General features: G+C 49.1%; 4 protein-coding genes across 6 annotated transcripts in view; 1 reads left to right on the top strand and 3 right to left on the bottom strand.

Moving 5' to 3' along the window:
* FAM240A (family with sequence similarity 240 member A) overlaps positions 1-5,785 on the bottom strand; it is a 10,312-nt gene extending 4,527 nt beyond the window's left edge. The window contains exons 1-2 of the mRNA XM_012530910.4: positions 5,721-5,785; positions 1,446-1,703 (exon numbers count right to left, since the gene is read on the bottom strand). Of these exons, the coding sequence (XP_012386364.2) occupies positions 1,446-1,703; positions 5,721-5,785 (323 nt within the window). The remainder of the gene's footprint in view (positions 1-1,445; positions 1,704-5,720) is intronic.
* Positions 5,786-26,503: 20,718 nt separating this feature from the next.
* Positions 26,504-31,639, bottom strand: CRIPTO (cripto, EGF-CFC family member). The gene is made up of 6 exons (XM_058288931.1): positions 31,291-31,639; positions 29,379-29,431; positions 29,162-29,296; positions 28,830-28,944; positions 28,625-28,734; positions 26,504-27,518 (listed from the first exon to the last, which is right to left on the bottom strand). Exons 1-6 carry the CDS (start codon positions 31,458-31,460, stop codon positions 27,403-27,405), a joined length of 699 nt encoding a protein of 232 aa, XP_058144914.1. The 5' UTR covers positions 31,461-31,639; the 3' UTR covers positions 26,504-27,402.
* Positions 30,810-115,042, top strand: LRRC2 (leucine rich repeat containing 2). Of its 3 annotated transcripts, none has more exons than XM_071212022.1 (10): positions 30,810-30,869; positions 43,572-43,705; positions 74,060-74,203; positions 84,463-84,670; positions 88,040-88,196; positions 96,603-96,739; positions 102,120-102,265; positions 103,614-103,769; positions 109,912-110,048; positions 112,350-115,042. In XM_071212022.1, the coding sequence occupies exons 3-10, from the start codon at positions 74,079-74,081 to the stop codon at positions 112,397-112,399; spliced, it is 1,116 nt and encodes a 371-aa protein (XP_071068123.1). In that variant the 5' UTR covers positions 30,810-30,869; positions 43,572-43,705; positions 74,060-74,078; the 3' UTR covers positions 112,400-115,042. The 3 variants fall into 3 exon arrangements, with proteins under 3 accessions (XP_071068123.1, XP_071068124.1, XP_004449077.1); XM_071212023.1 differs by lacking the exon at positions 30,810-30,869 and adding an exon at positions 37,896-38,180; XM_004449020.2 differs by lacking the exons at positions 30,810-30,869; positions 43,572-43,705 and adding an exon at positions 54,225-54,325.
* A 17,792-nt stretch (positions 115,043-132,834) lies between these two features.
* RTP3 (receptor transporter protein 3) lies at positions 132,835-136,970 on the bottom strand. The gene is made up of 2 exons (XM_058288834.2): positions 136,816-136,970; positions 132,835-134,903 (listed from the first exon to the last, which is right to left on the bottom strand). The coding sequence occupies exons 1-2, from the start codon at positions 136,968-136,970 to the stop codon at positions 133,334-133,336; spliced, it is 1,725 nt and encodes a 574-aa protein (XP_058144817.1). The 3' UTR covers positions 132,835-133,333.
* Positions 136,971-141,513: the final 4,543 nt, after the last annotated feature.

Below are 141,513 nucleotides of genomic sequence, written 5' to 3'. Positions count from 1 at the left end.
GCAGACCCCCTTGCTCAGGCCACCTGGGTTCAAACTGGAAAGCGGGGAGAAGGATGGATGACGCGTTCCAGGTCTCCTGCCAACTCGCCAACCACAAAGTGTGTTTTTTGGTTGTGGGGCCTTCTCCAGGACCCTGTATGTGGGAAGCTGGCGCTCACCCAGTGAGCCACATCAGCTCCCCTGGGTTGATTTTTCTGCTTGTTTGTCTGCTCTCTGTGTCCATTCGCTGTGTGTTCTGCGTCTGCTTGCATTATCCGGCAGCACTGAGACTCTGTGTTTCTTTTTGTTGCGTCATCTTGCTGCATCAGCTCTCCGTGTGTGTGGCACCATTCCTGAGCAGGCTGCACTTTTTCCACACAGGCGGCTCTCCTTAGGGGGTGCACTCCTTGCGCATGGGGCTCCCCTACGCAGGAGCGCCCCTGCATGGCACGGCACTCCTTGTGCGCATCAGCACTGCGTGTGGGCCAGCTGCACACAGCCCTGGGGCTCAAACCCTGGACCCTCCATATGGTAGATGGACGCCCTATCAATTGAGTCACGTCCTCTTCCCTTGTTTGTTTGGTTTTTTGTTTTGTTTTATGGAGGCATCTGGGACCGAACCCGGAACCTCCCATGTGGGAAGCAGGTGCTCAACCACTTGAGCCACATCCGCTCCCCATTGGAAAGTGTATTTTCTTGCAGTCTTTTGTTCTGTGCCCATCTACATCTTAATGCTTTAACAGATGGTGCAGTTTGTTCCAGAGCCTGCTCTGCTCGCCCCCTGGCTTGCATGCTGGTGAGAGAATGTACGTTAGCCGCCGTCTGGCCCCTCACATGCCACCCCCTCGCCGCACACCAGCAGGGCCTTAGCCAACAGGGGGCTGGCTGAGCTGCTCCCGTGGAGGGGACGGAGAGCCCAGACACGCCGGCCTCACCTGGCCTGCAGCGGGCTCCTGCAGCGGTGGGGAGGTGGCGTGGGGGGCAGGCTGGAAGCTGGCCCTGTCCAGCAGTGGCATTGGCTCTCACCTGCCCGTGAGAGCCACTGCTCTCCTCTCTGCAGACTCAGTCGGCCATTGCAACAGGGGTCCTGACCGGAGCGGGGGAGACCCCCACGGCCCCCCACCTGTGTGAACCCCCGCGCTCACCCAGCGAGCACCGACACCCTGTCTCCTGCGCTCCGCTGCCTTTCACAGACACATCTGGTGACCTACGCCTGAATCCAGGGTGACGCTCGGGTGCTAGCAGCGGGGACGGAGAGGCGGGAGGGAGAGGTTTTTCAGTTTGTGACGACAGGCCTTAGCGTGCCCACCTGTTAAATGAAAAGGATTTTAAAACTTATCGCCCACAGCTGTATTTGGACTGTGTCCGTGGACTAGCAAAGGAGTTAGTGACCTCGAAGGCGCCCCCGGGCATTTTTCTGGGGACGTGAGTTTCGCTCCTGCGGCGCGCAGAGGCGGGCCACCTACTTCCTCAGGGCGCTCCTGCCCAGGCGGCGCTCCTCCCATTCCCGGTAGCAAGTCTGTTTGCCGATTTCCTGTTCCCAGAAGCGCCGGAGCTCCAGACACGTGTCCCGGCAGAGCACCTCGCGGCGGTCGTACTGCTTGTTCATGCCCTGGAAGAGGAAAGGACAGCGCCGTGGACTCGGCCCCCGCCCGAGGTCCAGGCCCCCCGCCCACCCGCCTGTGTCCTCGTCGGCCCCCGGGGGTGACGCGGCCCCTCCCCGCCTGCCCGGGCCCGTGACACGTGGACGCGGTCGCGCCCCTCGCGGAGCGTGTTCTCCAGACCCGCTCCCGCTGACTCGGCGGCCGCCCGGCTCCGCACGCAGCTCCTCCGGCCTTCAGTTTCCTTGTCTTTAGAATTTCTCTGAAGATCAGATTGGGCATGCGTGAATGGGGACATTTTCGGGACTTGGAGTTGTCCTAATGATATTGTGGGGACAGATGCAGGACATTGTATATCCTGCCATAACCCCCTGCATGGACTGGGGGAGAGTGTGAACTACAGGGTAAACTGTTATCCATGTGGTGCAGCAGGGCTCCAAGACATAGTCACCAAATGCAGTGAATGTGCCACGATGATGAAAGAGGGTGTGGATGTGGGAGGGGTGGGGAGGTGGGGGTATATGGGGACCTTTTATATTTTTTGAATGTAGCATTTAAAAAAATAAAGGAAGAAAAAATAAAAATAAAAATAAATCACATTAAAAAAAAGTCCTGGCAATTTACCAAGTTCTGCATACATGTAACTTTCGTGGTCCCTGACCCTAAATCGCACAGAGCGCAGGACTGTCGCCCACAGCGTCCGCGGTAACCTGCCCCAGCGCTCTCTCCTGTAGACATGGAAACACAGACCCCGCGTCCCTTCTCCTTCCGCCTGGACGGGAGGTGCTGACTGTGGCCGCCCCTGGGTCTCTTGGGCACGTTACACGGAACCGGTGCAGGGCCCGGCGCCAGGGATTCCAAGTCGGTGGCCTGGGCCGTGGCACCAGGGGGTCTTGACGCCCCCCCCCCCCCCCCCCGCCTCTCGCGGGCAGCCAAGGCTGGGGGCTGTAGTCCTGGGTCACATCCCTGGAGGCGCACCAGCTGCAGGGGGGCCGAGGGGACGAGGCCGCTCAGTGAATATTTGTTGAATTGAATTCAATGACTCTCCTCTCCCCAGGTCACCTTGATCCTTCCAGGCTGCCCAGAAGCCGCGAAGGCCCCTCTGGCAGTGCTCGGCGCACAGTGGGTGCGGTGCCCTCGAGTGACCCTCCTGCCTGGTGCCCAGGCTGGAGCTCCCCAGGGCCTCTCGGGGCTCTAGATCAGAGCACGAGGACCCCCTGGGCCCAGGGGCTCCCTGGGCTCTCCTTAAGAAGCCACTGCTCAGGCAGAAGGCTGGGGAGGCATGACGCTGCATTTCTAACCGGAGCGTGGGGATGCCCGGGACACTGAGCAGCGAGGACCCCCGACCCGGGCACCGGGCTGCGGCTCCTTCTCTTTCCAGCCGTGACGCGGGTCCCATGGGAAATGTCCTCAGCACCGTGCCGGAGGTAAGTTTTCCTTTGACCTTTCTGGGGGCATGTTCAGACCATTCCAACTTCATGGGAAGTTTCTGGTATTTAGCGAAGAGACATTTTAAGGAAGCGTGTGCTTATTAGAATTCTTGTTTGCACAAAATTTAGAGTTTGTTTTACTCTTGAAGTGCCTCTTTAAGAAGAATCTAGAAGCCTGAGTCTGAATGGAGACTCATTGTGTTTGGCTCTTGAGAACTGCTCCTCGGGATAGACCCCAGAGCTCCAGGCTTAAAGCAGAGGACAGCTGGAAACAAGGGAGGCCTCCACAGCGGAGGAGACCCCACAGGGCGCGCCCAGGAGATGGCAGGTGGGACGCCCTGGAAACCTCCCGTTCTGTGCCGGCATCAATCCCCTTTTCTGCTGAGCTTCTGGGGTTCCAGGCCAGGGGAGTCACCAAGCACAGGGGATGTCGAGACAGACGCACAGGCTAAACACTCTTTTTTTTTTTAAGATTTATTTTATTTATGTATGCACTCCCTTGTTGTTTGGCATTGCTGTCTGCTCTCTGTGTCCATTCGCTGTCTGCTCTCTGTGTCTGCTCGTCTTCTCTTCAGGAGGCACCGGGAACCGAATGTGGAACATACCATGTGGGAGAGAGGTACTCAATCGCTTGAGCCACCTCAGCTCCCTGCTTTGTTGTGTCTCTTATTGTTTTCCTCTTTGCATCTCCTTGTTGCGTCAGCCTGCCTCACCAGCCGTCACATCAGCTTGCCTTCTTGTTCATCTTCTCCAGGAGGCACCGGGAACCAAACCTGGGACCTCCCATGTGTAGGCGGGAGCTCAATTGCTTGAGCCACATCCGCTTCCCCAGACTGAACACTCTTGGGACCAGGTGAGCTTCAGATGGGAGTGAAGCAGCTGTGTCCAGCAGCAGGCAGTCGAGGGGCGTCAGCGCCCAGAGAGCCCATCATGTGTCTTCTGAGGGCTCCAGAAACTGTTCCTGAGACTCTGCTGGCAGAAGGAAAGACGGGTCGGGGCCAGACTCAGCCATCCATTTGCAGCTCCAAATTTAATAGTGTCACGTGCCCCCGTGGAGGAAGTGTCCCCAGGCCTGTCCCCAGCTTTGGAGATGCCAACCCCTGCCTCGGAGCCCCCCCGCGGTGCCTCTGCGCTCCCTGGCTCTCTGGTTACCGGAGAGACTCAGGGTCGCTTTTGTCTCCACCCTCCCCAAGCCACAGGCCCCGCCTGGACTGCAGAGGGTCACGCTGGTTTGCTGACCTTCCTGGCACCCAGCAGCACCTGGAATTGAACGTTCTTCAAGAACTCTCACCTTGCCTCTCACCTGTGCAGACGCATCTGCCCTGTCTGCCTATTGCCATCTGCTCCCTCCCTCCCTCCGGGGCCCAGAGTCGCGGTGTGACAGGCCAGGAGGCGAGCATCGCAGGGGAAGCATGCCCCGCGTTGTCACCTTAGAGCTTTGGGACTCTGGGCAAGTACATGTTTTATGTGTCCTGCACCTCAGTTTTGTCATCCATGAAATGGGGCTGCGAGGAAGATGCAATCAGGCCGCATTCACGAAAATGCTGAACGCACAATCTGTGAAGCATCGTCCTGCCTGCCTGGCCCCAGGGAGCTTGGCCCTGGCCTTCTGGGTTTTTCCTGGCACGAGTGAGGCTGTGAGCCAACGCTGGCGGAACGTCATCGACAACTCCAAAGTGCCAGTTTTCCTTATTTATACGTAACGTAAGTGTCTGGCTCTTTGGGTATCTTTATCTCCGTTGTTGGCCCGTGGGCCACCGTTCAGAGTGCTCGGATGACAGGAGAGAAGTCTGTTCTCAGGTGGCACAATGTCCCACGTGGGACTGTGCCCAGAGCATTTGGTGGCAGCTTCTGGTTGATTTTGTCCCTATGTCCTGTCGCCTCTGGTGGTAGCTCAGAGTCCAGCCTCGGCACGGCCGTTCACGGGAGGCGTCTGGCACGGGTGAGAAGGAAGGTCCCTGCTTTTCCAAGGGATGCCGGAGCACCCACTGGGTTATTCATGATATTAAACACAAGCTGAGCAATGTGAGAGTTATTCAGTGTTAATTTTTTTCTTTTTTTACAGTTTGGGCTCACACTGGCCGTTCTTCTGACTCTTGGCCAGAGCGGCTCATCACACACCAGCTGACCTGGCATAATGGCCAGCGTACTTCACACATGTCCAACCCTTCGAAGGCAGCTGTTTGGGGCAATTTTCGCCATATTTCAAAAAGTACTTTTTAATCGTTATCAACATGTTTTCTTTATAATCGTAGCTTGAGACAGAACAGACGGTTCCATTTCCAGACAAGATGAAGCAAGCACATGCCATTCTCCCAAAGAATGCTGCTCTCAGGCCTGCACGGCAGGCACGGCCCCCTGCGGGCTCAGGGGCACACAGCAGCCGGCGGGCGAGGGAGGCCGGAAGCCCAATTCCGGTGTGTGGCGGCAGGTTCTCCCTTTCACTCTGGCACCCTGAGACCCAGACGGGGGCAGAGAGCACTCCGGGGGCCTCACGTCTAACTGGGGAGTGGGAAAGGGGAGGCGGGGAATGGCTGGACTTTCCTTTCTCCTCTCCTGCCTCTGAGGTGACAGTTCCAGGACTGGCAGCAGGGCCTGCGGAGACAACACGCGGAGGGCAGGGGCATGGACTCGCTCTCTCCCCGGAGCTGCCGTGGCCCTGCCAGGGCACAGGACCTTGCTGCCGTCTTCCTCTCTCGAGCCCCCTGACGCTTGACTCCAGATGTGGGTGCAGCCGTGGCCGGGGCTCGGCAGAGCGGGACCGTCGTTACCCATTTCGGAAACGCAGCTAAACCTTGGTGAGACACCACCGTGCCCCTGTAACAGTGGCAAATAAAAACATCGACGATACCAGGTGCCAGAGATGACGGGAGTGGAGCACCTGGGGCTGCCACGCGTGGCTGGTGGCACGTAGACGTGGCCCAGCTGCTCTGGACGACAGCCTGCAGCTCCTCGTAAAAGTGAACAGGCACCTACCGTATGGCCCAGCAACTCGCTCCTAGGGGGAGGTAGCCTAGAGAAATGCAAACTCGTGCTACGCACACTCCTGCGCGCCTATCTATGGCTCTATGCATAGCTGCCCAAAACTGGAAACCATCTAGTGATCCTTCGATGGATGAATTCATAAACAAACTAAACATCCACCCAGTGGAATACTATCCAGCAATAAAAAGAAACAAACTGTTGAAACATGCAGCAACTCGGATGACTCTCAGTCTTCATGCTGAGTAGAAGCCAGTCTCTACAGGCTTGTTTCTGTGCGGCGTTCTTGAAGGACGAAACGACAGCGAACGCCCGGGGCTGGGAGCCGGGGAGGGTACGACCACCCGGCACAGCGTGAGGGGGTTTTGGGGGTGATGGAAAAAGTTCTGGGGTGCTGACCGTGGTGGTCACCGCACGAGGCCATGTGTGTGTGAAAATTCTACAGCCGAATATACACAGAAGGACCTTTTTTCCCTGCGTGTCGATTTTAAAGGGAAATTTAAAATAAGAGCAGAAAACGTTTTTAGCAAAATGTGACTTTTTTGCCACGCTTGTAAGATTCAAGTGACTGCAGCCCCAAAGATGATTTTCCATCCCTTAAAGACCTCTGCACCTGCTCCTCAATTGGTGCATGCGCCAGTGGCCCGGGACCCCCTGGGGGCTTGCTCCAGATGCAGAATTGAGCCAAGATCAAAATCGGAATCGAAATCTGCCTTTCAGTCAGACCCCAGGGCGGTTCACGGGCACATTAGCTTTTAAGACGCTCTGCTTCGGCGTGACAAAGCCCAGAGCTCAGGTTCTGCAGGGTCGTCTAGAGGGAGCCTCTCCGTGTGCGTGTTCCCAGGGGGCGCGCGTCCCCCGGGCTGTGGCGTCCCCGGGGCAGGGGGTCATGGTTTCCTTGACTACGTTTGGGGTTTCTAAGTCCTTACCGAGCAGACGCAAGGAGCGGGTTTGGAGCAGCAGGGAAGCCCGCGGCTGAAGAGAGGGGCTTACCAGGGGTACAGCACTCATCCCCAGAAGCCAGCAGGGACGCCCCGCGCGCGCTTTACCTTGGCGCAGAGTCTGCTGCCGTGGAGGGGGGCACCCCCGCCAGCGCCCGTGCCCTCAGCCGCGCCCGCCGCCTGGCCCCGGAGCCTCAGCACCTCGGCTTTTTATCCGCGGGGGCAGGTGTCACCGGAGGCCTCCGGCTTTCGGGGCGCAGCCTCGCGGCCGAGTCCGGGGCCTCAGCGGCCCCCTGCCCGGGGAGGGCGCGCTCCCTCCCCGCGCCCGGCGCCCTGGCAGCCCCGCGGGGCCGTGACTTGGCCGGAGCCGGGGGCCGGAGCTGGGCGCAGGCTGCGATTATCTGCGCAAAGCCGCCCTCCAGCCCCTGGAGGGCCAGGGGAGCCCGGCGAGGCGTGACAAGTCACACTCGGGGTCGCCTTACAGGATGACTTAGAGGCGCTGAGCCCCGGGGGGGCTGGGCAGTGGCCTTTCGCCGGCACCGAGCCCTCCCCGTGGGGCAGGAGCTGCCACCCAGACTTTTCCGGTGAGAGGCCTCAGGTGGAGAAGGGCCTCGGGGTTGGAAGGGCCCGTGGGCCACCCTGAGGGGCACGTCCGGCTCCTGGTTCCACCTGGGGACGGGCTCTTGTCTGTGACCAGGGGGTCTGTCGCCGACCCCCGCTGGGCCACCTGTGAGCAAACGTAACTCAGACCCCAAGGGGCAGAGGCCTCTGCGGGGAGCGCTGAGGCGGGGCGCAGCGGAGCGCGGGAGGGGGTCTTTGGTGCCAATCTGTGGGGGGACTTCGATAAGCCACGTGAGGAGAATTCCAGAAATCCCATTCTAGGACCCGGTGGTCTCCTTCTCGGAAGCGGGGTGCCCAGTGGAACCCCGGAAACCAGACCACACGGGAGAGAGGGAGCTGGTTCTGAAGCCTCTTCTCCAAGCACCCCCTGGTCAAAAGCTGCATGTTAAAGAGAAGACACGCCGTTAACCAATCCCAAGGCTGGAGCGGAGGTGGCTCGGCGGTTGAGCGCCTGCTGCCCACACGGGAGGTCCCTGGTTCAATCCCCCGTGCCTCCAAAAAAAAAAAAAAAACCCCAAAAACCAAACAAACACAAAAAAGCAAATCAGGGAGCAGATGTGGCTCGGTTGTTGAGCGCTGGCTTCCCGTGTATCCCCGGCCCCAGTAACTAAAAAAAAAAAGATACCAAGGGGAATGCTGATATCACTGACATACATTTACAGGTTGAAATGCCCAGGAAGGGACGTGGACGTGACTCGACTGATAGAGCTTCTGTCTGCCATATGGAGGGTCCAGGGTTCGATCCCCAGGGCCTCCTGACCTGTGTGGAGCTAGCCCAGGCGCAGTGCTGATGCGCGCAAGGAGTGCCATGCCACACAGGGGTGTCCCCTGCGTAGGGGAGCCCCATGCACAAGGAGTGTGCCCCGCAAGGAGAGCTGCACCGCAAAAAAAGCACAGCCTGCCTAGGAGTGGGGCCGCACACATGGAAAGCCGATGCAAGAAGATAACGCGACAAAAAAAAAAGGGGGTGCATTTTCCCAGTGCCACCGCATAATGTAAGCGGACGCAGGAGGACACACAGTGAATGGACACAGAGAGCAGAAAACGGAGGGGGAAGGGGAGAGAAATAAATAAAATAAATCTTAAAAAAAAAGAAATGCCCAGGGAATGGAGCTCGACCATTTGGGCGCCTACCTACCACACGGGAGGCCCCAGGTTCAGGTCTCAGTCCTCCTAAAAGATGATGAGCAGATGCTGCACCTGCCACAACGAGCTAGACTCTGCCCCAACCACAACAAGCAGAGGCCTCAAGCCAGCGGACACAGCCCAAGGGGGACAGACGAAGCTCAGGCCTCCGGGCACTCCTCGTTCATGCGGGAGGTCCTGGGTTCGGTTCCCGGTGCCTCCTGGAGAAGGCGAGCAAACAATGAGCAGACAGGCGAGTGAACCATCGGGGGGAGGGGGATAAGTAGAGAAAAAGTCATACAATAAATCTTTTTTAAAAAACACCAATTTTGCTTTTGGTGTTTTTCTGATAAGTGTTTTGCAAGTAGAGAGGAGAGGCTCTAAATAGTAGCAAAATCTTTTCTTTTTAAACACGCTTTTATTCCTTAAAAACATCCACAGTGGAAATGAATATTTACTAGATGAAAGGTTCTCTTAAGGGTTTTTTTCCCCTTCTTTTCACTGACATGCTGGAAAAGTCTTTTGGTTATATGTGATTTCTTAAACTGCTTTGAAGCCGTCCGCAAATCCTCCCCACAAACTTTATCAAATAAAGTTTCTTAGGCGTTGCTACTTCCTTTGGCCTGGCAGCTGATCTGAGACTGGCTTTTTTGTTGTTCAGCAAAATTTCCTTGACATCCATCTACCTTGTTTTGTGTATCAAAAGTCTGTTCCTTGCTTATGTGCATGAGGACTAGTTCCTGGTATGGACGTGCCAGTTTTTAACCATTCACTATGGCAGAATGCTTTGGTGGCCTCCAGTTTTTGGCTCTTGCATATAATGCTACTGTGAACATTAGTATTCAGGTTTTTGTGTGAACATAAGTTTTCATTTCTCTGGGATAAATGCCCAAGAAAGCAATTGCTAGAGTGTGTGGTAAATGCATGCTTAGTTTTTTTCAAAGAAACTGCTCAAGTATTTCCAGAGAGCCTGCACGATGTGGCATTCCCACCCTGCATATTTTTATTTAATATCTGCCTTTTCACTTGACATGTTTTGCTTTGTTTTAAATTTTTTCTTATTTTGAGATAATTTCACTCTTAGAAAAAGTGCAGTAGTACCAAGAATTCCCATATATCCTTCTCCAAGATTAACCAAATGTTAAATTTGCCGCATTTCCTTCAGCATTCCCTCTTTCTCTTCTCTGAACCATTTCAAAGTAAGTTGCAGACACCATACTCCTAAATACTTCAGTGTGCCTTCCTGAAGAACAAGGATATTCACTTCTCTCACCACCATATAGTGTTTAAATTTAGGAAATTTAACAATTTTTATCTAAAATGCAAGTGTTTTACAAATTTTACTAATGCAATTTACAGCAAAAATTTTTTTCTGGTCCATGGTCTAATCCCAGATCACACATTACATTTATTTACTCTGTCTCTTTACTCTCCTTAAATCTGGAACATTCCCTCGGCACTTTTCGTTTTGTTTTGTTCTTTAGTCTTTCATGACACTGCCATTTTTTTAAAAAAGATTTATTTATTTATTTATTTATTTATTTATTTATTTAATTTCTCTCCCTTCCCCCCAACCCCACCCCAGTTGTCTGTTCTCTGTGTCTATTTGCTGTGTCTTCTTTGTCCACTTCTGTTGTTGTCAGCAGCATGGAAATCTGTGTTTCTTTTTGTTGCATCATCTTGTGTCAGCTCTCCGTGTGTGCGGCGCCATTCCTGGGCAGACTGCGTTTTTTTCACGCTGGGCGGCTCTCCTTACAGGGCACACTCCTTGCGCGTGGGGCTCCCCTACGCGGGGGACGCCCCTGCGTGGCATGGCACTCCTTGCGCGCATCAGCACTGCGCATGGGCCAGCTCCACATGGGTCAGGGAGGCCCAGGGTTTGAATCGCGGACCTCCCATGTGGTAGACGGACGCCCTAACCACTGGGCCAAGTCCACTTCCCAACACTGCCATTTTTGAAGGTCCAGTATTTTGTGGGATGTCTCCCAATTTGGTTTTGTTTAATGTTTCTTCATGATTAGAATCAGATTATGGATTTTTGGCCTGAATACCACTAATGTGATGTTGTTTTCTCCTCAAGTCAGGAGGCTCGGGATGTCCGTTTGGTCTAATATTGGTGAGTCAACTTCGGTCACTTTGTTAAGTTGGGATTTGCCAGTTTCCTCCACTGTAAAGTTACCACTTTTCCATTTATAATTAATGCATATTTTACAGGGAGATACTTGAGACTATGGGAATATCCTGTTGCTCATCAAATTTCCAGATTCCAGTTTTAGCAGGTGCTGCTGCTTCTTGCCTACAACAACTTTTTTAAAAAATACGTTTTTTTAAAATTTTTTTAAAAAGATGCTTAGCTTACATAAATGTTACATAAAATATAGGGGATTCCCATATGTCCCACTCTCTACACCTCCCACACTTTCCCATATAAACAACATCCTTCATTAGTGTGGTCATTTGTTACAATTGATGAAAACATTTTGTAGCAATTCCATGAAGCATGGATTATAGTTTACATTGTAGTTTACACCCTCTCCTGCACAATTTTGTAGGTTATGGCAAGATATGTAAGGTCCTGTATCTGTTGTTGTAATGTCATTCAGGATAACTGGAACGACTTTTATTACATTGGTTGCAAGCGTGATTTTCTAATTCTATCTTTCCTTCTACATTTATCACTTGCCATTCTGTAGTAGAGTTTTCTCATCTATCCATAAGTCTATCTAAATCCCTACTTATTATCAGTATGGACTCATGGACTCCTGTTTCACTCGAAGGATTATAATCCACCGTGTACTTTTAATTTGATGATCGGATCGTCCCACATTTGGCCACCAGAGGCCCCTTCAAGGCTGCTGTCTTTTGACCTCGCTCGATCATTCTAGGAGCACATCCTGACCTTGCTTGCCCTTGCCCTGCCCAGCCCTGCCAGCAGCCATTTCCTCCACGAATCCTCGGTTCCTTTTGTTGGGGAAGCCTCTGGGCCCTGGGTGTTCGCTGGGTGGGGTGTCCCTGCTCCCAGGCCCACTCAGACGCTGCATCCGGGCTTCTGACTCGAGTTACAGGAGCCCCGCGGAGCCTGGTGTGCTCGGCTGGTTTCCAGCAGGGACTCCCGAGGCGGCCCACGTGGTGAACACGCGGCATTTTCGAGTCGAGGGTCTGGCGAGCCCCTGCCTGGACTCTGCCCGGCCAACTGGGCAGCTGCCAAGAGCGGTGCGAGGAGGGAAGCAGGGGCTGCGGCCGAGGAGATGCTCGTCAGATACCCACCAGGCCGTGTTTGGACAGTGAGGCTGCTTTGCTCCTACTTAGCTCCTGACTCAGACGATACCCTGCTAATGGGAGAGTTGATGCTTCTGTGACTTTTGCCCCACAGAGGCCTTCTTCTTTCTCCTTTCTTAGAAATGGGAGATTTATGCTGCTTTAGTTTTTGACGCTGGGTTGTCCCAAAATGGTGAAGGAAGATACTAGGAAGTTCCAAGCGCCAGCTGGGACCTGAGTCGCTTGCCTTCAGTGCAGCAGCCGCTCTTGGCTCTGACAGCCGAGTTATTAGCTACGGTGGCGGTGGGGTGGGACTGAAATAAATAGCAGGAAAAGAGAACTATCGTGTGGAAGAGAACACGCAGGTTTAAAGACGATCAACCTCACTGAGGGGTGGCAAGTGAGGTGAGCGGTGCAAGGGCAGGGCAGGATTCTGCCTTTCAAATTTTGATGTTTTGTTCATCATGGGTTTTTGCATTAATTTTGATGTTCAAAATATTGCACGAAAATATGATTTTCTTGATTCCTGAGATTTTTTGCTTCCTCTTATTTAAAAACCCACAACCAAAGGGGGCAGGAAAACCCAGCCAGTGAACCCCACCTGCAAACCAGGGGTCCTGGTTCAGCTCCAGGTAAGTGACAACCGCATCCACCCAGCACATTCGTCGATTTGGAAGGCGCCCCGTTCAGAGGCGAGTGGGGCTGCTCTGTGGAGTCTGGGGGCTGAGTGGAAGCAGAAGAAGTTATGAAACCTGAGTCACGGGTCAGAAGAGGGCTGGAAGGAGGACTGAAGGCCAGTCTGTGGACTTGGCAGGGCCCCCAGGAAAGGACCATCTCTGTGCTTTGGTCGTGCCCTTGGGATGGGAGCCCCTGTTAGGGGAAGGTGCTTTCAGCACCACTGAGACACAAGCGCTGCCCCTCGACAGGTGCTTGGACCTTCTGTAGGCAAGTTCAAGGTGAATAAAGCAAGAATCAGGGAGGCAAGGCTCCTTCAGCGGACCCCACCTCTGCCTGAGGCTGGCTTCGTGACACCTGGAGGGTCTACATGGCCACAGGGGCTTTCCAGCCGTCACCCTCTGTCTCTGGACAGGCAGCTGGCACCAGGAAAGACCCTCCCAGGCCGGCAGCCCCAAGCCTTCCTCTTCTGATGACGACCTTCCTCCGGGGCCCCACGGGGTGAACTCCACTCCCGAGGGACCTTGCGGCGCGTTACCCACGACATGAGTGGCTCGTTCCTTCCTAGGCAGGAGCGTAAACATAATAAAAAGAGGGAAAGCGGAAATGTCAGCACGGGGCTAATTTCCTAAGGGAAGGAGAAAGCAGGGGGGAGCTGAACACGTTGATGTGTGTCCGTCATGAAGCGCTGGGTGCTGTGTTGTCAGTCTGCCCCGATGGTCCTCCCAGGAGGTTTGCAGACTTGAAAACGGGCACCGAGAGCGCCTGAGATCCTGCAGCTGGCAACACCGGAGCTGGGATCCAGGCCGCGTGTCGGCCCCCGAAGCCCGTGAGCGCTCTTGAAGCTGGTATGTTTATCTCCAGCTGGACTTGGCCCGTTTCTTAGGCGCATTCAACAGAAGTTGCACACGTACAGATAAACCATGGTTTACGTTATTGAGTTTGAGCCACACGACTCTGAAAACGTCAACATGTCATTTTAGTTGGAAGAAGGTGAGGGACAGTTACTTAAAATAGCGAACAACTCGTAGCAAATGCAGTAGATTAAACAAACAGACCGACAAGCAGATGACCAAATAAATGAGCCAAACGACTGGCGTTGTTGGGGTTTGACCAGTGGAAAACGAGGGTGACGGCACTTTGGGGTCCCAGGAGCAGGGTCTGAAATCCGTCTCCACGTGGCTCCTGGCAGCTCTGCTTCACGAGCTGGGCCAGCTGGCCTTTCCCTCCGTTGCGATGTGGCCGATGATTGGAGAACAGGAATGTGCAGCCTCGAAGGGACCCAACCACCAAGCATGACAGTTAGAGGTGCACATGGCCACGACTGCTCAGGTACGGCCATCGTCCCACCCCAAGTTTCAAGGACAGCCCTGACTTCCAGTACTTCCACCTCGTAACCCTTCACTCCCCTCCTGCTGGGAGACCCCCCCCCCCCTCTCTCTCTCTTATTTGTAGATTATGGTCGCTGTAGGTAAAGCAGGCTCTGGCCGCTGGCCAAATCTCAGGGGAGCCTGGAGTCCTATCAGCAGCCTGCTCTAACTCTGGGTGGCTCCCACCCGGGCAAACCTGCGCTCCTTCACCAGGTGCCAGGGGAGACCACCAGGCAGGCAGCAGGTGAGGACACAACAAATGGGAGTGGAGGTGGCTCAAGTGTACTTCCAGCCATCTCTTGACCTAACAGAGAAGTCAAGGGTCTGAGTGGCCTCTGTGGTCCTGCAAAGCTAAAGCTTAATACTGATTTTGGGGAAGCGGGTTTGGCTCAATGGATAGAGCATCCACCTACCTCTTGGGAGGTCCAGGGTTCAAACCCAGGGCCTCCTGACCCGTGTGCAGCTGGCCCATGTGCAGTGCTCATGTGTGCAAGGAGTGCCATGCCACGCAGGGGTGTCCCCCGTGTAGGGAAGCCCCACATGCAAGGAGTGCGCCCCGTAAGGAGAGCTGCTCAGCGCAAAAATGTGCAGCCTGTCCAGGAGGGGCACTGCACACACGGAGAGCTGACACAGCAAGATGACGCAACAAAAAGAGACACAGATTCCCGGTGCCGCTGACAAGAATACAAGCGGACATAGAAGAACACACAGCAAATGGACACAGAGAGCAGACAACTGGGGGGTGGGCAGGAAGGGGAGAGAAAAAAATAAAAAAAAATAAATCTTTAAAAAAATAATAATAATGCTGATTTTGTAGGACACCTTTTAGTTTACAAAGTGCTTTCAATGCTGTTATCTAATGTGATGAGCTGTCAACAAGGGTACAGAAAAGTGATGAGCAGTGCAACCCGGTAACAAAAGCCAGGAGACAAGCATGGGTGCTCCCAGAGCCATGCTCCCCATGCCAGGAAGACAGCAGGGAAGGGGGAGCTCGGGGGAGCGGCCCTGGAGCCGGCAGGCCTGGGCAGGCCACAGTTGCTGACCCCCGACCCCACTCTCCAAGTGGCCTGGACCCTGGCTGGTCCGGCCCCCGGATGTGAAGCTTCTCCAAGAAGCATCCCCCGCAGGCTCTGACCCACACCTGCTGCTCTGGGAGGCTCTGGGTGAGCCCGGGGGTCCAGGCGGCTCGGGACGCACGGATCTACAGATCTGAGGGGATCCTGCAGCCCGTCCCCTTGGCCATTTTTCTTCAGGCGCCTCCTTTAGAACTGTGCACCCCAAAAGGTGAGGTTGGAACCCTGGCAGGGCCTGGCCCGCGGCTTCCTCAGCCTGGCCCTTCGCCCACCACCTCACGAATCTGCTCTGCGCCCGGTACCCCCCGGCAGGCCGCTCCCACCGGGCTGTCGAGGCAGATTCTGATCAGTGAGCCCCCTGGATTACAGGGGCATTTTCACCGGAGTCTCCCTGTCACCCTCTAAGAAAAATGAGGACGGGGTAAGATTCTCTGGCAACGCCCGTGGGGAAGGGCCTGCGGGCGGGGAGTTTCTGGCGTCTTTCCAGACCCGCTGTGAACCAGGCTGCCGAGGCCAGTTGTCAGGCGGGCACGTCCCCGGGCTCCGGGGACTCAGCTAGGGCGGGGCGGGGCTGCCCCAGAGCGGCCAGCGCCCAGGGCAGCTCCACGGAGCGGGGGCACTGAGGCAGCAGTGTGGGGGCTGCTTCTCCACTTTGGGGGCTGCAGGGCAGGCTGCCCTCTGCGGCTGAGCGCCCGCGAGTGACCAGATGGGTGACGCCGGCCCTGGACGCCCCCCCCCGTCTGCACCCCCCGCGCCCCCGTCGTCCCCTCCAGATCCCTCCTGCTGCAGGCTCATGCCCGCGCCTGATCCCACTCCTGCTGGTTAAGCAAGGCCCTGGCCGGTGTTTCCTGTGATGAAGGTGTCTCCAGGGCCAGCCTGGGGACTGGCAGAGCCCGAGGCCCAGTTAAGACCCAGCTCTGACCACAGGCGAGGGGGGAGCAGCCCGCGTGTCCCTCAGCAGGTGAACGGATACACAAAGGGGGTCGACGCATGCAGTGGGATGTGACTCAGCCATGAGAAGGGGCAACACGTGACAACACGGGGGGGAACCCTGAGATGCTGTGCTGAGCGAAATGAGCCGGGCACGAAAGAACAACTAACTACTGCCTCATCTCGCGGATACGCAGTTATCAGGTGAGAGGATTCATAGACACGGGAAGGAGAGGGCGGTTTCCCCGGGGCAGAGGGAGGCGCTGGGGAGTCACTGCTCAACAGGGACAGACACTGTGTTTGGGGAGATGGAAAAGCTTTGGGAATGGATGATGATGATGGAAGCTCGACACTGAAGTAATCAATGCCACTGGCGTGTACAATTAAAAATTATTAAGATGGGAAATTTTGTGATATATATAACCACAATTTAAAAGAAGATCTCCCCCCATCTTGCTTCCTCCCCCCACCCCCAACAAAAGAGCCAAAGAAAGGTCTGGCTCTGCCTCTTTCCACTAACTGTTAGAGAAAAAATATCGATGTTCGGTTTCATTTGATCTGAAATCTACATTTCTGGGATGAGATGGAGTTGGGGAAAAGGTGGTCCAATGTGGCATGGGATTTGAGAGCCTGGAGTGGGTAGTTAGTGTTCATATCTGTCTCTACCTACAAGCTGTGTGGCCTCGGGCAGGTTTCTTACCCTCTCTGAACCTGTTTCTTCTATGACATGGAGGTTATAATAGTTACCTAATACTGTGAATGAAAGCATTAAATGGGATGATGCCTGTAAGAATTTTCTAGCAAAGGTCCTGACCAAAGAAATCTACAATAGATGGTGGCTATTGGAAGATATTAGGAGAAAAGTAAGAACCAGTGGGATTAAACGAATGGCCCCAACTTAAACAATGGGTAGTATTCGTTCCCTTACACCACACTTAGGCCAAAAGAAGTGCCAATAGGAAAAAACGCAGGTCTGTAAGCCACATACGTGACAGACAAAAGGTCAATGTAAATTTGCAAAAGACAACAACCTTATACAAAATTTCTCCCTTAGAGGGAGAAATGCAGGTGGCCAATAAACACGAAAAGATGTTCAGTTTCATTTTCAAAAAAAACTAATGAAATATTAGATTAACATATTTGCTGAAGATTAAAAAGGGACTAATACTCAATATTGAGAGGATCTAAGGAAACAGTCACACTCAGGGTCCTTGGATGGGAATATAAATTTGAAAAATATGTACTATTATGCTAATTTACTTGAGGGTAATGAGTTGCTTTATTTGTTTAATAATAGGTGAATGCTTTTGTTTGGCGTAAAAAGTTCAAACACAGAGGCCCATCGAATTAGGCATGTGGGTTCGCCTTCCCCATGCCATTCACCCCAACCTCAGCGCACCTCCCTTTCCAGGTGCAACCAGTCCCAAGTTTGGTGTGTTTCCTTCTCGTCCTTTTTCTAGGCATACGTGCAAATACATGTAGACACGAGATATGTGGCTTTTAAAATATAAATGAAATATTATACACACATGCTTCAACTTGAAATTCTTCCCACGTCTGTGTACATAGATTTTGCTTTCCTTTTTAATAGTAGCGTAGTTTACATGGTAGAGATATACCACGGCTTGTTTAACCATTCCTTTCATTAGTTTGTTTCAAGAATTTTGCCCTTAAGAGTTACGTCACCCTTATGTGGACACCTTTACACACAGGTGTAATTCTTTTGGTGCAGTTAGGGTCAACACGTATCCCATTCAGCTAGGAGCAATCCTGCTGGGCTGTCCTAAGGAAGGCTCTAGGAACGTACATTCTCACCAGGAATTTATAAGGGGGTCTGCTTTTAAAATTTTAAAAAAGAAAGGCTTTTGAGGACAATCTGTTCGTTTGTATCAACATTTTTCAGTCCCACGGAAGCACTCACACACGAAGATGATGCCCAGCTGGAAACTGAGCAGGCAGCCGGAGGGAGCTGGGCAGTCACTCCTGGAGCCTCCGCCCGGCTGCAGGTGCCGGCGAGACCGTGTCAGGGGTGCTCGGGGCGGGGAGGCGGTGTGGAAAGCCTGCACACCTGCTCTCAGGTGCGCTCGGATGCCTGGATTCAGAGTCCGGCGGCCCAACCCTCCAAGCACCCTATAGTGAGATGGAGGCGGGGGGCCTCGGCTTGGAGCCCACTCCCGGGCCGCTGTTTGGTGTGTGGACAGCCCCGCAGGGCCGGACGGGCTCGGGCCTGGGGCGCTGCTGGGGGCTCCTGCGATGGGTGAACCACGTAAGCCTGAGAGTCACGCTTGTCCTGTGTCTGCTGCCCCTCCTCGGGCCCCAGTGCGGCGGCGTCTGCGGCAGGGCTAAGGGAGGCACCGAGTTCCAGTCGAGGTGGTCAACAACCATCCTGGCTTTTGCTCCCTGCCCGTTTTACTGAAAGGAGGCAAAGAGCCAGGGAGGCGGAAACCTGACTGGGAGAAGCGCAGACCACGGAAGGAGAAGGAAACCTTGAAACTCGGTTGCCACAACACGTTTGAAAGGAGTCGGCATCGCGCCAAATAAACCGGAGGGCGGTCGGAAAGTGGTTGAAGTGGGAGGCGGTGGGTGGCGCAGCATTTTGAGGGTGGGAACCCCATCTCTGCTCACTCTGAACAAGGTGTGCTATGAATGAGGGGGGGTGGGGGCTTTGAAGAGGATCCTGGCAGAGCTTGGTAAAAGCAGAGCAGATGGAAAAGCAAACAGCCTAAGAAGTCGATGGAAATAGTGAGAAAAGAAAGCCTGAGGTGTGCGAGGACACCTGGTTCAGGTTCACAAAGTCAGGGCGACGAGGGAGAGACCTACCGCGGCCACGCAGGGGCGGGCGTCTGCTTCGCCGTGGGCTGGGACTCGAGTCCGGAAGCAGCCTTGCCCTTGGCGTGCGCGTGGTGAACCAGAGAGTGTTGTGCACGAACAACTGCGGAAGAATGCATTCCAAAAGGGGAGGGAAGAGAAAAGAAATGAAATGACAATGAGCAGCGACTTGTCACATTTTCTGAAACCGCTGCCAGGGCCGCTCCGTGCTCATCGCGGCTCGGTTAGGGGTGCAGAGCGTAGCAGCTGTGGAAGGGCCGGAAGCGACTTCTGGGACGATGTTTTCAGAACGTGGGTCGAGTGTCGCCTCCCTGCCAGGCCTAGCTGCAGAGACGGGAGCCCGCCTCGGTTTGCTGGTGAGCCGTCGGGGGCGCGCGGCGGTAGCGCCACCAGCCTGTCCCCAAGCTGGGCTTGGGGTGAGCCCAGGGCCTTGGCTGGGGTGGGGCGGGGCAGCCCTCCCGCGGCTCTTGAGAGGGGCTTCCTTCCCACCACTCCTTCCCTGGGGAGGCGACCTAAGAAGTGCCGGGGCGGGCGCTCTGGGCCCGTTGCTCAAGAGGCAGAAGCGGCCTGCGGGCGCCGGCTATCCCGCAGCTGCCCGGCTGCGTGCGCCACTGTGTGCTCCGTCCCTCTCGCTCTGGGCTTCTGGCCCTGGGTCTCCTCTGGCCGTTCCTAAATGGCAGTGAGGACAGCTCACGCCCCAGGGCCTGATGCCACGGGCTGCGGTGCCACATCCGCTTCCCCAGCTCTGCACCCCCAGCGGTTTCCAGGTGGAGGACGGTGGGACGGGGTCACTTGGGGGCACGCACGTGTGTGTGTGTGTGTGTGTGTGTGTAAATCTTTCCAAAACTGCGTGCTGGGCGTGGCTTGCTGCCGCCCCAGGCTCTGCCCCTTTCCTGACAGACAAGGGCAGGGACAGCTGAATTCAGAACCAGCTCTAAGGTGCTGCTCAGAGGGCCTCCACCTGAGAAAAGGCCCAGCCTCCCTGCGTTCCCTGGAGGACCGAGCGGTGGTCCAGGGCCCCCGCCACCTGCTGTTCTCGCTCTTAATGGCTCTTAACGGCTCCCGGCGTGTCAAAGCCACGCTCGTTGATTCCCTCTGCGGCCCCCCTCCTCCTTCCCCAGCCCGCAGAATTTTTTGGTCTTTGAGTAGCAGAGCCCGGGGCCAGGTGCTGCCTCAGCAGGCGTGGAGCAAAGTCCAGCAGCCGGGCGACCCCTCCCCACCTCCCGGGAAGGAGAGCTTGTGGCCTCTGGCCTTGGACGTGAGGGGCTTGGTCTGGTAAATCTAAAACATGTTGGGAAGTGGACTTGGCCCAGTGGTGAGGGCGTCCGTCTACCACATGGGAGGTCCGCGGTTCAAACCCCGGGCCTCCTTGACCCGTGCGGAGCTGGCCCATGCGCAGTGCTGATGCGTGCAAGGAGTGCCCTGCCATGCAGGGGTGTCCCCCGCGTAGGGGAGCCCCACGCGCAAGGAGTGCGCCCCATACAGAGAGCCACCCAGCGCCAAAGAAAGTGCAGCCTGCCCAGGAATGGCACCGCACACATGGAGAGCTGACACAGCAAGATGACACAACAAAAAGATACACACATTCCCAGTGCTACTGATAACAACAGAAGTGGACAAAGAAGCAAGACACAGCAAATAGACACACAGAACAGACAACTGAGGTGGGGGAGGGAGAGAAATAAATAAATAAATCTTTAAATAAATAAATAAATAAAATGTGTTGCCTTTTTTGAAGCTAGAAGCCAACAAGGATTTTTTCAGACTGATTTGCTGATTTATCTAGTTCATCATCTGTCTTTTTTTTTCCCATTAAAAAATTCTGAATGATTTGGGATTATATAATTTCTCACTTTTCTTTTGCTTTCTCCTGTTGGAATGTGCCGTGGGGATCTCCCTGCACTGAATGACAGCTAATCTGAAGAATTAATTTACACCCAGGTGCTGCATAGTTTAGAGGTGCCCCTGGCTCAGGAAAACAGGGAACTTGCTGTTCTCCTGTCATTTCTCCTCCCCCCCCCCCAGGGCTGAACCGTCTGTGAAGACGGGGTGCAGGGAAGGGGTGAGGGTGCGGGGAGGGGCGGGGGTGGGGGGGGACTAAGTCTGCAGGGACGCACGGAGACCTCTGGGGGTCGCCCTGCTCCCGGGCTGGTGGGTGTGGGAAGAGCCCGCTCCCCCTCGGAAGGCTGCCAGACTACGGAAGGGCGCAATCTCCTTTTTAATCTCCTCTGGGTGGTGAGGGAGGAGGCGAACTCAAGAAGTGTTAATTGCTGTGAAAAGGGGTTGCTGTTCATGAAAAGGAGATTAGCCCCGGGCTCCCCCTCCCTCCCCTCTTCCTCCTGCCTTCCCTCCCTCCTTCCCTCCTTCCTCGTGTCTCCGAGCAGCTCTGGGCCACGGCCTCTGGCACCCAGTCGCTGACGATGCTTTCGAGCCCCTGAGTGGGGTGGGGTGGGGGAGACACGGAGACAAGTCAGTGGGATAAAGTGTCGTGGACTCCGAGAGAGGCGCGGGAGGAGCCTCGTGGCCGCCGGGAGGAGGGGTCCTTTCCCACGGGGGGAGGGGCGGGGTGCAGGGAGCCCCAGTCGTGCCCCCTCCCAGAGTGCGTGCTGCACACGGCCGGCGGCTCCGTGCCATGGCGGGCTTTGCTCTGAAATCACGAATGTCCCTGACCTGTCGCGGTCCTTCACGTGTCCTGGTCGCTTTTTTTTTTTTGGCTCTGTGTATTTTTATACTGTGAAAATTACTCCTTTTAGTAAGTAGTACATATATGTATAATGGATGTTTGGCGAATGTGCTAAAACAATTTTTTTCTGATAGCATGAGGGGTCAAAAAAGTCTGGGACTCCTGATCCCTGCAGAAAATTTAATAAACGAAAATTCAAGCTGAGGAAGGCCCAGAAGCCTCCCAGCGGCCCCAGGTGCAGGCGTTTTGAAGTCTACCTGAGCCCACGCGGTAGCTTCCTGGAGGAGGGGGCCCCGGGGGGGCTGTGCACAGTTCAGGGAAGGCCCAGGAGCTACAAACGGGCACCTCCCAGGGAAATGCAGGAGCACCAGCATAGCTGGGGTGCCCTGCAGCGACCCCGACAGCTGGACGTGATGCCTTCATGGGCCTCAAGCCGTGGTACCTGCCTGGCCTTGGAAGACAACGGAGTGCGCTACCCACAAACGCGCTTGCAAAGCCTCGCGTTTTGAAAAACACCCCCTGGTGAGTTCATTTCCATTGAACCGAGTTTCAGAAAAACTTCCCTGCACACTTTCACTCAGGAACTGCCGGTTTTACGGTGTCAGCATGCTGAGTCACCGTTACAAGCTCAGCGTGTGGCCCTCAAGTGCGGGGGGTGGGGGGGTGGGAAAGGTGGCTGTTCATTTTATTCATAATAGCCCTAACCTGAAAAAAAAAAAAAGACCCGAGCGCCATCGGTAGGGGAGTGGGTAAACAAAGTAGAAGTGAGCCACTTGTTTTTCTTTGCTACAGGCTGCAATACCGATGCAAAAATACCAGAAATGGGTTGGCTTTTAGAATGGGAATTCATTAGGGTAAATCCTGCAGTTCCAAGGCTACGCAAAGGTCCAAATCAAGGCACCATCAGAGATGGTGTCCCACCAGAAGCCCGCTGCTGGCAGACCCGGGCTCCTGCCAGTGGCAAGGCAAAACGGCGGCTGGACTCTGTTTCTCCTCCAGGCTCGCTGTCCCAGAGCTCAGCTGTGGGCCGTCGGGCTTGTGGTTTGCTTTTCCCCGGGCCTCATCTCGTCAGCTTTGGGCTGTGCTGCTGAATCCAGCCTCCAGTCTCTCTCTGCCTCTCGGGGTTTCTCTGTCGTTCTGTGGCTGTCAGTGACCCCGGAGCCCTCTCTCACGTGGCAGGGTAAAAATGGCAGCTCTCTTTCTCTGTGTTTCTGATTATATAAGACTCCAGTAAAAGGATCAGGGCACAATCTAATCAAAGGCTCTTAACTGATCGAATCAAAAGTGATCTAATCAAAAATTCCCTTACCTGAATCTAACCAAAAGATCCCACAAAAATAATAGGTTTACATGCACAGGCATGGGTTAGCCTAAGAACATAATTTTCTGGCGTCTACAGAAGACTGAAACCAGGACAGCCATATAATAGAGTACACAGCAATAGAAAGGAACAAACTACTGAAACACAACTCCATGGTGGAATCTCGTGGACATTTTGCTGAGTGAAAGATGCCAGATGTGAGAGAGTAATATTGTTTGATTCCATTTACTAAAGCTCAAGAACAGGCAAGATTGGTATATTGTGAAAAGAGTCAGAATGATTACCTCTGAGAGGGGCACAAAGAACTTTCTGGGATAATGGAAATTTTCTATATTTGATAGCGGTGTAGGTTTCATGGGTATATACCATTGATAAAAATCATCAAAAATTACATACTCAAGAGTTGTGCACTTCACTGTATATAAATTTTAACTCCAAATATTTAAATGGATGTGGAACTTGGTTGGTAGGTTTGCCTTTTGTGGGATCGCAAATCTGAAACTACCTTCTGTGCATTTTTGGTTTGAACAAATGAATAAATATTTAGAGCAGGTTTCTGCCATTGGAAAGGAGAGTTACAAATGGAAAGAAGGAGGTTGGAACCGTGGAGGTTGGATTCGAACTGACTCTGAGTGAACTCATGGGTTTTTTCTTTTTAAAAATTTATTTACTTATTTATTTATTTTTGAACTCACGTTTTTAGGTCTGTCTACTCCCACGTGTGTTGCTCCCAGCTCTGTCCACTGATGCTCTCGCTCTCAGTGTCTGCAGAAAAGGAAGCTGCCGCGTGGGCCTGAAAGCAGTGATGCCTGGTAGGCGGAAGAAAGAGCGCTGGGGAGCCCCAGGCCCAGCCTGAGGGTGGGGGCTTCCCCGGCAGGAGGGGGCTGTGTGCCAGGAGCCCTGTTGGGGTGAGAGGCTTGTGCAACCTGATGTTTTAATAATGTTCTTCTCCCTCCCATGCAGGCATGGCTGGCGCACCACTCCCTGGGGTCCCCCTGCCACCACCTCCAGATGTTGGCTTTCGTGGACTAAACTTAAGCTGGTTTTCTGAACCTGTGGCCTTCCTATTTCTCTCTGTATTTTTGCCAAGGGTACCCCGCGGCCACCAACTCTTGGCTCTGTGAGGGTGAGCGACAGCTCGGAGGATTTTACTGAAAGTCGCCTGGCAAATAGAAAACACTATGAGCATTGCATTTTCAGGGCCATAACCACTTCTTAAGACCCACCGAAATCGATGCCAGCGTTCAGAAGTTGGGGTTTGTCCCTGCTGTGCTCCCCGACCAGCCTCGAGATCAGGTTCCCGGGTGGCCAGTGGGGGCAGCAGGGTCTCCAGTGGGTTTCCATCGCGCCGTGTGAGTTGGGGTTGAAATCAGTCCCCCCGACTGCTCGGCCCGTTTCCTGAGGTCAGCGCCTCCCGGGAGCTCCCTCCGCCTTCCTCCTCATCGGTGGTTCCTTCTTCTCCACCTGCTCCTTCGCTGACCCTCGACCCCTCCCTCAGCTCCAGGGTCATTCGGGCCTGACCCCGTCCTGGAGCCCTGGGCCCCGGGTGCTGTCCCCCCTCTGTGTCTCCTGCTGGCCTCTTCAGGGCACTTCAGTCCACTTTTTCATTCTTTTTGTTTTTTCTTTCTTTTTCTCATCACAGGAGTGCAGCTCCGGAGTTTAGAAAGTCGGTGCAGCTGAACTCTTCTATGTCAGTACAAATAACGTAGACGCAAATGATTTTTCGGGCTTTGGAAGTTTATTTAAGTGAGGCTTTTTAAAAAAGGTAGCTTCATGTCAAAACAGCGAGTTTCCCCGTAACTGCATCCTTCCTTCGAGCTCACACTGAGCATCTGGAAAGCCCCTTCTAGGCACCACCGCAGCTTTTGACCCTCAGGAGCAGGGCCCTCACTCCCCCAGACCTCGGCAGTTTGGCTGCGGATGGCCCTCCAGGGCGCCCACTCCCCCAAGGCTCCCCCAAGGCTCCCCCAAGGCTCCCCCAAGGCCAGGGCCCTCCCGGGGAAGCCCAGGTTCTAGGGCTGGTGGATGTGGGAGAGCAACGGCCTGTCCCCCTGCCTCAAATGAGGGCTGCTCAAGGGCCACCCCAGCTCCTCTGTCACAGTCTGTGTTGTTCCCAAGAGCACTCCCCAAGAAGCTTCCTGCACACAAGTCTTGGAATCTACTGAACGAGGCATCTTTCTATATCCAGAAATTTGTATTTTTTGCAATTTCACTAGGATTATCTGTATCTTCATAATCTGGCAATTATCAACCTTGCCTTTATTCTTTACAAAAAACCGTTTTTACTATAAAATCAGTTATGTTATTGTTGATAGCTTTAAAAAAAGACTAAAAATTACCCCAAATCTCTTAACTCAGAAATGGCCACTTTAATATTTGGGGAGATCCTAGCTTCTAAGAATTTTAATTGGTACAGTTGAGACTCTACTGTAGTCTACCTTTTACACCTGACGCTGTATCTTAAGCCTGGCTCTGTGTCATTAACATTTTTTCTGAAGATGATTTTTAAAAGATAGTGTAATAATTGCAAGGTAAAGATAAGCCCAAACGCAGTGAACCGTTTTCTGATGTCGGGCCTTGAAGTCAGCTCTAGCGTTTTGAGTGAACAAGGGCTAGTCCACCAACGCCGAATGCAGAATTCAAGGGCCACGTGCTTTCCACCGGGGGACCCGGGTGTGTCTTTATTGCCCTCCTCATGGGGACTTTGTTTTGAGCAGTCTGTAAGACTTTTGAAAGTACAACCTAAGAGTATTTTGCCTTCCCTTGAATACTGTCTCCCAAATAAACATACCTCTGCTACGCTGGTTCACGATACATGGACACGATTATTTTTTTATATAATTTCAAGACTCGAGTAAATTACCCATGACTTCAAAATGCCATTGCTTTGGGCAAGCAAAAAAGCATTTAAAAAAATGAGTTGATAGAAAGAAAAACATTAAGTACAAGAGGTGTGGCCCTAGTCACGAAGGTGGCATGCCAGTAGGCCAGGTTTGGAAAATGCTGTGCTAGCCTCACCCAGAGGATGGGTGCTGATCACTTATATGTAAGAGAAGAAGCCTTTTTCCAACATGCTAAAGCTTTTTTTTTTTTCATTTCTGGGCCAAAAAAAAAGCAAGCTCTGTGGTAAATAGGGAGGCATAAAAAGAAAATGTGACGTTTGTTGAGAATGTTTTGTTGAGTGTTCTAGTTTAATTCTCACAACCCTCTGATGTGGGCATCAGTCCAGGCTCACCCTTGGGACTCCTCAAAGCCCCACTGCCAGTAAGTGGGTAGACCAGCACTCCACACTGGGCCTTTCTGCCTCCACATTCCACACTCTTGCTTCCTGTTTACCATTACTTTCTTTTCACTGGGCACAGCAAGAAATGCCACCCATTTGGAACTCTGTCTCTGCAGGGTGTGAATTTGGAAAACTGTGAATTTGTGGATGAAGCAGTACCTAAATAAAGCAAATCTGTGCTATTTGGAGCACACATAGTGAAGTAAAAAATAAGACCGGGCAACCTCCTTAGGCTCTCAAGTCTCCTGGTTTCCAGTTTCAAGCCAGAGGTACTCTTCACATTTCATGTGAAAACAAATGCAGTACATCCGTGCCACGGAAAATATGCATGTGTGTAGAGGAAAACACCGTCCACAAAGCACCCATCACCCTCATGCCTGGAAATAACCACAGTTCACATCATGCTGATTAATGTAGTTCCCATTTTTACTGTGCACACACAAATATACAACATATTTTATAAGTGGGGTTTACAATATAGTTTAATCACCTGGTATTGTAACTAAATATATTATAAACATTTCCCTTGTCTTCTACAGCAGTTAAAATAATTGCATAGTATGGAGAAAACAATGTATTAACCAATCTTGTTGAGGGAAATTTAGATATATTTTTTTCCCAAGAAGATTTAATCCTCCTTACAATGCCTTGGGATAAAGAGGCATTCTTGTCTTCTGTGCCTTCTATAGGTGACAGGAACCACTTCTCTACATCCATCTAATCATCAAGCAAGTAGCCCATTTCCTTTTTTCCACGTCTCTCCCTTTGCTTCCTCTTTTCTTCTCCATCTCTCTGGGACACAGGCATCCTCCCATTAGCCCCAGTGCTCCTGTCCCCTCACTCTAGCATCTGCCTCCTCCCCTCCTGTTTTCTCCTTTAAAATGCTTTCTTTCCATTTCTTTTAAAGATACTGTCTTTCCTGACTTGGATCTCCTCTACTCAGAACGTTATTCTCCATTTGCCTTAGGGTTAGCCTTTAATAATCTCAAGATAGAATCTGATTGTTTGAAAGAAAAATGTTAATATGAACTCTGTTAGAGCTCATGTATCAAGAAACACAGGACAAGGGCCCAGGGTAGATATGGTTGGCTTTTTTTGTGCGTGGGGGTGGGGGGTGGGGGGTGGAGCTGAGGAATGTAGCTGGTGCTTTAAGGAAGCGTTAGGGACCATATGGAAAATGTTCTCATTTCAAGGCAACTAACAAATGGTCTTCTCAGTTGCGGCATTCGAGCAGCCACCTCCCTGGCCCCCGTGACGTTCCCATGGCATCTGGTCTTGTTCCAGAGAAAGGCAGGGGTTGGTTAGTAGTAACTCTGCATGGAGAGGCAGAGGCCAGCCAGCATAAGAGTGGTACAGGCAGACGGCGCCCATCCTGGAGCCCTGGAGGCCGTGCCGAGCTCGTCCATCACACGGCCACCTGCAGGTGGGGAGACGCACCCATTAAAGCAAGCCCTCCACCCGTGGCCTATCTACACACCCAAAACTCACCGGGGCCCAACAGTGGATGAGCCCAGTGCTGGTGGGGTCAGCAGCGCCAATGACATCACGTTCAGACTCCTTTGAAGGGCCTGCGGCTAACTCCCTCCTCCCAGGACCGGAGCGCCCATACTTTGTAACCTGCCCCCGTAGGGGACACCTTCCATTGCAGGGGTAGGACAGGACTCAGTTAGGCTGATGATAGGGGGAGGCATGCTCCCAGGAAGAAGTCACCGTAGCCCCTTATCCACCGGATCCGCCCTCTTCACCCGCCTTCCACGGGACCGACACTGGGGGGACGCAAATGGCAAAGACAGGACCGCTGCCTGGTGGGAAGTCCCATCCCAAGCTGGGCCAAGCGTTTGCCGTCTAGACTTTCAGGACCTGCACATTTTCACGTTTTAATACCCACAAGTGTCAGAACCACCAGGGGCCTCTGAACCAGGGGGTCCTAGGAGTCTGGCTCAGCCGGGGTGGGAAGAGGACCCCGTCCCCTTGTCCCCCTCCTCAAATCAATAGAACTAATAAGGTGAAAGGGTTCTGAGGTCAGTTACCAGGGGCCACGGGAGCCATGGCTTTTAGGATCCAGGAAGAAGGACGGGAGTGGGGTCAGGCTCTGGCGGGATTTTAGGGGCGTTCATTGATTGCGGTGCCCTGACACTGCTGGCGGCTACTAATTGAGGGGTCCATCCTAGAGATAATTTGGGTCCCCCCTCCCAAAGAAGAGTAACACCAGAGAGCACCTCTGCATTTTGAGAGGCCAAGTCTTTTCTTGCTCGTGTCTTCAGTAGAAGCTCACAGACTACCAAAGGATGTCAAGGAGCAAATAGACTTGCAATGGCTCCCCTGCGCGAGGCAGCAGGTGCAGCTGCGCCTCCGAGCGAGCAGATGTCAAGGAAGCCCTGGTGAAGGTTCCGCCGAGACCTTGAGGCTTTTACAGGCTGAACTAGAGCAGCTTCGGCCACAAGGCTCTAGGGAGAGCCCGACAGCCGAGTGCCCACAGGCAGCTCACGACCCTGGAGGGCAGGCGAGGCGGCAGGTGCTTACCACAACCGGGGAGGAAGGTCTGCGCAAAGCAGTGAAGCCAGCCGTGCCAGCACTTACACAGCGAGCACTTCTTGGGGAGCCAGGTGCCGTGGGGCACAGAGCCACAGTTCCTAGAGGGGACAGAACAGGCCAGTGTGCTCTGAATCTCGCCCCACCTCTGGCAGGTGGCCCTCTCACCTCCCCCGCCTGCCCTCGAGGGCCTCACTCTCTGCGGGTGTCGTGCTCACAGTTCCGCCCGTAGAAGTAGCGGGGGCAGGCACAGAAGGTCCCCAGCATGCAGGTGCCCCCGTTCAGACAGCAGGTTTTGTTGAGCTCCTTACCTGGCGGGTGAGAAGAGGGAGGGGTCGGTGGCGATTCTGCGAGCAAAGGTTATTAAGTAACTAAGGGGAGGGGACCGGGGGGCCGGGGAGGTGAGCCCCGCAGCGCCCGCCTCACCCGGCGCAGCGCTCCAGAGTCGGTGCCCGGCTCTCAGGAGCCAAACGGGGGACGGAAGAGGGGAGCGCTAGCACCCCGTGACCCAAGGCAGGTCGGGCTTACTGTCCTGGATTCCTGTGAACGGCACAGACTGGGAAGACGCGGGACGAAACGCAGGCTCCTCCTGGGACCGGATGTCCCCACCTCCGAGGCCCCGGTGGCCCGGCGACAGGCGCGCGAGTTCACGGTGGCCCAGCGCTTAAAGACAAAAGCAACTCCTGGAGACCGTCGTGCAGGTCACAGGAAAGCTGTTAGCAAGCGACAGAAAAAGAAGTCTCACCAGCCACTAAGCCCGGTTCGAAGGCACTGGAAATGGCCAGGACCAAAATCACACTAGGAGAAAAAGAGCTCTGGGTTAGCAAAGGCAAGCAAAGCGCCCGGGCGCAGATCATCCTGATCGCCGGGGGGACTGGTGGAGCTCCGCCCCTTTCATTTCCTTTTCCCTTTCTTGTTCTAATGTTTGACTAATTCATGCAACACCGTAAAGAAAAATATCCAACTCTTTCCCATACAGATTACTTTTTCATATAAGAATTTAAAAAGAGCTGCATTTTTTAATTTAAAAATTGCATGGCTGCAATTTCACGTTATTGGCACATCACATTTGATGAACTATTTACATCAGTCACTTAAAAGGTTGCAGGTTAAAAAAATGTCTTGTTCTGCTCTTTTACTGAACGGTTGTGCAAATCTTGAATCTATCTCTCCCTTTCAGAAAGAGAGTTTTCATTCGGCTGGAACACTGGCCTCTGCCGCACACAAGGTGGGAAAACGCTCATCGTTTCCGAGGCAGAACAGAGGCGCGGTTGAAAACGTTCAAAGCCAACAGCCAAACTGGACGGAAGTCCAGGTGTGAGGTCCCCCGACGCTCAGGAAAACAGCTGCGCCAGGAGCTCTTTTATGGTTTAAGGGGAAAGAAGTCAAACAACAGTGCTGCAGCCCATTTACCTCCTAAACCAGCAGATTCTAGTAACCAGAAACTCACGGTCAAGGCTGGCTCATACCTGGAAGAAAGGCTGGCCATCTTCCTGCCGTCCATAGCTCTTAACAATTCAGGAAAAAAACCGTTAGCGTGGCTTTCACTGACACAGTCATTGCCAGAGAAAATCATTCATCTCCTGAAGCCAAAGTGGGAATTTAAAAGGAAAAATAACCCGAATAAGGAAAGCGCTTTCCCCAGAAGGTCTTAGGAGCAGGAGTCAGGGCGGCCCAGCAGCAGGGCTCATCGCTCTCCTCACCTGATTCCAACCTGGAGCCTGGGACCGGCCTTCCCCTGGAGTCTGGTCTCTCAACAAAAACTTGTGGGGTGGCCAGGAAAACTCTCGGGTGGGGGCGGGGCGGGGGGCCGCCCATCACAAAGCCCGGGCCGGGGCTAGCCAGGGCCGGGGGCAGCGCCTGGAACCTTGGAGACAATGGCAAAGGCGGGGTCTTGCAAAACTGTGGGAGTTAAGTTTTTAGGTCCAAAGGTCTCTCCCAAGATTTTTCAGGGTTAAAAATGTCAGATTTCCTCTTGAACAAGGTAAGTGAACTTGTCAGGCCAGAGATTCCAGGAGTGATGGGCAGATGGGTCCCTGGAGGCGGGTGCCATTTCAGGGCCAGGTTTCACTTTTTGAAATTTGCTTTATCTTGGTAATTCCAAGAGAGGCGGGCGGAGCCCTGCTCTCGGGGGGATGCTGGGCGGGCCTGGGGTGGGGTGCGCCTCTGCCGGGGAGGGAGACTCAGCTGCGGGGTGCTCGCTGGGCTCCAGCGGGCCCTCGGGGCTCCAGACCCGGTAAGTGCCAATCCCAGGGGACCTCAAGAGCCAGGGAGCCTGGAAGAGAGCGGGGGCTGCCGGGAGGGGTCGAGCCGGGAGGTGACCCCGGCGGGCGGCAGCAGGGCCCACCCTGCCCACTCCAGGAGGGACTTGGTGACCACTGCGGCCCGGACGGGGCCATACCTGGCCCCTGGATTCTCTTCCGATTGGATCGCATCTCCCATCCCTCTGCCGCCCACGCCCCAAGCCCCGGCTTCACCTCCATACTTGCAGCTGCCTCGCGTGGCCGCAGCTGTTTACCTGGCGGCCGCACGAAGCCGCAGGCGTGCGCCGGGACCCTGTAACCTGGTCTCAAACCTCCCGCGTGTTTAATCCGTCACCGAGTACGTCCACCGTCATGCCCAGACCTCACAAAAGGAAGAGCCTGGCGTTGACCTACCCCGGCAGGCACCCAGAGGTGGAGCCCTCCCGTCTCTGGTTCTCAGCATCCCTGCTGGGGCTTGCGCGGTGGGGCATCGGTGGGCACCGAGGCCTGCCAGCCCGCGTCCGAGTGCCCAGGGCGCACAGGCGCTGATGCTTCCTTGCTGCTCCCCTGCCTCTGGAGAACATTCAATTTCGAGTTATTTTTATTGGGGAAGAGGGCCTCAGCGCGCTTGGGGATGTGTGCAGCCCTTTGGCCTCCAGCCAGCACCTCCAGCTCAGCCCGCCGGCTGTCTCGTTCCTGCGGCGCAACAAAATGCTCCCGCCCGCCGTCCCGCTGCTTAGAGCTGCCCCGCCAGGCCTGCGGGGCCGGGGGCTGGGCTGAGGCTGCTGGAAGCCGGAAGAGGGGGCGCCGGGCGCTGCTGGCGGGGCCACTCCCCGGAGGATCCCCGCGGAAGCAAAGGCTGTACTTAGATGGGGCATTTGCATGTGGCTCTTACGGCCCCTCGGTTCAGTGTGCTAAATAGACTTGCAGAGTCGGCATTATTAGTCCTATTTTAAGGACAAGACGGTCAATTCCATTTGGGGATTATATGTGTGTGTGTGTGTGTGTGTGTGTATTTATTTTTTTTTGCGGGGCTGAGCAGATGTGTGGCAGAATCGGCTGCAGAGCACATCCACTTCCTTTTCCTTTTCCCAAAGATGGTGGCCATGAGCTCTGCGTGCGTCTGACCGGGGAGAGCCAGGCCTGCCTGGGAAGCCCGTGGAAATGGGGGGTCACCAGTCACCGGCGGCCACGCCTCCTCCTTTATTAAAGGAACGGAAATAAAGTGAGGTGCAAATAAACGGTCTTGGCTTGCTGCAACATTGCTCTCTGAGCTGTTTTTGTTAAAATCTGTGCCAAGAGGGACAGAATTGTGTATTATCTAATTGCACAAATAAGCAGGGCAAAGGACAGACTTCCGCTGGCTGTCCAAAATGCCAAGGAGAAAACCGATGTGGAGACTGGGCTAGATGTTAGCTGTCAACAGCCGATTTAAGCCCGTTTGGAGGGTTGAGGGCCTACGGAATTAAACTTCGACTGGAGAGTTAATTCAGTGAATAACCATTTCTGCAGTACAGGGTTTTAAGGTAAAGCCTGCTTTTACGTTACCTTAGGGCTCCGGGGAGTAAGGTGTCCCCCAAGCACTCAGGCAGGCAGGGAGCTGGGGAATTCTGAATCCGCCCCCGCTGGGGAGGGCGGTGGTGGAGCCTCTGGCCCCCTGCAGAACTGTCGCCCTCGGGGTGTGCCGGTTCATTAGCAAGTGAATGGCTCTGTCTCTCGAGGAAGCTGGCAGCGGGAAACCTGCGCTCTTTCCCTGCGGGTCTCTGTGGGGTTCAAAGCTCGTATCCAGCTTTCCAAACTCCACCTCGCGGGGCAGGTGCGCACGGATGAGGCTTTCGGATCTGTGGTGTTACAGCAACGGCATAAGAGGGACCTGGAGGGCTTGGGAGGGGTCCCTGGAGGAGGACCACCCCTCCCCCGCAGGTCCCGGCCTCTCCCCTGCACCCGCTCGCTCAGCTGCCAGCTCAAAGGATGATGGTGATGAGGGCGTAAGAGGGGTCGTCGTACTGACGGGAGGTATCTGACGGGCAGTTTCTCGAACTCATAGTGGTTGCTTGTGATCCCCAGTGAGCGAAAGACGCCTGTTTCCATTTGTGTGTGGCTGTATCATCTTTCTTCTTATGTACATCTCCCCTAAGTTATGTTATCAACGAGTGGGCACCAGGCTTGTTTCTGTGTTTTGCAGTGAACTCCCTTGTAGATACAGCTTGGTGAAGTCTTGAGGTATCTCCATCCAGGAAATTCCTAGCCCCGGAATTGCTCGATTAAGGGGTGTGTGCTGCCAAATTGTTCTCCAGAAAGGCTGTGCCGGCCCCGCCCCCCGTGTCCAGAGCTGGCCTGCCATGTCCCCGATATTTGCTAATTCCATATGTGAAAAATGGGGTGTCTCCTTGCTGTTTTTGCACTGATTCCTGTGTTCATTGGATATGTGCATTTCTTTTTCTCTAATTGGGCTGGTGCTTGCTAGAGGGAACTTTGAATGGGCAAATGGACCATTTGCTCAGGGAAGCCCTTCCTGACCCACTGTCTTTCCTTATCTTCAACACTCCCTTGTAAGCTGCTCGTTAGCTTGTCTTTTAGCATCTTCTTCCCTGGTCCCCATAATCTGGAGCTAGTAGGTCCAGAAATGCAGTCTCCCAGAAATCGCTGCCTCCCCAACCTCAGGTGGGATGTCTGGCCCGGGCTGACTTCCTTTTGGCTAAATCCTATTCCATCTGCCAAGTTAAATCTCCTGTCCTATTTTCTCAAGTGGGGGTGGGGCGGAGCCAGGACAATGAAAAGCACCGCAAGTAAACAGCTGTTTCCCCAGGCCGGAGCTGGAAGGACAACAAAGCTGATCCCTGTCCCCCAAACAAAGGAAAGACAGGTCTTCTCAGTGTTCTCAGTGACCCCTGATGTGCTGAATTCTGGGTGCCTCGGTCAAAAGTGCTCACTGTCTTTAAGACAAGAACTTTCGTTGCATTTACTGGAACTAAGGTAAGTCTGATTTTAGACTTAATAGACATAGTGATGACACAATTATTTCGTATCCCAATTTTTCTCTCTTCAATCAAATGCAACAAATATTTACTGATTAGCTATTCTGTGCTAAGCCCAGTGGGGGGGACAGAAATCCTGTCCCCTCTCCCTCCCCCATCCCCCTAGGTAAGACAAAGCCTGTAATCTATGCCATTTTAGTGTTATCAAGAAATTGCTGGTGGGGGGAGGGCCGGCCACTTCCTGCTGGCCAGTCAGCCCTAGTAGACGGATGGATGGACAGACAGACAGTGGTCTAGAGGTGAAATGTGGTAAGGCAAGCTGAGGGCCCTCTAGGTTATCCTGAGATGTCCCGCTTTGTGGAAACGCACTGGAGGGCCTCAGAAATACTTGTCTTTCTCATGGCTTATTGATCCTCTGTGCAAGGTGTACATGCTGGAAATGTGTCATCATCAGCTCAGACTTCTACAGAAAACAACCCCAAAGCAAGGATGGTAGCCCCCAGAGCCATAATAGTATAATCATAGTAACCCCTAAAGCAGGGACTGAGGACCAGTTACTAATGGACGCCCAAAACCCTGGGCACCGGAGCCTGTGGTCTTAGTGTACCACCCCACGAGGACTTAGAGGTTCCTGCGGGGAAAACGTTCCTTCCAGAAGGAGAGCATGTGGCAGCATCAGCAGCCGTGCAGCACGGTGAGCCTGTAATCTCCCCGAGCAGGCCTCGCTCACAGATGTACTTTTGAGTCTAGCTGTCTCATTTTTAGGTCTTGGCATTCATTGTGTGCCAAGCACTTCACAAGTCATTGCTACCTGAAAGGTGACGCACCTGCTATATCCGAAGCAAAGCTGAAAGCTTATTCTTTCAGAAAGTTAGTGCAGTTTAAGGAATTCTGGCAAGAATTAATCCATGGTTTTCATATCTATTTCTGATTACAAGAAGCTCCCTGCGGAGTTCCTGGTTCGCGTACCTCGCATTCTCCTGCCCAAGGCGCAGCTCTACGCTGTGGCCATCGGAGGTTCCTGCTGGTTTTTGCTGGGGTGGGGCGTAAGAGGCAGTCCTGGGGAAAACTCCATCTCTGTGGCTACCGTTCTGACGCAGACTGCCAACTCACATCTTGCTGCTCTAGGGTTCAAAGAATTAATTCATTAAAAGAAAAAAAAATATTCTTCCGAACATGGGACTTTGGAAGTGTTAATCCTCTGGGAGGCCAGCGTTTCTGAGAAGCTTCTGTTACTTGGGAACAGTGTTTCTCTGTGATGCTGTGGATCTGCCCGGGGAGGGTTCTGGGGCAGGGGTAAAGGAGGTGGGCTGGCAGAGGCACGGGCAGAGCCCCCGCGGAAAACAGACGGCTCGGCGATGAAGGACCTTCCAGGAAGGCTTCTGCACTGCCTCCGTTCGCCAGGGCAGATGCCGTAAGCTGCTTCAACAACAGGAGTTCATTGTCTCGGAGCTGGAGGCGAGAAGTCCAAAATCAGGGCATCGGCAGGGCTCGCTCTCCTGGAATCAGCGTTCCCGCGGTCTCGTGTCCCTGGCCATCTCGCTCCTGTGTCTGCTCCTCTGGTTTTGACCCCAACTTCCTCGGCTTCTCAGGACTTCGGCCCTGTTGGATTAAGGCCCACCCTGGCTCAGTCTGGCCTCATCTAAATAGGTCTTCGTACAGACTCCAGCTCCTACGCTCTGGTTTATTGGACTTACCCCACTCAGCTAACAGGGAGGTGAAGAAGGTCAACCACCACACCAGGGAGCCTAGAGTGCCTACAACTGCAAGCAGGAGGATTGCATCCACATGGATATGTGGAGTCTAAGCCCCCTCTTGACATAGATGTGGAATGGACACGACCAAGCCAAGGTCCACAGGAAGGAGGAATACAGTAAGGATTAGAGTGGACTTAATGATATTCTATTCATGAACTATTGTGGTTAATAATCGAGAAAATGTGGCATTGGTGTGGAAAAAGTGGCCATGGTGGCTGCTGGGTGCGGGGAATGGGAGGAAGAGATAAGATGTGGAGGCATTTTCGGGACTTGGAGTTGTCCTGGGTGGTGCTGCAGGGACAGTTGCCGGACATTGTATGTCCTCCCATGGCCCACTGGATGGAACGTGGGAGAGTGTGGGCTATGGTGTGGAACACGGGACATGGGGTGCAGCGATGCCTGGAGATGTACTCACCAGATGCAATGGATGTGTCATGATGATGGGGGAGAGTGTTACTGTGGGGGGAGTGGTGGGGTGGGGGTGGTGGGGACCTCATACTTTTTGAATGTAATATTTTTTTAAAAAACGAATAAATAAAAAATAAAAAAATAAAAAAAATAGGTCTTCGTATAATCAGTACTATACTTGGTAAATAAACGTCTAAGAGACTTAACTCTCTGATCCAGCCACGTGCCAGTTGAGCCCTGAATCTCAGCAGAGTTGCAACACCTACTCTCGAGTTCATTGGACTCACCCAGGAAAACTAACAAGGAGATGATGATGGGCAACACCCATTCTGAGAAACAGAGAATGTCTGCAACTGCAAGCAAGACAGTTCCATCCATCTGCTCCATGGGAGCTAAGCCCTCTCTCAATTAGAAGCAGAGTGGGCATGACCATCCCCAAATCCTCAAGATTGGGGAAGGAGCAATGGACTAAAGCAGACTTATTATTATTCTACTATAGACTTATTATTATTCTAGCACTGGAAGAACTCTTATCATTGATGTAAAGGCAGTGCCCACCAGAGGTCCTGAGGGAGGGGAGAGGGAAGAATAGGTGGAACGTGGGGACATTTTCGAAACACAAGAGTTGCCCTGCATGACGTTGCAGTGACAGACATAGGCCATTATATACTTTGTCATAACCTACAAAATTGTGCAGGACAGAGTGTAAACTATAATGTAAACCGTAATCCATGGTAGCAATGCTTCAGTATATGTTCATCAGTGGTAACTGTTGGAGAAAAATACGGCGCTTACTGGGACATGGAGACTGATATGACTATAGACAAAGAAAGATTTATTGAGAAGCTCTCCCAACAGAGGGGGTCTGAAGAACAGACTTCAGCCCCCCCTTGGAAGCGGGGGGGGACTTCATTTTACACAGAACTTTCCTAGGCGGGGGAGTGAGTTGGTGGGAGGGGGTAGAGGGTCCGAGTGAAGTACAGGGGCCAACAGGAAGCCCTAGAGGTGAAAATTTTTCCTGATAGTGCTTGAAGATAGTGGGTTAGGGAGTTATGGTTTCCTGGAATGCTGCAGGAACAGATGTTTCTTTGTTCTGCAGGAATTTTATCTCCCTCTGATGTGCAGGTAGGGAAGGTTTCCATTTCCCTTTACTCCGCTCTCTAAGAGGTTTCTTTATTTAACCTATGGGAAAGTGCTGTATTTAGGCAAGTAGGCTTATGGGGGATGGGGTTATCCTTTCCCCAGTGCATATCAGGGGAAACTGAGCTACAGCTAGTTAATTATTGCAAACCTCTAACACAGGAATGAGGGAGGTTGTTGATGTGGGAAATGTGGGAGGTGGAGGGAGTGGGGCATATGGGAATCCCCTGTATTTTTTATGTAACATTTATGTAATCTAAAGCTTCTTTAACAATTACAAAAAATAGGCTCTTGGAAGATCTTCTTCACAAATGAGTGCCCACCTTAACTAATGGTCTTAATTACGAATGGGTTCACGCCCTGGGGACTGGCGTTTGGGGCCTGAGCCTGACTTTTGGGGGGACGTGATTCCCCTTTACGGAGGGGCTGTGGACGAGGGCCTGGGTGGAGCAGGGCATGCTGGGAGCAGCCCGTGGTTAGCGGCCCGGGAAGCGGCTGCCTTGAAAGGAGCACTGCAGTCTGCTGGCTGCAAAGCGGACCCCGCGCAGTGGGTCGGCGTAACAGCAGGAATGTGTTGGCTCCCAGTGCTGAGGCTGGAGGGAGTCCAAGAGGCAGGCGTCAGCAAGGCCGTCCTTCTCCCCGAAGACGCGGTGTTCGGGCCTGGCTGAGGGCCAGCGGTGGACCCTGGATTTCTGTCACGTGACACACACACGGTTGCATCTTCTTTCTCCTCCAGGCTGTCGACTTCCGCTTCTTTCGCCGTGGCCTTCTCTCTAAGACCTTCAGCAGCACCTTCACTAACAAGAGCCTCTTCAAAAGGTCCTGCTTAAAACAGGTCCCTACCCACAGGCCTGGGCTAAGAACGTGTTTTTCTGGGGTACCTAACGCCAAACCTCCACCGGCGCTACGAGTTGGCCAAGAAACCTAGTATCAAACCCCCAACAGGGACTGGCGTTGCTTGCCGATGTGATCATTCACCAGCGTTCTCCGTGACACGTCTGGCTCTTGCACCTGTCACAAGGCGAGTAAAATGAGGTTGCGGTTGGAATCGCTCCAAGAGTCGATGGTGTCACCACTCTCTGCGGCTTCTCCGGGAGAGCGGGGCTGCTTCTGGTTCGGTCTCAGTGGTGGTGAGGGGCAGTCGAGGGGCGTCTCCTGGCCCGCTGGTGTCCAATAGCCCTTGACCTGTGGGTCACAGAAGCAGTCTTGGAATTCTGGCAGTTGGCAAGCTTGTCTCTTCTCACCATACATTCTGGGACTGAGTCAATCACCCCAGAGTGGGTCCACGGTTGATAGATAAAATACAGATGCCCAATTAAAGTTGAATTTCGGATAAACAACAAATGATTTTTTAGTACATGTAGGTCCCAAATATTTCATGGGATATACTTACGCTAAAACATTATCATTTATATGAAATTCAACTTTATTTTTTTAAGATGTATTTATTTATTCTCCCCCTGCCTTGTCTGCTCTCTGTGCCCATTCGCTGTGTGTTCTTCTGTGTCTGCCTGTTTTCTCATTAGGCGTCTCCTGGAATTGATCCTGGGACCTCTAGAGTAGGAGAGAGGTGAATCATTCTCTTGCGCCACCTCAGCTCCCTGGTCTGCTGCATCTCTTATTGTCTCTCCTCTGTGTCTCTTCTTTTTTCTGTTGCATCTTCTTGCTGTGTCAACTCTCCGCATTGGCCGCCACTCCTGCACAGGACGGCACTCCTGTGCGGGGCGGTGTTCCACGTGGGCTGGCACTCCGCTGGGCTGGCACTCCGCGTGGGCCGGCTTGCCACGTGGGCCAGCTCGCCTTCACCGGGAGGCCCTGGGCATCGAACCTTGGACCTCCTGTATGGGAGACAGGAGCCCAATTGCTTGAGCCACATCCACTTCCCTGAGATTCAACTTTAAATGGGTTTTCTTTTTATTTGCTAAATCTGACAAGCCTGCTTGTTGGATGGACACTGATCCCCGCAAGCCCATACTCTGATAAGTGGATCCACAATGGCTTTGTGGGTCTCTGTGGATCAGCACGAGTTGGATCTAAAGGCCCCTGGAAGGTCTGGCTCTCTCTTTCTCAGTGCACAAACCTCTGGTAATTAGCCGTGGTCCCTCCCGGGGAGGGCTTGGGGGTTCCTGGGTGTATCTGTGACCATCTTGCAGGCGCCCTCCTCAAAGGAAGCTGCCCCCCTCTTGTTTGAGGGGCTCGTCGAGGGGCCCTGTGAACTGGTAGGCATCACCAGAGCTCCCTGCAGGTCACGGCACAGTCGTTGACCGTTCTGTCCCTGTGGCCCATGTTGGCATTTGTGTCCCCCTCGTTTCAGAAGGTTCAGCACTGACACTGGCCTCTTCCACACTGGGGTCCGTCACTGCCCCCGTGTCTCCACGACCCCGTCAGGGAACCCAGTTCCCCTGCAGCACGCGCACCGCCAGCCTGTCCCGCCGTCCCGCGGAGCGCGCCGGGGCTGCTGGCACTTCCCTTGCCAATGCGCTTCTCAGTGTTTGGTAAAGAGAATGGGGTGTCACCAGGCCTTCACTGTGCTTGGGGGTGGCTGAGCAAGTGGCCCCTCTCTCTGACCCTTCAGGTTACATCTCTGCAGCAGAGGTTCTAACTTGAGTGAGCCTTAGCGTCACCCAAGGGCTCGTTAAAACACAGAGTGTTGGGCGACCCCAGAGCTTCTGATTTGGGGGGTCTGGAGTGAGGCCTGAGAATTTGCATTCTTAAGAATTCTGGGTGATGCCACTTCTCGGAGACCTGCCTTTGAGAACCACTGGTTTACACATGCCAGGGAGTTTAGACTTTAAGACCTCGTTAGGCCATCTTTGTGTTCAGACTCTTAGCCAATCTGGTAGACCGGAGGTCTGCAAACTTCTTCCTTAAAAGGCCTGGGTAGTAAATAGTTTAGGCTCTGAGGGCTCTGCAGTGTTTGCCACAACCACTCCACTCTGTCGCTATAGTGTGAAAGCAGCCATTAAGAATTTATAAATAAAGGGACAGGAGTATGTTCCAGTAAAACTTTATTTACAGAAATAGTTAGTGGGCTGGGCTTGGGGCCAGCATTCCCTGACCCCAGTGGTAGACTTTTTTGTTTGTTTGTTTAAATCCCAATAAGATATGCATAACAAGACAGTTCTCATTTTAGCCGCTTTCAAGTATACAATTCAGTGTTAATCACATCCAGTGTTGTGCTGGCGTCACCGTCATCCATTACCCACACTTTCTCATCACCACAAAATCAACTCTGTGCACACTGAGCATTAGCTCCGCATACACTGCCCCCCACTTCTGCCCCTGATAAACTGCAATCTTTCTGTTTCTGTGAGTTTGCTTATTTTAGTTTTTTTCATGTAAATGTGACCACACAAGTATTTGTCCTTTTGTGTCTGGCTTATTTCAGGTAACATGATAGCTTCATGGTTCATCCATATTGTAGCATGTATTAGAACGTCATTCATTTTCGTGGCTGAATAATATTCTATTACGTTTATGCACCACATTTTGTTTATCCGTTTCTCTGTGGATGGACCCTCGGGCTGCTCCACCTTTTGGCGATTGTGAATAACGCTGTTGTGAACATTGGTGTACGAGGATCTGTTCGAGTCCATGTGGTAGGCGGGAGCCCAACTCCTTGAGCCACGTCCACTTCCCAATAGACTTTACTTTTAGATTAGTTTTAGGTTTTTACAAAAATTGCCCAGAAAGTACAGTGTTACCATCTAACTCCCTCCCCACCCCCCACACGTAGTTTCCCCTAGTGTTAACATCTTGAGTCACGTGGTACATTTTTCACGATTGATGAACCGATAGTGCTATATCATTAGTAACTAAGGTCCATGGTTTACACTGGGGTTCCCTCCTCAAGTGTGTACAGTTCTATGGTTTGTGACAGATGTGTCTTGTCACATGTCCACTATTATGGTTTCAGAATAGTTTCACGGCCCTAAAAATGCCCTGTGCTCCACCCATTCATCCTCCACTCCCTGAACCCACGGCTACCGCTGATCTTTTTATTGTCCCTGTAGCTTTTCCTTTTACACAGTGTCATGGAGTTGGATTGGTTTCAGCTTGACTTCTTTCACTCAGCAATGTGCATTTAAGGTTTCCATGCTTTTTCACAGCTTGATATCTCATTTCTTTTTATTGCTGAATAATATTCATCATATGGATATACCACAGTTTATCCATTCACCTATGGGAGGCCATCTTGTTTGTTTCTGTTTTTTGGCATTTATTTTAAAAGTTGCTATAAACATTTATGTGCAGGTTTTTGCATGGACGTAAGTTTTCAACCCTTTTGGGTAATTACCTAGGAGTACAATTGATAGATCATATGGTAAGCCTATGTTTAGCTTTTATTTTTTTAAAGATTTATTTTATTTATTTATTTCTCCTCACTCCCTCATTGTTTGTGCTCGCTGTCTGTTTACCGTGTGCTCGTGTTCCTTTTAGAGGCACCGGGAACCGAATCCGGGACCTCCCATGTGGGAGGGAAGTGCCTAATTGCTTGAGCCACTGCCTCTCCCTGCTTTGTTGTGTGGCTCTCATTGTTTTCCTCCTTGTGTCTCTTGTTAAGTCATCTTGTTGCATCATCTCGCTGTGCTGCTCATTGCATCAGCTTGCTGTCTTGCTTGTCTTCTTTAGGAGATACCAGGAACTGAACTCGGGATCTCCCATGTGGTAGGCGGGAGCTCAATCACTTGAGCCACATCTGCTTCCCCTATGTATAGCTTTGAAAGAAACTTCCAAACTGTCTTTCTAAGTGGTTGTACCATTTTGCATTCCTAACAGCAAATGAATAAAAGCTCCTATTGCTCCACGTCCTTGCCAGTGTTTAGTGTTGTCAGTGGTTTGGATTTTAGCCATTTCTAGTATGCTTTGTAGCAGTATGCCCTGTTTTAATTTCCCTTCATGTTTTTAATTGCATCATCACATCTTTTAATTTCTCCTCCTCTCCCCCCCTGCTGTGGTCAATGGAAGAAGCCACATGGCTCCACGCTTCTTATAATAACTCTTGTTGTGTAGCAATTACCCGCCACAGCCACTTGATCTCCCAGAGCCGTGCTGTGTATCTATAATTCATGCCATGCTTGCACCAGTGATAATTTGAGTAACTGAGATGTTGCCGCATGCCATGGATTCCCTAGCCCGGTTTCTTAGAAAGGAGATTATCTGTGAGTTCATTGAATGTGTGAGCACCCCAATCACAAAATTCCGTTTATTGTGTCAGTTTCTTTCTTTCTTTTTTTTTAAAGATTTATTTATTTATTTAATTTCCCCCCTCCCCTGGTTGTCTGTTCTCTGTGTCTATTTGCTGCGTCTTGTTTCTTTGTCTGCTTCTGTTGTCGTCAGCGGCACGGGAAGTGTGGGCGGCGCCATTCCTGGGCAGGCTGCTCTTTCTTTTCACGCTGGGCTGCTTTCCTCACGGGCGCACTCCTTGCGCGTGGGGCTCCCCTACGTGGGGGACACCCCTGCGTGGCAGGGCACTCCTTGCGCGCATCAGTGCTGCGCATGGGCCAGCTCCACACGGGTCAAGGAGGCCCGGGGTTTGAACTGCGGACTTCCCATGTGGTAGACGGACGTCCTAACCACTGGGCCAAAGTCCGTTTCCCTGTGTCAGTTTCTTGAGCATCTGTATCTGTCAGGATCCCACAGAAAACAGATGGCACACTCCAAGCAGTTTTTTAATGACATAGTCCTATAGTTATTAATATCAAGCAGTTGTTTTGAGGAAGGTGTATTTTCGAAGGGATGGGTGTATGGTAACCACAAAGAGTACGACGGAAACCTGGAGCAAGAACAGGGAGCTCTTCCCACCCCTGGGCCCAATGGGACGAGGGAAGGAGTGGTTGCCAGCACTTAGGAGAGAGTGATGTAGGGTTAATCACTTGTTTTGTGATGAACAGAGACTTCAGTTGGCTAGTTCAAGGCGACCTTGCAGGAAGGTGGCTGGGGGAATAAATACCCTAACCTCACTTTCTCTTTTTTTTTTTTAAGATTTATTTATTTCTCTCCCCTCCCCCCCACCCTGGTTGTCTGTTCTCTGTGTCTATTTGCTGTGTCGTCGTCTTTGTCTGCTTCTGTTGTTGTCAGTGGCACAGGAATCTGTATTTCTTTTTGTTGCGTCATCTTGTTGTGTCAGCTCTCCGTGTGGGCGGCACCATTCCTGGGCAGGCTGCACTTTCTTTTGCGCTGGGCGGCTCTCCTTACGGGACGCACTCCTTGCGTGTGGGGCTCCCCTACGCGGGGGACACCCCTGCATGGCCGGGCACTCCTTGCGCGCATCAGCACTGCGCATGGGCCAGCTCCACATGGGTCAAGTATGCCCAGGGTTTGAACCGTGGACCTCCCATGTGGTAGATGGATGCCCTAACCACTGGGCCAAGTCCACTTCCCCCTAACCCCACTTTCCTTCTTCCTCTAGAGTCTGGCCATGCCTTCCCATTGATCAAACCCATCAAGAAGCTGGAGGTTCTGGGAACCTTGCTGCTGTGGTCCATCTATAGTCCATCTCCTGGGAGAAGAGCAGAGCACAGAAGAGGTCAGAGCGGATTCTAGGTCAGACATCACACCTCTGTTATAAGCAGATACCAGAGAGGACGCTGAGAGGAGAGAAGATTAGGAGTGACGTTGGGAGGCTGCAAGTACAGAGAAAGAAAGGCAGGCAGGCAGGAGGCGGTTAGAACCTGATGGGTGGTCAAGGGATAAAATAGTATCCAAGCAGAGACAAGTCTTCTGACTATGCAGTAGCAATACATTTTCATTGAAGTGTAGTTTTAATTTAATGCAGCAGCTTTGAAGTTTTGTTAAGTTTGCTTGATTGGGATTTTTATGTGTCTAATAGATTCTAGACTGACTTAAGCCTCACCCCCCCTCAGTATAATTCCAGTTTCGTTCTCATCGATCCAAGTATCCTCTTATGATCGCTCTAAGTCAGTAGTAATGTCTCCCCTCTTATTTCTGATTGTATTTATTTGTATCTTCTCTCTTTTTTTTTCTTTGTCACTCTAGCTATGGGTTTGTCGATTTTTATTGATCTTCTTGAAGAACCAACTTTGGTTTTGTTGAGTCCCTCTCTTGTTTTTTGTTCTCAATCTCATTTGTTTCTGCCCTGATCTTTATTATTTCTTTCCTTGGGCTTGGTTTGAGATTAGTTTGCTGCTCTTTTTCTGGTTCCTTCAGGTGTGCGGTTAGGTCTTCGAGTTTAGCTCTTTATTCTTTTTTAAAGTGAGTATTGAAGGCTATACATTTTCCTCTCTGCACTACCTTCACTGTATCCCATAGTTTTTAAAAAATATTTATGTAATTTATTTCTCCTCACCCTGTGTTATTTGCACTTGCTGTGTCTGATGTCTTCCTTCTTTCTTTAGGAGGCACTGGGAACTGAACCTGGGGCCTCTGATTTGGGACGGATGTGCCTAATCGCTTGAGCCACCTCCATTCCAAGCTTTGTTGTGTCTCTCATTATGCTTTTCTTCTTGTGTCTCTTTTTGCGTATTATGTTGTGTCAGCTTGCTGCACCTCCCTGTCATGCCAGCTCACTGTCTTCTTGGAAGTACCAGGAACTGAACCATGGACCTCCTATGTGGTAGGTGGGAGCTCAGTTGCTGGAGCCACATCTACCTCCCTCCCATAGGTTTTGATATGTTGTGTTCCTGTTTTCATTTGTCTCAATATATTTACCGACTTCTCTTGCAATTTCTTCTTTGACCCACTGATTATTTATTAATGTGTTGTTTAATCTCCATATATTTGTGAATTTTCCCATTTTCTATCCTTTATTGATTCCCAGCTTCATTCTGTTATGATCAGACAAAGTGCTTGGTGTCATTTCAGTCTTTTAAAATTTATTGAAATCTGTCTTGTGACCCAACATATGGTCTATCCTGGAGAAGGACCCATGGGCATTTGAAAAGAATTTATATCCTGCTGTTTTGGGGTGCAGTGCTGTACAAATGCCTATTAGTTCTTGCTCATTTATCATATTATTCAAGCTCTCTGTTTCGTTCTTTATCCTCTGTCCAGATGTTCTATCCAATGCTGTGAGTTGTATATTGAAGTTTCCAGCTATTATTGTAGAAACATCTACTTCTTCCTTCAATTTTGCCCGTGTGTGTCTCATGTATCTTGGGACACCCAGGCTGGGTGCGTACACATTTATTATAGTTATTTCTTCTTGGTGAATTTCCCCTCCCCGTTTTTTCTCTTTTGGTACTGGGGTTGGGGATCGAACCTGGGACCTCATATGTGGGAGGCTGGTGCTCAGCCACTGAGCCACATTGGCTCCTCTGAGTTGTTTTTTTCATGTGTTTGCTTGTTGTTTGTTTTTTGTTTTAGGAGGCACTGGGGACTGAACCTGGGACCTCCCATGTGGAGATGAACCGCTTGAGCCATACCAACTCCCTGAATTGCCCTTTTATTAATATACAGTGACCTTCTTTATCCTTTATAACAGTTTTGCATTTGAAATCTATTTTGTCCAATGTTATTATCATTATTCCAGATCTTTTTTGGTTACTATTTGTGTAGAGTATCCTTTTCCAACCTTTCACTTTGTTACATCTGAGGTGAGTCACTTGTAGACAGCAGATAGACAGCTTATATTTTAAAAAACATCTTTTTATTACAAATATACAAAACAATCATGCACATGTGTGGAATTCCCATACAACACTCCTTCACCAACACACCATGCCATGGTGGAACATTTGTTACAGATTATGAGAAAATATCATCACACTATTACAACTAACTGTAGTCCTTCGTGTGCATTTGGCACATTTTTTCCATATCCCCCTGTTAATAACATAGTACCTCTTGGCATTGCTGCAAGAACAGTACTGCTGCTAACTGTAGTCCTTAAGTTAGGTTACTTGTGTTTTTTCCATGCTTCTCCACATTCCCACCACCCGGCAATAGTGATGTACATCCATTCTAGTTCTCAGAAGGACATTCTTGCATTTGTACTATTAACCACAATTCTCATCCATCTCTGGGTTCACTGTGTTATTCAGTCCCTGGATTATTCTCTAGCTTTCTTTCAATTGACATTTACATCCCTAGACTACCCTTTTCAGCCACAGTTCCATTTATAAGCCAGCAGCTACTCACTATAATGTGTTACCATCAACTCTATCCATTTCCACACTTTTACGATGGTTCCTATTTTTTTTTTTTTAAAGATTTATTTATTTATTTAATTTCCCCCCCTCCCCTGGTTGTCTGTTCTTGGTGTCTGTTTGCTGCGTCTTGTTTCTTTGTCCGCTTCTGTTGTCGTCAGCGGCATGGGAAGTGTGGGCGGCGCCATTCCTGGGCAGGCTGCTTCTTTCTTTTCACGCTGGGCGGCTTTCCTCACGGGCGCACTCCTTGCGCGTGGGGCTCCCCCACGCGGGGGACACCCTTGCGTGGCACGGCACTCCTTGCGCGCATCAGCGCTGCGCATGGCCAGCTCCACACGGGTCAAGGAGGCCCGGAGTTTGAACCGCGGACCTCCCATACGGTAGACGGACGCCCTAACCACTGGGCCAAAGTCCGTTTCCCGGTTCCTATTTTTTTAATCCATTCTGTCAGTCTATGTCTTTTGAATGGGGAGTTCAGTCCATTGATGGTCAACATTATTGCTGTGAAGGCATTACTTACTTTATCAACTTTATTCTTTGACTTTCCGTTGTCATATTTATCCTTCCTAATCATCTTCATTTCTACACTCTCCTCTAAGTCTCTCACCCTTGTCTTTTCCTTTCAGGCTGTTGCACTCCCTTTAGTGTCTCCTGTAAATCTGGGCTAATAACTCGTGGTTTTTGTTTTAGCTTCTTTGTCTCTGTCCCTTGCCCTCCTGGAGGATGCACAGCACTCTTCTTGTTGACCGATTTCCAGAGCAGTGCCCTGGTCAGCCTCTCGCCCTTCCTCTGCTTGTTTCTGTGAGAGCTCATTGGTCCAAATGCAGGATTTGTATTTCCCGTGTCCATGCCAAGACTGGCGTGGTAGAGAGCAGAGCAGGCAGATGCCAGATGGGACCTTCCTGGGGGAGGCTCTGGGTCAGGAAACTGGCCTGGCTGCGCATGTGGCATGCGGCTTTTTTTTTTTTTAAAGATTTATTTATTTATTTCTCTTCCCCCCCCCGCCCCATCAACTCTCTGTATCCATTCTCTGTGTGTTCTTCTGTGTCTGCTTGTGTTCTCATTAGGCAGCTCCAGGAACTGATCCTGGGACCCTCTGGAGTGGGAGAGAGGCGATCATTCTCTTGCACGACCTCAGCTCCCTGGTCTGCTGAGTCTCTTACTGTCTCTCCTCTGTGTCTCTTGTTGCATCACCTTGCCGTGCCAGCTCTCCGTGTTGGCAGGCATGCCTGCACGGGGTGGCACTCCCGCATAGGCCAGCACTCCATGTGGGCCAGCTCGCCACGCGGGCCAGCTTGCCCTCACCAGGAGGCCCTGGGCATCGAACCCTGGACCTCCTGTATGGTAGACAGGAGCTCAACTGCTTGAGCCACATCCGCTTCCCGGCACGTGCCTTTTACATTCACTGGAGCAGGTCCAGGCGGTCTGCCTTGACCCTCCCTCGAATCCCATCCATCGACCCGACGGATCCAGGGCTCACGCACCGGGGCTCTTCCCCTCTGTCCTTTTCCCTCCGTGACCCAGGAGAGGATTCCTCAGCATCCAAGGCATCTTGCCCTGGGAGCCCGTGGCTGATGGGGGATGCTGTATTAGCCACACCCCTCATTTGACCGTGTAGGGTTCCGGCCAAGCTCCCATTTGGAGAAAAAGCAGGAAAAATTCTCAGGACACGGGCAAGTAGAAGAGTAGTAGCGACGTGCGGCCTGCAGCTTGCTCAGCGCTCGATCACGTATCATGACGTGGTCCTTCCCAGGAGTCCGTTTCCTGCTCCACCTCCCAGGCCTGTGCACACGCACGTGCATACACACACGCACGTGAGTCCATTGGATAAGGACCTGCTTCTGGAACATCCACCCACCCCCCCCCCCCGCGATTTTGTTCATCAGAATCTGGACTTGACCCCTGCGAGGACTCATCCAGGGGAAGAGAAGGGAAACGACAACTCTTACTGGTGCGGCACCTTCGTCTTACCTGCGGAGGCACATTTAGTAGCACTTAGGGATTAATGCCCTTTTATGGTCAAGTCTCATTGATGGTATAAACTTATCTGTGATTTAATGTATATTTAAAACAAAAATCACTTGCTCTCTGAGCCTAGATCTCCAGAATAACATTTGTCCTTGTCCAAGGTAAGTTAGCCATAAATGGTGTGGTGGAAGAGTTCTACAGGTGGCTCAGCGCTCTGTCCCTTGCTGTGAAGGAATTTTTGCAGATGTCATTAAAAGTCTCGAGTCAGTCAACCTCAAGAACAGGTATTACCAGGGTGGGCCTGACCCAAACAGGTGGGCCCTCGAAAGCAGAGGCTGGCAGCAGAAGAGGAAGCCGGGAAGCAGAGCTGGTGCACGGCTGCCAGCCTCGAGGACGGCAGGGGCTGTGCGGTGAGGAGCGCGGTGACTTCTGGAGGACGAGAGCGGCACCTTCCCAGCCAACAGCGGGAAATGGAGACTCGCTCCTGCCCCTTCACGGTGCGGAATTCTGCCAACAGCTTGAATGCGTTTGGAAGCGGATTCTTCTCAGCTCCTCCAGATAAGAGCTCAGCTAGCTGACACCTTGATTTTGGCTTTGGGAGAACCCAGTTGAGCCACGCCGAGTTCCTGGCCTACAGAAATTGTGAGATAACAAATGGCTCTTGTTTTACGCCACTGAGTTTGTAGGGATTTGGTCCACAGCAATGCGAAACAGATATAAATTTTTAGCCTTTTTTTTTTTGTTTACTAAAATATAATGTGCATTAATAAAAGTGCAGAAATAATAAGGGTAACAATTTAATGAATTATTCCTAAGCGAGTACCATGTAACTACCTCCCAGGATAAGAAATAAATTATTACTACCACTGCAGAAGTTCTCTGCATGCCTCTTTGCAATCACTACCCTCTCTGTCTTCCCCAGGACTGGCCACTCTTCTAACACTGTAAATGGGTCTTCCCTGTTTTTTTAACTTTATATAAATATAATCATAAGTGTGTATGCATGTCTGGCTTCTTTTGCTCAGCATTATGCTGGTGAGGGCCATCCACATGGTTTGCAGAATTTTGCTCACTTTCATTGCCATGCAGTCTTCCATTTCATACTGTATAGCCATCAGCACCATTTATTTCAAAAGATCATCTGGGGAAGCGGACTTGGCCCAGTGGTTAGGGCATCCGTCTACCACATTGGAGGTCCATGGTTCAAACTCCGGGCCTCCTCGACCCGTGTGGAGCTGGCCCCTGCGCAGTGCTGATGCACGCAAGGAGTGCTGTGCCACTCGGGTGTCCGCCACGTAGGGGAACCCCACGCACAAGGAGTGCGCCCCGTGGGGAGAGCCAACCAGCATGAAAGAAAGTGCAGCCTGCCCAAGAATGGCGCCGCACACACAGAGAGCTGACACAGCAAGATGACACAACAAAAAGAAATACAGATTCCCGTGCCGCTGACAACAGAAGCGGACAAAGAAGAACACGCAGCAAATGGGAGGGGCCGGAAGGGGAAAGAAATTTAAAAAAATAAAATAAAATAAAAATTAAACTACCTAAAAAAAAAAAAAAGATCATCTGTGTTACTGCTCTACAATGCCACTGTCATCAGAAATCAGTTGTCCACGTGTTCATGGATCTGTTTCTACACTCCTGATCCTGTTCAGTTGGTCTGTGCATTGTTTCTTGCCTCAACACTGCCCTGTCCTCAGTACTGTGGCTTTATGGTAAGTCTTGATAGCTGGCATTGCCTTTCTTATTCAGTATCTGATATTATCTTGACTCCTCTTGGCCTTTTCCATTTCCATATACCTTTTGAATCAATTTCTAAATTTCCAAAAAATTCTGCTGGGATTTTGATGGAAAGTGCATTGACTCTTTTAGAGGGGTCTTGGAATTGACATCTGTATAATGATTCTTCCAGCCCATGAAGATTTATTTGTGTCTTGTTTACTGTCTCCCAATAGTTTATATAGTTTTCTTTATAGAGGTGTTGTACAGTTTCCTTAGATTATTCCTAAGTGTTTGATTTTTTAAATGTTAAAGTAAATGATACCATTTATTTTCATTTTTGTAGTTGCTATTTTTTTGTATTGACTGGTATTCAATAACCTTATCAAGTCCCATGATTTGTCTGTGGATTCCTTTGTATTATCTACATATAGAATCATGTTATCTGTAAATTGCCACATTTTTGCTAACCTTTTATTTTAAAATAATTTCAGCCTTCCAGGAAAGTTTCAAGATTAGTGCCAAGAACTTTCATATATCCTTTATCCAGACTTACCAGTTGTTGACATTTTGTGCCATTTGCTATCTTATCTTATATATCTGTATTTCTATCTATCCATCCATCCATCTATCCTCTCTGTATACAGACATACTCTTAGGAACCCTTTGAGAGTAAGTTGCAGGCATTGTACCTTTTCACCCCTTGCTAATAACAGGGATCTGCTGATCATAGTCACGGTAAGACAGTCAAAACCAAGACATCAATACAATCTATATCTAATCCGGAGTCCGTATTTAGATTTTGCCAATACTCTACAGTCAGCACCATTTATTTATTTATTTTTAAATTTGTTTCTCTCCCCTTCCCCCCCAGTCCCCCTGTTGTCTGCTCTCTGTGTCCATTTTTGCTGTATGTTCTTCTTTGTCCGCTTTTGTTGTTGTCACCGGCATGGGAATCTGTGTTTCTTTTTGTTGTCATCTTGTGTGTCAGCTCTCCGTGTGTGCAGCACCATTCCTGGGCAGGCTGAACTTTCTTTTGTGCTGGGCGGCTCTCCTTACGGGGCGCAATCCTTGAGCGTGGGGCTCCCCTACGCGGGGGACACCCCTGCGTGGCAGGGCACTCCTTGCGCGCATCAGAACTGCGCATGGGCCAGCTCCACACGGGTCAAGGAGGTCCGGGGTTTGAACCGCGGACCTCCCATGTGGTAGACGGACGCCCTATCCACTGGGCCAAGTCCGCTTCCCACCATCATTTATTTAAAAGCTCATTCAGTGTGACATTAATGCCCATTACTGACATTCCCTCCCCCACTTCAGGGTCCAATCTAGAATCGTGCACTTAAATTTGTTGTTATTATCTTTTTAGGTCTCCTTTGTCTTTCTCCATGTTGATACTTTTGGGAAGCATTTAGTAATGGCCATTAAATGGAATGCAATGGTTTACACAATTTTGAGTTTTTCATGCTTTAATTATGCCATGGGTCAGGGGCAACAGGCTGGTGGCACCAGGGATTTGCTTGGCAGAAAGCATCTCTGTGCACGACTCCCATGGCAGCCCTAGAGGCGTTTGCGGGTCCCCACGCAGATGTCCGGCTGTGCTGGCATGTGAACCCCACTTGCATGTGAGGCGGGAAGGAGTGAGCCCCGTGGAGGAGGCAAGGCTGAGGCCTGTGGACCTCCCCGGGGGCTGCCAGCCCACCGGAGCTGGCGCTGGTAGTACAAGGCCCCATGGGAGCTGGCCCGTCCACAGCCATGCGGAAGCGGGGTGGCTGTGCGAGGACCCCGGGAAGTGGGAGTGGCAGGGCGCAGTCCTCTCAGCCGCCAGCTGGGCGCTCAGAAACCCGACGTCTGTCTGGGTACACCAGCCCAGAGACGCAGTGACTGCTGGGAGCGCAGGACAATAGCAGTTCCTTACGTGAGCGTGGGTACACGGTGTCTTTCAAAATCCCCACTGGCTGTGAGTCAGAACCCACTGCGGGCATGCTAAAAATAATGACCCCTGGGCTCTGTGCCAGGCCCGCTGGGTCAGGAGCTCCCAGGGGAGACAGGGTTCACCTGGGCCGGGCCGGGGGGCCAGCCCCCGCTTCCACTGCATCGGACCGTGTGGATTCGCGGTGTGCTCCGCGGCCCAGCAGCACAGGGCCACCCAGAGCTGGTCAGAGATCTAGATCACAGCCCCTCTCCAGCCTCCGGGTCAGACTCTGCATTTTAGTAAGAGTCTGGGTGGTTTGGGTGCAGAGCTGCCAGATAGAATGTAGGATGCCCAGTTAGAGTTGAAGTTCATTCAAACAACAAATATGTATACATATGTATGTAAGTATAGCCCATGCAATATTTGGGACATACTTATACTAAAAAAATGTGTTGATCTTTAATAACAATTTTAATTTGCTAAATTTTGCAACCTTATTTGAGTGCACATTATGATCTGAGGAACCAGGTGTCTACAATGGCACACTCCTTCAACACTGCACCATACTGGTGGCCCACTGCATACTGAATGCATCTGTGCAAAAAGTAAATGTATTTTTCCCATTTAAATAGGAGTATGCTTTTTCTAAGAGATTAGATCTCCTACTAAATGGGAATAGTATTTAAGTACTATTTAAGTATTTAAGTATCTGAAACTGTCTTTGCAATTTATATTTTTTGGATCACAATACCATGAAAAAGAAGAGACAAGAAACTAAACACTAATTACTAAATAGATAATGTACACTATTTATCAAAAGAGAAAAATAATTTTAAAGTTCTATCTTTAGTAATAACAAAGCATCTCCAACATTTTAGAGATGTAATTTTTTTTTTATAATCCCCCCACCCAAGATGGCTCCCTCGTCTGTCTGCTTGCTGTGTCTGCTTGTTGTTTGCTTGTTGTGTCCACTCTTTGTGTCTGCTCATCTTTAGGGGGCACCGGGAACCGAACCCAGGACCTCTCGTGTGGTAGGTGGGCGCCCAACTGCTCGAGCCACATCTGTTCCTCCTAGTGATAGGATTATTAATATAGTCAAAGCCATAGAGCACCCCCAAAAACTAAGTATAAATTAAAAATTATAATCTAGTTATAAATGTCAGCAAACAATAATTGTTCCATATAGAAGATAGCCCTTTCAAAATCAAACCATTTTTCTAATTAGAATTCATACGCATATATTGGATAAAAGTGTTTTTCTCTTTTAGTGCAAATGGCGTATTTTTGCCACTAAATGGCACAGAGGGGCTTTGTGGCTCCTGGAGCACAGAGGACCTTGACAAGCCAGAGCCCTGGTAGCCGCCGTGCCCCGCATCTTCCCTGCCGGGACGTCGCCTCTGTCCACCCACCCCCTTTCTCGGCAAGCCCCGCCGGGCCTGCGCCGCTCTGCAAATTCCTGGGTGGCGGGAGCCAGCGGCGCACTGTGGAGCCCGGAATTCTTTTACGCGGGTGGTCTTTGTCTCTCGACGCGCTGGTGGGCTTCGGGGCAGTGCTTCTCGAACTTCCATATGCCTGCTAATACCTGGAGGCGTGCAGACCTGCGCTTCTGAGGCAGTGGACCTCGAGTGGGGCCTGAGAGTCTGCATTTCTAACTAGCTCCCAGGTGAGGCTGCTCCTGGGTAGCTACTTGGGCGGAAGTTTCTCGAAGGCAGGAACCATGCTGGGGACATTTGTGTTTCTACTCGGGGCTACTGTAGATCTGTTCCAAGTACCGTTTAAATGAATGGACGAATCAAAATTCAGAAACTGGGTTTCTCCCTTTGTGGACTTGTGGCATCGAGTCTGTTAACAGGAAAAATGAGATCCCGCGTGATTTCTATGTTGTTGGCCACCTTTAACTTACCACATTGTCCCAGTGTCAGCTCTCAGCAAAACTGATTTCCCTGATTAGTAAAAGCTCTGAAGAGAACCTAATGCAAATACATTTTAGGAAATTAAAATGAAAAAAAAAAAGTAAGGATGAAATCGAGACCCTCAACATCTGTTGTTTCAGACCTCAATTTTTTTTTTTTTTTGCATTCCCTCGAACATACGGTTTTCTCACCCCGCCTTCTGTTTGGTCCCCAGCCTGGCGAGCTGAGATAGGTCAGGCACCCTGGAACCCATCTGGCCAGTGTGACGACATTTCAGGGTCGCAGATACGGGAGGTGGCCCCGGGGGGTCCCGCTCCCCCCGCCCCGGCCGCCGGCCACCCTCCACGAAATCTGTTTTGTCTGCGCCGGGCTGAGTCACACAGAATAGATAGTTTATCAGCACATGCCCTGCAGATCATATTATCAGCTTACAAATATAGCCTGCTGGCACGCGGGGTGCTGTGCGGCCCCAGCCCCTCCCGCGCCAGCGTGCGGTGTCAACAGAGTCGCAGCCGGGTGACTGCGGCGGGACCCCCTGCAGTCCCAGGTACTTGGAGGGGTTCCAGAGGCGTGGGTCCCCGTGGGTGTTGTCCGGGGTGAGAGGGGGCCGGGCGGAGCGGCTGCTCCTGAAACTGGGGGACCGGGAGGGGCAGCAGGGCGGTGGCCCAGGCGGGGTGGGGGCTGCCCCCTGGGCCCCCCACTGGTTTGGGGGGCTCACCTCCTCCGCCCTGGTGCGGGGGGCCGGCTCGACTGAGGGGGCCCTGAGCTCGGGAACACCCCGCACACAGCTGGACGTCAAGAACTAGAACCAAATGGGAAAGGAGGAGAGAATGCGGGGCAGGAGGCCCTGTAGCACGAGGCCGAGCTCGGGTCCGGGAGGAGGTCGATCAACCTTGTTTGTGTCCTCTTGGGTGCCCGGAGGAGCGTGATTGACTCCTGGCTGAGGCCATCCTCCCCCATGTCTGGACCCCAGCACGGCCACAGGGTGGGCCAAGGAGGGGCTGCCGAGGATGGCCAGGCTTTGTCAGGCAGGGGCTCAGCCGCCCGCTGGCCCTCCTGCTGGACAAGGCCTTTTCCCGCAACCCGGGGGCCGGAGTGCTCGTCCGTCATTTCCCCCAAGAACCTGTGCTAGCCCATCAGGTGGAGAGCATGCACCTCATGTTTGATGTTAAATTTAACTGGTGACATCGAGTCTGACGCAATTTCTTTTTTGTTAGTGTAAATAACTGATTTTCTTTTTTAGCTTTACGAGGGGCCAGAGTCTATCTTTACACTCTTTACACAAATTATCACACTTAATCCTTTCAACATTCCTACGAGTTAGATGCTAGAAGAGAACACTGAGGTTCAGAGTGGTTAGGTAGCGTCTTCAGGTTGACAGGTCTCTAGCACAGGCAGCCTGGCCCTGACCTCTCAGCCCTGCCCTGCACCCTCTGCCTACCCTGGCTTGGGTTTTCTAGCTTAATAAATTACCCGGAAAATAATCAGGCATCCCCCAGGGAAGCTCTGAAGATGTGACATACAATGTCATTTGACTCAGACTTTGTCTCTAAACTAATCTTTTTGACTCTTTAGCCCTTATTGACCCCACTGTTTCTGTCAGAAAACTCACTGTGTCCCATCTCTGGGGTCCAGGGAATGGCATTATATGAGGGTGGAATGGAATTTGTGGGTCCCCGAACTCCTTGGCTGCCACGTTATCGTCCCCGCTGCACCCTGGCATCACCGGAAGCTCCCGTCGGTAGGGCCATGCCCTTGGAGCCCAGAAGGCTGGTGGTAGGTGTCGTCTCCCAGTCAGGGGCGCCTCTGGGGCGGATGCCGCAGACGCGGGGTGCGCCTCGGGCTGCCCCAGACCCCAGCCTGCGAGGGGCGGGAGGGAGGCCTGGAGCTCTGGGCCCCGGGGGACGAGCGGGCCTGGGGGATCTTGGAGAGGCAGGTGGGGGTGGTGGCCAGCCCCCCCCCCCCCCCACAGCCGGTTCAAGCGACACCTGGCACGGTCCTCTTGTGCCCTCGCTGCTGCCCCTTCCAGCCTCGGGGAATGAGCGCCAAGAACGGCACGTCACCTCTGCGGTGGGCTTCATCGTCCTGCCCCTCGTAGAGCCTCCCCACCCATCCCCTGCCCGCCCCGTCTGCCACCTGACCACGATGGGGAGGACCCGGTGGCCAGAGAGGCCCCCTGCACCGGCCCGGAAACCTGGCACAGGCCTCCGAGCCGGGCTGCAGTGTGGGGCGGGGGACGGGTTTTTCGGGCCACACGCCTGGCTCAGGAGGGTGGATGTCTCTGCGGTGATGTGACGCAGCTGGGGCGTGAGAAGGCGCTGACAGCCCCTCGCCCACACCTGTCCCGAAGGCCCCGTCCTCCTGCAGCCCCCCCACCCCCCTACAGCTCCCACTGCAGTCGGATCAGCCTCGTTTAAACAGCACGTCACCTCGAAATGCACCCTTTATGCACCTGTTCTCCTTTTTTAAAAAGATGTATTTATTTTTTGTTTTTCCCTCTTCCCTGTTGTGTGCTCTCCGTGTCCATTCGCTGTGTGTTCTTCTGTGTCTGCTTGCATTCTCATCAGGCAGCACTGGGGGTCTGTGTCTCTTTTGTTGCGTCATCTTGCTGCATCAGCTCTCCACGTGTGTGGCGCCACTCCTAGGCGGGCTGTGGTTTCGTGCAGGGCGGCTCTCTTTGTGCAGGGGCCACTCCTTTGTGTGGGGGGCGCCCTTACATGGGGACACCCCTGCGTGGGCCGGCACTCCTTGTGTGCATCAGCACTGCGCGTGGGCCAGCTCACCACGCGGGTCAGGAGGGCCTGGGTTTGAACCCTGGGCCTCCTATATGGTAGGTGGACGCTCTATCCATTGAGCCAAATCTGCTTCCCATGTGCAAGCGCCTCGTTCATCTTTCTGTGCTTAGTAGGTGCCCACAGTGTCAGTTATTTAGGGTTCCCAGGGGTTGAAGAAGAGAAAGACACACCAACAAGAAATGCACAAGGACACGCAGCTCTGCTGGGGTCCCGCTGGGGCCTGGCAGCGTGGCGCCCTGGCAGGGCGCAGGGCACCCGCCGCGGGTTTGGACAAGGTGCTGGAGACGCCCCTCTGGTCCTACCTCCAGGGCCGGGTGGTCGGAGCGAGGGGGGGCCCTGAGCCCGTCTGGGGCCCACGGGTGGAGGCTCCCGCCGGTGCGCCGTGCTTCCTCAGTACTGGTCTGTGTGTGGATAAAATAGAATTAGACCAACAACAGAAGACTTGGACTTGCAGTGAGAGCCCCGAAGTAAATAAGCGACAGACGAAGGAGATGGCAGGGGAGCGGCCCGAGGTGAGGGGCTATGGGGGCAGCGTGTGCGGGCCCTGAGGCGGGGGGAGCGCGGGGCGGCGAGGCCCCCGGGGGGGAGGGGAGAGCCGGGTGGAGGCTGAGGCCAGACGCTGCAGGCCTGCCGGCCCCGGCGCCTGGCGCTGCCTCGTGCCGAGGGGCAGCTCGGGGCAGGAGCTCCTTCTCGCAAACGGCTCGCTGCGTGTGCACGGTGCGTGGAGGCGCGGGAGCGGGAAGCGGGGCACGGTGCGCGGCGGCCCGGCCCTGGCCCGTGCTGAGTGACGCGGGGTGTGGGTGTCGCCCGAGGCGCGTGCGCACAGCGGGGGCAGAGCGAGGAGAGGAAGGCCTAGGGGCACCCTCCTGATGGCGAGGGAATTGGGGGGCTGCCGGAGAAAACGTGCTGCTCTGAGATGCGCGCGGTGCCGGCGGGGACCCTGAAAGAACAGCCGGAAGTAGACACCTCACGGCACTTTTATTTTACTATCCACTGCATCGGCTTATTTTTTTGCAAATTACCTGGAAACTTAGCAGCTAACGACAAATATTTACCTCAGAGTGCCTGAAGATGGGGACAGATACTTCCCTCAGAGTCCTGAGGCTCAGGAAGAGGAGGTGGTGGCTGGGTGGTTCTGGCCCAGGGTCCCAGGAAGCGGGAGCCAGGCGTGGGCCGGGGCTGCCAGCACCGGAAGGCTCGGCTAGAGCGAGGGCCTCTGCCTCGAGCTGTCCCCGGGTGACGGCAGGGGCGCCCGGGTCCTCTGCGCCCGAGGCTCCTCCCAAGGCCGCCCGGGCGTCTCCACGTCGTGGCTGTGGCTTCCCCCCAGGGAGTGACCCGAGAGAGCCGTCCCTGTCAGGACCTGGTCCCGAGGCCGTCGACATCCATCGCGCCCTCCCCAGGCCGTGTGTGAGACGTGAGGCCGGCCACGCTCACGGGAGAGGAAGTGGGCCCCGCGTTCCTGAGGGAAGAATGCGGGGGGTTCGTGGACATAATTTAAAACCATCGCATGGACAAAGCAGAATGTTTTCTATTTTATTGCCCACCGCTGCTGGGCCGGCAGACCTTCCCCCGGGCCACCTCTGGCCTGCCACCCGCGAGCACCGCCCGAGCGGAATGGCACTGGGAGCCACTCGCAGCACCTGTCTACCTGGCCAGGTGTACCTCGGCACCAAGCAATGGGGTCCCAACCCACGAGCCGGCCACAGGAGGTCACCTGCCTCGGGCCAGCTGCCTAGAGAGCACAGCTGACCACAGCAGGTCCCCGCCCCACACCTTCCAGACTCCTCCACCAGAGCAGGTGAAGCCTGCGCACCCCCTGCGACGGCGCGCCCCTGGCAAGTGGGGCAGGGCAGGCTGGAGTTCTTTCCCTCGTTTTATAAATACCCACATGACATCCTCGATTGTGCCTGCTGGCCTGCAAAGCCTAAGATATCTACGGTCGCGACCTTTATGGAAAGAGATCTGCCAACCTCTGTGCTCAGGCAAAGCTTTTCCAGGAGGAAGTTTCCTTTCCACCGTGAGTCAAGCCTTCGCGGGTCTGTTGATGGTTACCGTCGTCCCTCGGAAGCTGGGAAGCCATTAAGCGCCTGGGCAGCCCTGGACGGGCCAGGAACGTGCCTGCGACGTGCTGGGCCCCAGCGTCCTCGCTGCAGCAGTGGTGACGGCACCGTCCTCCTTCCCTCCTGAAGATGCTCTGTGGCTGCGGACCGTGCGGTCTGCTCCAGGGAGGCCGGTTCTTGTGATTTTGCTACAACGACGCAAAGCCAGGTCTGCAGCAGGGACCCAGATGCCCTCTTGGAACCTTGGCTCTTGGCCGTCAAATTCACCGTGGCCCAGGCTGAAGCGTCCCACGTGGCTGCTGGGGAGAAGCGGGGCTGCAAAGTGTCCCGTCGGGGGCTGTGGCTGTTCTCTTTTGCCGGTTTCCTAGGCTGGGTGCTGCACAGCTACCTTTTTTCTTTTGTGCTTTGGTGTGGTATAGCACGGTGACATTTCTGCAGCCCTGGAGAAAGTTCCTGATTAGGAAATAAAATTTCATGTGCCCGCCTGAAAAGAGGAGCGCTGTAAATTTGCTGGGAGACCTTCTCTCCCCCGGCTGAGCACCCGGGACTTGCTCCCGCCCTTGACATCTGCCTCTTCTCGCTGCTCCCGAGGTGGCGTCTCCTCTGCCCGGATGGAGAGTCTCCCACCTGCCCTGGAATGCCCTGGACTCTTTTTTTTTTTTTTTCAAAGATTTATTTTTTATTTATTTCTCTCCCCTTCCCCGCTCCCTGTTGTCTGTTCTCTGTGTCCATTCGCTGTGTGTGCTTCTGTGTCCACTTGTATTCTTATCAGGAGGCACTGGGGATCTGTGTCTCTTTGTTGCGTCATCTTGCTGCATTAGCTCTCTGTGTGTGCGGGGCCACTCCTCGGCAGGCTGTGCTTTTTATGTATGGGACAGTTCTCCTTGCAGGGCGCATTCCTTGCGCGTGGGGCTCCCTTATGCGGTGGACACCCCTGCGTGGCACGGCAATCCTGCGCGCATCAGCACTGCACGAGGGCCAGCTCCCTACACGGACCAGGAGGCTCTGGGTTTGAACCCTGGACCTCCCATGTGGTAGATGGATGCTCTATCAGTTGAGCCAAATCCGCTTCCCTGCCCGGGCTCTTTACCAGCCTTAGCATCCACCTGGGGACCTACCAAGTCCACGTTAAGGCTGGACCTGTCCATCTGTCTAGGGAGGCCCTGAGCCGAGCTCTGTCCTGCAGGCTGGGCTGAATTCAGCTTCAGGAGCTTGCGTTTTGTACCCTCCCAGCATCTCTGGATGTCCCATGCAGATCTCTAGCAAATATCATGACTTACCATTCTTAGAGTCCCCAGTTTTAGTTAGACACGTTTGCAACTAGGCAAGAGCCTATTTCAACCCTGGCACATTCAAAGCCTTCTTAATTGAAGAGCTGGACACCCCGGGCTTCTCAGGGAAAACGGCAAGTACTGAGAGTGATATTGAATTTACAAGTTCAGAAATAGGTCAGGGTCTTCAGTAATTAAGTTTCAGATATTCCTGGCATTTATCAGGGATGAATGATACTTTATCGAAGACGTGATCAAATTGAGAACACAAGCGTCAGGAAGAGACCAGTCGCCTCAGGTGGGAACTTGAATTGCATTTCTGCAAATTAACAAGTGGAAATTAATGAGCAACTATTCTTATGCAGGGGCAGTTAAAGGTCCGAGCTCATTTCTTAAGGATTAACTGACCCGAGTTGATGAAAGAAAATCAACGGCAGCCTTTGGGCTCTGAGCCTGCAGCGTGGTTCTTGCAACTTTAGCTCCTCTGGCGGGCTCGGCTGTCCACACTGCTCAGAGGCGGTTAACTTTATTTTTGGCTTTTTGGTTTGCTTTTATGTGTAGACTTGGGTTTTGTGCAAAGATTTTCTCAAAGAAATTAGGCTGCCTGATTCTCCCTTTTCCTTTTAATTTCTTTTTCCATTACTGGGAGGTGAGCTTTGATCCCTATTGAGGCTTGACATTCTTTCTTGGATACTTTGATGTTAAAAGCCAAAGCCTCACCCTTTGCACTTTGGTGCTGCTGAAGTGACGATGAGACGAGAGGCAAAGTGGCTAAAGAAAAAGTAAACGCAGAGAGTTCTGGCTGGGTAAGGTGGAGTCGGCCGGCTCCAGTTTCTCTCCCACCCTGTCTTTTTGGCTATAAAATCTGGACAGGATAAAGGAGCCGTCCTACGAAGACGCTGAAAAGCAGGTGGGTGCAAGAGGATAAGAGAAGAAAAGCAGGACCGAAAGCCCTGCGGGGCGGCGTGTTTCCCTCTTCCTTCTCCCCCTGGCATTCCGCAGCCTCGACCCAGCCTGAACCCTGGAACGTGGCCCCTGCAGGACGCGCCCCAGGAAGAGCCCTCGGTTTCCACTCCAGGAGCCGAGAGGCGACATCCCCCTTCTCTCTTTTCTCCATTCGCTCCTGCCAACCAGAGAATTCTGTGGTGGCAGCAGGGACGGAGGGGGCAGTGGGGGCCTCGAGCACCTAAAAGACTCTGCTCAGAGGAGCGGTGGCCACTGAACCCTGCTTGATCTTTCTCCCATAATCCTCCTGCCACTGGGCCTCCTAGGATGCAGCCGTCGGTGGTGCGAGGTGGGGTAACAAGCTGGGGACAGCAAAGGGGCTGTCCAGGGGCCCAGAAAGTGTCGGGGAGATCATGGAGAAGGAGGAGCTGGGGAAAACGACCCCCTTGAGTTGTGTGTGAACTCCTGGGCGCCCCGAGCTGCACTGACACTGCGGACGGAAGGCCGGTTACGCTCTGCCCATGTCCCAGTGGCCACTGGGTGGCGCTCCTGGACCACATCTGAATAATGCTGCAAGGACTGGAAACCACACGCTAATCTCCTCCAGCACAGGGCAGGTCGGAACTGGAGGTCAGAACCCAACCAAATTGATTTCCTACTGTTTGCCAGGTACAAACTTACTGCTTCTCAGATCTGAATGTACCTTTCAATAGATACACTCTGTGGTACGCAGTGGAATTCTATTAAGTATTTCTCCTCTAAGGTAAGCAGGTTGTTAAACTTTCTCAGGAGAAGAAAGTTGGAGAAACATGCAGGAGGACGAGGCCTTCTGCAATTTCCTTTACAGGCTGGAGGGCAGCAAGGTTGATCCTGTGGCTGTGAGGACACCGGTGGCACCTGCCCAAGCCACAGGCTCCGAATGCAATCCTGTGACCTTGTAGCCTTGGCCTGGCAATGACCTTTCCTGGTTCTCTCGACCTAGAAAAAAGGTCCGTCATGCGGGCTGCGTACTCTGAAGGCCTGCTCACACTCCTCTCTAGACTCTGTAAACCTCCACGTGCCCTGCCCACAGCCAACTTTGACCCAGAGGGTTGCATACCGAGCTGCTACTGTTCCCACAAGCTCCTGCTTGGCTGGGCACTCTGCAGGCCTCCTGCCTCTGCTGAAAGTAGACTCTTACTGCCACCTACATCTTTGATTGCTGATCAGCTGTTTCTCCACTTGCATTGTGGAGAATAGCCTATAGGTTGTCTAACAACTGCAGACGAGCTCTGGCCTTACCAAATCTGACAAATTCTCTGCTATTTGGTAGGCTGAACTTCACTGAGGTCTGAACTACTTCCAAGTTAGTTCTTTCTTGTATACTCTCCCTTAACCTTGGAGTATGAATGGAAAGATAGAGAGTATCAGCAAAGAGATAGATTTAAAGAACCAAATGGAAATTTTAGAACTAAAAAAGACAATAACTGAAATTAAAAACTCACTGGATGGACTCATAAAAACAATGGAAATGGCAAAGGGAGGAACTAAGAAACTTGAAGCTAGAATACTGTAAATTACCTACCTGAAAAGAAAAGCAAAAATGTTTAAAAAAATGAAACAGGGTGTCAAAAATCTGTGGAACAATGCCAAAAGGTATAATATTTGTGTCATCACAGCCCCAGAAGGAGAAGAGAAAGAGAGCAGTGCAGAAAAAAATCATCAAAGAAGTAATGACTGAAAACTTCCCAAATTTGGCCAAAGGCATAACCTACTGATTCAAGAAACTAAGTGAATACCAAACAGGACAAACTCAAAGAAATCCATCATGATTAAACTGAGGAAAACCAAAGACAAAGAAAAAAATCCTGAAAGCAACCAGAGAAAAATGATACATTACCTATGGTGTGTGGGGGGGAGGCAATGATTCATTTCAGATGACTTCAGACTTCTCATCAGAAATCAAGGAGGCCAGGAGAAAGTGGCACAACATTTTTAGAGTGCTGTAAGAAAAGAGCAGTCAATTCAGAATTCTGTATCCCCCCGCCCCAAATATCCTCAGGAATGAAGGTGATGAAAGACATCCTCAAATAAAGGGAAACAGAGAACTTGTCAGCAAACATCCTCTAAAAAAATTGCTAAAGGAAGTTTTTCAGACAGAAAGAGTGATACCAGATAGAAACTTGAAACATCTGATGTGATACATAAGATAACTACAGCATAAAGGTGGGAGCACAGCAGGGCCTATACAGTAGTAAGCTTTCTACATTTCACTTGAAATGGTAAATTATTGATCCTAATAGAGTGTGAAAAATTACCTACGAGTGTTGTAACCCCTAGGGCAATGATAGGGTAAAAAACTATACGAAAAGACATAGTTTAAAACACAATAAAGAAAGTAAAATGGTATACTAAAATCTGTTTACACAAAAGAAGTCAGGAAAGGGTAAAAGTGTTTTGAAAAAAATAGGGAGTAAACAGAAAAATAATACTATTAGTATTTATATGAAAAGTTAACTAGTCCTAACACACCAGTAAAAGACAGATTGTCAGGATGCATTAAAAATGATCCAACAAATTCTGTCTGTAAAATCTTAGGTCAAATAAAGTCATATAATTAGGCTAAAAGTAAAAGGATAGAATAAAGAAAGGGAAAAAAAAACACAAAATGGGAGAAAACTTTTAAATCATATATCTAATAAAAGAATTGTAGCTACAATATATAAAGAAGTACTACAACTCAACCATAAAAGATAAATAAGCCAGTTAAAAATGGGCAAATGATCTGAATAGCTATTTCTCCAAATAAGATATACTAATGGCCAACAAGCACATGAAAAGATACTCAACATCTTTAGGCATCAGTAAAATGCAAATCAAAACCGTAATTAGATACTAATTCATACCTACTGGGATGACTAAAATAGAGACAGACAATGACAGATGTTGCCAAGGTGTGGAGACATTGGGACCTTCATGTGCTGCTGGTGGGAATGTAAATGATGTAACCATTTTGGAAAACAGTCTGGCAGTTCCTGTAAAGGTTAAACGTAGAGTTGTCATATGACCCAGCAATTCTACTCCTAGGTTATACCCAAGAAACTTAAAATATGTCCACACAAAAACCAGACCTGCACGTGAATATTGATAGTGGCATTATTCACAATAGCCAAAAAGGGGAAACAACCCAAATGTCCATCAGCTAATGAATGTGGAGATATGACTGGTATACCCATTTAGTAGGATGTATTTTAATGGTACAAAGAAGTGAAGTGCTGATACACGCCATTACATGAATGAACCTTTTTTTTTTTGAGGTACCAGGGGCTGGGGCTTGAACCCGGGACCTTGTATGTAGGAAGCCGGTGCTCAACCGCTGAGCTGCATCAACTTCCCTGAGTTGGCTCTCTCATTTTTTTTTTTTTTTAAGATTTATTTTATTTATTTCCCTCCCTTTCCCCCCTGTTGTCTGTTCTCTGTGTCCATTTAGTGTGTATTCTTCAGTGTCTGCTTACATTCTTGTCAGGCGGCACTGGGAAACCGTGTCGCTTCTTTTTGTTGCGTCATCTTGCTGTGTCAGCTCTCCGTGTGCGCAGCGCCACTCCTGGGCGGGCTGTGCTTTTTTTCACACAGGGCGGCTCTCCTTGTGGGGTGCACTCCTTGCGCACGGGGCACCCCTATGTGGGGGACACCCCTGCATGGAACAGCACTCCTTGTGCAGCAGCACTGCACATGGGCCAGCTTGCCACATGGATCAGGAGGCACTGGGTTTGAACCCTGGACCCTCCATATGGTAGAAGGATGCTCTATCAGTTGAGCCACAATCGCTTCCCTCTCATTTGTTTTTGCTTGTTGTCTGTCTTTGTTTTTCCAGGAGGCACTGGGAACTGAACCCGGGACCTCCCATGTGTGAGGCAGGCACCCAACCACGGGAGCCACAGCCACTCCTGGCAAATGGATGTTGAAAATATTATGCTAATTGAAAAGAAGCCAGTTATGAAGGACCATATGTTCTATGATTACGTTTGAATGAAATAGCCAGGAAGTCTACAGAGACACAAGCAGGCTAGTGTTGCCTAGAGCTGGGGACCTGGTGGGGCTGCGCTGAAGGGTGACGGCTAAGAGGTGGGAGGTTTCTTTTTGGATAATAAAAATATTCTAAAATTGACTCTGATTATGGTTGCACAACCTGTGAATATACTAAAAGCTACTGAATTGTACAGTTTAAGTGGGTGATCTATAGCTATTTGAATTATAATCTAAATAAAGCTGTTATTAAAAAAGAGTTAAAAGATTGGAAAGATATACCACGCAAACATTAATCAAAAGGACTCTGGAGTGGCCATTTCAATGCAATACAAGATAGACTTCAGAGCAAAGAAATTTACCAGGGATAAAGAGGGGCATCAAGGGGAGTGGATGTGGCTCAAGCAGTTGAGCGCCTGCTTCCCGCACGGGACGTCCCAGGTTCAGTTCCTGGTGGCTCCTGAAAAACAACAAAAACAAACAACAATGGGAAACGGACTTTGACCCAGTGGTTAGGGCGTCCGTCTACCACATGGGAGGTCTGCGGTTCAAGCCCCGGGTCTCCTTGACCCGTGTGGAGCTGGCCCATGTGCAGTGCTGATGCGCGCAAGGAGTGCTGTGCCACACAGGGGTGTCCCCCGCGTAGGGGAGCCCCATGCGCAGGGAGTGCACCCATAAGGAGAGCCGCCCAGCGTGAAGGAGGGAGCAGCCTGCCGAGGAATGGCGCCGCCCACACTTCCCGTGCCGCTGACGACAACAGAAGCGGACAAAGAAACAAGACGCAGCAAATAGACACAGAAAACAGACAACTGGGGGAGGGGAAGGGAATTAAATAAAATAAAATAAAAAAAATAAATAAATCTTTAAAAAAAAAAACAAACAAAAAAAACAAACAAACAACAAGCAAAACAAATGAAAAAAACACAACAACCCGGGAGCTGATGCAGCTGAGTGGTTGAGTGCCAGCTTCCCACATATGAGATCCCAGGTTCGATCTCTGGCCCCCCTTAAAAAAAGAGGACCCCCCCCCTAAAAAAAAGAGGGACATAATATTAATAGTCATTTCACCAAGAAAGTCTCTAAACACATAAAAATTAACCAACTCACTTTTAGTAATCCATGGGTCAAGGAGGAAATCTCAAAGAAAATTAGAAAATATTTAAATGAATGAAATATAAGTACAACATACCAAAATTTGCAAGATGCAACTAAAGCAGTGCTGATAGGAAAACCTATTGCATTAAATGATTATATTAGAAAATAGATGCAAATCAATAGTTTAAGATTCTACTTTATAAAACTAGTAGGAAAGTGGAGCAAAATAAACCCAAAGCAAGCAGAAGGAAGAAACTAATACATTTAATTAATGAAACTTAAAGTAAAATTAATCAGAGAAAAAAATCTAATTAATCAGAAAAATTGATGAGCAAAAATTAATCATCTGGTTTTTTGAAAAGTTCATTAAAATTGATAAACCTCTGGCAAGATAAACAAAAAAATGAAAGAAGATGGGAAGCAGATTTGGCCCAAGGGATAGGGCGTCTGCCTACCACATGGGAGGTCCAAGGTTCAAACCCAGGGCCTCCTGACCCATGTGGAGCTGGCCCATGCGCAGTGCTGATGTGTGCAAGGAGTGCCGTGCCATGCAGGGATGTCCCCTGCGGCGGCTTGCTCGGTCGGTAGAGGTGGGGGTCTGGCTGCGGACGAGGGGTCGGTCCCACTTGGGACGAGGGGTCGGTCCCACTTGGGATGAGCGGTCGGTCCGGCAGCAGACGAGGGGTCGGTCTCACAGGGGTTGCGCGGTTCGGCTGACGGGGTCGCCCGGAGAAGCAGGCGACGAACTGGGGACAAGGGAGGCCAGGCCCTTGTCGGGGGCTCTCAGGACTGGAGGGCGCACGGCAGAAGAACTACCGCGGAGACAAGGTAAACACGCAAGTCCACTTTATTGAGGGAGAGGCAACAGTTTTATAGGGGCTGGGGAAGGCTGATTGGTCGAAGCCACGCCCTGTTCTGATTGGTTGCCGGCGAAAGGTCAGTGGGCGGTACTGGACGGGGGAGGGGTGGTGGTTAGGGATTGGCTGTCGCTGTTGCTGGGGGAAGGGGCAGGGTTTAGGGATTGGTGGCTGCTGTTGCTGGGGTGGAGGGCAGACTTGAGTTTCCCGCCCACGCCTGGCTGTTGCTGCTGTCGGGGAGGGAAAAGGGCAGACTGGAATTTTCCGCCCTGCGCCTGCGCAGGGAGAAAGAAGAAGAAGGGTGCCGCCCCACAGGCATCGTGTGGCACCATTCGGGAGGAGGGGTGGCCGCGGAAGCATGGCTGCCGAGAAGGGGAGACCCGAGGGCACTCTGCGCCCATGCCGAGCTCCCTTCAGGGGTGGCGGTGAGTCCGACCAGCCATCCTATTATGGGGGCAGCGGCTTGGCCTGCCGCGGCTGCTCCCCTGCTGGGCCAGCAAACCACACTTCAGCCCAAGGGGTGACCGCAGTCCCCCACGTAGGGGAACCCTACATGCAAGGAGTGCACCCTTTAAGGAGAGTTGCCCAGCACGAAAAAAGTGCAGCCTGCCCAGGAATGGTGCCGCACACACGGAGGTTGACGCAGCAGGATGACACAACAAAAAGAGACAGATTCTGGGTGCCACGAACAAGAACACAGGCGGACACAGAAGAACACACAGTGAATGGACAAAGAGAGCAGACAACTGGGGGGGGGGTGATGGGGAAGGGTAGAGAAATTTAAAAAAATGAAAGAAGATACAAATTACTAATCAGATATAAGAGGAGCTATTACTACAGACATTAAAAGGAAAATTAGGTAATTAAAAAAAAAATACTGTATTAGTCAGCCAAAGGGGTGCTCATGCAAAATACCAGAAATTGGTGGTTTTTATAAAGGGTATTTATTTGGGGTAGGAGATTACAGAGACCAGGCCATAAAGCATAAGTTACCTCCCTCACCAAAGTCTATTTTCACATGTTGGAGCAAGATGGATGCCAATGTCTGTGCTGGTTCAGGCTTCCTGGGTTGATGGGCTCAGCCCTCTGTTTTCTCCACAAAGTCAGCAGGAGACTATCATGTGAACAGCTCTGTCTCTCTCCCTGGGGTTTCTGCCATGTCTAAGGAGCCATCTCTATTCCTCTGTGTTCTTCTCTTGGCTCAGGTCCTCTCTTCCCGGGGCTTGCTTTTCTTTCCTCTGTGTGCTGACTTCACGGGGCTCCAGCTTAAGACTTCAGCATCAAACTCCAACATCAGAAACCCCCAGCTCTGTCCTTTGCCGTGTCTTTTATCTGTGAGTACCCACCCACCAAGGGATGTGGACTCAACATCCTAATGACATGGCCTAATCAAAGCCCCAATCATAGCTCAGTCATGCCCAGGTACAGATGAGATTACAAACATTGTCCAATATCTAGTTTTGGAATTTGTAACCATATCAAACCTGCTACAAATGCTATGCACATATATTTGATGACTTAAATGAAACAGACCAAATCCTTGAAAATTATAAACTGACAAAACATAGCAAAGATGAAACAGATAGCCTGCATAGATCTATAATTAAAGAAATTGAATAATCTTCTAAAACAATTCTCCAGGTTAAGACTTACAGAAGAAAAAACTGCTATTCCACACAATCTTTTCCAGAAAATAGAAGAGGAGGGAACATTTCTCAACTCATTTTGTGAGGATGGCATTACTTTGATACCCAAACTAGATATGACAGTACAAGAAAAGAAAACTTTTGACCAATATTCCTTGTTAATATAGGCAAAAATATTCAGCAAAATTTGAGCAAGTTGTATGCAGAAAAATATAAAAAGAATAATTCACTATGACAAGAGGGACTTATCTTGGGAATGCAAAGTCTATCAAGGTGATCTACCATATTAACAGTGAAAAGACCTCATGATCATCTCAATTGATGCACAAAAAGCATTTGACAAAACTCAATGTCTGTTTGCTATAAAAACTTACATAAAACTAGGAATAGATGGTAGGTTTCTCAACCTGATAAAGGACATCTACAAAATTCCACAGCTAGCCCCCTACTAACTGGTGAAAGACTGGCTTTTCCCCTAAAACCAGGAGCAAGGCAAGGATGTGCACTCCCACCACTCCTATTCGACATAGCACTTTTGGGTTCTAGGTGATGCAGTAAGGCCAGAAAAAGGACATAAAGGCATATAGTTTGGAAAGATGGAAATGAAGTCTCTGTCTTTGCTGGTGACAGGATTGTCTATGTAAAAAAAGTCCCAAAGACTGTAGAAAAATTACTCCTAGATCTAGTACGTGAGTTTGAGGAAGTTGTAGGAAAAAAGGCCATAGCAATATTGATTGTATTTCTGTATCTTAGCAATTGGAAGCTAAATTAGCAAAAAATTACCACTTACAATAGCTCCAAAACATTGAAATAATAAGGTACAAATCTATCAAAATGTGTTTATGAATGTATGTTGAAAGCTAACAAAACACCATTGAGGGAGTGGATGTAGCTCTTGCTTCCCATGTACAAGGTCTCAGGTTGAATCCCAGGTACCTCCTAAAAACAAACAAACAAAAAAACCCAACTTTCACTGGGGAGTGGATGTAGCTCAGTGGTTAAGTGCCTACTTCCCATGTATGAGGTTCTGGGTTCAATCCCCGGTATCTCCTAAACTCCCCCACCTTCCTCCAAACCCCCAAAATAAAACACCATTGAAAGAAATCAAAGAAGAACTAAATAAATAGAGACATCCATGGATTGGGAGACTCAACCTACTAAGGATTCCCAAATTTACCTAGAGATTTAACTCAGTTCCAATAAAAATCCCAGCAGGTTTTCTTTGTAAATATAGGTGAAATGATTCTGAAATTTATGTGGAAAGACAGTGGCATGAGAACAGCCCCAATTTTCAAATGAATAATAAAGTTGGAGGTGTCACACTGTTATTTTGAGACTCACATAAAAAGTGTATTATCGAAACAGTTGTTACTGGTGAAACACTAGGCAAATAAGTGAATGGAACAAAATGGTCTAGAAACAGGCTCAAATTTTTGACAAAGGTGTAAATGGGGAATGGATAATTTTCTCAACAATTGAATATTGATAAGCAAAAAAGGAACCTTTATCTAAACCCTAAATCTCGCACCTTATACAAAAATTAAATAAAAAAGGATCATAGATGTAAATGTAGAACATAATAAAAGTTTTTGGAGAAAACATAGGGGAGATTCTTTGTGACTTTTGGTTAGGCAAAGAGTTCTGAAGTTCTTAGACATGGCACCCAAAACAATGCATAAAAGAAAAACATTGATAAATTGGATATCATTGAAATGAAAACTTTTGCTCTACAAAGGACACTGATAAAATAACAGAAAGCAAGCTACAAATTGGGAAGTAAATATATTAAGCAACTTACATGTCTGACAAAGTGCTTGTATCCAGAACATATGAAGAACTTCCAAAATTTAACAGTAAGCAGACAGCCTAATTAAAGAAATGGCCAAAAGACTTGAACAGACACTTCACCGATGGATGTATATAGACATCAAATAAACACTTGAAAAGATGTTAAGCATTATTAGCCATTGGGGAAATTAAAATTAAAATCATGCTGATATACCACTACATACCTGTTAGAATGACCCAAATTAAAAATACTGACAAAGCAAAACCCTGGTGAATTTGCAGAGTAACTGGAACTTTCATATGTTGCTGGTAGAGGCACTCTTGAAAACAATTTGGCTTTTTCTTATAAAGTTAAACATACTTATATCAGTTGTCCCAGCACTTCTAGGGGAGAGAAAGGAAAATTTGTGTTCACACCAAAATTGAACACAAAATTGATAGAAGCTCTATTTGTACTTGCCAAAACCTGGAAACAACCCAGATGGCTTTCAATGGGTAAATCAATAAATGCATTCCTGTACATCCACGCAATGGAAAACTACTCAGCCAATATATAAAACCAACAAACTATTGCTGCAGTAACTTGGGTGAATCGCAAAGGCATTATCCTGACTGAAAGAAACAAGTCTCAAAAGAGTATACTGTATGATTCCATTTTTCCAACAAAACTGGTGTTGCCAGAGGTTAGGGATGGGTGAGGGTATGAGTGCAAAGGGCAGAATGTGAGTTTTCAGGGCGACTTAACCGCCATGTGTCTGATTGTGGTAGTGCTTGGCCAAATCTAGCCACATGTTCAAATTCATGGGCTTACACTCCATTCACCCCCAAATGTCAAGTTTACTGTTTGTTAATTTTTAAATCCTAAATGAAGAAGTGTGGTGGGGAATGTGGCTAAGGGGAGGTCCAAAGGGACCGCACCTGGACAGGTCTTCTGATGTGCTGGGATTGGCCCGCCTCTCTTGCCAGTGGGGGCGGGCGAGCTACCTGGTAACCCCAGCGCCTCCTCGTTGGGGCCTCTGCAACCTCAGCTCATTTCGCTGCGTTCTGTGCATTTAGCTCTTAGACTTACCCAGGATTTTGGTGTCGATGAACAGAGGTGGCAAACAGTTTGAAACAGACAAGTAGAAAAGCTCTGTGACTTGGGGCAGTCTACAGAAACTGTGCTTCAGTTTCCTTGAGGAACATCCCCCCAAATTAAAAGAGAGACATCTCCTCCAGGAGTGTGGTGGAGAACACAGGCCATGGCACCTGGTTGCCAGCACGTCCTCAAGGGCAGCCTCCACTTCCCACTTCCCTCATTCTCACAGCCATGATGGGCAATGCCACATGGATGTTGTGGCACACTGTTGCCCCGAAAGAGACCTCTGTAAGTGATAGCCGCATTGTAGAGTCTAGAAAGAAGCAAATGCTTGACATCCTAGTGAGGCCAAAGGGCAGCTTTAAGCAATGGAGTAAAATCCCAGAGACCTGCACACGTTACCTGACGCTGCATGTTTAGCCATGAGTTGGCACATCCTGAACTTTTAACAATAATGAAAAAAAGTACTTGTTATTCTTCAGAAAATCTGGAGAACATTGGAGCAAGGGAGATTAAAAAGAAAAGAGGTCAGATGCCCAGGAAGATCCATCTGATTCCCATAGACTTGAAACCAGTTTTAGGGAAAGGAGATTGAAGGGAGACCAAAGGTAGAGTCATATGTCAGAAATGAAAGGAAACAGTGGTAAATTGAGGTCAGCATTTTCCTCCTTCAGACTAAAATGATGGGCTTCAAATGCTCAGCTGCACAAATGAAAGCTAGGTCTGCTACTCCTTGGTGAGCCATTTATGGAGAGGACACATGACAGCCAGAAGATTAGATGTTCCGTGTTTATAACTCCACTGACTACTATTTAGAAGTGAATTTAGTGTCTGGAATTGGAGAAGGTATCCAACAACTCTGCTGTTTACAACTGACACCATGTGTTGTGCAGAGCAGGAAATGGATTTAGTCAGATTTCGATGCTACGGGTGGGGGAAGTTAAAATAGTATGCTGAAAATTATTTTGCTTAGATAATGGGCAAGTGTAGCTTAGTGGACTGTACATGGTAATGTGCTTTTATGTCCTGATTTGTGTGTGTATTTTGCAATGAACAAATGATTGCTTGAAACAAGCCGTAAAGATGAAATGGAAAAGTAAAAATAAGAGAGGAGGCTCCTTGAGTAGCCTGAAGTGAGACAATCTGGATGCAGATCTTCATTCATTCGTTCATTCCTTATTCATTCAACAAGTATTTCTAGAGGGCTTATTTTGTGTCAGGAACCATGTTAGGGGGATACAGACAAAAACTTTCAGGGCCTCTGTGTTTCATTTGATGAAATTAAGACTAAATCAGCTCTAAGGTCCCATTTGGATGGGAGAGCCAGGATACAGCTGAGCTTTCCCTTTTTTTGGTGAACCAGGTAAACAGATCAGCAGCTTCTGAGGCTGCATCTGAGGGGAAACCAGGAGGCAGGTCCCTGGGTGTGAGGTCAGGCTCCTGCAGGACACGCTCAGGGGAGCTCAGTCTTCTTCCTTCGTGGTGGCCCGTGTGTAGCTTCAGGTGGCGAGGAAGGGACGAGGCTGGCCAGAAGCAGAGGGGTGAGTCGGGGTCAGCGCTGTGCGGAGAGAGGGTGGAGGAGGATGGAGAAGGCAGTCCCCCCTCCAAGGGGGAGAAATGAACTGCAGTTTCCAAAGGGAGACACAGTTATGTCCACATGTCCTGTACTTAAGGAAGGAAAGAGCATCCAAATATATTTAGAAGACATTTCTGACAAATAAAAGGGGAGTTTTCTAGTTCATTCTTTTTTATTTATTTTTATTTTGAAAGAAATTTTAGATTACATAAATGAAAATACAGGGGATCCCCATATACCTCACCCATCCCCCTCCCATACTTTTCCCCACTAACAACATCTTTCATTACTGTGGTGCATTTATTACAATTGATGAGCACATATTGAAGCATTGCTGCTAACCGTGGTCTATGGTTCACATGATAGTTTACACTTTGCACTGCACCATTTTATAGGTTTTGACAAATGGCCTATATCTGTCATTGCAATATCATGCAGAACAATTCCAGTGTCCCCAAAATGCCCCATGTTACACCTATTCTTCCCTCTCCCTCCCCTAGAACCTCTGGTGACCACCGCCTTTATGTCAGTGTCACAAGCTCTTCCATTGCTAGAATAATAATGTCTACTTTAGTCCATAGTTGCATTCCCCCTTATGTTCGTTCATGCCTCAATCCTGAGGATTTGGCGTGGTGATGCCCACTCTGCTTCCAGTTGAGAGAGTCTAACACATTCTTAGTTAAGTGAAAAAGTAATCGTAATACTGCCTCTGATCTTTTTAATTGAGGTTTATCTAAGAACTAAAACGTTGTGTTCTACTAGTCTACTTTAGTGGGTGTGAGTGTGTGTACGAGAGAGTGCGCGCTCTGATTCATTCATCACACTAACCCTTGAGTAAGTCACAGCCAGCTGGAAAGATGAGTCGCGTGTGCTAGTAAATGCAACAGCGTGGCCCCGTGAGGCTAGGGGGATGCTCGGGGGGCTTTGGGAAGCCAGAGTTCAGCTGGGGGTGGGGAGGGGTGATGTTCTGAAGCAGGTGACGGGGGGTGAGTGCTGAAGCGCAACTTCCACAGAATACCTCAGAACGTTACCAACGCCACCAGATGTGACAGGCGGCCAGCCGTCCCTGAAGGCGGCCAATTCCTTCATATTTACTTCAAAAATTCATGTTAAAGTGGTTTTCTTTGGTGTGTGTATGAAGCTGACATAGTTTTCTTTTAAATAGGTAATTTCCTGCTTCCAAAATGGGACACGAGGTGATCGTATTTGACATTTCTGTCGTCAGGAACTTGTGGGAAACTCGCGTCAAGAAGCACAAAGCGCGGCAGAAGAAGGAGGCAGAAAGACTCGAGAAAAGCGCGTTGGAAAAGTAGGTGTCCTCTGCCCCAGGCCTGCCGCTGGGCAGGAGGCGGGCGCTCGGGCAGGGGTGGCTGTGCGGTGGAGGGGTGCTCCTGTCTGACGGGGTCCAGGTGGACCTCAGAACCCTTGTCCTGCTGCCCGGGACGAGTCCTGGACTCCCTGACAGTGACCCCCATAACCATAAATGCCGATTCCAGGCCCTGCGTGAGGAAGGGGGAGGCAGATGGACACGGTAAGTTCTACAGTAAATTCTGGAGAAGACTGTTAGCTGGCCGCCACCAAATTAGCTGAGTGGACTGTCCGGCTTCCCATGTCCGCATAAGCCAAAGGATGGCAGCGTGGGGCTGTGCTATGTCATGCACTTCAGCCCCGACCCGTTGAGCAGAATGTTAGATCAGATTCCTTGTGTTGGTGCCATTTTTACTTTATTGTAATGATATAATTTGATTAAATTTCTTACCAACCACAACATTCAAGAAAAAAGAGAGTTATCATGTGTAGGAAAATTAAGTTGAATGCTTTGGAAAGACTGTACTTATTATCAATATATGAATTATACCATTGAATTAGCACCACACAAGATGATTACAGTATGACAAGCCTGAAAGGTTGCACATTCAGATGGCTTTGTCTATATCCATAATTTTTATTCACCACGAAGAAGCCAAAACTGGAACTCTTGCCAAGCGCTTATGTGCGTGGTTTGCGCGAGGAAGGCAGAGTGGGATTCTGATCGGTAGACCCCTTCTCAAAGGAAGCCCGTGACCCTACATCAAATTGGCCAATGGGTGTATCTTTGTGTGCTTTAAGTTAAAAAAATGCAGAAGCTGTTACTGTATGTTTACTCTTGGTTCTCCACGTTGTGAAGATTTGGATTTATTCCAATCCTGCTGGGTGGTTAAGCTTCTGCTGTACTCACCCCAGCTGCTCCAGGTAGCTATCATTATCCCCACCTCGTAGGATGAGGAAACTGGGACCCAAGTAACTTGCCCAAGTTGACACAGCTGGTGAGTCGAGGATTTGGCCAAGCCCTCTCCCCTACGTGATGCCAGCGCAGGTAGTTGGAACATCTTTTCACTCGTCACTAATCTGAGATCATCTGATACGGATTTCCAGTTTAGAACCCGCAGTCCCCGTGGTTAAGGGTCTGAGTGATCATGAGGTCCCAGGGCCTGTGGGCTTGGCGTGGCTCTCAGCCCCACTCCGGCTTCCTCCCCACACCCAGCAGGTGCAGTTACTCTGGAGGAGGACAAGCTTGTTGTGTGGGGACCCGAACCCTGGGGGGATGGGGGCGGTAGTGGGTTTAGGGAAGTCGCAGTCACAGAGGTGAACTCCTGGGGGGTTTGGGGACGGGGGCGCTCTGCAGGGAGCGGTGGTCTGCAGACCACGCTCCCCGAGCTGGTTTGGAGTGGCATCTGCCCCTTGACCCCTGTCTTCCGCGGTGGAGGTGAGCAGCTTTGCGCCAGCATCACACATCTCGAGTACAAGGACCGACCCTGCACTGGGCCTGTGTTGTGTCTCATCTTAACCTAAGACAAAAGTTAGGGATTTGCTAGGCTTTTCCAGCTTAAGATAAGAAAAACAGCCACAAGTTGGCTGGGCAGCTAAGGGGGTGGGTGTGTGTTGGCAGGGCATGTGTGTCTGGGGGAGACGGCATCTGATCTGTCTTGAAAAATTTGTTTCTTATAACGTTCAAAAATGGGTGCAGGTGGCAGACTTGGCCCAATGGATAGGGCGTCCACCTACCACATGGGAGGTCCGCGGTTCAAATCCCGGGCCTCCTTGACCTGTGTGGAACTGGCTCATGCGCAGTGCTGATGCGCGCAAGGAGTGCCATGCCACACAGGGGTGTCCCCCGCGTAGGGGAGCCCCATGTGCAAGGAGTGCGCCCCGTAAGGAGAGCCGCCCAGCGCGAAAGAAAGTGCAGCCTGCCCAGGAATGGCGCTGCACACACAGAGAGCTGACACAACAAGATGACGCAACAAAAAGAAACACAGATTCCCGTGCCACTGACAACAGAAGCGGACAAAGAAGAACATGCAGCAAATAAACACAGAGACCAGACAACCAGGGCGGGGGAAGTGGAGAGAAATAAATAAATTAATTAATTAAAAAAAAATACAGAGCATTACTCTGCCTGAGTGAAACTCAAATCATTTAAGGAGAGAGAGGAGACAAGCTGTTGTCAGGCTCGAAGCGAGGAATTTCTCAGCCAGAGAGGTTATTTGCATCTGGGCTAGGATTGTCGGTTAATTTCCTAAGGAAAGGTATTTATTGCATATTTACTGATTTATTCTACTAGAATCAATTCAAGGGGAATATTTCATATTTAATTATATGAGTGATAAAGTGAAAGACAATGACATTTTATTTATTTTAATTATTCTCAAGGAAGAGAATGAGAATTTTTAAAATTAATTTATATTTTCCTGAGTGTACACTTTGGAGAGGATATAGAAGGCATGGGACTGTATAACACAGTGAACCATGTGGTGGAAGATGGACTGTGGTTAACAGGACAATTGTGAGAGTGTTCTCCATGAACTGTAACAAATGTACACTAATACATAGTGTTAGTAATCGGGGTGTATGGAAAAAAATATACCAAGTGTCCATCATGGACCGTAGTTAGTGGTAATAGTCTGATGATGCCCTTTTATAATCTGTAACAAATTTTCCACAGCAATGTAAGGAGTCAGGGGAAGGGCAATGTATGAGAATTGTGCACAAGATGCATGGTTATTTTGTAAGTCACAACTTCTCTAATAAATAAATATTTTCACCTTGACTTTCCTAACATTAGCTTTCAGAGGAAATAATAGAAAACATTTAAAAAGTAAACCCAAAATAGATTTGGTATATAATTATTTTAGTGGGATGTGTCTACTTTCCTTTTTTCTCCATTTTTTAACTGACCATACTGAGATACGTGAAATAGTTATGTCAATATGTGATTTATGATAAAGGAAAGATGTATTATATGGGGCTTAACTGATACCATTTCAGTGCAGTGTCATAATCTACCTCCAGTTTCAGTCTATGAAATGAGGAAAGAAAAATTAGAGACATTAAACTGAAAAGTGCTCAGTGAATAGAGGAATTTGCAGGGGCTATGCTGTTGGTTGTGAAAAGTTTGGAGCATTTCTTCTAAGAGGTGTTCAGTCAGCATGACTTAGACCTTGGGCAGGCGCCTCTTCCCTAGTGACAGTCAGATCTGGATCTACAAGAAGATAAAAATATTTTTATCATATGGTTATAAAAATATTTAAATCAGGAAAGCAGTAGTCCCCAGCCCGTGCGACCCACTTCTGAGTTTCTTCTGCTATTAAATTCACTTCTATGTGCTGATTTTTGAAATTTATCCCTTTTATTGCATTATTTGCAAACTTCATATGGAGATGCGGAAGCCCTAACCGGTTGAGGGCTGAGTGCTGTCCCGCCAATTAGCTCCCTGTGATTAAAACCTGGCTGTTGCTAGCGAGTGCCAGCAGTAAAATATTTTGTTTTTCAAATGCTCCCCTTTCATCCAGCTTACTGGCAAGATGATACTCCAGTGATAGCCAGGGTGGTTTCTTATGAGCAAAAAGTCTGGTAAGTGGCAATTGCACTAGACCCGAGGGAGGGAGCCCCGCAGAAATCTGGGAACAAGAGTTGTAGGTGAATGTAACAGCCAGGGCAAATATCCCAGGGCAGGAATCTGGAGGATACGAGATTCTGGATGTATTTTGAAGGTAGAACTGACCATATTTGTTGATAGATTTGATATGGGCATGAAAGAAAGCAGGGAGTTAAACACACTCCTGAGTTGTTGTTCTTTTTTTAATCAGAGTAACTGGAAACCTGGAGGTACGTTTTACTGAGATGGGGAAGAAGCAAGTTTTGAGGGTGAAGATCAAGAGTTTGGGTTAGAACATTGTTGGAAATTGAATCATGTTCCCTACAAAAACACACGTTCAGATCCTAACCCCAGGTCCTCTGGGCATGAACCCAGGCATAAATACGACCTTCGGCGATGTTAGTAAGGTCCGCCCAAACTGAAAGGGGGCGAGCCCTAATCCAATATAGCTGAAGTCCTTAAAAGCTAAAAAAACAAAACAAAAAAAGGACATGGAAGAGAAGGTCACAGGGAATCAGTGGGGTGCAGTGGCTAGAGATACAAATCTGGGCACTGTCTTTTGATGTATTCTTTGTAATACATCGAAAGAATATGAGTGGGATGGAGGAGCGTGGAATGAGTGGACCTGGAGAGGCTCAAGGGCTGGGTGCCCGGGACCTCTGGCGCTGGGGCAGGAGCACGGCCCCGCTGTGAGGAGGGGACGTGGTCCCTCCACCTCCCCGGCAGTACGGAGGCCCCGGCGGCCACACGAGGGCCAGTGGCAGCCCACAGCCCTACAGCCGCGTCCCCACCCCTGAGGTCCTCGGGACAGGCCTGGAGTGGAGGTGTCCCCCGGCTTGGTGGAGAACGGGCAGGCTGGAAGAGGGGGCAGTGTCCACCTCCTCACTGAACAGAGCTGGTAAGCCAGGGATGCAGTGTACTGAGACCCTTAGAGCTCTGGTTTCTTGTCCTTGGACTCCCAGGATCCAGAATGTGGCGTTCAGAGGGTCACCTAGCCTCTGCCACTTCACAGACACACGGGGGTCCCGAGAGACAGGGACCCGCTCACTGTCTCTTCAGTGACATGAAACACAGACACCTGCCTTGCAGGTGGGGCCTGCCCTGGCCCCAGCAGGTGCCCTGGTGGGAGCAAGACGAGGAAGCAGGCAGAGGGCAGTTTCCAGGCCTGTGCCCCGGAGGGGTGGGATTTGGCCTGCATGTCATCTGGGTCTGGCCAGGACATGGGTTCCTGACATGGCCCTTCAGATCCCCGGGAAGGGGGCAGCCAGCAACCGGGGCCAGGGCCCAGGTCCATCAGAAGACGCCACACCAAGTACCACCCCCCTTCTTGAGGTCTTAAGGTACTTGGAAATTCCGAGGTTGAGGAGAAGAGGAAGAGCCAGCACTGGCTAGAGAGGTAGGAGGGAAGCTAGCAGAGTAAGGTGTCTTGGAAGCCAAGAGAAAAATAGACTTCAAGGAGAGGGAAGCAAAGGCTTCCTACATCACATGCTGCAGATGAGGCAGATAAGATAAGGGCTAGGTTTGACCTTTGGAATTTAGTGAAGTGGAGGTCATTGAGGTCACCAGTTAAAAAAAAAAAGTGGTAAAGGTTACCAAAGTGAGTTCAACAGAGAGTGGGAAGAAAAGAATTGTAGATCTGCTGCAGACAACTCTTTCATGCAATTATGCTGTAAAATGGAGCAAAGAAATAGGGCTGATGGGAGACATGAAGGTTTTATTTAAGATGGGAGAAGTAGCCTCATGCTTGTGTGCTGAAGGGGACGATCCACTAGAAGGGAAAACTTATTTATTTATTTATTTCTCTCCCCATCCCCACCCCGTCTGCTCTCTCTGTCCATTCGCTGTGTGTTCTTCTGTACCCACTTGTGTTCTTGTCAGTGGCACTGGGAATCTGTGTTTCTTTTTGTTGTGCCATCTTGCTGCGTCATCTCTCCATGTGTCAGTGCCACTCCTGGGCAGCCGCACTTTTTGCGCGCTGGACAGCTCTCCTTCTGGGGCACACTCCGTGCGCGCATCAGCACTGCATGTGGGCCAGCTCACCACACGGGTCAGGAGGCCCTGGGTTTGAACCCTGGACCTCCCATGTAGTAGGCGGATGCTCTATCAGTTGAGCCAAATCCGCTTCCCTAGAAGGGAAAACTGATGAGGGAAAACTACTGCAGCAGTGTCCTTCAGTCAGCGAGACGAGGGGCTTAGTAATCATGGGGAGGGGGGCTGCACATAGGATCTTGGAGAGTTCATCCCGAGGAACAGACACCACAGAGTCCACTGACACTGAAGCAAGTAGGCTAAGATGTGGTGTTGGGAGCTAGCAGAAGTTCTCTTCTTTTTCACCTCTTTCCTACATGAAATAGGAAGCAGGGTCATGAGCTGAAGCTGACTTTGGAGTAGGCGGTGATGGAAGTTTGATTGAAAAGGAGGAAATGTGAAACATTCTTCAAGGGACTTGAGAAAAGTGATGGGCTAAGGAAGTACAGCACTGACCGCTGAGCAACAGTAAGAGGCTCCTGTGGCTAATGGTCATCTGTTGAGGGTGATCCCAGTTTGCAGGGCTCCATGCTCATTTACTGCATGGGTCTAGGTGAAGGATGGGGGAGAATTAAATGTAAACTAAATTTAGGTGTGTCCAAGTGGGTACTAGAAAGCAAGAGAGAAGCAAGGGAGTTGAGGGTATATACTAGGAGGTATTGAAATGAAGAGCCATGAAATTAATTTTTATAAAAGCTTTATTGAGGGGGTAACTGGCATACAAAAAACTACTGTATTTAAAGTGTACAGCTTGAAAAGTTTTGACATACATATACATCAAAGTTTTGACATATGATGATGAAACCATCACTACAATCAAGAGGCCATCATATTCTCCACCCCAACTTCCCCATCGCCCTTGGTAATCCTTTCCTTTTACCCCTCCTCACCCCAACCCCAGGCCATCGCTGCTTTCTGCCACTGTGGATTGCTTTGCATTTATTATGGTTTTGTATAAATGGAATCACAGGGCATGTAATTTGCTTTTGCCTGGATTCTTTCATTCAGCTTGGTGATACTGAATTTCATTCGTGTAGTATGTATCAATAGTTCCTTTTCATTGCTGGGTTTATTCCATTGTATACAACCACAGCCTGTTCATTTATTCACATCATTGTGAATTTGGGTTGTTTCCGGTGTTTGACTGTTATGGATAAAGCTGATATGAGCATATGAACAAGTCTTTCTATGGACATATGGTTCTCTCCTCCTGCGTAAATACTTAGGAGTAGAATGCCTAGATCATGTGTTAAACAGATGTTTAACTATTTAAGAAACCGCCAAACTGTTTTCTAAAACGATTGTAATATTTTACATTCCTGCCATCCACGAATGAGAGTTCTATTTCCTCCTTGCCCTCACCGACACTTAGGATGTCCAGTCTTTTTATATTTGCCATTCTAATTGGTGTGTAGTTTGCTGGTGATGAATTCTTTCTGCTATTATATATCTAAAACATCTTTATCTTGCTTCGTTTGAAGGATGTCTTTGCTGGGTGTAGAATTGTGTTGGCAGTTCTCCCCCCTTCTTTCCGTTTTTTTGGGAGCACAAGGGGCTTCAGGCTGCTCTTCACAACAGAAGTAGCCAGGGAAGGGGTGGTCTTACTTTGACTGCAGGGGCACCGGTGATTCCTCTGAGTTATGAGACTGTTTACTCATTTCTTGAGATTTAGTCAAAGGGCACTGTTAGAAGTACTATTGCTATAGTGGTTGAGAAGCTGGAAAAATATTTTTCTGTGTTGTATCAGAATATAGGTGGGCCAGCCCTGGGACCCAGCTGCCTGCTGGGGTCTGGCAGGTAACCCGCCTTCAGGAGGTTGGGTCCAGGAAAGCAGATGGAGCAGGTACCACGAGTGTAGGCAGAGCAGTCCAGAGCCCAGAATAGCCACGAGACAGCAGCATACCACAGGGTAGCACTGCATGTGGCCTCTGCCAACGGGCCTAATGTGAGAGCAGCTGCATTTGGCCCGTGGATTCTGGGAGCCCTGAATCCACTGACGTTGGGCAGGGCCAGGAGGAGGGAGAAGACTCCCAGGGAGCTCTGTCCCCACCTAAAGCCAAGACGGAGAGAGGTCCCTGGAAAGCCCTCACGTTTGTGCTAGTAAAAATTGACAAGGGTTACATCTTCACCCTTCTGTGACCTAATGTCTCCAAGGACCAATATACCCAGTTAAGTCAAGTAGGTGACCAGTGATTGGCATTAATACGGGTGGTCTGTTTGTGCGTGGGTCTGTGTGTACTCTGGATGTATGTCAAATTTCTTTCTACAGAGGGAGGTCTGATTTCTCGTTCTGGAGAGTCGAGGTTGCCCGTGCTAAATGGCTGTGCAGCTGACCTCATTTCCGTAACATGCCTGTAACAGTATGAACATATTTTCTTCCCGTGAGAATATCACTTGCTATTTTCAATTTCAAACAAGTCCAAAGAACTATTTTAAGGAAAAGGACTGCTGGGAAGTATCCCTAAGCCCGTTGAAAGGCAGAGAAGCAGCTTTTACCATCGTAATGTGGTTTCTACCCTGAATCTCCAGGATCTGAGAAACTTCCAGGCAGGAAGATGGTTTTAGCCCCTTTCCTTTACATCAGTGGGAAAGACGCTAAGAACTGTCTTGAGTCACATTTGCTTTATAGAAAAGTCACTTTAGGTTGACCCTTTGTTTCCATTTTTCCACTAAGCAAAAATGCTGCAGAATGGCCATGTCTCAGGTCCCCCATCACGCTAGGCTGAAGCCGTAATTGATATTTCATGATGGCCATAGACTGCTGGGAGGTCTCCAAGCCGGAACCCAAAGAACTGTAGCAGCAGCACAGTACAATGGTGGCTTAGCTGGCCTGGGGTTGAAGTGTGGCCTTAAACAGTACGGGCTGGCGAGGCAGCACGTACTGTCAGGGACTTAAAAAACCAGGCCCTTGTCTTTGATGGAGCCATTTAGCAACACCGTAGAGATTCACTGGTAGAAAACCGATCGCAATGCAGACCATTCTTGTCTATAGACACAAATAAATTCTGTCTGGTGGAGGACGACCTCTACCCCAAACAGCCAGCGTGCCCCATTTGCAGAGTCACTTCAATATTCCTGATCTCCAAATGTGTCTGTCCTCTAGAATGATTCTCCTTTGAACTGGATATAGCATCTGTTTTGTTTCCGTTTTTTAGGGTATTTCGCCATTACCAGGCTTCGTCAAAGACAAGGGCGATGTGGCTCAAGGCCAGGATGATCCCAGCGGCTCCAGCAGCCACTGGAAGGCTGGCCTGCAGTCTCTTGTCTATTTCAGTCTTCAATTTCTCCTTCCATTTGGCAGTCCTGGCAGGTGGTCCAGACCAGGGCTTCCCACAGGCCCGGTCCCAAAGATGCCCCTGCCAGAGACTCTCCTGGTGCACTGAGGCCCCTCCTAACCACGCCCCTCCTCGGCTTGCCCGAGACCCCACAGCACCGTCCTACAGCCTACGAGCCTAGCCCACCCTTCCTGCAGTAACAGCCTGGAAGTTTCTTTACTAGGACTAACCACCCACTACAGGGTTTTCCTGGCAATTACACTGCCTGGGTCAGGTAGAGACCAGCTCTGCACCTGCAGCCTGTATTCTTTTTTATTTTATATATACATATATATTTTTATGAGAGAAGTTGTGAACTTGCAAAACAATCACGCGAAAAGTGCGGATTTCCCATACAACACCTCTCCACCAGCACATATGCCGCCTGCTTTTAAAACGGTCCTGAGAAGTCCTGGATCCTGCCAGCCCCCGGGCTCCTGAGAAGGGTCTGGAATGCACCTAAGTCTGTTCCCAAGGTGGGCCATGGTGTTTCGATAGAGGCAGTATCTGAGCTTGGTGAATTCCAAGGAGACCACAAGCATCTTGTTTTTGCTCCACATAGACTACGTACTCTTTAAACGCTCCAAACCGAAATCCAATCCCTAATGGAGAAAGGCTTGCCTGGAGCACCCAGGGGAGAGAAAGGTGGGGGTCGTGACCCGTCTTCATCATCGAGCTTAAGATCAAGCCAAAATGGGGAGAGCAATACATGATAATTCAGGAAATGAGCTACAAGAAGGTTCTGGGGAGTGATGGGGGTCGAGGAGCCCCCAGCAGCCCTGGGGTCCGACTGGACCTGGAGCTTACCAACAGGAGTGGAATTTCCCAAGTTTGTATAGTTCTGGGCAAATGCCCCTGAAAGATCAGGAAATCCTGTAGCTCTGCATTTTTTTATACTTAGGCACAAGGTAATGGCAGAGGAAATTGTAATCAAATCCATAGATTATTTTGGTTGAAATTTCAGCGAGGAATTACATCTTACATTTTTAGTCCGAGTTGCTCATCCATCCCAATCCTGAGGGTCTAGGACGCCCATTGCTTTCCCTGAGGCAGAGGAAAGAGGAAGGAAGGCGGGTGCGCGCAGGACGGCGGCGTGCGCCCCCGCGCGGGGAAGGGGGGGGGGGTGGAGGGGAGAGGGCAGGGGAGCGGGGGGGGGGGGGCAACGGGGGGGGAGCGGGGCGGGGAAGGGGGGGAGCGGGGGGGGGCAGCAGGGGGGGAGCGGGGGGGGGAGCGGGGCGGGGAAGGCGGGGGGAGCGGGGCGGGGCGGGGCGGCGCAGGCTCCCGCGTAACCGCCGCGTGCGCGCGTGGCAGGATCAAGGAGGAGTGGAGCTTCGCGGCCGAGTGCAGGCGCAAGGGCATCCCGCAGGCCGTGTACTGCAAGAACGGCTTCGTGGACACCAGCGTGCGGCTTCTGGAAAGGATCGAAAGGAGTTCCCTCCCGAGTCCGGGGTCGCGTTCCGAGGCGAGACAGGAGCGGAGAAGCCCGTTTGTGTTGGAACTCAGCGGGGAGAGCTGGAAGGTGAGCGCACGGCGCGGGCGGGGGGCCTCTGCCTTCCAGTGCCTTCTGTGCAGGCCAGGGGCCGCTTAGCCGCTCTCAACCCGATTCCCACCCCCGCGCCGCGGCACGCGGTGTAGCCCCGGGAGAAGCGGTGCCATCCACGTGGGGCCTTCCGAGGCCGAGCTGCTGTCCCCCGGGAGGGCCAGCCTTCAGGGCTGCAGGAGTCTGCTGTCGGTCTGTCTTGTCACTCGGCTGAACAACCCTGCCTGTTTTTCACTTCCTGAACACCTCCCGGGGCGCAGACTTTGCAGCCCGGTCACAGCTTCGCAAAGAAACTTCTCCAGACTTCAGTTTCTCCCCCGGAGGCCGAGACCGGGACAGGTGGCCGCCCCACCCCTTCTTTCCCTGCACCGCCTTCCCTCCCCGCTTTCTGATTTGCTTACGAGGTATCCCAGGGGTGTCCGTGATCGGAAATGATTTTTCACCTGTGAAATGTGAGGTTTTCTGGTCCAGGTGGTACCTGGTCGTGCAGGACAGGGCAGCTGGGTGAGGGCGGCCTGTGACTGGCCAGTGTGCTGGGCGCGTTTTGGAAAGACGAAGGCTCTCTGGGACCCTTCCCCATCTCGCTCAACCCTCCTTTTGTGGCTGAGAGGACTCGGGACTGGGTGGTCCACTATTTGGGATAGGCCCAGGACTGTCCTTGATTAGCCCTGTGCACGGAGGCGGGGTCATCCACTTGCATGCGTTCTGCTGTCCTCATCATGAAGGGGGCTGCTGCTTGCCCTGGTCACCTCCGAGTTAGGAAAATTAAAGGAGAGATTTTTCATGACTCTGACTTGTGAGCTGGAGTCCTCCAAAGGTGCCACCTGAACCAGCTGTTTTTGCTGTAAACCTCCTCGCTAGCCCTTCTGCAGCCCCATCATCAAGTTCAATGCTCCTATGCTGGGGCAAGAAAGAGGGCATTTCTTCTCCACGAAGGAAGGAAGGGCTCTGTCCAGGACCGCTCACCGTCTTTCGGGGCTTGGTGGCAGAGGGGCACGCTGGCCTCTGACCAGGCAGCATGCCAGCCCCCGCAGAGTGTCACCCAGTGGTGGGTGGCGCTGGGGCACTTCTGGGGGGCCGGTTGGAGAGAGATGGGCCGTGCGCCGACAGCTGGCTGCGGCCCAGGTGGGGAGGGGCTGTCCCTGCCGGGAGCCTGGAGACCCCGGGCTGGGCCCTGGTCCTGACCCCTGAAGGAATTTGCAGCCACACGGGGCCCCGTCCCTCGAAGGACCCCGTGCTTGGTTTAATGGACTGCTGCCACCTTTGGAGAGCCTTCATTTTTCCTGATAGGGGCCCTGCGTTTTCATTTCCCCCTGGGCCCTCGTTTTACGGGGCTGGTCCTTGCTGTAAGCAGGTCACTCGAGCTTCTTTGGGGCTCGGCTTTGCCCACCCAGCCTGCCCTGGGGTCCCTCTGTGAAATAATTCTGGAGTGAAAGTACTTTTGTACTGTGAAAGCTAAGCCCACGTCTACAACAGCCACAAGCCTAAAGTGGCTGGAGGTACCAGGCACCGAGCAGTAGGCCTGTGCGCTCTTGTGACCGCTTCCTGCACCCGCCCCCCCCCCCCCCAGAGTCCTCTGCTCCCTTGTGCTCCAGGCCGCGCCCTGCTCCCCTCATCCTCCTCCTGCCCTGCTCTCCAGCGCTTGCCGTGGCCTTGGCAAGTACTGCGCGTAGCAGGCAAGTAGTGGCTCCCAGAAGAGGGTCGGGGCTCTAGAACCTGTGGCCGCGACCTCATTTGGGAAAAGGGTCTTCAGAGATGGAATTAAGGTAAGGGTCTCTAGATGAGATCCTTAAACTAAGTCCACAGCAGGTGTCCTTGTAAGAGAGAACTGTAGACCCACAGGGACCCGGCGGAGAAAGCCACGGAGCCTGGGGGGCTGCACCTGCAGGGCAAGGAATGCCACGGGTTGCCGGCAGCTCCAGAAGCCAGGAAAGCACCTGCAGATGGCACAGACCCTGCGACACTTTGATTTTAGATTTGGCCTCTGGAACTGAGGGAGAATTACATTTCTACTGCTTTAAGCCACCAAGTTGGTGGTAATTTGTTACAGCATCCTAGAAACTAAGGCACCTGGTGAGTTGAATTTCTTCAGCCAGGCAGGAGCCATCTGTCAAGTCTTTAAGCCAGGGGTTCTGGCCTTTTCTGTTCCACGGACCCCTTTGCAAGTCAGGTGAAGACCATGGACCCCTTCCTAAGTCCCCACTATACTGTGTATTATTTAATAAACAGATCACACCCGCACCAGCACATCCCCACAAGAATAATGTTTTGAACTTCAAGGCCACAGACCCCTTGTGAAGAACCCCTGCTGAGCATTTCTCGGCATGTAACAACCTTGTCCCCGAACACCGGAGCTGGCGTAGGCTTGCATGCAGCTGAGCACCTCCCCATCACTTTATTTTATTATTATTATTTTTTAAAGATTTATTTATTTATTTAATTTCCCCCCTCCCCTGGTTGTCTGTTCTTGGTGTCTATTTGCTGCGTCTTGTTTCTTTGTCCGCTTCTGTTGTCGTCAGCGGCACGGGAAGTGTGGGCGGCGCCATTCCTGGGCAGGCTGCTTTTCACGCTGGGCGGCTTTTCCTCACGGGCGCACTCCTTGCGCGTGGGGCTCCCCCACGCGGGGGACACCCTTGCGTGGCACGGCACTCCTTGCGCGCATCAGCACTGCACATGGCCAGTTCCACACGGGTCAAGGAGGCCCGGGGTTTGAACCGCGGACCTCCCATATGGTAGACGGACGCCCTAACCACTGGGCCAAAGTCCGTTTCCATCCCCATCACTTTAGAAGGGTACCAGCAAGCAAAAACGAAACTAACTAAAAAAAAGTATCAGGCCTGGAAAATGGCCGAGCCTTGGCCAGAATTCACGTCTCCCCACTCTTTTGGTGCCCTTTCCCTGCTATAAATTCACAAAAACACTTGGAAATTTGGCACATCAAGTATGGAATGCTTATCCAGTATTTCTAAAAGCAACCATGGAGTAAGGGAAATGCAGCATGCGTTTTAAGATCTAATGTATGGGCTTTAGTTTTGGAAGCTGTTGAAGTTGGTATGTTGTAGATAAGGTGTGAGCCTGACTGTGCTCCCAAGGCACTTAATTTTAATCATATCTTAAATCCGTGACAGCTTTGAATTTGGCCTAACCTGCCTTTTTGAAATTAATGGCAACTGTAGTGTCTTTGCTTTCTTCTAAAAATGGGCTGGAGAGCTAGCATGTGAAGGCTATGATGCTTGCTCCTTGCATTTTTCACAAGTGCTCAGTTTTGCTTGGCTGTGTGCGCACTGCCACTCAACACCAACATAGCGAGGAATGTGCTCTGACTCATGTAACTTAATTCTATTTCAGGAGCTCCCAGATTCACTGAAGGAGCAGACACACCTGAAAGAATGGCACATAAGCAACACTCTGATTCAGTTGATTCCTACATATATCGAGCTGTTTCAAGCCATGAGAATTCTGGATCTGCCAAAAAACCAAATCTTAAGTCTTCCGGCTGAAATCGGTATGTGACTTAGCAGGAGTCTCCAGACCTCTGGTCTGTGGTTAAAAGGCAGTTACTTGGTAGGTGATGCTGTGCAGACTTCTCCCAAGTTCAAGGATTTCAGATCTGAGCAAGAAAAATATTTAGCCAGCTGATGGCAGTAGCACACAAGCTAATATTTATTAGGGTGCCAGGTTGCTGGGAACGGAAATTCCTTTCAGTAGAAGACCTTCCAGAGGCTCCAGTGGAGGAGCCACTAGAAGGGAAGTGGGGCCAGGAAACTGGGCTGGGGAACGGACAGGAGGGCTTACTTGTCCAGGCAGAATTAGCCTTGGGGCCGGAGGGCTTGGGGGCAGAAGTGGCTTTGGGTCTTACCTTACCCATGTCTAGGAGATGTTGGGCACAAGTTCATGGGGTGTGTCAATCAGGCCAGCTCCAAATGCCTGAAATTGCTTACTTGCACTGTTTTAAAAGCAGTCACGTGTGTAAGCGTTTGAGTTTGGTGCTGGAGGCTTTTTGGGCAAACAGATCTGGACTTCTGTGAAGAAGTACCTACACCTAGGGACAGCGCACAGAAGCTGTCTGGCTTGTGTGCATAAAACATCCACCTTCTGCTCCCTGTCTCTCATGTTTCCGGAGCGGCTCGTTTGCAGGGATGGCTTTGGCAATGAACCCGCTCATCCCTGCTGCCTGACTTAGCACGTGCAGACATTTGCCAGTTGCTCCGAATATTAGAAGTCTCATGAGTGAGTGAGGCAGTGTTTAGGAACTTTATGTCCCTTTTTTTAGAATCTGTTACTTCCATGTATTAATTCACTAGTAAGCTTAGCCGATATAATGTGATAGATCAAAATTTTATAATTCTTTTTTTTGTTGTTAGAGCTGTTGTAGGTTTACAGAAAAAACATGCAGAAAGTTTGTTCCCGTAAACCCCCTAGCCCTGCAGTTTTCTCCAGTAACATGCGCATTAGCGTGCTACCTTTGTCACAATTGATGAACCAATATTTTTATGATTGTATTATTAACTATAGTCCCCTGCCTGCCTTACGGTTCACTCTTTGTGTTGTACAGTTTTATGGTTTTTAAGATTTTTAGTCTGGTAACAAATAAGCAATATAAAATGTACCATTTTAACCATTTTCAGGTGTACAATTCAGTGGTGTTAATTATATTCACAGTGTTATTCTACCTTCACTACTGCCTATAACCGAAACTTTTCCATCACTCCAAGTAGAACTCTGAGCCAATTAATCGTTACCTCCCTGTTCCCCATGCCCACCCCTCCCCTGGTAACCTGTATTCTAGTTTCTGATTCTATGACTTTGCACATTCTAATTATTTTCTATCAGTGAGATCATACAATATTTGTCCTTTTGTGTCTGGCTTATTTCATGCAACATGATGCCCTCAAGGTTCATCTGTATTTTAGCATGTATCAGAACTTTATTCCTTTTTATGGCTGAATGATATTCCATTGTGTATATGTACCACATTGTGTTCATTCACTGGTTGATGGACACTTGGGTTTTTTCCATCTTTTGACAATTGTGAATGATGTCGCTATGAACATTGGTGTGCAAATAATCTGAGTCCTTGCTTTCACTTCTTTTGGGAATATACCTGGATGTAGGATTGCCAGGTCATATGGTAATTCTATACTTCTTTTGACTATATTGTTTTCCACAGTGGCTGCACCATTTTACATTCCCAGCAACAATGTATGAGGTTTCCCATTTTCGTCAACACTTGTTATTTTACTTTATTTTTTAAAAAGATTTAGTTTATTTATTTCTCTCCCCTTCCCCCCCTGTTGTCTGCTCTTTGTGTCCATTTGCTGTGGGTTCTTTCTGTGTCCGCTTGCATACTTGTCATGCAGGACCAGGAAACTGTCACTTTTTTGTTGCATCATCTTGCTGCGTCAGCTCTCTGGGTGTGCGGTGCCACACCTGGACAGACTGTGCTTTTTCACGCGGGGCGGCTCTCCTTAGGGGGTGTATTCCTTACATGTGGGAATCCCCTACGCGCGGGGGACACCCCTGCGTGGCACGGCAGCACTGTGCATGGGCCAGCTCGCCACACGGGTCGGGAGGCCCTGGGTTTGAACCCTGGACCTCCCATGTGGTAGGTGGACCCTCTATCAGTTGAGCCAAATCTGCTTCCCAATACTTGTTATTTTTAAGAATAGCCATTTTAAAAAATAATAGCAGTTCTAGTGGGTTTGAAGTGTTTCATAAGGTTTTGATTTCCCTATTGGCCAGTGATGTTGAGCATCTTTTCATGTGCTTATTGGCCATTTATATATCTTCTTTGCAGAAATGTCTATTCAAGTCCTTTGCCCATTTTTTGGATTGTCTTTTCATTGATTAGTCATAGGAATTTTTTATTTTGGAATAATAAACCTTTATCATATATATGGTTTCCATATATTTTCTCCCAGTCTGTATGTTGTCTTTTCACTTTCTTGATAATGCCCTTTGCACAAAGTTTTAAATTTTTATAAAGTCCCATTTATCTATTTTTTCTTTTGTTGCTTATACTTTTGATGAAAGTCTAAGAATCCACTGCCTAATACAAGGTTCTGAAGATGATCTCTTACGTTTTCTACTAGGAGTTACGTGGTTTTAGTTCTCATATTTAGGTCTTTGATTCTTTGTGACTTAATTTTTTGTATATGGCATGAGGCAGGCATCCACTTTCCTTCTTTGACATGTGGATATCCACTTTTCCAAGCACCATTTAATGAAGAAGTTTCTTTCCCCATTGAGTGGATTTGGCATACTTGTCAAAAATCAGCAGACCCTGTATATGTAGGTTTATTTTTGAACTCTGGATTCTATTCCGTCAGTTTCTATGTTTGTCCTAGTGTCAGTACCACAGTTTTAATTACTGTAACTTTGTAAAAAGTTTTTCTTTAAAAATTTTTAATTTATTTTTTTAATTGTCTTTTTTTTTAAAGATACATAGATCACACAAAATGTTACATTAAAAAATATTAGAGGTTCCCATATATGTAATAAGTTTTAAAATTGGGAAGTATGAGACCTCCAGTTTTTTTCTTTTGTGAAGATGGTTTTGGTTATTCGGGGTCCCTTGCCTTTCCATATGACTATAACAATTAGCTTTTCCTTTTCTGCAAAGAAAGCTGTTGTAACTTTGATTGGGTTTGCGTTGACTCTGTAAAAAACTTTGAGTAGCTTTCCCGAGTTCAGGGTTCCTCAGCTGCGATGCCAGTCCACCAAGAGTGTAGCAGCGGCCTGGGCCGTCGGCATCACCCCTTTCTACTTGGGGGTAAGGGGTATCGATGCAAATCTGCTGCTCTGACCTAGGGTCCATCAAACAGAAACAGGCACAATTATTCGCTTATAAGTACAGTAAGATCAAATCCCAGACCTGGTAAGAAGAAGTCCTTCTGTTTTCTTGCCCAGTTTCTGGGAAGGGATAAAGGTCTTTAGAATTTTTACCTTCAAAAGAGTACCACCTTGGGAAGCAGATGTAGCTCAGCTGTTGAGCACCTGCTTCCCATATGCAAGGTCATGGGTTCAATCTCCGGTATCTCCTAAAAAATAAAAAAAAGTACCATCTTCTATGTCCTAGGAGTCATTTACCTTATGCCTCTTAATTTTTTTTTTTAAGATTTTTTTTTTATTTATTTCTCTCCCCTTCCCTCCTCCCCCCTCCCCCTACCTCCCACTCCCCAGTTGTCTGCTCTCTGTGTCCATTCTCTGTGTGTTCTTCTGTGACTGCTTCTGTCCTTATCAGCGGCACAGGAATCTGTGTCTCTTTTTGTTGCGCCATCTTGTTGTGCCAGCTCTCCGTGTGTGCTACGCCACTCTTGGGCAGGTTGCACTTTCTTTCGCACTGGGCAGCTCTCCCTACGGGGCACAGTCCCTGCGTGGAGGGCTCCCCTACGCGGGGGACACCTCTGCGTGGCACGGCACTCCTTGCGCGCATCAGCGCTGTGCATGAGCCAGCTCCACGCAGGTCAAGGAAGCCCGGGGTTTGAACCGCGGGCCTCCCACATGGTAGGCGGACGCCCTATCCATTGGGCCAAGTCCGTTTCCCTTTGTGCCCCTTAATTTTACAGATTAAAGAAACCAGGTGCCAGTGACATTAGCTGACTTAGCTGTCCTCACTCAGGTCCAAGGGACTTAGGGTCTTGGCTAGAAACCACATTTCCTTTTTTCCAAGTCATTTTGGGGCAGCCTTACAAGTACGTAAGTAACCGAGTAGAGTTTTGAGGACTGAATTACTCTTTAAAATCCTTCTAAGATTGTAGGGCTCTTTGTTTACACATCTGAGAAGCCACAGGAGTTGGCCAGACTCAGGGCTGTCCCCTCATCCCCCTGGGGTCAGGAACCCTGGGTCCACAGCAGGACGGACGGGGTAGCAAGCCAAGACCCTGGAAGGGGTGGCGGTCGTCAGCAGGGGGTGAGTCTGTGCGTGCGGCAGCCTGGATCCTCCGCAGGCGTTCTGCTTAGTTTATGTATGGTTTTGGTCTCTTAAAATGTCTTCCTTTGAATTATCGCCAGCCAGAAATATTTCCATTCTTGAGAGCCCGTTTGATTTGGGCAGTGGTTTTCAACATTGGCTACACGTTAGAATCCCCCGAAGAACTTTAAAATTCAAATGTCCAGATGCCACCACAGACCAATTCCATTAGAATCTCCGGGCCAGGTACTTATTAGCTCTAGACGACACCCGTCGCAGGTAGAGTTGAGATCCGCTGGGGAGGGAGTGAGGATGACGGGCTGTGCGGGAGAGAGGGATGGGGCCGCATCACGGAAGGTCAGTGCTCGAGGGGAGGCACTCGGCTTAAACCATCCTCTTAGTTTCCTCATCTATAAAGGGGGATCGAATGTACTTTATTTGGTTGTTGTGAGGATTCATTAGGATTTGAAGCACAAATGGGCACAGAATTGTTAGGACTATTCCAAGACAGCAAGGCCTTTTGGAAGCATGATACCAGCCCCGCGCTCCTGGGCATGGAGAAAATGCGAACGTTCTAGAAAGGAAGAATATTTAAAGGCAGATACTTCCAGTAAGCATTGTGAACGGGTTCCTGGATATCAAAGTTAAACACACACGCCTTTGTTCTCTATTGTAGCTATATTTATTTGCAAGCGCATGTTGATATATTTATACAAGTGGGCTTTTGCCCACGTGGTCAAATAAAACATGCCGTGAACGACAGAAGAGTAAATGGCGGTGGTGACGCCCCTGTCCCGCCCCGCCGGGCTGGGCCTTGCGCTGCGGAAGGGGAGGCTGCGGGGATGGGGGCTCTCCCAAGCAAGCTCCAGGGCTGGGGAGGGAGGGCAGGAAGCGGGGCTGGGGCGGCCAGGACCTGTTGCTTCCTGAGTGGATCCGCAGGTGCATGCTGCCTCCTGAGGAGGGAGATGGAGGGAAGGGCCACGCTGCTCTCCTGTTCAGGAGAAAGGAGAACGGGTGTTGAACAAAGAGAGCGTAGAGAGAACGCTACGGTGTGTTTTATTGCCCTCCCACGTCCATCCACCAGCTGCATCCTTGACCTAACTCCATTTGGATAAAGAAAACTGAGCCCTTTTCAGATCTCTAATGCCAAATTATTACTGGAACGTTGAGGAAGGAAAAGCGGTTCTCACAGAAGGAAAGCAGGTGTTATGGAAATGAACAGCGGGGATCGCAGTGATTTTAACGTAAATGTGTACAGTTTCTTTGTGCCTGTCACCTGTTAAAAGGTGTGTGATACAGACTTTCTAAAGCTATTACCGTTTCTTTGACTTTAAGAAGCTAGTGTGAAGCTTTCTCTCTCTTCAGTACTTGATCTTTGTATCACGTCATGATAGTGGAACCATCTACAGACGGTGCGAGTGTGGGCTAATGTCCTGGAATAAATGCAGGTCTGTCGGGTCATGTAACTGATAGACTCGTTGGCTGCATGTGTCTGAAGACTAAACTCGAGAAAGGACATTCCCATCGCCTCGGCCAATCTCGTACTTTCCTTATTTAAACTAAAGGATGTTTTGCAGCACTGGGCTTGCAGAAGCTGGGGCCAGGGGAAGCATTAGTGTGCTCATATGTTCCGCCAGCCTCTGGAAGAGAAGCGGCTTTTCTCTATTCTCTTATCCCCCTTTTCCACCCCGCTACGTTGAACACCAAAGGCACTTGCAACTTTTGCATTGTGCTATCAGGTGGGTAAGTTAAAGGGCCCTGGTTTCCACATTCCATCACCAATGCTCTCTAACAAGCAGGGAAGTGGGTTTGGCTCAACGAATAGAGCCTGTCACATGGGAGGTCCAGGGTTCAAACCCTCCTGACCCGTGTGGAGCTGGCCCACGCGCAGTGCTGATGTGTGCAAGGAGTGCACCCCGTAAGGAGAGCTGCCCTGTGCAAAACAAAGTGCAGCCTGCCCAGGAGTGGCAACGCACGCACAGAGAACTGACACAGCAAGATGGTGCAACAAAAAGAGACACGGATTTCTGGTGCCACTGACAAGAATACAAGCAGACACAAAAGAACACACAATGAATGGACACAGAGAGCAGACAATTGAGGGAGGGGAAGGGGAGAGAAATAAATAAAAAATAAAGAAATCTTTAAAAAAAAAAATTCTCTAACAAGCAGTGACTACCAACCATATTGACTCAGAAATGGCCCTTCCTCCAATATACTTTATGTGTTTTGTTTTCTTGTTTATAAAATGTTTCTCATATTAAATATTTTTCATATAAAATGGCAATAAATTTGTACTTTAAGTACCCACTTTGTAAAAGAAAACAATAATTCTGATTTTCTAATTTTAAAAATTTGTTTAAAAATATTAATAAAATAGTCAGTACCTCGGAACACGTGTGACATAATTTTTTAGTACTAAATGTATTTTCTGTTATACTGGTTCGTGGTTTAGAACTGGTTATATATTTATTCAGTCAAGACAGAATTGGGGGGAAACGGACTTTGGCCCAGTGGTTAGGGCGTCCGTCTACCACATGGGAGGTCCGCAGTTCAAGCCCCGGGCCTCCTTGACCCGTGTGGAGCTGGCCCATGCGCAGTGCTGATGCGCGCAAGGAGTGCCCTGCCACACAGGGGTGTCCCCCGCGTGGGGGAGCCCCACGCGCAAGGAGTGCACCCATAAGGAGAGCCGCCCAGCGCGAAGGAGGGAGCAGCCTGCCGAGGAATGGCGCCACCCACACTTCCCGTGCCGCTGACGACAACAGAAGCGGACAAAGAAGCAAGACGCAGCAAAAAGACACAGAAAACAGACAACCGGGGGAGGGGAGGGGAATTAAATAAAACAAACAAAATAAATCTTTAAAAAAAAAAAAAAAGACAGAATTGGGGTGCAGTATTTCCTCATCAGTCTGATTATTGCCAGTTATTCTTTGTGTGTTCACTTTCTGCTTGCGAGAGAGACTTAGGGCATATTCTTTAGAATGCATGCTGTTGTAGTTAAATCAATGTAAACACGAAGCCAAAGAGAAATGGTGAGTTACATGTCATCTGTAAACAGTCTACCTGTTTGATTCATTTACCGCCTCTATAGAGCTTTCAGCACTTTTCAGTACCTAGCTGTCTTCTCATCAGAGCCCACCAGTGGCCATAGCTGGTCGTTGTTTCCTAGGAGCCGTACTGCTCTTCGAAGGCATTGCCTGGTACTAATTCAAGTAGTTGCAGAGGGGGGTATGCTCTGTGGGTGCTGGGGCTGATCCAGGCAACACGGAGGACAAATCTCCTGCATTCACCTCCCCTCCAGTTTCATGAAGGATTAAACAAAGGGTAAGCAAAAACTGTTAGGATCAAGTACCAAAATGGTCAGGATAAAAGATGAGTATACAGGTAATGAAAAGTGCCTGTAGGGAAGCGGATGTGGCTCAAGTGATAAGGCCTCCGCCTACCATACGGGAGGACCCGGGTTTGTTCCCTGGGGCCTCCTGGTGAAAAAGAAGCCAGTGCCCCTGTGGTGAGCCAGTGCCCGCGTGAAGCTGAGAGCCCGCACGGTGAGCCCCTGCCCCGTCAAGTGAGTCACGCGGCAAGATGAGGACGCAATAAAAAAGAGGAAGGGGAGAGTCAAGGTGAAGCACAGCAGAAACCAGGAACTGAGGTGGTGCAATTGACAGGGAGCCTCTCTCCACATCAGAGGTCCCCAGGATCGAATCCTGGTGAATCCTAGAGGAGAAAGATGAGAAGAGAAAACAAAAAGAGAAATAGATACGGAAGATCATACCGTGAACGGACACAGAGAGCAAAAACAGCAGGGAGGGGGAGGGGGAGGGGGAGGCAGAAAAAGTGCATATGAAACAAATGCAAGATTATGTTTAGTGCCCTCCCCATTATTAGTATGCAAAAGTTCTAAATCTGAGGCTTTGTCGTTGCTGTTCCTAAAAGACTTGCAGGACCTACTCAATGGATGTTCACTTTTTCTGATGACATGTTAATTTTTTCCAATAATAGGTCGTTTGAAGAACCTGAAAGAGCTCAATGTGAGTTTCAACCACCTGAGGAGCATTCCTCCAGAACTGGGAGATTGTGAAAATCTGGAGAAACTGGATTTTTCTGGAAATCTGGAATTAACTGAGCTCCCCTTTGAAGTAAGAAATAAACCTTTCTGCACTATGACTTACTTTTATTTGGGTTATGACCTGGCATGTCTAAAATATGGAGCAGAGGCTGAAAAGATGAAATTCATCTTTATTATATCACATCATTCTGGCGTTTTAATCACCCTATTATAAGCTATTATATTCAAGCTATTGTAAGGGCTTTTGAAAAAAATGCTCTTATATTAAGCCAGGGCCAGAATTGACGTTCAGGCTATCGTGTCTATTTTTTAGCTCTATAAATTTACTTTTTTCTGATTATTTTACATAAATAAAATCATATAATATATAGTCTTCTGCATCTGGCTTTTTCTTACCATGATGAGCATTTTCATTATTCCAATAATAATAATAATAATAATAAAAACAGTTAAAAAAACTCATCACTTCTCAATCTCTATGCTTCCCGTGCCATATATAGCTGCTATGTGTTTCCGTCTCTAGTTTGTGTTTATATTTTGTAAAAACAGTCATATATGTAATATCACCCATATTCACATTTCACATGAGATTTCACTATATTATACAGTCCCATGTTACATTTTTTTGCTTTCCTCCTAGTAATACACATGTCCTTAGACTTTGCTTTCATTCACCGTCGTACCTCTGTAAAAGCTTTGCTAGTCACGAACACCATCATGTGCTTTTGCTGTTTCCATTCATTTCCAAAGATTTACAAACAACTTTTTTTACCAATTCTGCACAGATTAACCTTCGGCTTTCCATTCCCTACCCTCATTCTATTTTCTGGTGACCTATATTCTAATTATTAACTCTGTGAGTTTACACAGTATGTTTCATTCATGATAGCACGATCATAATTTGTCTTTCTGTGTCTGGCTTGCTTCGTTCAGCATGATGTCCTCCAGGTTCATCTACATTGTCATGTGTTTTATGACTCATTTCTTCTTACTGCTGCAGAATATGCCGTCGCGTGCATACACCACAGTTTGTTTATCCGTTTGTAGGTTGATGGACACCAGCATAATTTTTTTTGTGTTTGTTTTTAGGAGGTACCGAGTATTGAACCCAGGACCTCATACATGGGAAGCAGGTGCTCAACCACTGAGCTACATCTGTTCCCCAATGAGAGTTGTTTTTTTTTTTTTTTTTTTTGTTTTTAGGAGGTACTGCGGATTGACCCTGGGACCTTATACATGGGGAACAGGCATCCGCTCCCCAGCATAATGTTTTTGAGGTTTATCCATGTTGTCTCATACATTAAGAGTTTGTTCCTTTTAATTGTGGGGTAATGTTTCATTGAAAGGATGTACCACAGTTTGTTTATCCATTCACTAGTGATGGCCATTTGAATTGTTTCTGAACTTTGGCTATTGAAAATAATGCTGCTATGAACATTTGCATACAAATCTTCGTATAGACCTGTGTTTTCATTTCTCTTGGGTAGATATGTAGGAATGGAATTGTTGGGTCTTGTGATAAGTTTATGTTTAAATTTTTTTTTTTTTAAGGTACCAGAGATTGAACCCAGGACCTCATACATGGAAAGCAGGTGCTCACCCACTGAGCTACATCTTCTCCCCAATGAGAGTTGGTTTTCTTGTTTGTTGGTTGGTTTGTTAGGAGGTGCTGGAGCTTGACCCCTGGACCTCGTATGAGGTGCTCAACCACTTGAGCTACATCCACTCCCCACGTTTAAACTTGTAAGAAACTGCTGAACTGTTTTCCAAAGTGGCTGTACCACTTTACATTTTCAATAGCAGCGCTTGAGGATTTCAGTTTCTTCATATCCTTGCCAACCCTTGGTATTATGTCTTTTTTATTGTAATCATTCTAGTGAGTGATAGTGGCACCTAACTATGGCTTTATTTCGTACTTCCCCTAATGATAAACATCTTCTCATATGCATGCTTGTCTCTCATGTATCTTCCTTAGTGAAATGCCTCTTCAATCTTTTGCCCGTATTTTAATTGGGTTTTCTGTCATCTTATTGCATTACAGGAGCTCTTTATATATCCTGAATACTAGCTCCTGATCTGATATACTATTTGCAAATGTTTTCTCCCCATCTATCACATGATTTTTCATTTCTTAATGTTTCAAAGCACAAAGGTTTTGAATTTTGATGAAGTTCTGTTTATCAATTCTTTAATTTTCTGGAACATGCTTTAGATATCATATCTAAGAACTCTTTGCCCAATTCGAGGTCATGAAGATTTTCTGTTGTTTTCTTCCAGGAGTATTATAATTTTAACTCTTAACTTAGGACTGTTTTGAGTTAATTTTTGCTCATGGTGTGAGGTAATGGTCTAAGTTTGTTGCCTATAGATACGTAATTTTCCCAGCTCCACTTGTTGAGAAGGCTGTTCTTTCCCCATTCAATTACCTTGGTACCTTTATTAAACATCAATTGACCGTAAGTGTAAAAGTTTGTTTCTGGAATCTCAGTTCTCTTCCAGTGATCTACTTGTGTAACTTTACACCTTGATTACTGTGGCTTTAAAATAAATCTTGAAATTGGATCATGTAAGTTCTCTAACTTTGTTCTTCTTTTTCAACATGCTTTGGCTATTCTGGGTCATTTGCATTACTCTATAAATTTTAAGATCAGTTTAGCAATTTCTACCAAAAAAACTGCTGGAATTTTATTAGGGATTACATTGGCTTTATAGATCAATTTGGAGAGAATTTCCTTCTTGTCAGTAGTGAACCTTCTAATTCATGAATATGAAACATTTCTCTCTTATTTAGATCTTTAATTTAAAATTTTGTAGTTTTCACCATACATCTTCTTTTGTTAAGTTCATTTCTAGGTATTTTATTCTTTCTGCTATTATTGTGGATGGAATTGTTTCTTATTTTATTTTCAAATAGTTCATAGCTGTTATATTGAAATAAAATAGAAATTTTTACATCGACCTGTGTCCTACGATTTTGCTAAACTCGTTTGTTATTTCTGTTTTTTTGTGTGGGTTCCTTAGGATCAGAACTGAAACCTGTGAATAAAGATAGTATACTTGTTCCTTTTCAGTCTGGATAAGTTTAATTTCCTTCATTGTCTCTCTCTGTCTTTTACTTTCTGTGCCCACACCCCACTGCGTTAGCTAGGGGCTTCAGGACACCATTGATTCAAAGTGGCAAAGTGGGTATCCTTGCTTTTGCCCAATGTAAAAGCATTCCGTCTTTTACCATTAAGTATGATGTTAGCTGTGGCTGTTTGGTAGATGCCCTTTACCAGGCTGAGGAAGTTTCTTTGTGTTACTACTAGTTTGGTAAGAGTTTTTATCATGAAGGATAATGGTTTTTTTCAGTGCATTTCTTTTCTATTGTGATAACCGTGTGGTTTTTATCCTTTATTAATTTGAGATGCTGCAGTAACTGATTTTCAGATGTTAAGCCAACCTCGCATCCCTGCAATAAATCCCACTTTGGTAATGGTGTGCAATCCTTTTTATATGTTTCAGGATTCAGTTTCCTAAAATTTTGTTAAGGCTTTTTTTGTGTTTGTGTTTATGAGGGACTTTAGTTTATAATTTTCTTGTGATGTTTTTGTCTGGCTTTGGTATCAGGCTTTTGGTAGCTGGCTTTGCCTCACAGAAAAGTTGGGAAGTTGTTCTCTATTTTCTGAAAGTGTTTGTGAGGGATTGGTATTATTTTCTGGGACATATTTTCTAGAATTTACCAGTGAAGCCATCTCCACCTGGACTTACCTTTACGGGAAACTTTTAAGTTACTAATTCAATTTCTTTACTTGTAGTAGATCTGTTCAGTTTCTATTTTTTTTTTCTGGAATCAGTTTCAGTAATTTGTTTTCTTTTAGGAATTTGTCCCTTGCGTCTAAGTTGTCTAAGTTGTTGGCATAAAATTTTTCATAAAATTTCTCTATACTCTTTTGAATTTTTGTTGGGTCAATGAACCCTCTTTCATTCCTGATTTTTATTCTTGGTCAGTCTAACCAAATGTTTTCCAATTTTGTTGACTTTTTTTCATAGCTCTTACTTTTGGTTTCCTTGATTTTCTCCAAAGATTTTCTCTTTTCTATTTCACTGATTATTATTTCCTTTCTTCTGCTTGCTTTGGATTTAGTTTTTCCTTTTTCTAGTTTCTTAAGGGGGGCCATTTAGGGTATTGATTTGGTTCTTCCTCTTTTGTGAAATAGTCATTGAGCCTGTTAAAAATGAAAATCACTGACATAAAATAAACCATAGAGCTTTCTAGGCATTTGCCCTGTCACTTTATACACCCAAATGTGCAGATCCTGAAGATTTGCCAAAAAGTACTCTTTTTTTTTTAAATTTATTTTTTATTTATTTCTCCCCCCTCCCCCCAGTTGTCTGCTTTCTGTCCATTTGCTGAATGCTCTTCTGTGACTGCGTCTATCCTTATCAGTGGCACCGGGAATCTGTGTTTCTCTTTGTTGCGTCATCTTGCGTCAGCTCTCTGTGTGTGCGGCACCATTCCTGGGCAGGCTGCACTTTCTGTCGCGCTGGGCGGCTCTCCTTACCGGGCGCACTCCTTGCGTGTGGGGCTTCCCTACGCGGGGGATACCCCTGCGTGGCAGGGCACTCCTTGCGCGCATCAGCACTGCACGTGGGCCAGCTGCACACGGGTCAAGGAGGCCCGGGGTTTGAACCTTGAACCTCCCATGTGATAGGCGGACGCCCTACCCATTGGGCCAGCTCTTGATGCAGCCTCTGCACCGTCATCCTGTTCTTTGTGTCTCGCCCTGTAGTCTCCTGTGCTGTGACTCTGCATGTGCTGTTCCACTGTCCTTCTCCGCTTTCCCTGTCCAGGAACCTCACCATCTAATTTTATCATCCCTTTCTCTGTAAAGTTTTGACCCCTGGCCCTCAGAGCACTGCAGTGGTAGGTAGATGAATCACCTCCTTCTGTGTTACCTAACATTGCGAACAGGAAATTCTTCACATGAGTTCTCACTACAAAAATCCATATTGCTTATTTCTGCAAGTGTGACTTTCTCGAGGGTAGCCACGATGCACTCTTTATCTTATTTAGCATCCCAGTGTGTAGCGCAGTGAATGACAGTAGGTGCTCCAAAATATATACTGTATTATCTGTATATACTCATAGAAATACCTTTCTAACTTAACTCCCATTCTTAAAGAAGCAATTATAAAAATAATTGGGAGGGGTACGATTGTGGCTCAAGCGGTTGAGTGCCCACCTCTCACATGGGAGTTCCCAGGTTCAGTTCCTGGTGCCTCCTGAGAAAACAAAAAAACAAGAAAAACAAACAAATTGAAAAGAAGAACAACTCAGGGAAGTCAGTGTGGCTCAGTGGTTGAGCGCCAGCTTCCCACAGATGAGGTCCCAGGTTCAATCCCTGGCCCCTGGTACCTCAAAAAAAAAAAATAAAAAGTAATTGGGGTATTTTGTTATTCCTTTCTAGTTAAGTAACTTGAAGCGCGCGACATTTGTCGATATCTCCGTAAACAAGTTTTCCAGTGTCCCGGTCTGCGTCCTGCGGATGCCGAACTTGCAGTGGTTGGATGTGAGCAGCAACGACCTGGACGACCTGCCGCAAGATATAGACAGGTAGCTGCTCGCACTCCGCAGCGGGGGCCGGGGCAGCTGCTGCCGCCCCAAGTGTAGCGTTTTAAACCTGCAGAAGGTGTGAATGTTCCTTGAAACCGATTCTCTTTGATCTCCAAGGGTCCATTTTTCCAGAGCGTTAGTTTGGTTCCACGTAGAATGAGGCGGCTTCCTCTGAGCAGCCCACACGGGCACGAGTCCGTGCGTTTGAACGTGGCTTGGTCATCTCGGGGAAGTGCAGCTCGCGTCATTCCTCAGTGGAATCCTTTACTCTCCACAGAAGAAGAAGAGTGAATTTATTACAGAAGGAGCGAAACGTGTCACCCTATGTTTAGAATATCCTTGAGGGGAATTTCTGTTAGTTTTGTTTATTGGTATCTGCATACTCTTTCAAACAAAATGGATATGCTTCCAAATTTTATCTTCATAGCTATTTCATGTGTAAATAACAATTGTTGCCCCAAATCGTGTAAGATTCAGTCATTCCCTTATTTGAAAATCCCACAAATATGACTTGGCTGCAGGACAGCAGGCCCAGAAGGCGGGTTGCTTTTAAGGTGATGACCAAAGCGAGCTCTCTGGCTTCCCGGAGTCCAGGGTCTGCTTTCTAAACTTTCTAAGCTAGTTCAGAAGGTCTACACCTGACTGCCCGCTCTAAGCCCGCCTCTCCTCTGGTACCTGGGGTGTATGCCAGTGCTCCCCGGGCTCGTGAGACAATGTGGGAATTGCTTTAGTTTGAAACACGGAACTTATGAAATATGGGATCAGTCAAGATTTTGCAAATAGTAAAAGAAAACCAGAAGAGGGCGCCAATGAGTTAGGATAAAATGGAAAGCAGAATAAACCGAACCGGGAGGATATTTTTTTGTTTTCACTGCAGGTTTTTTCCTTAAGTTACAAAATATGATAGGAAAAGAAGAACTGTGCTTTGCACGTGTAGAAAAGGCAATATTTTGCTAGAATCTGTTTATCCTTCTTCCAACTCTAGTCTGATTTCTTTCCAGGGCCCCTTAATCCTTGGGAATGTGGGAAACGGTTTAGAGGGAGGGAGACACTGGTTTTTGAGGCCCCACCAAAGCCTACAGTGTATCATGCAATTTACTTGTCCTGCTGATGAATCTGTGTCTTCATAAGCAATTGGCAGTTAAGTCAATACATTTTTTTCTTTAATTGTGTTGCCCGGCCTGACTTTATTGAATATTTGAAGTGAGATTATTCTCATAGGGGTCGTATATATATGTACATATAAGCTAGGTAGGGGTTTCCTGTTGGGACTTCTTTGTAAGTCATGTTGGGTTTCCTAGCTGTGGAGCTAAATGCTTGTGTTGTAATCCCTTTTATGTCCTCTTAGACTAGAAGCACTGCAGACCTTTCTCCTGTATAAAAACAAGCTGACCTATCTTCCTCGCGCCTTGCTCAACCTGAAGCAGCTCTCCTTGATCGTCGTCAGCGGGGACCATTTGGTGGAGCTCCCAACTGCCCTTTGTGACTCGTCCACCCCGCTCAAGTAAGTCGAGGCACGCCCAGGCACCAGGTGAGGGCTGAGCAGCACTGGAGCCTGGAGACATCTCGGGACTGGACTGGGCTCTTCCTTGGAGGATCTGATCCCAGTTCCCGGAAGTTCTGGTGAATGTTTTATGGTATTTTGAAGTTTTGGGCAGACAGTGAGGGGAAGGGAGGATTTAGGGATAAATATTACTTACTGGCCTGTTCCCGGGCCCCGGGTCTGAGGGCCCAGCACTCTCTCCACCGGCGTGACCTCAAGGCTGGCTGGAGGGGTCAGTGGCTGTGGCAGGGCTCTTCCCTGGTTGCCTCACTGTCAGGGAGCCACCGCCCGGGACACCCGTGCAGATGCAGTACAGACGGGCTGCAGTCTGGGGTGAGAAATTGGAGTCTTTCCTTCCTTGAGGTGGGATTGAAGAGATGCAGCTCCACACCGCCGCGGGCCGACCCCAAGGCAGCCGAGGAGGCTCGTCCTGCCAGAATGTCGGGCCTTGGCTCTTCTCCCACCACCTCTGTCCTCAGGCCCTGGGGGCCCTGGGGGCCCATCCCGGTGGCTCGGCGCCTCAGGCGAAGCTGAGCAGTGAGCGCCCCTTCCTTACTGTGTCCCGGACCATCTGCCTGGAACCCCAGTTGCTAGTTGAACCCACAGGGGAAGTATTTCCCTAATCCTCAGTTTTCCTGTGGCAGATGCTTAGTCCATCATAACGTAGGTCTTTACCTTCCGATGCTTGTAATAAGCCTGGAGAAATAGAGATTTCAGTGTTGCAAAGAGAGAAGCCAAATCCATTCCTATACCAGTACGAGATTAGTAGGGGTGTAAGATGGCTCCTCCCTCTCCCCGCTGCTCCTTCCACTGGAAGGGCCGACCCTGCCCTTGGCTGTTCAGGAGTGTGTGGGTGAGCAGAGGCCTGCTGGGGGAGGGCTGGCTGGGCCCACCCGGGGCCCCTCCACGACCGGGTACCAGGAGCAGTCCTGGCAAGCCTTGTGTCCAGAAAGGGAGGGAAAGACGCTCCGGCCAGGCTTTAATTGTGACTCTTGTCCAGGTAATTAAAGTCAGTTTACAGGATACATTGTAGGACTTTGAAATCTAAGAGACTCAATTGAAAGCTCTTTGAATTAATAAATGTTCCATAAAAAAAGGCTAGAGCTCAGTTTGCATAAAAATTTAATAGTTTCCTGATTTCTTAGAAATGATCTGAAGAAAAATTGTCAGAAAATTATGTTAAAATAGAACATTTCCGGGAAAAATCTTAAAGAAAAATAGTTCTCTGATATGAAGGGAACTAGAAAGTCTTCCTGAAGGAGATCAAGGAAGTCTTGAGTGTATGGAAAGACATACTGTGTCCTTTCTGGATGGAAAGACAGGAAAAATGTGACTTCTTCCAAAAATTAACACTTAAGTGTAATATGATTCCAACAGAATTTCTTTTTGGAACTTGAAAACTGATTGGAAATTATATCCGAAAGGAAAAAAGCTTGCACAGCAAGGGTTATTTTAGAAAACAAGAGTAATGTGATATAACTTGCCTTATAGAGAGTTAGTATGCATTTAAAAAGTGTAATGATCAAAATGATGTTTGTAACAGACAGTGATTTGCAGATGAAGTATTGAAACAGAATAGCTGTCCTGAAATAGATCCAAATACATGATATGGGGATTTTCATAAGCCAGATTAAATCAATCATATGAATGATTTAATACTGTATTTAGGAAATTGGCTAGTTAGAAAAAAGATAACACATGTTCTGCACTTTATAGTATAAACAGAAAAATCTAGATCAAAGTCTCAAATTAAATACAACAAGGAAATACCAAAAGAATAAGAAATGTTACCACCGTGGTAACTGTGGTAGATTGGTGGATTGACCAGGTATTTTACACCTATCCCTCTTGAGATCCCATTAAATCGAGAGGAAAAGAATAAAAAAATATACAAACCCACAACGATGGAGCGAGCAGGGGAACGCTATTCCAGAAGGTTTTCGTATAAACTGGAAACTCCTCCCTCCCACTTCCTCCCTGATTCCAATGGTTGGAGCACTCAGCAGCCTGCAGTCTTCGCCCCCAGACCAGAAGCCTGAGCTTTGCTCTAGGATGACTCTAGAGAAAAGACCCCAGCTTTGTGTCTGCAGAATCCCCAGGGGGCTGACTAGCCCCCTGCCTGAGTGATGCCCACTGTGTCAGTCAGCCAAAGGGGTGCTTGATGCAAAATACCAGAAATTGGTTGGTTTTTATAAAAGATATTTATTTGAGGTAGGAACTAAACAGATACCAGGCCATAAAGCATAAGTTCCCTTGCCAAAGTCTTATTTCCCCATATTGGAGCAAGATGGCTGTTGATATCTGTGAGGGCTCAGACTTCCTGGGTTCCTATGTTCCTGGGACTTGCTTCTCTTTGGGCTCAGTGTTCTTCTCTTCCTGGGACTTGCTTCTCCTTCCTCTGTGAGCTTACTTCCCAGGGCTCCAGCTTAAGGCTTCTGCATCAAATTCTAGGATCAAAAATCCCCAACATCAAAACCCTCAACTCTGTCCTTTGCCCTGCCTTTTATCTGAGAGTCCCCACCCGCCAAGGGGCGGGTACTCAATGCCCTACTGCCACAAGAATCCAATATAATCTCATATGCTCAGAGGAAAAGATCAGTTTACAAACATAATCCAATATTTCTTTTTGGAGTTCATCACTATTATCCAACTGCTACACCCACCGTGAGGGTTTCCCGTTGGCAAGCACTGCCCCATGCACAGGGGGCCTGGCAACGTTTTTTGTTGCCTCATTCTCAAATATAAAGGCATTGCCACGCCTGACCCAATAATTGGAAAAAGTTGTCCATGTGGAATTGTGGTCAAAAGATATAACACAAAGGTAGATATCAGGTAGGAAAAGGAAAAAAAATCACAAAACAATCCCCCCATTGGTATCTAAGAGAAAATTTAGAAGATATTGCATGCTTTAAACAACAAAATGATGGAAAAGAAACCAAGTAGAAATTCTTGGTAATTTACAAGGGTGGTAGAAAAACAAACAATAAAAAATAAAAATAAAAGCAAACCAAAATAAGAACAGACAAATACTGAATGGAAAGTTTGGAAGATAAAGCTGAACATAATTCCCAGAAACAAAAATAGAGGGAGAGGGAAAAATGGGAGGGGAGGAGGAGATGGGAGAAAAGGGGAGAAGTGAAGAGACAAAAAATAGAGATTCTCAACCAAGGAAATTCAAAATAATGCTCAATAGCGGATAAAAGGTGTAGAGGGTTTTATGTACTACTTTGCAGCTTCCTGTGACTCTACGGACATTTCAAAATAAGAAACTGAAAAAAAAAATATGTATATATATATAGGAATTCCAGAAAGAGTGAGCATGAGAGAAAGTTTAGATAAATAACATAAAATCATTTTCCAGAACTGTAGCAAACCAGTCTCTAGTTCTTGTAGAGTACCCTGCAAAATGGAAAAACATCCACACTTAGCACATTATGGACTTTTGGAAATGAAACTTTAGAAGGAATTCCCAAAAGCTTCAAGAAAGAAACCACAAGTGTCAGACTGGCATCAAGCAACAGTGATAACATTGGCTTCTGGAAGATGACGGAACAGTGTCTCCACCTGCTCTGAGGGAGACATTTTCAGTCTAGAATTCTATACCTGGCCAACCCACCAATCCAGGGTGAGGATAAAATATACACATTTTCAGATACATAGAGGCTCAGAAAATTTGCCTCTGACCCTTTCCTAGAAGTTATGAGGATGTGCTTCCCTGAAACAAGGGCATAAACCAAGAAAGAGTAAAACAGAAGGTGCAGGAAATAGTGGATCTGCCCCAGGACAGCTGGCAGGAGCATTGCCCCCGGGCCGATGAGCAGCATCCTAAAGAGCAGCCCCTCAAGACTGAGCAGCAGGATGGAGGGCCCCGGGAGTGAGAGCTCTTAGGAAAAAGAAGAGGCAGAGAATGTGCTTGGAGAATATGTTTTTGTTTGCTAGGTTGTCAAAAGCAGGTACCATAAAATGGGTTGTCTTTTAACAGTGGGAATTTGTTAGCTTACAAGCTTATAGTTTCGAGACTGAGAAAAATGTCCAAATCAAGGTGCCATCGGGCGGTGCTTCCTTCTTGAACACCAGCTGCCGCGGTCTTTCACTCTGCCACATGGCAGGGCACATGGCTGCACCTGCTGGTCTTTTGCTTCTTTTTCAGGGTTTATTGCTTTCAGCTTCTTGCTTCCATGGCTTGCGCGCTCTCTTGCTCTCGCTCTTTCTCTGTGTTCATCCTGCTTATGAAGGACTCCAGAGAGAGGATTAAAACCCCCTCTAAGCATGCCTTTACTGAAGTAGCCTCATCAAAAGGTCCTACTTACAGTGGGTTCACACCCACAGGAGTGGGTTAGCTTTAAGAACATGATTTTCTGGGGTACATAAAGTGACAAACCACCACAGAGGGAGAATTTTTAAATATAAATGATTTGAGAAAAATCAATTGTAGAGCAGTAGAAAGGCAAATGAAAAATGGAAAAAAAAGATCTATATAGACAAAGGAAATTCAGTCATCATACACTTTGAAGAGAAGTCTGTATGTTGTCACAATGTAAATATTGTTTATTGATTTTCTAGGTTAGAAACAAATTGCAGAAGGATTAGAAAATTTAAATCTAATTACAGATCAGAATGGGAGTGCTACTGCCCTTAACAATGTAAAAGTAAAGGTGCATGATGTCTACCGTGTGCCTTGAAATACGTCCACAAACGATGGCTCGACAGAGAGCTGGAAGGATGGCAGATGGAGGGGTGTGTGCTAGAGCAAGTACGAAGCGGCGACGCTAAGTGCAGAATCTAGGTCGTGGGTACCTGGGTGTTCACTGCCCACGTTTTCCATATTTTCTGAATGTTTGAAAACTTGCAATATAAAATGTTAAAAAAGTAAAAGAATAGCTGTAATGGGTACAGTCTAAAATATAAACCGTAATGTAAGCCATAAAAAAAAGAGAAAGAATAGCTAAAAATTGGGAGGTGGGAATTTTGGGGAACTGAAGACACCAGTTGGGATACCTTCACTCATTGACCAGGAAATTATTTGTCTTAAAGTAAAATTTTTTTCAAATAGAGTAAGTGAAAGTAGTGATAGGACCACTGTGAGTGTAAAGGTGGAGAAGGCGCAAAGAGGTGAGATGCTCATCCATCATTGCCAGAAGCCAAAGGATGTTCAAAACTGGTAGGCCAGGGGCCAGCAGTGTGAGCCGAGAGGGAAGGAGGCGCCACTGCACTCAGGAGCCAGGGGGTGGGGTGGGGGCTCCTGCGAAAGAAAGAAAAAGCAAGTTTGCACTACTTGAATTTTTAAATATGCACAGTGAGTACTTTGACTTAAGCATCTAAAAGATGGTAAAATACAGGTGTATTTCTTATTTCTGTATAGGAAAGGATGGTAAACAAATTCAATGAAAAAAATCACAAAGGAAAAGTTGAATGGGTTTGTCTACATAAGACAAAACTTTTTTTACTTTCTCTGTGTTTAATCATTAAATTAAATGAGAGGAAAGTGAGCTGTGAGCGACACACACATGCAAATACGGCTCATATCCTCCTTATGTACGGACTCTTTTTACAATGCTTGCACCCCAGAACAGCAGGCCCTTCAAATGTATCCAAAGACTACTCGAGAGATTTCCTGTTGTGAATTGAAATAATTATTCCATCCTTCACATCAGAACATCTTTCAAAATTGTGAGGATGGAAGATCAAGTGCAATTTTAAGTGTCTCCCCTTTGAATTTTTTTTTTTTTTTTCCCATAGCAATAGTTCATCTTTAAAGAACTTCTCTGTGGGGATTTTCTCTGGGTCCTTTTTAATTTAACCACATCCTTTTAAAGTCTGATGTCATCAATTGATTCTAATATTCAAACATTACCAGATATTGTTCACTTTTAAAGATCTGCCTGAAAGAAACCGTCCTCGTCCCTCCCGGCCCCTGCCCTCATGTGCCTAGGATGCGCTCACGCGGGCTCGGCCCTGCGGAATCCTGCTGTGCAGTTCCACTGACAGTGCTAATAATTCTGATACTACGCGGTCAACGGTGACTTTGAAGGATGCGAGCTTGGGCTTCAGTACCACGAAGGCACTGGTAAGAACGTGCGACTTTCCATACTTTCTTGAATAGATTTGTAAGCCTTATGGACAACCCTATCGATAACACCCAGCGTCAAGATGGTGACGAAATGCCGGAAAGTGAACGAGATCGCCATCATTTTGATAAAGAATTCATGAAAGCCTACATCGAAGATCTTAAAGAAAGAGGTGGGTTACTCTTAAACCTATTTAAAATCGGTGTGTAGAGGTCCTTTCACACATGCAGCACATTTATTGATAGAAGTCAAACTGACGGAAGGTTCATTGGCCAGATGGCAGGTTACTTAACTTTGTACAGGATTCTCCCATTTACCGCACCCACAAAACCATGCCACGTGTCCTGAAAATACCAGACTCTCCTCGTGCCCTTGAACGCTCGCTACGTCGTCGACTAAGTGGCAGGCTGGGAAACCCATACTTAAGGTGAGCGTGCGTTTCCAACTAAACTAATCTTGACAGAACTGTTTTCTAAGTTAATGGGAAAATAAGATTCAGCTTTAGAAATCCATTTAAATTCAATTTTTGAAAAAAAAAGCCACAAAAGGAAAACCACCAGATGGCAGATTCGTAAGTAGATGCATTTAGTTTGGCTTCCTCAGGGTGGTGGCAGCAGGAGCACGGGAGGGCCAAGTACCCCAGGAAGGGTGGGCAGGACCTTTTTCAAAGGAGATGAGCAATCCTGACGGTGTTCCAGAAGCTCGAGTCCCCTCCCGTCAGAAGCACACGCACAGGACAGAGGCATCGGCAGGTCTTTGCTCTTGGAACCACCATCTCCTCTCTGTGGACACCTGGAAGTTACCGCTTAATATTTCATGTCTTTAAAAAAAAATTTTTTTTTATAAGCTCAGTGCAGACCTGACAGAGAAATGTTCTGTCTGTGGATGTAGGGAGGAGGCGGTGCTGGCCCCGGTGCCAGTTCCCTCTGTAACCCTTAGAAAATGTGCACATGGACATACTTCTCCCTCATGACAAGCTGTCTGAAGATGTTTACTTAACATTCGGATATTCAGAGAGTTCAATGACATTAACGGGAAAACTGCCGTTTACTTGTGAAGTTTTAAAAATTCAGTTAAGGAAAGTTACGCTCGACATGAAACAGAAATACCAGAACCATTTATTTGTCAAAACTTATCTTTGGGTTGTATCGTTTTCCTCTTGCAAAAGTTTTATTGTTTTGTCTTATTTTATTTATGATTATACTTCAGAACTGTTATGTGAAAATACAGGAAAGAATTAGAAACTAGGCGTTACGTTTTGGATCTTTGTGGTGGCCAGCAATAAAATCATTTGTTTTTAAAAGTTAGTGATGATAGATTTTGAATTTATTTCTACATAATTGTAATAATTTTATCCTTCATATATTTATTTTAGCATGAACCAAATGATATTAATATTTGGCTGGTTTTGACCTGCAGAAACGGCCATTTCTTTTGATAAGCTCAACCTCTGTAGGGGAGGGCATATGCTTTCAAGTTTGGGAGAATCCCTTCTCTTTACTTTATTGCGGTGTCTTCCCTCTGTTCTCTCTTTCCCCGTCAGACCAATGTTTGAGTCAGAGTCCAGGGCCATCAGGAAGAAAGGGTGGATTTAGCCAGTCCTCACGGGTGATTCAGGAATGATGAGGAAGCAGAGCCCTTGGTGGTCCTCAGGCTGTCGTGGGCGTCAGAGCCGCCTGGAGGCGCCCTCGGCGTCCCTGACCCGGCAGGTCTGGGGTAGGGCAGGTCTGCCACGTTCTCAGGTGCGGCTGGTGACGAGGGTCTGAGCGCCTCCTTTGAGAACTGTTGGTCTAGACCAGGGGTTCTTAACCTTTTTTCTTCTACAGACCCCTTTGCCAGTCAAGGTGAAAACTACGGACCCCTTATTAAGTCCACACTGTACTGTGTAGTATTTAATAAATATATCACACCCATGCCAACATGTCCCCGTAAGAATAATGTTTTTTTTTAATTTCAATTCAAGGTCCCAGATCCCTGGTTAAGAACACCTGGTCTAGACCATCCTTTGATAAAATTTGGCTTAGATGGGAAAGAGTGAGCTGTAACTAGCAGGAGTAGGACTGAGCGAAGTCTTACTTCCTGACGCCATGCTTGGTTTAGGAGCTACCAAGCTTCTATGAACCCTGCCCCTTTCCATCTGGCACCCACAGCACCAAGTCCTTGGCCACACCCGTCTGTTTTGTCAACTTTGATTACTATAGGGTCATAGAGTTTCCAGGATCCCAAAGTAGCTGTGTGTGTGTGTGTTTCAGGTCAATTGGGAAACCTGGAAAGGAACAAGAGTTAATGGTTCGATCCTAGATTTAAACATCTCTAAAATTTGACTGCATATTTATGGTGCTGCCTCAATGGTGATAAAGGCATTACCTCTATGTTTAAAACATGAAGTAGTAATAATTTGTATATTGACATAGCCCAAGGCATAAATTTACATTTCATAATAAAATGATTGTATTTTTTCTCTTTGTTACAGAATCTGTTCCCAGCTACACCACGAAAGTATCTTTCAGCCTTCAACTTTAATGTCATCCGGCAGAGGACTGCAAAATCTCACCATCCTGAGAGCTGTTATGGGTCATGATATGTATAAGAATGGCCAATGCCAAGGACAAAGTCTAGAAATCGCTGTCACAGTTGTTAGGAAAAAGGATTTTCAGATTTCAGATATATAAATACCTCCCTCCATAGGCTGGAGAATTGATAAATGGGTTTATATATTGATATTTATGGGTTCATTTGAACAAACAGATTTCCAAATACTGTCCATTTCATAGTTTAGAAAAGGTATATTTTTTAAAATTATGATTTAGAGACCAAATTTTGATTGCATTGTTTTTAAAAAGAAAGGGAAAAAGGGGGGATATAAAAAGAGCGTTTATATTGGACTAGTCAAATGAAACTAGTTCTTTGTTATTTTGAAAGAGTTTTAATGCCGTTTACTAAGAATTTTCCCTGAGTTCTTACAGACTGCCATGTCTGTGGTTTTTAAGTTGTGTTTTGGCGAGTGTAGGCTCCCCTTGAAGCCCACGGGAGAGACTAGGAATAAACCAGACCTTGCGGATAGTGAGGGGGCTGGAAGGTCCGCCCGTGCGGTGGCTGCGAGGTGCCCGGCGCTGTCGGTGGCCCTGGCTGAGAGAGTGAGAGTCTGCCTGGCCACGGGAAGCGGCGAATGGCCAGTATGGACAGTCGTCTTCTGCCGAGTGGGTGTCTCGGGGTTCCTGGGACCTCCCCACCTGCTGAGCGAAGAGCAGAGGAGCTGCTCAGGGCTCCCGCCCCCGGATCTCCCCCTTCCCAGGTGGCCGTTTGGGGTGAGGATGGGGCTGACGGGCACCCGAGGGCGAGCCTCCAGCAGGGCTCCCACGTGGGCTCTGCAGGAGTCCATGCCCACGGCAGAAGTGAGTCCAGAGGAAGCCCACGGGCGTGCGTGCGCCCGGCAGAGCTGAGGTCCTGACACGTTGGACTCCTCCATCACGGCGCGGATGGGGAGGAGCCATCCAGCCAACTCTACCTTGATATCAGTGTCTTAGGCTGAAGTAGGACCGTGACTCTGGGAGATAAGCAAGTAGCATTTTGTGAGTAAGAATGACAACCAGGCACACAGTCACGAACATTTATATTTGGTATGACTCCCGTGTGGTCTCTCCCAGTGCTGTCCGGTGGAACTTCCTGCAGAGATGGACGTGTTCTCGGTCTGTGCTGACACACACGCACGTGCTTCTTGAGCACTTGAAAGGTGGCTGGTGGAGCCGAAGAACGAATTTCTGATTTTATTTCCTTTAAATTGAAATAACCACATGCAGCTGCCACATCGGACAGTGTTGGGCTGTCGAACTGTGAGCACCCTGCTTGCTGCATGTCCCCACCAGGGCAGGGTCTCCCTGCACGGAGGCTCCCGGAGCTCAGGGTTTGCAGCAGCTGGGGTTGCCAGCAAAAGCCAGACACGCACAGGCACTGCGTGGAAAAAAGAAGAAAGCAAGGGAGCTGCGCCGTGCACGTTGGCTCCCCGTGGCTCACGCACACAGCGCAGTAAAGTGGACATGGTTTAGCAGACTGTCAACCGTCCCCTGAGCTCGGTTACAAATGCTCGGGGAGTAAGGGAGTGACGCGGCGTCGGCGGCGCTCTTCACCTGGGCACGTGTGTTGCCTGGAGCGGGTCAGCCCATGTTTGTCATCCCAGGTACCAGGCTAACACAAGGTTTATTTGTGGGTCACAGGGAAAGGCGGGGGCTGCTCATAGACCAGCTGCTCCCTCCGACAGGGCAGGACTTTTTGAAGTTCAGCTGGAGTAAACATGAAGGGTGATGGTTATTTTTTTCTTGTCTGAAGAGCTAGTCTGTCCCCAGAGGCATGCGCTTAAAAAATTTACTGTTATCACGGCAATATTTTATCTTTGAGGGGCTGAGTCATAATTCCAAAGTTATCTTAAGCACAGGTCGAACAGGCAGAGCATTCTATAAACCATTGGTTTATACGGATTGCTTCAAATGAAAAGAACTTGAGAAGTAGGTTAAGAGTTGAGTAGGAAAATGCAATGGTCACTTTAATTGAAACTTAACCGTTTGTAATTTTTTTAGCTATTTAAAAGATGTAATTATAATTTGTTAGTTGTACTACTTGAATGATTTTAGAATTTTATTTCATGCCAAAGTATATAATATTTATAGCCAAATAAAAAATATAATTAAAAGGGGAAAATGTTGTCTTTCACACAAATTGTCTATGTATAATTTATATAAATTTTGTTTCAATATGATCAGTTTTCTGTGCAAAAACAAATGAAAAAAATGCACTAATATATCATTAATTTCATGTTACATAATATCCCCAAATATATCTTTAAAATATGCTGCTTTTAGAGATACTATTTTTAAAATTTTATTCATATAAATGTAAAGATGAATAAAGGTTGTAAAGTAGAACGTACATCTTAGTGGAAATATATAGCTTTGAAAATTGTGATTACAAGTTTTACATGATATTTTGAATATTATAGATAATTTGGAAACGTAATTTACATAATAGATTATATGTATGAACATTAAAGCAATATGAATGAAAGAATGCAATGTAATTCTTAGTAGAAAAATAATGCTCTGGTCCCAAAAACTTATGATTCTGCCTGTTTTTCAGATCTTGGAAATAAAGGAACAGAGAGACATAGGTGAAGTCACTGAATGGTGCATTTTAATTAATAGAAGGTTCACACCAGGTTTTTTTTTTATTTTAAAGATTTATTTTATTTATTTCACCCCCCCCCCAGTTGTCTGTTCTCTGTGTACATTCGCTGCATGTTCTTCTGTATCTGCCTGCATTCTTGTCAGCGGCATCAGGAGTCTGTGTCTCTCTTTGTTGCGTCATCTTGCACCAGCTCTCTGTGTGCGCAGCGCCACTCCTGGGCGGGCTGCGATTTTTTTGCGTGGGACAGCTCTCCTTGCATGTGGAGCACCCCTACATGGGGGACACCCCTGCGTGGCATGGCACTCCTAGCTCGTGGCAGCACTGTGCATGGGCCAGCTCACCACATGGGCAGGAGGCCCTGGGTTTGAACCCTGGACCTCCCATATGGTAGGCAGACACTCTTACTAGTTGAGCCATAACTGCTTCCCCACACCAGGTTTCTTGATTCTAGTTTTAATTTTTTTTTTTTTAACCAGAACCCACTTTGATATTTGCTGAGTTTGTCTGCCCCTCATCCATATGTTCCCCTGTTGCAAATCAAGGGGCGAATGCCGTAAGATGATAATAAATAGAATTGATCCTCGCGTATTGGTCCCAGTTTGAATTGTGGAAGGATTCAGCTTCTTTCTACAGAAAGTGCCCGAGAGGTCCTTGTGATGCTGATGACGGTGTAACGGGATGGACCTCCTGGGTTTTCTGCCTGGAGAGACGCAGCCTTTTCCTTACCTCGCACACTGGCCCTGAGCTGTCCTCCTGAGGACTGTCCGGTGCCTCTTTCAGCTTGAAAAGGAAAAGGATGGGGACAGCAATTCCAAGGTCTTCCTTATTTAGTTGCAGTTTTATAGCTGAAGGAATAAAAGTCGTGAACCACATGTGAGGAGAGGAATCAGTCACAGCAGAGAAAAGCCATGGGCGTAGTGCCCGTGCGTGCACACGTGCACGAGACGGGACCGGGGCACCATTCACCATGGCGCAGGTGAACGGACAGTCTTGAACAAAATGGCCTCTGCAGAGCAGGATGGGGCACCTCCCCTTTCTGTCCACCTCTCTTCCTTTCTGCCCCAACTCCTCTTGCTACTTCCACGTTGAAAAGAAATAGAAAATTCAGGTATTTGGAGGTGATGTTTGTGGTGTATGCTTATTTCATGTATGTATATCGATTTATTTTTAAAACGTAGGGAAGTGCATGTGGTTCCAGCAATTGGGCTCCCATCTACCATATAGGAGATCCAGGGTTCGATGCCCAGGGCCTCCTGGTGAGGGCAAGGTGGCCCGTGTGGCGAGCTGGCCCACGTGGAGTGCTGGCCTGTGCAGAGTGCTACCCCGCACAGGAGGGCTGCCCCGCACAGGAGTGCTGGCCCACGCGGAGAGCAGGTGCAGCAAGATGACCCAACAAAAAGAGACACAGAGGAGAGACAATAAGAGAGGCAGCAGATCAGGGAGCTGAGGTGGTGCAAGAGAATGATCTCTCCCACTCCAGAAGGTCCCAGGATCGGTTCCCGGAGTTGCCTAATGAGAATACAAGCTCACACAGAAGAACACACAGCGAATGGAGACAGAGAGCAGACAATAAATAAATCTTTAAAAAATATATTTAAATTTTTTTTTAAAAGAAGAATCAACTAGGAATAAATCTAAGGATGTAAAGAACTTGTAAACAGAAAACTACAAAATTTGCCAAAAGTAATTAAAGAAGGCCTAAATAAATGGAAAAAAGAAACTTAGGAAATAAAAAACTTGAAATGGTGCCAAACTGCAATATTACTAGATGACTCAAATAGCTCCTCTTGGAGTATCTAGCTGTATCTTCAAAATGGAAACTTTAGGTGCTTAAGACATTTTAGTGTGGTGTAATATAAATCACAGGTGAAGCAAATTATAGCAGAGATAGCAGCACCACTCCTAGTTTTTAGAAAAGGCCCTGAGGAGAATGGAGTAACTTTAGAAATCCAGGAAATTCGGTTAGTAATCTGCAAAGTGGTGTCCCCAGAGTAAGATACCAAAGAGGAAACAACCTCATCACTCCCCGTGGCTCAACGATACCCGGATGGAATTTATTTTAAGCTAAGTAACGTGATGTAATAATTTGCTTCACCTCAAAATATGTTATAATAAGAAAGAATGGCCAAACACTGGTAAGTAAACCAAGCAAAGAGGCTATGAAATGAAATAGATGAATGAACCTTCATTGTGAAGTTCGCCAAGGTTGACGGAGGGCACATGGTAGAGTTGGCGTTGACAGGGTTGTGCTTTGACAGAATGGACACAGTTTGGAGCCAGGGCTCCAGTGGGCTCTGTCTGGGTTCACTGATGAGCTGCTACACCACAGTCTCATTTAGGCTCCTGCAATCCAGGCTCAAGACTGGGTCTGTCCAAATCAGACCTGGGGTTCTTCTAGAATGTTTATTTTATTTTTTTTCAAAGATTTATTTATTTATTTCTCTCTCCTCCCCCCGCCACCCCGGTTTTCTGTTCTGTGTCTATTTGCTGCGTCTTCTTTGTCCGCTTCTGTTGTCAGCGGCACGGGAATCTGTGTTTCTTTTTGTTGTGTCATCTTGTTGTGTCAGCTCTCCGTGTGTGCTGTGCCATTCCTGGGCAGGCTGCACTTTCTTTCGTGCTGGGTGGCTCTCCTTAAGGGGCGCACTCCTTGCGCGTGGGGCTCCCCTGTGTGGCAGGGCACTCCTTGCGTGCATCAGCACTGCACATGGGCCAGCTCCACACAGGTCAAGGAGGCCCGAGGTTTGAACCGCGGACCTCCCATGTGGTAGACGGATGCCCTAACCACTAGGCCAAGTCCGCCGCCCTAGAATGTTTATTTTTATAACTTGGTGAACTTGTCGAGGGGCCCATAGCCTTCAACAATCTTTCCTCTACACTAAACGTATCAGTGGAGACCTTACTTGTCTATTTGTCTTTGATTTTAAATGGCCTCTGATGAAAATTTTCAGATTTAGAAGCTTCGATGAACCCTGAAAATAAGGGAAGGTTTAAGAAAGAGTTGTCTGTGTTGGGGGGACCTCTAAAGTTAATAGGTACATGTCAAGATGTTTATACTCCTATCCTCCATAATCATCACTACATGTTCTTTGATGGACTACTTTCCCACCCTTAAAGGTTATCTGACAAGCATACACTGCCTACTTTGGTTAGCCATGGCATGTAGAAGAAGGGACAGCGTGGATACAGGAAATTCCTAAGCCTTGGGCTAAGTCCCACCAGACTCTTTGGGAGCTCAGGAGAAGCTGGGAGCTAGGTCGCCTTGGCTTGCACTCTGATCTGGAGGACTTCCAGCCCATTCAGATTCACTGGATGGGAAATGACTGAGCCAGGGAAGACCTGGTGCCCTCCAGTCTCGTGCACATTCCTCCGACACCGCCCTGGGCTAGGCTGGAATGAACATGTCTGTTTTCCTTCCAGTTATCTTGGATTCCAAGTGAGGTTCCATGTAGTTTCCTTAAATTCTATTACTGCTTCTCTTTTGTGGGAGAGGCAGAAAAAAGCAAGAGAGGGACATTGTCAAAGGTAAATATGAGGATTTCAAGAGTTGATTAGTTTTGACTGAATTGACTCCACCCTCTTCCCAGTGTCATGGCTTTCCTGAAAACTTGTTTTGTGGATGGAGAATCCTTTGTGACATTTATGAACCAGACTTCTATTGATGTGCAATAGAAATGAAAAACTAAGAAGCAAACAAAAACAGGTGCAGACGCCATCCATGCAGACCTTCCCCAGGGCCTTGACAAATGGAATTCTCTGCAACAATAGGCTTGATGTTTTTTGGAAGGCAATGTGATTAAAGCTCACTGTAAAGTTTCTTAGGTTCCAAAGATGCGGTTTTAATACTGCTGAAGGAGAAGGACGCGTCTTCTTGTAAATTCTAAAGTAACTGTGCTGGGCAAATACCTCTCATGAAGCTGCCTTCTGCAATAAGCACGATGCTAAGACTGATTTTGTCCCGTGAAGGATAATAGCCTCATGGAGTGAGCTGGAGGAGACGAATGAGTCTTTAGGATGCCTCTTCCTGGGATTCCCTTAATGACCAGGTTAGTGCAGGAAATGTTTGTTCACTTACTCCCGGCCTAGAATGAATGATGCTTTCACCCGGAGACCTCAGACTCTATTTGACTTAGTCAAGATTTGGTATTTATAATTTTACTGAGGGTAGTTATTCTTTTTCATTTTATGAGGGCTTTAGTTTTGATATATAGATGACATAAAACGTTATCTGGCTTTGGTTTTTCTTTCTCTGTATGGATCTCCACTTGGGAATCCCACTGACATCTAAAACAAGCTTAATACATAGGTGTTTATATTTTTTCTTAGTTTTTCTGAAACAGTAACAATATTTTCTTGGTCTTCCAAATATGCAATACTATATTATTGCCTTTCAAAAAATTGTTTTTTTCTTTAAAAATTCACAGATATTATTCATTTCTTCATTCTTTAAAGTAGTTTTTCTTTCATTTTTCCAATCATAATTCCGGTACATTCCCGATTCACAGAGATGGCGTTTTTCCTGATTTCTCATCTCCCAGCTTGTTCCAACTTTAATCTGCCTTACTGGTCAGTAAGAACAGTTGACATCAAAATAGGTTTTGATCGTGTAATAGCCTTTCCTAGAATTTGAAGGGTTTTCCATTCTTTCTTGAAATTAACGTTTGACTGTAGTCTCCAATGAGCTCACAAATTGTTTTCTATCTACTTCCCTTTCTGCCATTTTCTAGTTTGTTTTTCTCTGTATGCCTCAAGTCATTGCATCCATCCCTGCCCCTGTTCCTGAATATGTCTTTACTAGGCAAAATAATATCTGCAAATATTTTGCCTGTGTCTGTATTGCCACCTCTCTATTGGGTGCACATGTACACACACAATCCCTCCATTCTCTTCTGAAAGCTGGCTCGCAGTGGCACTCAGGAGCGCAAGGCCAGTCAGTCCTACTGATGCACTGCATAAGCTTGAGAAAAAACTGCACTTTGGATGAGCCTTACTTTCCCCAACTGTAAAATACTGAGTTGGAAAGACAATTTCTAAGGCTGGTGTTTTATGGTTTGCCTTGCACTAGGAGCCCCTTTTTAGGTTAATGAACCAGCCCTCTTCCCGCATGAGCCCCTAGCTGTTTATGAGCCGCTGGGGCGTGCTTGTTTCTCTAATAGCATGTGTTTGTAGCTGTCTTGCCCCACCATTAAATTCTAAATTCCGAAAGTTTGCCTGATAGAGGTTCCCTCACTAGGTTTGCAATAATTTAACAAGCTGTGACTCAGTTCCCCATCATGCACTGAGGAAAGACAAGCCCCCCACCCCCCAAAAGCCTACATGTCTGGAAGCACGGCACCTCCCCACAGGTTGAACAAAGAAACCAGGTGGAGACAGGAGTAAAGGGAGAGAGAGACCTTCATCCCTGCAGATCACAGCACCACCCGCTCCTCCACGTTCCCAGAAAACCTCACTCCCTCGCCCACCCCCTCCAGCCACGCAGGGAAGTTCTCACCTCCAGGGCTTCCTGTTGGCCCCTGCACCTCACTCGGACCCTCGACCCCTCCCCTCCCACCGACTATCGTTTCCCCACCTAGCAATGCGCTGTATAAATTCAAATCCCCCCTTTCCAGATGCCGCTGAAGTCTCTCTTCAGACCCCCTCCCTTGTGAGAGCTCCCCAATAAACTTTCTGCCTGCAGTCAGTCTGAATGTCCCAGCGAGTGCCCCACTTTGCTCCAACATTTGGTGCCGAAATCCTGGGACTGGGATTTCATCCTGAGACTGGCTGGTGAGGAATCTCGCCTCTGCCGTGGTCGCATGCCCACCCAACACAGGACACTGAATCTCAGCTGGGCGAGTTAAGGATTTCTCCATCAGAGGGTCCTGCTCGCTCTCTCTCCTTTTCCGTTGTCCAGGACAACCCATGGGAAAAAACCTAGCGCTCGGTCAGTGATCCTCACTGTCCCCCAGGGCCATAGCGGGTGGAAGGCCTGTGTCCTCGTGGGAAGAAACCCCTTGGCTCTGGAGACTTCTGGCTCCAAGCGCCGTTTCCTGTTTTCTTGGAGATTTCTGACTGATTCGGGGATGCCTGTCTCACTCAGAATTTCCCCCATTCTAGAGATCCTTAATCTCACCCCCGCCACCTAAAATGGGGAATTCAAGTTCAGTCCCCCCAAAAAACCACGCCTCTGGGCTGTCTCCTTCATAACCTTAAAACTCTGTGCCCGGAAGGAGACATCAGACCTAAAAAGCTCATTCTCTTTGACCTCTGTGTGGCCGTAATACAAATTGGACAACGAAAGTCAATGGCCGATTTCCAAGTTCTCCGAGACTTAGAGAACTTTATCCAGGGCAGCGGCAGATGGCCAGAGATCCCTCATGTTCCGGCATTCCTTTCCCTTCCCTCCTTCTGCCAATCCTGCCCTTCCTACTGAATTCTTTTTTCACACCATGAACCTCCTCAGAAACCTTCCTCATCATCACTCCCACTCCCTAAAACTTCTGCACACTCCAACTCCGATCCCGCACGCCCCCCAGCTCCTCCTTCATACAACCCTCCGGCATTATCTCCAACTCCCCCTCCACCCTTCCCCATCCCGCCTCCATCATCCCGCCTCCATCATCCTGCCTTCTCCCCTTCCCTTCTCCCCAGCTCATCCTCCTCCTGTGCCCAGCCCTCCGCCGCCAGCACGCACCTCCTAACCCCACGCAGGCCCAGCTCCTCTCTTACCGCCCTGGGAAGGAGCAGGAGCTGAAGTAATAGAGTACACATTCCTTTCTCACTCTCAGATTTAAGCCAGAGAGAGGACCGCTTAGGAGCTTTCTCTGAAAACCTTTACATCATTCTTTCCACCTGTCTATCCCCAGAAGAAAAAAAAACGTTTTTGGCACGCAGCCCAAACCCTTGCAAATACCCTAAACCACAAAACACTGCCAACAGCCCTGTCAAAACCACAGCAGTCCCTCAGAAAAAAAAAACACAAAAACAACAACACCCTAGCTGTAAATCCTCCACCCTCCAGGGTTCCCAACAGACACCATGCCCCAGGCAAGTACAAAAGTACCCACCAAGGCCACACTTCAAATGCAAAAAGCCTGGGCACTGGACCAAGCAGCGCCCCAAACCACAACCTCCTCCAGGGCTGTGCCCGCTGTGCAAGCAAGAAATCCACTGCAAGTCCCCTTGTCCCCAGGTGTCTCAGGGCAAAAGGGCATCGGTGACCCAGTCGGACCCAACCCCCGGCTTCACCCCCCCAGACCTTCTGGAACTGGCAACAGACGACGAAAGGTACCCAGGAACCGTGCAGGCCCCCACACCTGTCTCCAGAGCAGAACCTCAGGTAACTCTGATGGTGGCAGGTAAGCCAATTAATTTCATATCTTATTAATACAAAAATCACTTACTCTGCCCTTCCCAAAGCCCCTAAACCCTTTACTCGCTCCTCAATCTCAATAATGAAGGTCAACAGCATAGTTTCACAACCCCTCTTTTTACTGGACCCACTAAGAAGCCACCTGTTCACCCACTCCTTCCCTCCTCTGCTCCCCCTTTTTCTGCCAAATTCTGTCAATCCCGAAATCTAAAATACTAAAATTCCTATCATTGCAGCCCATTACAAACCAGTCACAGTTCAACTAAAAAATCCTACCCACATCCCATGGAAACCCCAACATCCTGTCCCTCTCGATGCTCTGCAAAGTATCAAACCTACAATTACTTGCCTCTTCCAAGTAAACCTTTAGCTTACTCCTGACCTTTGAGTCTAAATGTACTCCTACAAAGTAATGATCCAAAATATTTATTTTAAATATCTAAATTTCTAAATTAAAGCTTAACTGCATTTATACTGTTTAAATATTCCAAACTGGTTGCTGATTACTAATTAAAATATTTCCAAGAACAAGCTTGCATATTAAAGGCAACACTTATTCCAGAAAAATCTGAAAAGTAAAAAATCAGAAATGTGAAATAATAGAAAACTTAGAAACGGCCATACCAAAAAAGTAAGAATTATAAGCCAAATTGGTGAGCTTCGTAGCTCTGTTTTTGTGTCTAATGAAATCATCAGTGTGACTTGTTTAATTTTAATGGTAATTGTATGCTATAAGAAATTTGCTTTGAAACCATTTCCAAAGTTGTTTTGGTAAGCTAAATATGGAAGGTGTATAGAATGTGTTATTTTTATTTTTATATTTTTTTGTATTAAGGGAACAGAAAGAATAAAATATGGGACAAAACCTGAATAAATGCAGAAAGTGCAGAAGGTGTATGGAAAGGAATTTTTGTGGTTAAAGTTGAATAAGATTTATTGGGTCTATCTATAAAGTTTTAAAAGCCATAGTGCCAAATAATATACCAGTGCAAAGTCAAAATTTTGTTCTTTCTCTGTTAAAGTAACAAAGTTTCTTAAATTGTTGGTCTGTTTCAGCAAAAGTTTACAGTTTTTCTCCTGACTAATCAATGTACAAAAAAGTCTCTTTTATCAAAATAACTTCTTGTACTTTAACCTTATTAGTTTCTGTGGCCGTGTAAGAAAAACAAGTCCTATCACTGTTAAAAGAACATAATGGTCAAACTTGCTTTCTCAAAATCAAATCCTGAAAAGTATCTTTTATTTCAAATTATTTTTAAAAATTTGCTCTTTCACCTTAAAAAAGTGAAGTAATAAAATAGTTGAGTTCATTTAATATGTTATAACTTAAATGACATGTTTAGAAAGTGCTATAGTTAAAATAGATTCTTTAACCCTGTTAAAGTTGTACAAATAAAAGGTGCATATGAATACTTAAAAGGTGTATAAAATTCCTGAAAATTTAACAATGTTTCACCATAATACTAGATTAAAATATAATGTTGTTAATCATGGTTTTAATTATTATTAAAAATGGTATGTATCACAAAAACAACCTCTCCACCTGGAAATCAAAAAGCAAATGCTTTAACTCGTACTTGTCTGATTTACACTGAAAGCTGCCACAGGGCAGATGCTTTAACTCAAACTTGTCCAATTCACATTGAAAGCTGCCACGGGGTGATATATAACAGTAAGCTATCGTAAATTAAAGTAACACCACTGCCATATGCAGCAACCCTAAATATTGTTAGTTTATTAAAAAAATTAATATCCAGTTATGTCACTATCACTTTGTTTTCAAACTTGCTAAAGCTTTTTCTAGTATCTCCTTAGGCAAATCAAGGCAGCCTGTATTCATCTTCAAGTGAAAAAGCCGGTAGATTTTCCAGTGCTTTCCCAAGGCTGTGTGCATAGCCCTATCATCTATTCTGGCCTGGTGACAAAAAAAAAAAAAAAAAATCTGGCTGCATGAAAAATCTGTAGCTATAGCCCTATTTTGTTATATTAATAATATGTTAACCAATAATTCTTTTTACAGAATTAAAAGAAGCATCAAAAACAATGGTATCTTAAAAACCTGAAATGAGCAAACAATTGAAAAAAGCCATTGAATCCAAGCTGCTCTGTCAAATTCTTAAATGTTCTTTACTTGGATAAAACAAAAACTATTACCTTCCACTGTAATTGATAAAGTACAAGGTTTTCTCACATTAATAGAGCTTATAATATTGTTAAGATACTGAAAACCCTTCATCCCTCATTTAGCTCAAATATGAAAACCACGGTATGTGTTAACCTAGAAAAGTTGTTCATGGAAATAAGAGAACCTCCAGCTGACTGCTTTGAAAAAAAGCAGGGAGGGCAGTGGCACAAGCGTAAGCAGTAAAGGAGTGAATTCTCATTTACCTTGTAAACTGAATGTAGCCAGCACCAACATTAGCTTTAAGTAAAGTGTATGGCAGAGGCAACACTCTAAACAAATAAAATTGCAAAAGGGACCAAATGACAATATAGCCCCTTAATAAAAAACAATAATAACAAGTGTGTGCAGCATACCACGCCCTGTTGCAAGTAAAAAGCTTAACCAATTAGTGTCCCTCACTCTGAAAACTGCCACCTCTATCTAAAGGTGGATTGCAGATAGAAAAAACAAGACCAGAACAATGAACTGTTGTAAACCACCCTCTGTGGAAAAGAAATCTATGGAAAGACATCTGGAATGCCTGCCAGCAGCAGCAGGGAACTGTCTATCATATCCCTGCCCACTCCTCTAACACCCCTCGAGACTGTTAAAGCAAATACCCTTGTGAAGATCCAAAGCCAGACCACTGAACCCCGAGAAGCAGGAGAGTGGCTCTGTAAGAAAAACGGGCATCGTGACTGCTGAACCCTGCAGCAGCACACCAGTTGCTTGCTGCCCGCCAGCAGCTCATGGGCATCATCTGTGAGTATCCACTGTGCTCACTCAGCAAGTGGACATCAGTCCCCGCCCACTCTCAGAAGAAACAAGTATGCTTTCACTACTACAAACACTGCAATGAAACTCTTGTAACCAGCCAACTACTATTTGTTGCCTAAAAATGTAAGTACCTGTATAAAATGCCAGCCACCCTACAGCCCAAAATGAAAAACGATAAAAATTTTTTGTGGCCTATGCCTCAAACTATACAAACATAGAAAAATAAAGTCATTTTAGCCATACTATGTAGCCTTGCAGGATGAAAATCTTAAGTCCATGAAAAACAAAAATCACCCAAACATTGTTATAAAACCAGTTAATAATCTGAAGTCTCCTGTTCCTGCTAAAACTCTATGTATGTCTATGTAAACTCTTCTTATACCTAAACTAATTTTTAATGTCACTCACAGCATGTGGCCCATCAAGTAAGTTATATTAATAATCTAGCTACTGACCCTAGGTCTGATCGGTTTTCCTCATTATCTTAGCCCTGAATCTCATAGTTCCTTCCCATATTCACCCCACTAATAACACTCCTTCTTTTAATATTAGCAGGATCGTACATTCTCCATGCTATCATGCAGTTCAATCAAACAACAGTCTGGAACTTCACCCAGAATGACATGGACAACCTCCTCCTAGTGCATGAGATTCAATACCAGCCATTAGCCCCCAAGACACCATCACAGTGACCCGATGAGACCCCGCTCCACCCTCAACAGCAGGAAGGAGCCCGAGATAATAGCTATGGAAATCAAACACGGCTCTCCGCATTCCTCTCTTAATTTTTTCAACCTTAAAATCAATCCTTTTACCTATTATAACACCATTACTGCTGAGACCAGCTCAGCAATAGGTTTGCATGAAGGGAAGGCGGCACAGAACTGAAGAAATAAAAGGACAGAAAGAAAGACACAAGAGAGAAAATAAAGATGGGACCAGGGGACTCAACAGCTTCTGAAACTGAGAGTCTTGACCCTAGTTTCCACATCGTATTTATTAGAAATTACAAAGCAGTAGTCGTCTATGTTTATTTTCAAGGTTGTTTGTTATTAAAGCTGCAGCTCCTGCAATACTAGGGAAGAGGCCAAACAAGGTTCAAATGCCTCCCCATGCAAACAAGTTTCATGCTGACCAGACGGCATTCCATCTAGTCAAGGCTGATGTTCCTAAGCCCACACCTTTTACCTGCGTTATGGAGACGTTTCAACTTCAAGCCAGATTCCCACATTCAAATTCAAGCCATTTCCCCACACGTTACTGTTGTTACTGCTGCTGCTTCTTTTTGGTCCTTGTCTCTTACAGCTTCCTGTCTAACTCACACACCGAATCGTATGGTCAACAACCCAGGAATACATAAACTGCGTCTTTCTGCTGCCTGAGGGACAATATCAGCCCCTGAGGGACCCGAAACCACAGCCCACTGGACAGGATGAAGAGAACTTTTCTCCAGCAGGAAGTAGCCAGATGGAGCCGATGCCCCCAAGCGCCTCACCCTCCCATCCTGCTCAGGACCATATACCCCAATACCGAGGTCCCCCAACATAGACATATACACAAAGAGTTAGCAATGTTAGAGGGCCCCCCTCGCTAGGTTTGCAATAATTAACAAGCTGTGACTCAGTTCCCCATCATGCACTGAGGAAAGACAAGCCCCCCATAAGCCGACGTGTCTGGAAGCACGGCACCTCCCCACAGGTTGAACAAAGAAACCAGGTGGAGACAGGAGTAAAGGGAGAGAGAGACCTTCATCCCTGCAGATCACAGCACCACCCGCTCCTCCACGTTCCCAGAAAACCTCACTCCCTCGCCCACCCCCTCCAGCCACGCAGGGCAAGTTCTCACCTCCAGGGCTTCCTGTTGGCCCCTGCACCTCTCTCGGACCCTCGACCCCTCCCCTCCCACCGACTATCGTTTCCCCACCTAGCAATGCACTGTATAAATTCAAATCCCCCCTTTCCAGAAGTGGGCTGAAGTCTCTCTTAAGACGCCCACCATGCTGGTGGGGAGGCTGACGTCTATTCTTCAGACCCCCTCTGTTGGGAGAGCTTCCCAATAAACTTTCTGCCTGCAGTCAGTCTCCGTGTCCCAGGGTCCCCCTTTTCTCCAGCATTGCCTAATACAAATGACAATCAGTAAGTGTCTGAAAATGAATTGCAAGTCTCAAGAACTTACCCACACATTTCTACTGTGTTCCCAACGTTTATCTCTGTGCTGAGATGCACAAATATTACTTCTGATGCTCCCCTGAACTTGCCTCTTTAAAAAGGTGGCATTTTCTTACTTTTGGGAATCGCATGTTAAGTCTGGCTTAGAAACACACTCGACGCAAACCAAAGCTCTCTGCAACCTGGCCTGGAGTCTCAGTTCTCAGGCCAGCTAGGCGGTAACACTTCAGGGCTAATTTTGCTTCCTCTTCACCTTTGCCATATTTTACTTTTAAAATAGTCTCACTATAGAAGAGAGGACAATACAATCACTAAATAACACTGTAATTAAGGTGGCTTGGCAATTTAGGTAATTAAGAGTCTTACTATAACCGAGCAAGCCGGATTCTCCGGGGCTGAGCTTGCTTAGTAATTGAATCTGATAAATTAAAACACCACCCCTTCCCTGGGGATCGCTTCCTGTCCTTAAGTTCCTGCGTCTATATCTGAAGTTTCTAGCAAGCAGATACTGCTTTTTTGTTCAAGTTCACATTTTGAACCAGAGAACTCTCCATCTACAAGCCAGCTGCTGGGGCACTACCGTACCCTAGCGAAGACTGAGGACCTGACCGGGACACCTAACGACGGTGCACGAGAGCTGCTCGCTAGGGGCTGAGGACTGTTGGCTCCGCCAGCTCAGGAAGTCGGGTGGGCAGAGCCATTCAGTGTCCTGGGCAGTGCTGCCAGTAGGGTCAGAGACCCAGGGGCCACAAGCACATTTCTGGAGCAGGTAGCCGAGACTCCACCTGCCCCACTGTACCAATACCTTGCTTCAGCGCGCCCCTGTGGCGGTGTGGAGTTCACTTACCACCAGCAGGGAAGGGCCCTCCCCGGGGGGTTGGCAGGCACTGCTGGGGCTACCTCGGGCGGACGCGAAGGATGGAGGCCACGGGAAGTCCCCCCAGTAGGTGGGAGAGTATGCTTGAGGATACATTTTTCATCTATTTTCTTAAACTTATCATAGTCATTAAAACATCCGTGAGGAGAATTTCCTCTCCCGGCTAAGATGGAGCAACAACATCTCAGCCTCAGGAAGCAGGTCAGGATAAAAGCAGGTCGAAGGCAGAATTCTGCTGGAGGAACAGGCATTCCTGGGCAAGCAGGCCGCAGCGGCGCCTCTCGGTCTGCAGGCCTTCTGGCTTTCGGGTGGTGCAGGCATGCTACCCGCATATGTGACAAGGCAAGCAGGACCGTGCTCTGATGTCAAAACACCCGATCAGCCCACAGCAGCCCCTGCTTAGCGGGGAATGTGGGGCCAGGGTTTTAAACCCACTGCTCTCTCCTCCAGGTGGGATGCTGGGGTCTTCAGTCTCCTCCTTCATCCATGGGTGAGGGAAGAGATGCCCGTATAAGCACTTATATTGCTCATCACTAATTTCACTAGTAAAAATTACCTCACATGTCTTCTATGCTAATCAGCAGTCCCTTGTAGAAACATCTGAAACCTAGCATGCTTTCTCTGGAGTGAGGATCTCAGGGGCTAACGAATGCCAGTCAGCCTCTGGAATGTGCATTTCGGATTTGTGTCCTCCCAACGCTGACCGGCCATCCTCAGAGTGTAGATGACCCATTAAAGATACACATGGACACACACACACACACCAGGATCTAAGTATTTAGAAGGAAATCACCAGGAATGATGGGAAGACATCACCTCCCGGAGGAAAAAGCAGGCTGGGAGGGTGGGTGGTGGCAGCTGAGAAGACAGTGACAAGCCACGAGATGAGAGCCAAGAAGACTGGACACTGACCGGCTGCTCACCAGAAGCGAAGCCACCTTCTGCTCAAATGCCCCAGATTCACGCGGCCCACCACGGCGGCCACACGTGGCTATTAAGCACGTGGAACGGGGCTAGTGTATCTGAGGAACTGAACTCTTAATTAAACGTAAATTTTAAAACCGATTGTTGGCTCAGCTGCTGAACAACTTTAATTATGTTTGAAACGACTTAGGTATATGAATCTACTTTTTCAGCTGTACCTTTTATGAAATCTACATACAGATTGAGCATTTCTGATGAAAACATAATGTCCGAATTGTGTTGCGAATTTTAAATACACAATTTCAAAGACTTAGTACAAAAATAGAAGTGGAACGTATTTCACTAATAATTTTTATATTGCTCACATACTGAAATGACAGTATTTCACACATGTTGTGTGAAATAAAGTGGGTCATGAATATTAATTTCACCTGGTTCTTTTTACTTTTTAAATGTGGTTATTGGAAAACTTTAAATTACTCGTGTGGTTGGCATCAGGTATTTCTATCAGGCTGCACTGCCCCCAATGAAGGTGATCCTGCAGGAGACGAAGGTCAGTGTACCAGATGGCCGGCTTAGCTTCCGCCTCTCCTGTGCTAGAGGACAGGAGCCTTGGCGTGAGGGCCGGGCTCATAGCCTGGGTCACCTGGCCAGGGAGTCACGCCTGGTCTTGGGATGAAGCAAGCACTGGCCTGATGGATACTGTGAGGAGATTTCATGGACTTAAATTATCGCTGAGTTGATTCCATCTATGGCTGCTTACGTCTACAATCAACAGAGGAGATGGCTTTCGACAACGAGACTTGAAGGCCTTCAAAGACCTGAGAAGGGATGACTTCAGCAGTCAGAAGGGGAATTCCCATCTCTCCCTCAGCCAGCCAGCCTCTCCTGGGGAAGTCACTGAAACCTTCGCTGGAATTCCCAGCTTGCAGCCTGCCCTGTGGAATTCGGACTCGTGTATCCCCACAGTTTTGTGAGACAATTTTATAAAACCTCATATAATTTACACATGTCTCCTGCTGGCTCTCTTTCCCTAGAGAACCCTGACTAATGCCCTTGATGGTGGGTGAGGCATTTGACAACGCTGCAGAGGTTTTCCATTAACAAACCCCCCAAAACCCTTTTCTGGTTCTGGCCATAGGTTTGGACTAATCCTACCCCCAAAAGAGCAATAAAAGCTGGGTAAAAGCAAGAAAATGAATGTCAGAAAGCGTTGAAGAGCACCCAGCACTGACAGGCCTGGAGAGCTGGGGTCCTCGTGAGAAGAGACGCTCTCGAGGTCAGCCCCATCTCGACCCTGGCTTCCACTTGTGGACAATTTCCAAATTCAACACATTGTTTTACCTGACTGAGGAGACAGAAGTTGGAATTTGAGGCTGCTCAAGCATGTAGAATTTGAAGGGCAAAATCCCAGGGAGAAGGGACCTGCAGAGACGAGGCCCCAAATTCTGCACTCAAATTTCCCTCAAGTCTCCAGCTGATTCCTCAGATGTGCACGCAGAGGGTGATGTTCCAAGAAAAACCAGGAACATAAAAGCAGCTGGAGGCTGAGGCTGCAGCAGAGCTCTGGGCAGCCCTGCCGTGCTGGGAAGTGGGAAGTTGGAGGGAAGGCCCAGAGAGGTGGAGGGGCCTCGTACACCCCTGGCTTCCAGTGACACCACAAGAAGCCCCATCCTGGGATAAAGGGCACGGTCTGCGACGAGGGACCACTCCCCAGGAGCATGGGCTGGGACCTCCAAACAAGGGCACGAGTGGCATAGACCAGGTCCCCACAATGTCCAAAACCAGGCCCGGACAGGCTTCTCGTCATGCAGATCGTCCAGCCCTCAGCGAGGCCGGGGCAGAGCTCTGCAAGGCTGCCTCGGCCCCGGAGGACGGCTGTCAGCGTGGGCGGCCACCCACCTCCAGGCCCCCGGGGTCCTTCGCAGCCACCTGTCTACTGTTGAACCACAGCAGGGGTGGTGTCCAGCAGGGCAAGCACTCACTCACAAGAGATATATAGATACATATATTTTTTCTTTTCCCCTAACACTTGTCTATCAGTTCTTGGTCATTTGTTCTTCCATGTGAATTAAACAATTTATTTCTCAGGGTCAGAAATAGTGTGTCCTTTGCCACTTGGTGAACTAGGATCACATGTTAATACAACCAAGGAGGGAACAGACAGAAGTAAATGGGTGGTGAGTGAAATGGGGACCTCCATGTGGCAGTTTGGGGTTGTTTATGAATTCCAAAAATAGATACTGGATTGTGTGTGTAAACTGGTCTGTTCGTCTGGGTGCACTAGATTGTATTAGATTCAGAGGTGTCACTTTTACTTTATTAAAGCAAGATTAGGGCTTGTATTTGACCACGTCGTTAGGGTGACTTGGTCTGAGTCCCCACCCCCTTGGTGGGGATAAAACAGACTCACACACAGAAGTAGACACACGTGGAGAGGCAGGTGCGTGAGGAAAGAGAGGCTCCATCAGACGCGGCAGAGGCCGCGAGACAGTGCCCCACAGACACGGCTCGGGCACAGAGACGAGCCTGGTGGTCTACAGCTGATCTTGTGAAGAGAGCGGAGCAGCTGAACCCCGAAAGAAACAAGCCCTGGGGAGAGAGACGAGCCTTATGCCAGCCCGCAGCTGAGAGCAGAAGAAGCTGGACCACGGAGCCTGGGGAGGAAGGAGGGAGGCTGAGCCCTCGCGGGCTTGCCCGCCATCTTGCTTCAACACGTGGCAACAGACTTTGGGTGAGACAGTACCTCCTATGGTGCTTCCTTGAGTTGGACTCTTAGGGCCTGGTAACTGTAAGCTTCTACCCCAAATAAATACCCTTTATAAAAGCCAACAGAGTTCTGGGCTTTGCATCAGCACCCCTTCGGCTGACAAATACACCCCACGTTTCACTCTGAAGCCAGAGCGCAGAGACCCCATTCGTCAGCCTGGCGTGAGCTGTCCGCTCGTTCACACGTCCTCCACGGGGTCTTCGAGCATACACTGGCCTTCAGCGCCTCCTCCCTCGTTAGGAAGCAGGGGAGAGGGGAGTGGGAAGTGGGGCGCCGCTAGAACCAGAGGCTAGAACAGGTGCGCAACAAATGAGCCCCCCACAGCACCAGGAGGGATGAAAGGAAACGCGGCAGTGACGGGCACTTCCGGAGGGGCTGGCAACCTGCATACGCTGCTCTAGCGGCCAGGAAGGGACAGAGGAAAGACCTAGTAGTGGAAAAGAAAGGCTGCACCCAAGCGAAGGTGGGAGGGGCCGTGTCAGGTGTCAGCTGACAGGTGGGAGGCAGGCTGGTCAGGATTTGAGGATGGCACCAGGTGCAGGGCGCAGGGTGGGGCTAGACTTGGCCCACCTTGGAGCTGCCGGGACAAGTGGACTCAGTAGGAAGGGACAGAAAGAGGGAGGGGGTAGGGGCGGGGTGAGTGAAAAGATGTGTTCGCTGCAAATGGCTTAATTTTAGCCACATAAGTGGAAGAATTCACATTTCTAGGTAAAACGTTGTGGGAATGACTCTTAAAAAATTGTTCTCGTTAATCAGAACAGAATTTTTCTTTTATTTTAAAGCTACTTGTTTTCAGACTCCTGGTGAAGGTCCATCTGCAAACTTCCACACTTTAGATCAGGGTCCCCAACATTTTTTATCGTGCAACCCTATCAAGGAAAGAGTTGAGCGTACACTCTAAATGTATGTCTATTTATTTACACCTTACCTCACTATAGTAATAAATTAATGCACATGATAAAAAAAACATGCCACAAGAAATAGTTAATTTGAAAGAGAGAAAGAAAAACAAAATTAAACGGAATTTTCAAGGTCTCTCCCCGCCTCCGTGGTCTCGCCGTGGCCCTCCGCCGTGTGGCCCCAGCTGTGGAGCCCGCTGCGCTAAAAGCAGGTTCAGCCTAAAGCTTTAGACTCCAAAGCCCCCACAGTCCACCCTCAGAGGCGCTGTGCACGGCGTTGGCGAGAGGGCTCGCGGGTTTCCGAAGCGCTCCGGATGATTCTGTGAGCCATGCAGGCTTCAGACTCGGCTCTCTAGAAAATGGATGAAATTGTCGTGGTTTTTATAACAACCACGACAATAATTACGATGAGGCAACAGCAGCAAATGCGTGAACTCCCGTGCCAGGCATTCGGGCACGTGGGACAAGAGAGTGGCTCACGTGAGGGGGGCATCTGGACTCTCCTCTCCACCTGGCAACTGGTGTTGGCTCTTGGGCTCCAAGAAGTGGGGAGACCCATAGACGGTGTGGGGGGACTTCCTCTGCTCAGCTCAGGCTGCCCTCTCACCGTACCCCATGTGGTGTGGCTGCTTGGGGGAGAAGGCATTTGAGCGACGATCCTAAGGGCAGGTAAACGTAATGGTGACACTTGTGGGGTTAGAAATCTTGGAGCAGCTGGTGGTGTGGGTTCGCTTCTGACTTCGGGAGCACTGGCAGCCTTGGAGGTCTTAGAGACTTGAGGGTAAGCTGCTGTCCCAGGGAGCGGGTCTGATTTGGGGGGTGGTTGTGCGCAGGGGATGTCGATGACGGTAGCAGCATCTCTGGGCCCCGCGGTCTTCTTAGAGGGGGCGGGCAGCGAGGGGGGCCCTGCTGGCTGCTGGCCTGGAGCAGCTGGTGATGTGGGTTTGCTTCCGACTTTGGGAGCACTGGCAGCCTTGGCGGGCTTAGAGACTTGAGGGCAAGCTGCTGTCCCAGGGAGCGGGTCCGATTTGGGGGGTGGGTGTCCGCAGGTGATGTGGATGAAGGTAGCAGCATCTCTGGGCCCCGCGGTCTTCTTAGAGGGGGCGGGCAGCGAGGGGGGCCCTGCTGGCTGCTGGCCTGGAGCAGCTGGTGATGTGGGTTTGCTTCCGACTTTGGGAGCACTGGCAGCCTTGGCGGGCTTAGAGACTTGAGGGCAAGCTGCTGTCCCAGGGAGCGGGTCCGATTTGGGGGGTGGGTGTCCGCAGGTGATGTGGATGAAGGTAGCAGCATCTCTGGGCCCCGCGGTCTTCTTAGAGGGGGCGGGCAGCGAGGGGGGCCCTGCTGGCTGCTGGCCTGGAGCAGCTGGTGGTGTGGGTTTGCTTCCGACTTTGGGAGCACTGGCAGCCTTGGCGGGCTTAGAGACTTGAGGGCAAGCTGCTGTCCCAGGGAGCGGGTCCACTTTGGGGGGTGGTTGTGCGCAGGGGATGTCGATGACGGTAGCAGCGCCTCCGGGCCCCGTGGCCTTCTTAGAGGGGGCGGGCAGTGAGGGGGGTGCTGCAGACTGCTGGCCCGGGTCTAAACCACTCCGAGCACAGAAGCCTTGCAGACATGCCTCGCAGTTGTGGCTGTCGTGTGGCCCTTCAAGAGCGATTTCCTTGACCGTGCGGAGCTCCTCCATCGACTGAGACATTTCTCTGTAGCATTTCTTCAGAATCCGGAACACGAGGTTGCTCAGGGCCCTGGAGATGTTCTCTTGCCTGAACTCAGGGACCTCAAACTGAGGCTGGGAGCACTTCTGACACCTCTGGGAAAAGATGCGCATCTTCACACGGCCCCTGGACTCCGCCGCGCTCCAGTGCATGTGGAAGAGGACCTGAACTTGGGCCGAGGCCCAGCTGCGCGAGCAGGAGGAGCACTGGAACCTGCGGAGACAGGAGACGCGACCTTCAGCTTGGCTTGATGCCAAGATCGTGGGCTGCTGCCAGAGGGAGGAGGAGCCCCGACAAGGCAGGGCCTGCTCTCGGTAAGGGCCATCGGTAAGGGTGGAAGACACCACCGGGCTCCTTGCCCCCAGCTCCCTTCTGCCGCCACCGCGCTGGGTGACACACAGCCTTCGACCGTGAAGGGAGCAGATACAAGCTGCCAGAGCGCCAGGGGTCCTGGGCTTCTTCTGAGTCCAACACGCTCATTTTACTGGGAACTTGACAGGCCCAGAGACCCCGTGGGTGCAGGAAGCCAAGTGAGGACCGAACCCCAGTTTCCTGACTCCAAATCAAGACTGCTTTGGATTTAGATTTAAATGGCTCAAAGGCGGCCATTCCTTTAATTCCTGGGGCCCCTGAACGGCAATCCACAAACAGACACAAGCGTGCTCGTAAGCCCCGGACCCACAGATCAGCAGCGCTGCCTTCTGCTCGGTTGCCCAGGGTCCCCTGATGTTCCAGGGAGATCTCAGTGTCGAGCTCCCCCTTCGTTCGCTCTCCCTCCCTCCAACCCAATTCCTTTGCTTAAGGGAGCCTGGGAAGCTTCATATTCGGAGGGCCCCTGGCCTTGCAGGGTACAAGCCTCAGCAGGAAGGAGAGCAGTCCTCAGAGCTTACATATGTGGATGAGTACATGTTCGGACAGGTGGAGAGAAGAGAAGGCAGGGAAGCACCTGATCCCACCCGGGACAGGAGTTACGGCAGGACCGCCTTTGCAGTATGGCAGTGACACTGCTCACCCTCACGGTTCCCAGCCTCCTTGCCGTTGGGAAGGGGCTGTGTGGCCAGTGGGCCAATCGGATGTGGGCAGGTGCGATCCATGTTACTTCCAGGTTTGGCCACAGAAGCACTTGAGACTCTCCGCCCCTCTCTTCCTGTGCCTTGGTGGCCCTGGAGGCAAATCACTGCTATTCCAGGGCTCCTATGTTACCGCGGCCTAGCCAAGCCTTGACTACCTGAAAGCAGGGCCACCCAAAGTCTGGGATGGTGAACTGGAGGGGCCTGGGGAGAATGAGCCAGTTAACATTTGGTTCCCCTATCTTCAGTACAGCACCCACCCACGGGACGAAGGTGAGGGTGAAATGAGGGAACTCGCCAGAAAACTCGGCCACTGTGATTTGCCCTCGCTGGGGGTCCCTCAGGGTCGGGGCTGGAAGGGGGCCTTGGGCCTTGTCCTCTGGGCTGTGCCAGCTCAGAGTTCAAAGACCCCACAGGTAAGTGGACTTTGCTCAGGAGCCCGAGGCCGGCTCTCAGCCTGGGAAAACCGCTGGGTGGGAGGAGAGCCATTTCCTCCGCTCAGACCCGTCCCCGGAGAGGAGGCCCCAGGCGGGCAGCAAGCCCCGAAGGCTTGGATCCCGTCCCAGGGCTTCATCCTTTGTGCCCGGTGGGCAATCACCCCCTGCCCCGGGGCTTGGCCTTCCCACCTGGAAGAGAGAGCACTGGACTTCGGGTGGTCTCTAGGGGTCCTTTTATTTCAAAAAAGGTTCCATCAGCTCCGTGTAGAGGGGCCCGTGGCTGCACGTCGCTCAGCGTGGGGCCCCGTGGCAGGAAGCATACCCACTGAGCCTGTCCAGCCTGGGGCGAGGGAGTCACCCGCCGTCCCTCCCCTTCTCTTTTCCTCCCTGCTCCCCGAAGCCCACCCTCGCAGCCTGATTTCTCTACACCCAGACCTGCGATTGTTTGGGGTTCATTGCAATAAGAAAACAAGCTTCATCGAAGCTAACGCCTCCTGATCGATGGGCACCTAACTTCCCATCGCCTTCAAATGACAAGTGTGGCATTGGAACAAGAAAGGCGTCCAGCATGCGTAGTAAGAATTTCCTGGACTACGTCACCTGGCGGTGCCCGCTCACCTGGCGAAGACCCTCTGCTGGTATTGCAGCCACCCTGGCTTGAGGACGTGCGGTTGAAGGCCTTGGTCTAGTTGCAGGGTCCACGTGTGCCACGGCTTCACCTCCTGAATGAGCTCCTGAAACACCTGCTTCCACACCTCGATGTCCTGACCCATCTCCGCCACCGCCTGCCGGTCTGCAGCAGGAGGCCAGGGGTCCCTTGCAGCGCACAGAGGCTCAGACCTGCTCCCCGTGGCGCCCGGCCTGGGCCCCGGGACTTTGTCCTGAGGAGGGAGGCCAGTTGAGTCCCGCTCCAAGTTCAGAGGATGGCCTTAGGCTCCAGCACGAGGGATTTCTAAAGACACGGATTGCACAATTTCATCGATCAAAATCTTACCGAAAAAGAGCCCTGCACTGGGAAGTGGGAGGGCGGCCTGGGGCTGTCAGGCTGAGCCCTGTTGACTCACCTTTAACCTGGAACAATCTTTCTACCTCCTCCGGCCCTGCACAACCCTGCGGCTGTTCTTCCTGATTCCAGCCTCTGAGCACTCTCACACAGGGGCCGCCGTGCTCTTCACCCTGGAGCAGAGGCTTTGGGACGGCGGTGCCACCACGCAGCCTCACCCCGGCTGCCCGCCGCCTACTCAGGGCTCCGACCCCACCATGTGCCCGGTCGCCCTCGGATGGCCCGAGGCTGCCCGGCGGTAGGTGGGAGGAGGCGGCCCAAGGCTGAGTCTAACACCCTCAGACACCGAAGTGGAGCAGTCAGGGCGCTGCCAGGTGAGGTCCCAGGACCCCAAGTCGGCCCCAGGCAAAGCCGGGGCCAGGCCCCCTCCTCCTGCCTCCTCTTGGAGAGACTGAGAAAGGAGACGGATCCAGGAGCAGGGCAGGCTCTGGGAGATGCAGACGCGGGCTGACACCCAGGGACGAGGACAGGGTGCTGGCACCCACTGCACAAGAGCCAACTCGCAGACAGACTGGCCTTCCTTTCCACCTGCTGCCGCCCGTGTCCTCGACTCCACCGGGAAAGACTCAGTCGGGTCCTCTGGCCTGCCCCAGGGAGTCACGCAGAAGCCCGGGACACCCCCGGCCCTGCAGCCCCCCTCGGCTCTGCCCCACCTAAGGGCACTGTCCTGGTCCCACCTCCTTCCCCACTCTCCACTCCACCCGCGGGTCTTCAGCGGTGGAAGCCCCCACTCCCCAGCGCAGCCCCTGCCCAGGCTCAGACGCTGCCCTGCGCCCTGAGCCCCGACCCTGACCCAGAACCAGAACCACCCCAGGCCAGGCTGGCCCTCGCACCCGCCGCCGTAGCACCCACATCATCCTCCCTCAGGCGGCTCCTGCTCAGCCTTCAAGTTCCAGGGGGCCGCGCGGCGCAGCGCAGGTTCCGCATTCCGTTCCCGGTCCTGGGGCTGGCTGAAGGAATGCCTGGGCTCCCACTCCCAACTCCTGCTGGAGAGAGCAGCCTCAGCAAGGCAGGGTGCGGCGGCCCCCGCGCTCCCCTGCCGCGAGCCTCGCTGGATCGACACAGGTCTGCCTTCCTTTCTGGTCTGGAGTGCAATCTTGGGTGAAAACGTGAAATCAGTGCTGCGTCACAGAACCGTCAGGCCTCGCGGCTGGGCCTTTCTGGATAACCAGAGATGACGTGAAGAAAACTGCCCCCCGGGAGTTAGGCAAACTCACATTTATTACGTCTGCAGAGGTGAGGAGCCAAGGTCCGGCTAACGTGACTCAGGCCGGCCTCTCCGCGCTGCAGTTCCACTCCTGCTTAAATCCCCGTTACTCCCGAGCCTTCGCTTTGATGACCGTTAGTGTTTATGCATAGCGATGAACACACATAGCTGGTCATATAATTGCATGATTCGTATGTTCAGGAAATCATGCTTGCACAGACACTGCACGATCAAGGAAGGGGCGGGTGGCTCCACCCTTGGGTGGGACATTTACTATGTTACTTAAGCAAGTTGAAGCGGGGACAGCAAGGGGCTGCTTCTGCGCAGGTCCAGCCAACTGGCCGGAGCTGGTTTTCCTTTTTTGTTGCTTCAACAGGATGTTCTTGACCACCAAAAGCAGAATTTGGCACCAAGAGAAGGTTGAATCTCATTACCTTCTCATTTACATACAATTCTTTCCTTTGTATCCTAGCAACAGGGACAGAAACAAGTTACTTTCAGGTATTGGGTCATCCTACAGCCATCAATTCCCTCCTTCTAGTTGGCGATATTCTTTATTGCGGGGAAAGGGACGAAGCTCCGACCTTCTGTGACTACTTCCTGCTGACGCTGTGGGCGTTGATCTCTTAGAAAGCCATAGTAAGAGGGTGGTCCAGGAGGAAAAGTTAGAGTTTGCAACTGCTCTTAACTGAAGCCGTGCATGCATGGGATGAGCAGGGGTGCAATCGCCAAAAGAATGAAGATAATAATTAACGAAGGGGAGCAGCCACTTGGTGAGGCCAGATGGGTTCTAGGAGGAGAAATTATTTCCTATTTCCTGTATTATGAGGTTATTGGATGATTTGCCAAACAGGTATGTGGGAGGATTAGTATCTCCTCTCAGGGATACTTATTGGTGGTTTCTGTGAAAGAACAGACTTAGTATCTGGTAGAGTTTGTTTTTTCCTTTCTGAATAGGAAAGGCAGGTTCCCAACCGGCTCCACTGCATACTTCACTTCAGGTGTGGCCTCGGGGTTCGGGCCTCCTTTACCTGCTGGATCTGATAAGCAGTAGGCTTTTGCTCTGGCACGATGGACCCAGGAGTTGATTTTCTGTAACTTGCCCCTTCTGAGAGCAGGAGGGGCCAATGTAAAGCACCTGCCATCGTGCTACTGGAAGTTGTGCTTGGCCTCTATGTTCCATCTGGTGAGGCAAGCGTTGCAGTTGTTGGGGTGAGCACGACGGACACGCGTGGGTGATGTCCACGAGCTGCTGGTGAGTAACGGGGAGCCGCTACCGCAGCTTCTGGTAGCCATGGTCTCTGCTCTTTCCCGGGGAGGTGCTCTGCGCTTCTTGGGTTTCAATGGCGCAGTTTTCAGATCTTCGAGCGGGTATCTGCTTTGCCATTCCCGAAAGGGGTGTTAGAGGAGAGGACGGGGGCATGATGGACAGTCCCCTGTCATGGCTGGCAGGTGTTTCGGATATTTTTCCACAGATTTCTCCTCCACAGAGGGCAGCCCACGACAGTCCATTGTTCCTGTTTTGTTTCTAGTATTTACAATTTGCCCCTGGATAAGGGTGGTAGTTTGTACACAGTTCTTTTTTTTTCCCCCAAGGGGTTACATTATAATTTGGCCCCCTTTCCACAAATGGGACCAAAACCCAAGGGCTATTTGCTTAGAATATTGTCTTTGCCACAAACACCATCCAAAGTTAATATTGGTGCTGGCTGCATCCAGTTCGCAGGGTCAGTTAGGGTCTACCCCTTTACCGCTTGAGCCTGTGCTATTACTCTCTTTGCTTTTTTAAAAAAGCAGCTTGCTGGGGGGTCCTCCATTCCCACGTACAACATTTTCAGATTAACACATACATGTTTGAGCTAAGTGAAGGATGAAGGGTTTCCAGTAACTCTAACAACCCCAAAATGGCTATGAATTGTTGTAGAGCTTCAGGACATGATAAGATTAAAGAACAAAAAGTTATTTTGATAAAATAGACTCTCTGCTTTGTATATTTACACAAGCACTTATTTAATTTTTTCCCTATCTGAATAGAGCTCTTTTAAGAATTTGTATTTATTAATTTAAATATTACCATCCGGAGGTCTGAAAATATACATTGAACAAATAGACAAACAAAAAAGAGTTAAAGTACAACAACAGAAACATAAAGTTTGCTAGTTTGACTCATAATTTTTACTCCTTTGATATGGTTGTTTCCAAGCTTTCCATCACTTCACATCTTTTTTATTGCTTTTAAGATCTTTGGTGCTAAAGGGGACACAGCATTAACTCACAACTTTTTAGTTTCTTTATTTTTCCACAACTCAAAGAAGATTTGAACATATGGGACTTTTTGTCCATTTTTCTTGCTGTTTACAAAACAAGTTTAATTACAATATCGTATTAAAATTTAAAGACCCATTTTCTGGTCAAATTATTCTGTCACCTAATCCATATTTAGGCCAAGCTTCATTACAAAAAATAATTTTTCTGTAACCAAGCTCCTCCAAATTTAGACCAATCTTTCAGGATGCAGCTTAGCGGGGAGCACTCGGGTACCGACGCCTCGTTCCCCACGGTGGCAGAAAGAGAGAGAAAGAGAACAGTCGAAATGAAGGCACAGAGTGCAGCAGGCTTCCCCTTAAAGGGAGCGAGGGAGTGGGGCTCAAACCTACAGAGCCTCTCCCGCTACGGCCAAACCTTGCTACCTTAGCGAAGGTAAAGAAAGCAACTGCTAACTCGCAGCTCCCCAAAGCCAAACAGCACGTTTCCCCTTTAAGGGAGCCAGGGAGTGGGGCTGAAACCCACCCACACCTCTCCCACTGTCACCCACTCCACTACTTTAGCAGAGGTGAACCACGTGCTAACTCGTGGTCAGCTAGGAGGAAAAAAGGAACAAAGGAGCGACCTCACCCGCCAGGGCAAGGAGACGAGCTGTCCCCCGTCCTGACCTCGTGAGCCTTGGTTCCCCCGTCCTGACCTCGTGAGCCTTGGTTCCCTCGGTGGCTGGAAAGGGGTCCCCCCCCCCCCCAACCCCCGGGTCCTTGTGGCTGGAAAGGGGTCC

Source organism: Dasypus novemcinctus, chromosome 26 (genome assembly GCF_030445035.2).
Source record: "Dasypus novemcinctus isolate mDasNov1 chromosome 26, mDasNov1.1.hap2, whole genome shotgun sequence".
In the NCBI taxonomy this organism is placed as follows: domain Eukaryota; kingdom Metazoa; phylum Chordata; class Mammalia; order Cingulata; family Dasypodidae; genus Dasypus; species Dasypus novemcinctus.
This window is presented reverse-complemented; position numbering and strand designations above follow the sequence as displayed.

Bases quoted from the DNA above. Each gene is read 5' to 3' on its own strand.
- CRIPTO (XM_058288931.1), bottom strand. From the start codon at position 31,460: ATGTTCTCCAGAGGCAGGGGAGCAGCAAGGAAGCATCAGCGCCTGTGC. The intron at 29,432-31,290 runs GTAGGTCAACGC...TTTTTCTCCTAG, and splicing joins ACCTCTGGGTGCCTGCCGGG to TGTGATTTTGGTCCTGGCCA. The intron at 29,297-29,378 runs GTGAGACTTCTT...TTTGTCTTTAAG, and splicing joins CGAACCGGGCTTAGTGGCTG to CGCTGGGCCACCGTGAACTC.
- LRRC2 (XM_071212022.1), top strand. From the start codon at position 74,079: ATGGGACACGAGGTGATCGTATTTGACATTTCTGTCGTCAGGAACTTG. The intron at 96,740-102,119 runs GTAAGAAATAAA...ATTCCTTTCTAG, and splicing joins TAACTGAGCTCCCCTTTGAA to TTAAGTAACTTGAAGCGCGC. The intron at 103,770-109,911 runs GTAAGTCGAGGC...TTTCTTGAATAG, and splicing joins GACTCGTCCACCCCGCTCAA to ATTTGTAAGCCTTATGGACA.
- RTP3 (XM_058288834.2), bottom strand. From the start codon at position 136,970: ATGGGTCAGGACATCGAGGTGTGGAAGCAGGTGTTTCAGGAGCTCATT. The intron at 134,904-136,815 runs GTGAGCGGGCAC...CTGTCTCCGCAG, and splicing joins CAGCAGAGGGTCTTCGCCAG to GTTCCAGTGCTCCTCCTGCT.